At 37.9% G+C, this 125,477-nt stretch overlaps 1 protein-coding gene and 1 long non-coding RNA gene across 5 annotated transcripts; both read left to right on the top strand.

The window, feature by feature from the left end:
- Window positions 1-2,352: 2,352 nt before the first annotated feature.
- Window positions 2,353-2,632, top strand: LOC116717861 (uncharacterized). The gene is made up of 2 exons (XR_004338825.1): window positions 2,353-2,481; window positions 2,571-2,632. It is a non-coding gene; the product is annotated as an uncharacterized LOC116717861 (long non-coding RNA).
- A 10,727-nt stretch (window positions 2,633-13,359) lies between these two features.
- efna3b (ephrin-A3b) lies at window positions 13,360-84,556 on the top strand. 4 transcript variants are annotated; one of them, XM_032558912.1, is made up of 6 exons: window positions 13,360-14,276; window positions 14,423-14,640; window positions 69,149-69,441; window positions 71,295-71,360; window positions 72,221-72,298; window positions 73,374-73,442. In XM_032558912.1, the coding sequence occupies exons 2-6, from the start codon at window positions 14,531-14,533 to the stop codon at window positions 73,394-73,396; spliced, it is 570 nt and encodes a 189-aa protein (XP_032414803.1). In that variant the 5' UTR covers window positions 13,360-14,276; window positions 14,423-14,530; the 3' UTR covers window positions 73,397-73,442. The 4 variants fall into 4 exon arrangements, with proteins under 4 accessions (XP_032414803.1, XP_032414802.1, XP_032414801.1 ...); XM_032558911.1 differs by lacking the exon at window positions 73,374-73,442 and adding an exon at window positions 80,329-84,556 and having other exon boundaries at window positions 13,366-14,174; XM_032558910.1 differs by lacking the exon at window positions 73,374-73,442 and adding an exon at window positions 80,329-84,556 and having other exon boundaries at window positions 13,366-14,341.
- Window positions 84,557-125,477: the final 40,921 nt, after the last annotated feature.

The following is a 125,477-nucleotide window of genomic DNA, read 5'->3' as shown; positions in this document are numbered from 1 at the left end:
CTAACATCCGCTTTTCAGATACTGAATAGGGACCACATTTTACACTGGCAGTTTTGCAGCATTCACTGTGAATGTGCACAAGTGCCTGAAGCAAAGACCAGCTTGAACCCCTCCACTCTCATCCCACATCATTTAATCGCTCTTTTTGATCTCAGGAGAACAGAACGAAGCAGTCAACAGCAATGAAGCTGACCTCCTCCTTAGTGAGTGGGATTTTATGTTAGACCGAAGCAAGCTAAATGGCAAATGGACGGACTTTACTCTGCACCTTTTTGATACATAGCAAACATTCAAAGCACTTTACACTGGTGGAACATTCCCAATATACTCAGATCAGTAGGCAACTTGAGGTGAAGTGCCTTGCCTATTGGCACATTGACACATGACCAGAGGACGCTAGCACATAACTGTGGAGCCAAAGGAGAAGGATACATGAATGAAAGATTACAGAAATGCATTAAAACCTGAGACACTTTCAGCCATGACTGCAGGTGAATTTGGTTCTACCAAGTATTTACTCAAGAGAGTGGAAAACAAATGCTTGCCGTACTCTTCAGACTTTCATTTGCTAAAAACTTGGCAAAAAAAAGTCTTTCACTTCACAATAATGCACTTCTGTGTGTTTATCTATGGCTTAAAATCCTAGTAAAATACAAAGGCGCTGTAAATAAGATGACTGAAAGAGAGAGAGTCGAAACAAGACATGAATATGATGCTAAAAGAGGAAAGCATTTTTCATTTATGTATATAATTTATGTCATAGGAGTGCAGCAAACTGTAGGAACCACTGAACTGGTTTCTGAGACAATAAAAATAGAGCTGATTATAGTGTTTATTATTGTGTGTAACAGGAATACATTTTCTAGGAAAATCTTATTACAGAAATTTAGAAAACAGAACAAAAAATATATATACCAAACTGAACTGTATAACTGGCTCACAGGTTGCTTCAATTATGATTCCAGATGTTAAACTGCACCTGTTTAGTCAACTACTCAAGGGATCAATAAAAAGACAAGGGAGTTGAGAAGGGGCGGGGAAAATAGATGGAGGTAAACAAAGTGACGGAGAGCAGCACAGGATGATTTTAGAGGGTGGGGGCAGTGAAGATGGGGATGGCGGCAGGAAATGTGGTTGCAAAGCAAAAACAGAAGCGGCATAAAGCAAGCGGAAAAAAGGAAGGGATGGAGAGTTGAGATGATGGATGTGCTGCTCTCGTTTTGTGCCCCCTAACGAAGACTCTAATTAGTGTTTGTGTAATTCCACACTGTCTCCTCCGCCTGCTCATCTTAATTAACTACATTCATCTTCCCCTCCCTCCATCCATCCCTTTCTCTCATCCTCCCTCCCTCTGCCCTCCTAAAATAACATACTGACTGTCTGAACCCCACCTGGACCAGACCTGCTTTTACCTGCTCTCCCTCTCTTTCTCTACACGTACACACACACTCACCTTTATTTTCTCCATCCTCTACCTCCTTTTCTTTTACTGCATCCAACTTGTCCCGTCTGACATCTTATTTTCTTACTAGCTCTTCTTGGAAAAAAACTCGGCTCCTTCCTTTCTCTCAGTCTCTCTCTGGTGGCTGTCATTTCCTGGTTGGTGTAAACACTCCTGAGAGCCTCTGGAGCCATATATTGTGACACCTCATTTAGTCACCCTGGTCATTAATTTCATCAATAGACTCAAGAAGTAGCAACAGCAGCACAAGAAATATATGGCTGGTCAGACTGAGTCATAAGTTACAGTCGAGTGACATCTTCTACCAGCACAGCAAATCAAGCTCAGCAGTTACTCTAAAACAATCTAAAAGCATGGTTTGGTTTTAAAAAACTGGGGTTATCTGCATTTATTTATTCATATGATTAGGACACTTTATGACATCCTGTGTCTGAAATAATGGGTCAGGTGAATAATGAGACTTAAAAGTTCACTAAAAATATCTAAAAAAAAAAAAAAAGAAAACTGGAGAACAGAAAATAACATTTTAAACCTCTGTAAAAGTATTTATTTAAAAAAAAGATGTAGGTGTTATTTTATCTTAGAAAAAGCTTTTTTGTTTATCTTCTGTTTAATGAATCACATATAATCACCTCCAACCTGAATCTGAGTCTCCATTACATTGAATTGAACATCTCTGTCTATTGTGAAATACTGAGATTGTAGCTGCTGTCAAGACAACTGCATTTGGTTTATTGTTTTTTGATGTTTGGTTTAAGTTGGCAGTAGTTAAAGTTTATTTAATATTAAACATTAAGTTTAATATGTGTGGTAGTTTTAGTAAATTTGTGTTGATGCTCATTAAGTTCGGTTAAGTGTACATTCAAATGTGGAGGGAACTTTTATTTTTGTTCCACGGACCATGTGTTGCCCGGGGAAGCATTAGTTGGCGCACTTAGAGTAACACGGGGCATTCAAGCTCAAGAAGCTGATCGCTAGAAATTAAACTTTATTCCTCTGGAGTCAATGCGGCTAATGAGGTACGGTTTTGTTTATTTGTATCTTTTATTTATGTAAATACTCCATTTACTGTGAACTGATTTGGGTTTGTGTTACCTTTTGTTTTTAGTTCTGACGGCATTTTTGGGGACTTTGTAAGACGTGTCCACAATAAATGGCTGTTGAAACCAAGAACTGCGTTAAGCCTTGATTAAACTCGAGAGGAGTAACAGAGATAATTATAATGCATTGAAAAAGATGCTACATTTAGGGTATTTTTTATTTATTTATGAGGATTTATTTGATGAGATCACAATCCTTACGTCAATAATCTGGATGTTAAATGTCTGGCTGACTGGTTGTCTGGCTTTAAGTTTTGGTTATGCTTAACCAAAACTTAAACCAAAACAGGTAAACTTGTAGATATGTAAGTTTATCTGTTTAATAAGAGGATTTGTTGTTAAAATTGTACAATTTTTTATCCAAAGAACATAAAAGATAATACAGATAACCCAAGTGCTGCACCTGAATTTTGAGCCATTTGCTAACCTTCTGCGTGAATTGTACATTTTCACTCTTGTGTGGCCCGTAATTTGAAGAACTGTATTATTAGCTCTCATATAAAAACAGATTATTCACACTGGAATTGTTTTGATTACTCTTTACTTGAGCACTTCTGGCTTAAATTAAAAGAAACTCCAAACAGATTTATATTTCCTCTGGATGTGACACTTTTTTTCTCCTGTATGAAGACCAAATGGGTTTATGAGACAGCAATACAGGTTTGACTGGCAGTCAAAGGAGAAGGAGAGACTGAGGGGGCTTTGTGAAGTGCATTTACAGATGGAGATGACAGGGCTGCTGATGACTGGTCTGTATGGTGTTATTGTGGCGAGTGGAGGAGAGGTGAGTACCTGCCATCATTTAGTTCCACAGTCTGAAATGGTTTTCCTGCTTTCAGCCTTTCAGCAGTCAGTCAGTGTGACAAAGGACTGCTGGGAGTCAGAGTCTTTGCTTCACACACAAGTGAAAATAGAACTCACACAAAGACATGGACATTTTTCAATTGGAAACCCGATTAAAAAGGCAACACACACTTGCCCCAATCAGGTACCATTTACAGATATTTACAATGTTTTACATATTTATTTATTTTTTGCTAATTAAACCTTTTCACATTTTGTTATGCTGGAGACACAAACTTGGATGCATTTTATTTCAATTCTATGTGATAGACCAATGCTAAGTAGTACAAATTGTAACGTGGGAGAGGAAGAAAAAGTTTTACTACAAAAAGATGAGAAGTTTGATATGTGTGTTTATTCCTCTTGAGTCAACACAGAATCATCGTTCACTACATTTACAGCTGCAGATCTTTTACAGTATGTCTCCAACAGCTTTTCACATCTAGGATCTGAAATGCATTTCCATTCTCCTTCATAAACTAGCTCCACCTCAGACAGGTCAAATGGAGAGTGTCTGTGAACATCAGATCCTGAATTAGCATTAGATATAGACTTTAATTAGGCCATTCTAGTGAGTTTCGGGTTGTTGTTCAGATGAGAGGTAAATCTCCCAAGTCTTTTACAACCTCTAAAAGATGTTGTCCTGTATTTACCTCAGTATAGCTTCTCATCAACTCTGGTCAGCTTTATTGTTCTTGCTGAAGTAATCTCACAGCATGATTCCTCCTACACCACGCTTCAACATAGGCATAGTGAGTTACAATGTTTTGCACTTAGGCAAAAAAAAAGTTACATTTTGGTCTCGACTTGTCAGAGAACCTTCTTTCAGATATTTGCATTGTCCCCCACATGACTTCCAACACATGTAGGAAATCCTTTTGCTTTCTCACAATGAATGTGTTATTATTTAATCTTTTCTTTGTGGTTGAGCTTGATTGGTTTGTGCAAATAAAAATCAACTATCCACCACTGGTTGTCATCTTGACCAGTTAAACTTGACTCCATCTCCAGATTCCACCACATCTTTTTTTAAAGGTTGTTTGTGGATGTGTTTGTATTCTTAACAGGACAGGGGGCCCCAAATCAGATTCTGCTTAAGGCCCCAAAAAGCATTAAACCAGCCTTGGAAAAGTCTTTTGGCTGCTTCTTTGATTAATACTGTATTCTTTGAGATGTTCAAATTTTAGGATATTGATACTGCACTTAGTTATGTAGTTGGTTGGATTGGGTTTTATTTAGAGGGATCAGAGTTAATGGGAGTAAAACCATATTTCACCACAAGTTACATATATTTCCTCTTTGTAAATAATTTAAAAGTCATGTATTCCATTGTATAATTGCAAGAAGTCGTATTAATCTATTACTGGAAATCCCCAAAACTGCTCAGAAGTTAGTTTAGCATGACAAAAAAAAAAAAAACGTAAAGGAGAGTGAATTCTTTTGCAAAGGCCTGTATGATCCCAGTTCTCTCTGTCTTTCTCTCTCCATGTGAGTCCGTGCGTGCGGGCGCGCGTGGGTGTGTGTGATAACATTTTGGAGAATTTTGTGAATATGGAGTAAGTAAGCTCCAGTTTGCTTACAGAAGCAGAAATATTTATTTTTCATCTGTTGTGGTTCTGACTGCACATATGTAATCCACCATCACAACCCAAAATGTGGTGAAATGATTACATTTTCTGTCAGTCCAAACTCAGCCAGATATTCATCACATTTCCCAAATGGGTGACAAAAAAACATGCTCACCGCACACACATGCTGCATTGATAGCAATTACAAGCCAATTGGTGCCACCTCCTGCTGAGGGTCAGAGGTTAATGTATCATGACTCTCACACCGGCCGAGCGAAAGGAAAGGGAACGACAGCATCAGGGAAACAGAGATAACCCAAATGAGGGTGACAGCAGCAGCAGAGGATGAAGGAAAAAAGGCAACAGAGATGGAATGACAACGAGGAAGCTACAGGCAATGAGAAAGAAAGGCAGAAAAAGAGGGAAAAAAAGAAAAGACAGCGATATAGGAGCAGAGGACACCGACTGGGTACCGATAACGCTGATCCAAATGGGCTGAAATCTTCCCTCCGTCCTTTTAACTCACTTCACACATGATGTCGCCATCAAATGCTCGAGTAAGCTGTCCTTGAGGGTGGAAGGTCCCTTTTGGCATTTATCAGATGAGCTTAGCCTCTGGAAAACCTAACCTTTAACAATAAAAGGAAAATGCAAATCTGACCTGAGATGACAGTCTATGTTAAACCTCCTCCCAGTCTCTTAATCTCGGTGCCCACTGGGCTCGGTGTCACCTGTGCTGCTGCTGCCCGCTGCCACCACCGCCTCCGCCATGCCTGATGAAATGTAGATGTTTCAAAGAAGGGATGGCAGCTGGCTTTTTCAACATGCACCTGTTCCTTTCTTTGTGTTTGCATGTGTGTCTGTCCATGGGAGGGGGGTTTCTTCTTGTGTATGTGGCTGTCTGTCTGGGCGCGTGTGCATGTGTGTAAACCGGCTGTCTTTATTGTTTCTGCACTGTCTGCAGAAGTGCACTCATGGGATAACACAGTACTGAGACTTGTGATATATGAGGTATCAGGAACATTTGTCTAAGCTGTGCACAAGCAACCATGCTGCAGAAAGTTGCACATGAACCGCAGATACACAAACACACATTACATTAATCATTTGTTAAAGTGGCTTGAACGCTTCATGGTTCCTTACTGAAAATTTGGATTCAGATATTCAAGGAAACACAATTTGGATACACAACATGTAACAAAACCTTTTAGACCCCTCAAATGTTTTGACATTTGTGACTTTACAACCACAAACTCCAAAGTATTTCATTGGGATTTTATGTTATGGACATACACAAAGTACAGCACAATTGTGAAGTGGAAGGAAAACAAAAAGAAATACAAATAAAAATCTGAAAAGTGTGGGGATACATATCATTGATCAGTGCCACATGATTTGTGTTGAAGGTGGAGCATTTTTAATTATGAAAAAATCAAGGTGCAAAACAAAAGAAACAATCCAGATAAAAAGCCTGATAGTGAATTTGTATTTAGCCAAATCAAAGTCAACACTGTAGTTTTCTTTAGTTGCAGCTGAAACTGCATGCCTCTTGGAGGATGTCAATAAGTTTGACATTTCTTACCGCAGAGATTCACGTCCATTCCTCAGGGCAAACCCCATCCATCAAAAGTGAGATTGGTTCTGCTGGCTTACAATACCTATCAGTCAAATGAACGTATCGGCTTGGTCAAGCCATTCAAAAAGGTAAAATATGCACATTTAAACATCAGTGCCATCAATTTTGGTGTCTGCTCTAAACTGGTGGGCATCATTGTCATTTCACTGTGTAACAATAGTTGTAAAGGATGTTTAAAGGATGTATTTACTATTTCTTTATTATTATTTTCCTACTCTACATCTTAACTTGACACTATAAAAATTGTTAATCAAACATTGGGGAAAAAATGGGCATCTTACAAAAAGACAGGCTATCAAAACATATTAGGTTTTGTTCTATGCTTTTTTTCATCCTTTTTTATTGCTGATTTAATATTTGGTTTGGTATTGGAGTAAAGAAAATAATTACAACATTAATTAAATTGAGTCAAAAATGTCTTATGAAAAGTCTGTTTTTAAGCAAAAAAATGTATTAAACATAAATAACTTTTTTGTCCCTTTTTATTTATGATCATTTCAATGCAGAACTAAACTTAAAAAAGAACATTAATTTTAATACAAATGTTTCTTGCTTAGTAATTCAGTTTTGCAGATAAAATGCATGATCTTTAAGATTTCTTAATAATGGAAAGTGCAAATTAATAATGTTTAGTTGTATTGATTTCAATAATAATCATAATTATAATAATTAAATGTTTTTCTTCCAAAAATGTTAGCTTGTAGAAAAAAAAATCATATTCAACCATTTTATCCACTCCATAGACAATTTATTCTGAATGAAAAAATCTGTTTTCCTTTGAAAGATTCAATACTTACTGTATAGAAAAAAAATAATCATATTACATCGAACATGTATTTATGGTTAATATAACAAAATCAACACATTTACTCATTATTTCATTTATCACAATTCTATTGTTTTTAATAAGCAAAGCAATATTTTTACCAATATAAATGAATACAATTTGAAAATAATTTGAAACAAAGCGGGTATGTTTCGAGAGAATTTATTTTTGTCGGTAGTAAGAACCAATTTCTCTTTAAATTTTCTTTTGTTTGAGACCTTATGTAGGACAGAAACAATCTGTGGCCTGAAAAAAAATACAATAAGGACATAAACAGACTACATTAGCTTTCTTTTTTACATAGTTAGAAATATACTGTGTATAAATAGTGTAAAATTAAAACTGCTGAATCAATTATTTGAAATATTTCAAAAACATTTCTGAATAAATGTTAGATTTTCATGCCAAGTTGATCAATTATGAAATACTTTGCCCAACACTTTTGAGATATGTTAAATAAAATAAGTAAAACTGACAATGTGATTCATTTAATGTATCATTCTGATAATATAAAATTTTGTTTTGTGATTCTTTTGAAGGATACATATTTCCCTTATTAGCTTCCAATGTAGAAATAATTCATGGTCAGAAATATGTCGTACATTCCCTGCTACAGGCTCCTTCTTTGTGAATTCCTCCCTCTCTTCACTCAAACGCCCATTTGATTCATGATGTATGGTAAGAAAAATGCAGAGTAAGTGAATGCAGATGTCTTGAGTTTCTAAAAGACACAGATAGTGATGGAGCACTGCCACTCTGTACGAGGTTTAGCTTTGTGATTTGTGCTGCTAAAGCCATGTTTGAAGAGGAAAAAGTTTCCTAATTTGATGCAAAGTCTGCAATAAAATTTCTATTTGCCCCCAGAAATGCTGTGCTGACTCATTATTTTGCGTGTGTTTGACAGTCAGGAGTGTCTCCTTAACCACAAAAGTTCTCCCTGCTTGACTAAAACACCTGGTGTGAATTTAAGAAACATTTCAACAAATATCTGCTTTATTGTTACATGTGAAACATTACACTGAGCTTTATGTTTGTTTTGTTTTTTCTTTTTTTAACTGGTTCAACTCCTATCTATTTGGAGCTACAGCCGTCGACTTTTGATGATGTGGAAGTTAAATAAATAAAATCATTTCTCCATGGTAATTTTTGTCAAACCTGCCAAACACAGCCTAAATATTTGACATGGAAGGAGAGAAGATCAGTGAGAAGTGAGATCAAAGGGTGGAGGAGGAGGAGGGGTCGGTGGTGGTGATGGGGCATGCATATGTGCAAAAACGTGAGGGGGTGCGTGTGTGTGCGTGTGTTGGTTTGGTGGAAGTAGTGATGAAACACATTCTGCAGTGTGATATTTTCAACACTGACGAATTCTGCACAGCTCCGCCACACATGGGAGCAATCTAAACTCAAAGCCCCATCAGAGTGCCTCTGTATATATATGTGTGTGTATGGGTGTGTGTGGGCGTGTGCGTACACGTGTGAATTGCTCTCCAGCCACGGGCTGCTATTCTTCATATTTCTGTCACCCACTTTTCTTCTTCTTCCTCTGTTCTCCCAAAACAACACACACACAAAACGATTGTATTTGTCTTTATCAGTCCCTCCATTTTCTGCGCTCCTCCTTGTGTTCGCTCTCCTTCGTTCAATATTTCATGCTGCTGAGAGCATATCTATTCTGAGCTCTCTCTCTTTTTCTTTCTTTCTCCACTCTTTATTCTCACTCTTTTCCTCTTCAGGAAGAAAAGAAAGCCTTTCTACCCATCACTCTTGCTGTCCTCCTTCTCCTTTTGCACCTTCATAAATCTCCCCCCTCTCTCTATATCTCATTGCACTCCTAATGTTCTGTGCCCCCATCAAAGTTTTTCTCCCAGCCCTCCACTCACAATCTCCTCCATCCTGTCAATCCCTTCCTCTCTCCAACCACTCTGTTGAATAAGTTTGCGTGACTGTTCAGAAGTATCGGCTCCTTTTCTCCTTCCTGTAACCCCCAGCCTCCCAGACCCAACTCCTTCTTTCTCCCTCTTGGATTCCTCTGCAACCAAAAACACAGAGAAAGCCCTGTTCTCTCTCTTTCTGCACTTCTCTCAATTTTGCATCCCAAGCTTCCCCCACGCCCACCCAACCTTCTCATCCACAGTCTTAGTGTCACCTCTCCCCCTGGTCCTTCCACGCTCATCTCCATCTACCCCCTTCCACCCCCCCGCCCTTTCCTCGCTTTGCCCCGGCCTCCTCCTTGCTCTTAGTCTGTATCAGTGTTGTTTTAGGCACAGCAGTGAAAGGTAAACAGAGAAATTGAAAATTCGTGTCAGTCACTTGGGTGAAAGAGGGACAGGGAGGGAGGGAGAGCAGAGGAGGGAGCCGACAGGCGGGGGGAAGAGTGTCAGTACAATTTACTAACACAACAGTGAACAGTGAAGCAGGCCAAGGAAGAGAGCGAGCATTAGGTGGAGTGAAAGAGAGACTCCTGAATCAAGAAATCCATTGGAATGAGACAGATACTAAGGAAAATGTTTCCCGTTCCATATTTAGGAGTCCCACTGAGCTCACGTAATGCTTTGTTTACTTGCTGAGCACAAAGAAAAGAAGCAGGAGCCCAAATCCAATCATTAGTGCCAAGAGAGAGCTCTGATTAGATTCCAAGGTTTCACTCAGGAGCTCTGGACACATGTGCTGTGTGCCAGCTCTGGGCTGGAAATGTCATGAGACCTCCAGCGACAACATATGCAGCCGGGGCAGCGGTCATTTCTCATACATTTCCAATACAGAGGTAATCCAACGGTTCTGTTGTCCAGGCCTCAAAAACTTTTGAGGCCTGGACAAATATCTTTCAGTTATCCTGGAACAATATCTGTGAAGTTAAATTAAAATTTGTTTCTTACAATTGAAGCCAGATGTTTGCGTGCACTGCATGAAATAATGGGTGACCTATTTTTCCACATTTCAATCAGACTGAATTTTTCCTGCTTTAGGTCAGTTAGAATAATTTTTGTGTGCTAAATACCGCAATAATGAGAGCTAGAACAAGAAAAGAATATTGTTACAATTATGTTTTATTTTCTGTCTTTGAAGTCAGTTTATATATACTGAGATTACTATGATTGTCAATTTAGGAAAGCCCAGTTTTGGCTTTGTATGTTTATTATGGCTTTATTTAGAGTGGCTGAGTACAATGGAGGCACACTTGTTGATGTACTTTGAGGCAGCACCTCAGAGCACTGCTTTCTTGAGTGCCATCAAGACAAAGACCCAGTCCAGTCATCATGTTGTTTGGGATGGAGTCGGGTTCTGTGACCCAGAGAAGAATGTGTTTTAGGGTGAAATGTGTGAATCAATCGCAGAACACAAGCAAAAGACGTTGTGAAGATTCTGAGCGAAGCTGATAGAGGAATGTTACTATTAATAACATCCTGCACTGAGTGGGATGAAATGCCACTCGGTGAACGAGACGCGATTAATTCAAAAGTGGGATAAAAAGTCAAATTACAGTGTGCAAAGCACCCAAGCACAAATAACTTAATTTCTGGGCATGTCCTGTTGAACAATCTGGTCAGTAAGGAGTTGGAAAATCATGAGTGGATGTTTTGGGATTTATGCATTTCTCAAGAAAAATGCCATTATCCTAAAGTGAAATCATGTGGAAATACTGGAGCAACCTCTAAAGAGATCAATCAGAGAGTTAAAGCTCAGGCATATACAGTATGTGTATGTAGACAAAAACATTTATCACACCTAAACTGGACAAGTTGATCAGGCTTGTTTCTGGCTCAGCTGAGATTCTCCTTGTTCTTTGTGTTGTTGCTCTCTGTGTGTCTGAATCAGTTGCCAGACTCCAAGGTGCCCACGTCCTATATGTAGCCAATCAGAAAAACTGAATCTACTCCTCTTTTCTCCCACATTTTTTAATCAGAGACAATCCAGTTGCAAACAAACTGTCCTTGTAGAAAACACAATATCCAGGCTGAAGATGTAGCTTTAAAAAAATGGAACCAGTCACAGCTAAAACAATCGATCTGCTTGAACTTCATCAAAATCTTCTTCATCTGAGAGGTATTCCTCGGCTGGAAAGTCTGACAGACAAGAGAAAATCATCAACATGAGAATTTCAAATTGTTAATCTGCCATAGAGCCTACAAACATAGTCAGGCCTGACATGGCTTCATCATCCTACATTGAAGCCATTAGATTTTTTACAATTTTTGTATTTCTTGTGAAATCCTCCAGTGGAAATTATGCAGAGTTGTGTCGCTGAGCTTTTAGAAAAAGGAAATACACCTCAGCTAAGCTTTAAAATAAGGTAAGTTGAGTCGCCAGCTTGTTTGTAGCTGGGGCGATGTGACTGAGATTGTTGATTCTGAATACAAGAATTCATTCACCTCCAGCTTCACTGAACCAAAAAAGAGAGACAGAGAGAGGAAGAGAGAGAGAGAAATCCATGTTTACGGATTTGCCAAACTGAGGGAATGAATTTTATTTGTATTTCACCCCCTGGCACCTAGCGGTCTCCCGAGATATGCACCTTGGGCAAATAATTTTCTCTGGTCTGTCAGATTTTTTCCCAAGGAAAAACAGTTGTGGTTGCCTAGAATGCCCAACCCAGTCAGAGGAAAGGAATGATGGAGCAGAAATGGCAAGAAGAAAATAAGCCGAGTTCATAAAAATATTCAATCTCTCATGTCCAACATTGAGAGATGGAGAAACCGGCAGAAGCAGAACAGACGTGAAGACCACCAGGGCCCAAACACAGAACCAAACTAGCACAAGCACAAAGCAGGGATCACAACGGTGGAAAAAAAAAAAAAGTTTTCACTGAGCCTCCCTGAATAAGGTGAGAGGAGGAGGAATCAGGGCGGGGGGATTAAATGGACAGCTCATGAGAGGAGTGGAAGGACTGGAGGAGACAAAGGGATTCCCCGATGGCATCTCATCTCATCTCTCTCTCTCTTTCTTTCTTGCTCTTCTTTTCCCTATTTCCCTCCTTTTTTTCTCCCAATAAATCATTCTGACTTCTCCTTAACCAACTCATTCCCAGCAGGCAAAAAAGAAAACTGTAACAATCTCACTTCTATACACCAGTCCTCTCTTTTTCTATCCCCTTTCCTGTCTCTTTTTCCAGTCTGCCCTTTCTCTTACAACAAATAATACCCTAGACGTGTATCGAAGGTGATGGAGGTGCCGGGCTTCAGCGGTCAGTCAACTCATCAGACATCTGATTCCTGTAAATTAAGACAGATAATGAAGATTTACAGACATGCTACAGCTACACTCTCAATAGGAAAACTATTTGTCAAATACTTTCCACAAATCGAGTCTTTGTGGAAGAGTGACAAGTAGAGAGTCATCGTTGAAAGAAAGCCAATAAGAGGCTCTTGTTTAAAGTCGTAGGAGAGAGAATGCATAGAAGAAGTGACCTGTGCCAGATGTGACCAAAAATTTACTCTTTGGTCACAAAAAGTCTGGGGCAGAGCTTCACCTTTGAGCAGGATTCCAAACAGGAAGCAACAAATAAATGGTGTAAATCAAATTAAATGAACATCCTTTTTAGACCGGCTGCATAAAAACAGAAAAAAGAAATAGCGACGGACTAAGACAGGACAGATTTTTCTAAGGGATCCCTTGGGATCACTTGTAAAAAAAATACCGGGTCTGGGGCGAGGAATGGTTGCAATGCTTCTGCCTACCAGCTGTTCTGTTGAAGCCCACCAACAGAAACAGATGAATACAAATACTTTACATATTTGTATCTGTTAAACACAAAAACGTTCAAAACAATGTCATATTTTTTACCCTCTTCAGCTTAACAATCATTGAGGATTTACGTTGGAAAAATGACAAATGTGAAAAGGTTCAGTGTGCATAAATTCTTCTCTGCGAGGCAGCAGCTTTCAACGTGGATTACTTACAAAAGAAGTACATTTGGTTCAGTTTTGTGGTGAGTCACATTTTCCCAGAGGGATTTCCCCCCTTTATGAGGAGGACTGAAGATGAATAAAACTAACCTACTGTGTTTGGAGGGGAATCGGGATTATTTTATATATGGATATATGCTTTTTTTTCACCCCCGTCTTTGCATTAATAAGACAACTGTGCGTGCAGGTGTGCTTCACTGTGGTGAAAAGGCTGCACGTTGATGGAATAAACTGGTTGCAGATGATCGCTGGGTCGCATCAAGAGCGGGATGTACTTTTGCAGCATCGCTGTGAAGCGCAGGTACTGAAGGAAAAACCTTGAAGTCGCGCCGATGTCCGGTGATGTGCTGCAACTCGGCCACAAATCTTGGAGGAATGCGCCTTTTTTTTTTCTGTCTGTCGCTCGCAGGGGGGTGGAGTTAGGAAGTGAACGAGTGGTGCCTACCAAACAGAGAGGAGGAGGAGAAGGAGGAGAGCGACGTGCGGGCAGCCTTCTCACCGTGCACGATGGTTGTGGAAGGGAAGAAAGCTTGATTTTGTTTTTAGTTGCTTTGCTGCAGCTTTGAGATCGTCTGCGCATTTATTGGGAAAGAATGAAAATAAGCTGCAACAGTTTAAAAAGAAAACACTTAAAAAGAGGAGGACTTTTTCTTTCTTTCTTTTTTTTTTTTTTTACTGTTGATCCTTTATTTATATTTTTAAATTTTATTTAAAATAACCTGCACACAAATCGTTCTCGGACTGCTTTAAAGACCCGGAGGAACACCGACCTCCCGCTTGGACCCAACGCCGACCTGCGACACTTCTCTGGCGGCCTCAGCAGCAGCAGTTCCCCGGTGAGAGGAGGAGGAGAGGGGGGCGCCTCGGTTATAAACACGGACCATAAACCCCGTTCTTTGAAGCTCTGGGATCCGCTGGTGGAAGAGGAGGAGGAGGAGGTTCGCACAGTCTGGTGTTACAACAGACTTTTACAACACTTCTTACCCAAACAGCATCTCTGAAAGTAGCCCGTTTGTGTGCATGCATGCGTGAAGCTTTGTAAAATGTTTTTCATTGTTTTTATTGCCTCCTTCTCGCTTGTTAGGCATTGCTGGGATGTTTGAGCCGCGCTGTTTGGTGGGGTGACCGAGAGAGAGAGAGAGAGAGAGAGAGAGAGAGAGTGGCCGCAGAGACCGAGAGAGGAGCCGGGAGCATGGCTCTGGCAGCGCTGTCTCTTTGGGTGCTTACGAGTCTCACCTGGGGCAGCATGCTCCAGGTGTCAGCCAACAGACACTCCGTTTACTGGAACAGCTCCAACATACAGTAAGATCCCCGTCTTTATCTCTCTTTATCTTCGTTATTAATACTGGACGGCTCGTTTTACACTTTTAATGCATTCCCTGCTCTCTTTGTATGTGCTCTTTCTTTTTTTTTTTTTTGCATGCCCATCTATTTTTTCCTCTTGATGGAAAAGGTTGCACAAGCCCGAGAAAGAAATTCAGTGGAGCTATTTTTGAATCCTGCTCTGCCAGACCCCCGCTGTGTGGTCAAGGTGGCTCCAAAACATCTTTTCAACACCCTCTGCTCCACAGCTGCTCAGACATATTTATATTCCTGCTCCTTGTAGTCTGCTTGTAACAGTTTATTCCCTCTACGTTCATGCATAGGGAGAGGGAGAGAATGTGACTCCTCCATCTCTCATCTCCTCTGTCTTACTGTCTTCTCTTCTGTGTGATTCAATTAGGAGCACTTCTTCATGCTGACCCCATTGTGTTGCAGCAGTGTCACCCGTTCAATCTCTCACTCTCCAAGTTGCCATCTCTTTCTGTTCCTCCCTAACTCCCCTTTTTCTGGTTTACACACAGAGCCTGAGTCTTTATTTTTATCCTCCTAATCCTTTGCTCCTTGGTTCTGTCTTTTTTATTCCTCCTCTGTTTTTTATTTAAACATTCTCCTCCTGAGTTCATGTATGGCTCTGTGCCACCGGATTTATAAGGAATGCAGCACCAGTCTGCAGCAGGACAGTAAAAATCGTTCATGCAAATGTACATTTATATGAAAACGAGCCCATTTGGATGCAGTTTGTCTCGGAAGTATTGAAATATTTTATTTGAATCTTGTTTGCAGATTGATTTATTGAGTTCACAAAAGAATTCAATTACAAAAATGGTCTTATTTTCTCTTACTGCACCCTTTTCCTTTTTCTCACCATGGAGTGAGTCCTGTCTTTGTGAATGGTTTCTGGTACTAGGCATCGCTCAGAATATCTTGTGTTTTGTTCTGCAGCATCTACTATTTCCAAGGCTGAGCATTGAGAAAAAACAACGATTCTGTACTATTAAGGGTACAAACATCATGTAAGGCTTGAGAAAATATGCTGTTGTTTTCGGACGGGGGGGGGGAGGAACTTAAATGATTTGGTCCGCCGGCGCCAACTCCAATTGTAGGCCAGCAGTTTCTAGCTTGCGGCATGAAATAAAACTATTAGAGGCGAGGGAGATTATTTTATAGCTCATAACTGGAGAGCTGTAAGTAGTGGATAAAGTAACAGAAGCGGAAACCACTAAGGTCTTAGTTTGTGACGTGTTACTGGAAGCATAATTGCAGGAAAATGCTGCACACTTAGTGCTCAAGTGTTTTAGCTTAAATTTTCTTGCTTTTCTCCTCATAATTTAACATCTCCCCCAACTCCCTTACTTTGAATTATAATTTTGGTAATAAATGCAAATGAAATTCCACCTTCAGTTTTTATATCTGAGACAGAAGTTGGTTTTTGCAAAGGATGCTTAAAGGCATAAAGAAAAGCAAAGGAATGGAACAATCAGCAAGGCGTAACTCGAGCAGCGCTAACCTTGACAAAGCTTTTAGTTCTGTCGTTTGTCCGTTGATCTATGCTGCACATTCACAGCCAGAAGAGGTATTTTCTTTCCAAGAAAAAGAAATAAAAATAATATGGAGCATGCCTAACCTTTAACCTAGCGCTCTTGGACCCGAGTTCTGCAAAGCCCAGCAGTTTCTTACCCCTCCCTTCCTACCGCTACTGTTTTCATCCCAGAGGCAGAATATTCTTAGCTGGTGCAGTGAGAGTGTCTTTTACAAAGAAAAAAAGAGAAGAAGAGGTGGTTAATTAAAGAACATTCTGATCTCTGTGGACCTGTCTCATCCCTGATCCTCACATCGCAGCCTTTTTTCTGTTCTCTCTGTGCTCAGACACCATGACAGCGGCCTGAGCAGTAAGAAGCAATAACTTTTTTTTCAGAGGTGCACCCATCAATCGGTTGGAGATTGAAGCCTGCCAATTTATTCCTGATCAGCTCTAATTAGTGATTGGCAGATCGAATGCTGAGAATTTCTTTTTCCTTTTTCAAATAATGCACTGATGCTAAAAATGAACATCATTTTTGGTTTTAGAATGATTCAACAAATAATATGGTTTTTATTACACATTTTAGGACGTAATAAAATGCAGGTTGGGAAGGTGTGCTTTGATGCATAAATTGAGATAATGTTGTAAATCCTTCATTTTCTGTTAGATTCAAAATTTCATGTCTGAAAAGCACAGAGCAAAATTGCCTTTTGTGTGTCGTTGAAGAAAAAAAAAAATCAGAATCAACCTATTTCCCCTTGATTGACTGTGATTGGTGATTATCAGAACAAAAATTTTTTTTCTGATTGGTTAAATGCATTAAAAAGGAAAACTCCCACTATGCATTTATCAATAAGATAGTTTTTCAGTTTAATAAAAAAAATCAATATATAAAGTATAAATAAATAAAGTATATACCAAGAAATCTAAAGCACAATATTCTCTCTTCTATGTGTTTAGTCATGGACACTCAAAACCAAGGCTGAGTGTAAACTACCTGCTGTCAAACTAACTATGGTACTTTTCTACTATTATTCACACTATTATTTATTTTTTTCTATTACTTTAACATTTTCTATCTATCTGTCTATCTATCTGTCTGTCTATCTGTCTGTCTGTCTGTCTGTCTGTCTGTCTGTCTAGAAATTCCTTCATTTTCTGTTGGACTTTAAACAGCAATAAGAAAGAAAACAAGGGCAGAAATATTCAGTTCCTTTTATTCAGACTACAACATGCATTAGTTTCTTTTGGGTAAAAGTAAAACAGTATCAGTAGGGACACTCATCCCCCTCATCAACCACCAGTACAATTGCTTCCCTCAAGGGGACGCACCACACTTTGGGAATCTTTGCTTTACAGAAAAAAAAAATCTTGAATCAAAAGGTCAGATTCAAAGAAAACCAAAAATCTGGATCGGCCTGATGAATGCATCTCTGACACACAAGCATACCATTCTTAGTTAATTTGCAGGCAAAGAGCCATTGATGCCTACATACCAAAAGACTAAAGAAAAAAACTGTCCAACCGCCTCTTGTGTACACCAAAAATATGTATTTTTTCTGTTTCTCGGGTTCAGTTTCCACCATTTATTTTAATCTCTGCCAATAGTTACAGGCTTGGCTGGCATGCCTTGTAGCCACTGGCGGTCAGCCTCCCTGGAGTTCCTCTAACTCGCAGCGTAGTGCGGAGGCTTGCAAGGCCAATAATAAGCTGTACTATTGCTGTCAGTTTGAGTAGTAAACACATTGTAAAGCCTCGGGATGCTGCAGCTTCCCGAGCAGCTCCTAACCTCGGGCCACTCATCAACCACAAGAAACGGGCTAGCAAGGATTAACAGCCTCATGCACTAACACATGCAAACAGATTCATGAAGCTTGGGAAATTCCAACAAGTTTGCGCACACATTTCTGGAGGTTTCTCCCTTATTAGGGCATAAAAGTTTCTTTAGATGTGTGTTTTTATGTGTGGGAGTAAGTGTTTGCTACAGATGTCTCTGCTCACTGATGGGTGACGGAAACAGAGGCAAATCCATCAGTCCGTTAAATCACACATTATCTTCCACCACCTGGCAATTAACCACCGCTGGGAGCAACCGTATACATGTGTACGAGTGTAATTCAATAACACGGCCGTTAACTTGATTAGCGATATCTCTCAATTTATCAGTTGCATATTTTGCAAGTGATTACGTCCTGTGTTATTTGTTGTTTCTGCTCATATTGCGTTCAGGTGTTCGTCCATGACGGTGTCACCTCTAAGGCAGGTCATTGAAACGTGGCCAGCTGTCGCTTGCGGCGTTTTCTCATCATGATGTTGAGCTTCCATATGTTTAGTAATTGATCTCGAGCTGGAAATTGTTTTCTATTCATGCCGCTCCCCTTGCATTGAAGAAAGCGAGGAGAGTCACATAGGCTGGGAGGGAAACAATACGAGAGTGAGTGATGCTGCGAGAGGACAGAGGAGGAAAGTCCAGAAGGGTGCAGATGAATTTTGAGCTGAATTACAAAAGAAAAAGGGGGGAAAGGGTCAACACAATAATAGTAATAGTGCTCAGCTCTGGTCAGATGGATTTTTTTCTGTGTGTGTTTTGCAAGACAGAGAGGCCTGACATTCTGCCTCTAGCATATCATCAAACCCAGTTGTATCCCAGATCCACTTAAGGCCAAAGTATGTCTGCTCAAAGAAAGTTTTAATCTGAGAGCTCCCACCTGTGTGTGAGCCTGACACCTGCATGCCTCCCGTATGGAAGCCGCACCATCCGTCCTAATCACATGACATAAGAATCAGATAATTCATTAGTGAAGAATAATAAGGCCGTGCCGTGTGCATGGGTGAATGGATCCGGGTTGCCGGGTGTGAAGATGTGTGTGCAGATGCTCTGCACTGAGGCCTCATTAATTAAAAGCAATAGGGAACTCCTGCGTGATGGATCACTGGTGTTTGCATAATATGATTCAATGTTGTTGGCTCTCCCATGCTGCTGCAAGTCTCTTTGTGAAAGTAAATAATAATTTTTTTCTGATTGGGAAGGTTTTTTTGTCTTGTAAATGAGCGAAGGAATACGGGACATGCATGCTAAAAGGGAGCAGGGGGAAATTTCTGTCGCGCCTCATTAATAAGTTGGATTTTTTAGGACTGTGCTCAGTTCCTCTCACATGAAGCCCTCCGTGGGAGGTGGTGTTTTGTGGGGTACCTTAATGGGAAACTGTCAAATTAGGTTGGTCTGACTTTTTCCACTACATTAAAATGTGTTTCCTTGCTTTGAGATCTTATTTTTCTTTTCTACGGCTACGCTTTATGAATGTTCACATTCTTTCAGGTGTTGACCAAAGCTCTGTTATGCATTGACCTCACAAACATGCCTTTTTGTAGAATTGAACCAACACATAAAAGAAAAGAATACGCATTGGCCTTGATTTGTTTTAGGAAAACAAACCCAGAAATATTGAGGTGATAAATCTGTCTTGAATAGATTTTACTGTAGTGACTGGCTAATCAGATGCATCGCTGTGAAAGTGGAAGAGAGAATGAAGCGCTGGCACTGATCTAATTTTGAGACAGTATAGTGCCATGGTTTAGATTCTAAGTAAAGCAGTAAAGATGCACGTATCGAATGGTCAAAGAGCCACATGGATCAATATTTCTCAATCGGCTCTAATCTGACATTGACAATTAAGTTTAATTTATTTATTCCTTTCCTGTAAATGGAGCAAAAATATTTAAAAAAGCATAATTTTCAGTCTACAAATGCATGATCAGGCAGTGTGTTCCTTGTGAGACTCTGTTTCTTGAAAATTAGATAAAGGTTAGAGACAAAGGTTTATGATGAATGGAGATAAATAGAGAATTTTTAAAATAATTTATTTGCTTTCTGATGGATTTAATGTTACAATCCCTGTCAAGAAAATTGCTTTGGAGTCATTAGAAATCAGTTTGGGTCAAAATCAGAATGAGCAATGAAACTGGCCAAGAAAAACCTGATTTGTGTTAAAGACGGTTTGGCTGTCAGCTTGGTTTCAAAATTTGGCAGAAATGTTACTGATCAGGATGAACGTAGTTTTTAACAAAACAAAAAAAAAGCAAACTGAAAAAATAGGGTTGTACCAAAATTGGTTATTATTTCAAATTTAGGCAATTTCATGTGGAGCCAGTTTGACTAAAGCTATGGACGGATGATAGTATCTTAGGAACAAAGCTAATGCTTCCAAAGAACTTATTTTTAGTTTTCAATATTTCAAAAGAGCTGACCGTGTAGCGTGGTAAATTTGAAAATTAAGAACTGCACAAAAGCAGTGGATTTATGCAGGCTTTGTTCATTTTCAGTGGACTATTGAGTAATCTGCTGTAATAAAAGTAATGCATGAGGCCACCTCTCAGCTGTAGCCCTAACAGTTATTAATGGGCCTTGAGTTGCAATATGGAAAATTAGCTCAAAACAGGATGAATTGTTATTTGTTATTATAAATTGAACAATCGGTAATTGTGATTTTTTGGGGGGTTGGATATCTGAGATCTGGTTTCCATTTAGCTTTCTGAACATGTGCTTGTTATCTAGAATCTCATTAAGACACATGAACGATTTTACAGGACGGTGTAAATTACTTAAAGATGTCACTGTGAGGGTGAGTGATTGCTTCTCACACTGTGGTGCTTTCTGAACAGTAGGAGGATGATTAAAAGCTTCCCTCTGCTGCTGTCCATGATGCCCGATTACAGTAACGTTCCAAAACCAACAGTCTGACCGATGCACCTGGGGTCTGGCCAGGTGTGCACAGATGCGAAAACGCAGGGAGTTCAAAATGTGGAGTCTTTCCTTCTGTGTTGCTGGTTCAATTGCTGACCACAATCTGCTGCTCTACTGCACTGATAGCCCTTAATCTGATCGCCAGGGAAATATAGTTGTGAAAATCACAGAAGGCTAGAGCCAAAACTGGCATCTAAAATCACCTAGGGACTTCTGTGTTAATCTACTGTCGTGTTATATGATGGGAGGTTTAGAATGGAGGTAATTAGGTAAGGCAGCAATTTTACTTGATTAGAGATGTACGATTAAGAAAGTTTCTTAGGAAATACTTGAATTAAAACAAGCAAAACTGGACAAGAATCAGAATGAGACTTGTTCAATAAATGCTGCATGCTTTTAATATTTAGGAATATATGGAGGCAAAGAAAGTCCAATCAGATACAACACAACCTGGAGAACAAAAAGAAAATGTACTCAGATATAAAAAACAAGAACGTAAAGAAGCAAAATCTATTTGCTTCTTCACAGATTTCCTCTGTTATTTCTTTGTTTGCATTCATCATCAAACAACTTTTGATACAATCCATGGATAACTTGGGTAAATACAAAATACTGTTTTGAAATAATGGTTTATATTAGAAAGGGAAGAAATGTATCTAAACCTGTTAAATTATGAATTATCTGTGATTATTCACATTTTCTTGGTTCAATTTTTTTGGCCAGGCCTGAGTACTGGCTAACCAGTGCAATCAAGAACCTGCTTATTGGGAATCCGTCTGACAACCTGAAGTATATAAAAAATATATAAAAAATAAGCAACATCAGGCCTCAATCTGAGACATTTTAAGAACAGACTACAAATTGGTCAGTTCGGAAAAGGGCTATCCTCTAAAGGGTGAAATTAATAGATTATTAGGAAAACCAGATTTGTGCAATCAACTACTAATGTGCATCATGTAGAGTATAATGCAGTACTCAAATAACTTGCAGTTTTTAGAAATTAACTTTAAAAAAAGAGAATGTTGAAATAGCAGTGTACTCGTCTTGGAGGTTAGTAAAGAACCAAGAACATAATTTAAAGCACTGCAGCCCCCACTTACCTAAATGAAGATCAGTGTTCAACAGTAAGAAAGAGAGAAAATGGCATCCAGAGGAGAGCTAAATAATGAAAACCACTGCTGAGCAAAAGAAAAAAAAAACTACATAAAGACCCGTCTTACATTTAACAAAAACATCTTGTGGATCCTCAAAAATCGTGTGAAAATATCCATTGGACTCAAAAGACAAAAGTGAAACATTTTGAAAGTTTTGCCTACTGTTACATGTGGCATAAAACTAACATTGAAATGTCAGAAAAAGCACATCATACTGACATTTAAAGTAAAAAGGTAGGTAAAGGTAATTTTATTTATATAGCACATTTTCAGCAACAAGGCAATACAAAGCGCTTTACAGGAATTAAAAGGAAATACAAACAAAATTAAAGCTGTGAAGCATTCAACTTTTGGCTGTCATGGAGCATGCTGTAGAACAATATGTTAGGCATATTTTCAGTAGTTAAGCAAGTGATCCGAACTGTCTAAGGAATACAAACGGATACTGTTCAATTAGTGATGTTGGCTGTAATAAGAGATGACGAAGCTAGTTGAACATATCAACTCTGTATCCACTGTTTTAAAAAAGTAAAATCCTGTTTTGCCGTTATTGTTCTATCACACACAGTGTAGTGCCACCTCTGCTACTAATATAAAGAATCATTGATGGCTCAAGGCAGTAAATGTTGAATAAAAATGATTATGGGATATTTCTTAAAGCGAGATTGAATTGGTCATGTGTTTTCATCAGTGCCTCTGCTTCAATCCTTTTTATACTCTAGAAATGTCCAACATGGCAGGTTCTATAAGCATCATCCATTTTTTATAACTTGAAATTTCGTCTTATGAACTGCAAGTGTTAATTTTTTATAGAGTGAAATGACTGCGTCCTCTAATTTCCCTCACTTTTAGTAACATTTAGTAACAATATGGAAGTTTTCAAAAAGCAATGTCTCCCACAGCGACCGTGTTCTTAGCAGTGCATGAAAACACGTGTACCGTTTCACACATGAGATGTTGTTGATCTTAGTGTTGCCCTGTAAGCTGATGCCTAAGCTCCAGGAGCGTAATCAGGTGCTAATAACAAGGCTGTGATGTTTACAAGCTGTTTCAAAGTGGGTTAGGCATTAGTGTGCATGAAGTGTGTGAGCGTTTTCATTGATACCTACTCTATTTCCCACAGGCACTGGGGATTTTGAGGAGGAGGAGGGGGTAACTAATATAGACTCGCGCGCACACACACATGCAGATAGCAGATGCTCATATGGTGTGTCGATATCATGGCTAATGATAGCAGCGAAACAGCAGTTATGAGGCCATATGCTGAACCCGATCAGAGCAGAGCAGAGCAGAGCGGCCTAACTCTTATAAACTCTACAGATGAGACAATTAGTGCTCTGCTACATAAAGGCTGAGCAGTTTCATGTTAGATGGCTGCAGTTTTCATCAATAGCACATGTTGAAATTGATTGCAGGCAGACAGAGGGGCTACACAGCGTTGCTGTAGTCTTGACAAAAGTGAGAAGTCTAGAATGTAACGGAGTAATGATTGTTTTCCTTTTCTGGAAAGTGTACAAAAACGAAGGTAGTTTGGAAAACTGTTTCCGTCCGTCCGTCCATCCATCCATCCATCCATCCATCCATCCATCCATTGTAGTAATGTAACTCCTCAATGGGCAGAAATTATTGTTAGTTGTTCAGCCTTGATTATGAATAATGTCCACAGTTTCTCTCAAACAGGTTTTGTAAAAATTAATTATGCACGGAGATGAGAAAGTCTCACTGAGTTTGAAGGTTCAATTTAGCAGCTTAAAAAAAAAAAGACAAGCCAAAGAAGATTCCTCGCTTCACCAAACTGCACAGAATTATGCTTCTTCCATCCACTGAGAGAGAGCGTGGTAGAGAGCTAGCGAGTCTTTAATTGAGGTTTTATCCATTTAAGCTGTCACTAAGAGGCCAACTCTGAAACCTTTTAACCACTCTCCTCTCAGTAATGACACGAATCAGAGAGGAGATGTGTTTGTGTCGGCGATGTGGTGTGAAGGCGTGTGTGTGTGTGTGTGTTAGCGTTCGCAAAGCGGGAGGGTAATTATGCGGAAATTGGGAAATGGCTAAGTGAATTATGACCTTGTTTCAGCAGAAGGTTTTAATCAGGCCCAGCCAGGCCAGAGAGGGAGGCAGAAAATGTTTGGCGCAGAGAGCACTCTGCCGCTGATGGCAACAGCGAGCAGCCGGTGAGGCTGACACTCAGCCTGCCTGATGTGTCAGAGGGAAACTAGTCAATCAACTCACCACTCAGAGAGATACTGTCAAATCGGAAATCCGTTGGTGGAAAGTTTATCCTTGGTGAAGAGGCTGAGTGTATTCTTTAGTGTATTGGTTGTTGTATCATTTTTCAGTTACTTTGTAAATCTGCTCAATATTTGGATTTAGGACAGATTACTTCAGTGCTTTCCACATTTTTTTCTTTTTGGCATCCCTGGTGAGCATGTGTGTGAAAGCCTCTAAATTAGTAGATGTTATGGAGACTTGGAGATCCCAAGATGCCACTCTGGCTGTATTTCTCTTTTGAGATTTTTTTTTTAGCCTCCTTTACAGTCCTCCTTATTGTGGGTGGCAGCAAGATTAACTTGTCTATCACACGTCCAGTACTTTTAACTTTTTAGTGGTGGCTCCGACTGTAGACATGGCCAAGTTTAAGTCAGTAGTTATTTTTCTTTTAACCTGACCTAACTTTCATGTTTTCCACAGTTTCTTACGATCTTATGAGATCGGCCTCTGGTTACATCATATGTTTATTCCAGAGAAACAGGGCATTAGATTTTCTGATTAAGACAGAAGATTAAACAAACATTTGGTTGTTCTTCTCTGCCGCATCGATGCACTTAAATTATTGACTGGATCGTTCAAAGAAACTCAGTTTGAGATTATGCCGCTGTAATTAAAGACATTGGTTGAAGAGTTCTTAAATCTTTACATGGAGTGTAATCCTGAAGGATGTTGTTTTTTTATGTTTTTAAAGTTCTGTATTGAGCTGAGCAATGACTGATAAAGAAGCATTTTTTTTCAAACTGGGCAAAAGATTTAATTTTAACCCTGATTTTGCCCTTAAAATACCTATCTAAATTTATGCCGCTCAGACTAGACTGTATCTCAGTCTGTTTAGTCGTTGTAAGTTAATTTTTACATTCCAGTAATGAATGACAAAAATAAACAAGTTAGATTCACCATCCATATTGTTCTACTAAACTTTAACTTTTAGACCAGATATCCTGCTGTCAGAATATCTGATTTACAAAATTAAACATCTTTTCAATCAAAAACTGACCTGTGTTGTGGTGATTTTGGCTTCACCGAATATTTTCATTGTGTGTTTCAGCTTCAGTGGAAATCAGAAGTGTCAGATATGATTTGTCAGCTTTTTGAAAGTACCATAACAGAGTAACCACCAAAGTTAGCATGTGGTTCACAGCTCACTGTTGATGGTAAACCAAAGTATTGCTTCAGTCCAGACTACATTTGATCATCTTTTATCTGAAACACTTGAACTAATTAAACCTGAGCTCAGATAGTTGCAAAAATCACTGAGATCTTTAAATCAGTTTTTGGACTTAAGAAACCTGTATTCTGTTTGTGAAAGCATAAAAAGGGAGAATTAATTGTAGCACCACCACCTTTTAACCTTACAATCAGACAAACAATAACACAACAATAAGTAGACTGGTCAAACCTGTGCTTAATAAATAGAGTGGAGTATGCACATTTCAGCTGAATGCAGCTGATTCACATACAGTTATATTCAGGTTGAAATATTTTGACATGCAGTCTAATTCCATCAAGTTACAATAGAGCAGAGTCAGACTCGGCACGTCATAAAAGGCCAGTTGTTTTGATGCTTGCTTCTGAGTAGACAAATTGCTTCACTACTTTAAGTTCAGACTAATTGATTAATCCTTCTCTTCAGATGTGTGTGGGGTCAGCAGCTCTGCTGTGTGTCAGCCTGCAATGCTTCTGGTCTGGCTGTCTGTTTCTGCTGGTGTTCGATCGATGGCGTCCTGCAGACTATCCACTCTTCTCCTGAATGTTTCAGCCTGTTTTCTCTCTCCCTCATCCAGCCCTCCCATCCTTCTCTCTGCCTCTCAGTCTTTGCTGTCGGCTCGGCCTCGAGGCATCATTTCCTCTCCTCATCTGCATCAGTGTAAACTCTCCAGGCGCTCTTCCCTTCAGACAATGAGCTCTCACCATGCGTGCATATGTTTGGATATTTTCTGGACAGATTGCTTTATTACAATGAATTCCATCTGTCTTCCCATCTTGGACAGCATGTGGTCAAGTTCTAAATTTCATCAGAAAGAGAAGCCCTTCACTTGTTTTTAAAGGGCTTTTGTGTGTGTTTATGAATATATCTAAGTCAATGATTATTTTCTAATGTAGAAAAAATAAATTCCAAAATATTTCATGGGTTTCTTTTCCATATTTTTGAAATCTGGATCTACTAGAAACTAAATGAAGAATTTTATTTAGCTGATAAGACAGACGTATCTGAGGCCTGATTTTGTCATTGACTGTCAATCTTAATGATCATCAGCACAATATCACGGAATTTATAATCTCTGTCTTTAATTTAAAGTGCATTGTAGCCACACATTTCCACACAGTTTGTAGTGACAAACTTTTAACCTTCAGCTACAATGAAACATTATAGTATGAATGTTGTTTTGGTCTGATTTTATTCACAATAATGCTTGTGATGGCATTCTGGATGGCATTCTGGACTTTTCCTTTGTGGTGGTCAGAAATCTTTGTCCCCAGATTTCTGCATAAACTCATCCATGAGGAGGAACCTTCATTTTAGCTGCTTTATGTTAAGGCTGTTAATAATGTACAAAACCTAGACTCAGAGAACTACACAAATTATGAAACAATTGGGCACAATCTCAATGGCAGCAAAAGGTTTTCTGTCAAAGCATTATAAAATATGTTTGTGGAGATGTAGAAGTAATAATCATAAATAGCTTGCTTTTAGAGTTTAGAACGGTTGATATTTTTTGATGTGTTGTACAACTTTTACATGCTCAATATATATATATATATATATATATATATATATATATATATATATTTATTTTTTATTGGACCAACCCTTACTTCCTTTTTATTGTTTTCATATAGTAATGTTTTTCTACCTATTTTTGTAAAGAGAAATCATCATGGCTTATAATAAATGAGATTTTTTCATAATAACTCAAGCTGTGCGAAATGGAGTTCTTTCAGTGCTACTTTGTAACTAAAGACAGAAATTGTATCAAAAAATAAAATGACATTGAAATATTTTGAAGAAAAAAATGAAACCATTGATACACAATTAGCCATAATAACTAATAACAAGCACATGAAAACCTTTTCATTCAATTCAGAAGAAGCCAGCCTAATTATTCAGATTACATATACAGTAACTGTCACAATGAACAGTGTTTAAAACTTATATGATATTGCTGTCATTACTGTCGTTTGAAGACTGTTCATTTATCCAAAGCACCTGCCAAATAAATAAATTAGTTAGGGGCCCTCAGCCTTTCTCAGATCCATGCAGGATGAAACTATGAAGTGTGGTTGCTAAACTTCACTACAAGAGTAACAGACTAATGTGAAAAAGCTTTTAGAATAAGTCAGCAGGCAGAAGCTTCCATTTTTCTTGGAATTCACAAAATAAATGAAAAACCAATATTTCCTGAAAGCATCCTTTAATGAGTCTCAGTAGAAACATGCAGCATCAATTGCCCAATCTTTCAATGCTTTATCTATTTTATGTTAAGGGTATTTAAAATGTAAAAAACCCTAGTCTCAGGGAACAGCACAGACTATGAAACAATTGGGCGTTATCTAAATGCAAGAAAAAACTATTTTCTGACAAAGCATCATTTATGCTTATGGAGGTTACTGTACATCTCAGGAATCTAAATTCAACCAGGGAAACACTTCTCCCATTCTCAAACTTTTAACTGGAACTTCCCTTTAGTCAGGCCAGACAATGGTAAACTTTTCAGCAAGAAACACTCCAGGTGAGTTTGCCCATAGAACAAAGGATGAGTGGAAAAACACTCCATGCCCACTATTGGGTACAGTGGGTACAGGAAATCTTATTGAGAGCCTGGTTTCGATGAGACCTTGAAAAAGCAGGCTTTTTACAGTAAAAAGTTTTCTCACAACTGAAAATGTTTGGCAGACATGTTGCCAAATCAACTATTCTTCCATAACCATCTCAGCCTGTAGATGTAAATCTTATATAGAACCTGTGGAGTTAGCTGAGAAGAGGAAAAAAAGTCTATAAAGCTGCTGTTCTTACCTTGCTATGTATGTTGGAAAGTTGTGTGTTACACTGGTCTAAGCATGAGAATGTAAAGGTGATTTTTATGAAGTATCAAGTTCTGTCAGGTTATGAAAGCCTGCATGAGACCTTTTCACATGGATTGAGATCAATGGTGTCTAGTTAGTGTTCAGCTGAATCCAACAAGATTTTGATACTTTTTTTCTTGATGACAGTCATCTTTTATGGCTTTTCCATATTTAAGAGTCAATTGACCATTTCGGAATCAAAATTCAATGCTCTGAGTGAGCAGACTGTTATGAAAACTGACTTCATGACCAACTTTCTGAATAAAAAAGTAGTGTCAGTCAGTGCAAATGACTGACAATTAATTTCACCGTCAGTTTTAAGACTCCATTATGCACAGGTTGGCATTGCTGCATTATCTGTACTGTGGTTGTGTAAATGGTGTGGCAGTGACACACATGGTTAGCATAAAGAGTGTGTGAGAACTATGGTGTTCACGCCCTTACATTTTTCAACATTTTCAAAAAATGTCTTGCACCCTGGCTTAGCTGATGATTAAATAATGTATGATACAAATCAAATGCTGAGGTTTGTAAAAGAGACACAATTACCTAAGGCAGTTATTGAAATGTATGAATAGGATGCAGAAGAAGATCCTGGATTTTCTTGTAAGATTGTTCAAAGTGGAATAGTCAAAAATTCAGGTAGAGATTTTGTAAAATGTACTCAACTTAAATGTTGGATTTTTCTAAAAAAAAAAATTCTACAGAAGATTATTTTAGGTCTTTTTAAACATTTTTGTCTGGGTTTTATGAGTAACATCCTTATGTTTTCAACCTTTCACAACGTGACTATTTTTAGGTTCACGTGTGTTTGCGGGAAATGCAGATTCATTGCTCGCTCGAAGTAGGAACGTTCATTAAGGGAAGACTGAGAGCTAGCAGTTCTGGCTGGCCCCGGTTCCAACACCCACGCTATCTGCAGGCTCTGCTCTGTGCTTCTACGCTTTGAGGTGCAGAAATGTGCTAGTGCTGCACATGAATGAGCGCGTACGATCTTTTGCAGCCCAATCGTCTCTCCTGTTCAACTATCTTGCTGTTAATTAGAGTGTAAAGTCCAAGACAGCTGCTTGAGGTGGATAGGTACGCTGTCTTATTCTGCTTATGGGATAGAAGGGGAGAGAACTGGAGGAGCGGGGGTGTCCATGGAGGATGTGGGGGTAGAAGGGTTCTTGTAATGAATGTACTGCAGTTAAAAAGGATTCTGTGTCACTTCCCGGGAGAGTGGGAAATAAAGGTGGTGGAGGAGGGAGAGAGGGAAATGTGGGAGGAGATGTAGTAGAATCGGATGCGTTGATAGAGTAGAGTTCTTCACATCCAGGAAAATACTCCTCCCATTCTACTATGTGCAGATACCAGTGTGTTTGAGTATGAGAACTGGTGCCCATGGCCCACGAGTGTCCCACCCACCCCCATTTATCCACCCATACATATGCATATTTCTTTTTTCTCCACCTTTACATCTGTTTTCATTTCTTCCTCTGTATTTTTCACTTTCATAAACACACACACACTCACGCACGCATCCTTTTCACTAACATTCTGGCACATACATATATGTGGGGAAAACTCATTTCACAGGGACAATCTCTGTCATTACCTCCCACAGATTCCTCAAGGGAGTTCATTGTTATTTTCTGCTAGCCGCAATCAAATGAAATAGAGCAAAGAGAGAGAACGCACTCCTCCGCACATAAACAGATAGAAAAACTTACTCTATCCAGTGCTGTTTGGTAAAGTGTGATTGAATAAATCATTGGGATGCCAACTGTACACCCACTTCCTCTATGTGTTATGAATAGCTGCTCATATCACTACTACAATTCCTTTATAAAGTATTTATTGAATTTTTAGACATTTTGTCATGTTACAACAATACACATAATTTTAATTTAATAGAATTGTATCCATTAAAGTTGTGCATAATTGTCAAGTGGAAGAAAATAGACATGATTTTCTACAGCTATTTAATTTATTTTTACAACAAAACATCTAGAAAGCGTGGCTTGCATTTGTATGTAACCCACACCTCTTCCTCCTTACTAATATCGTCTTGTCAGTTCACTAAGAGTGAAGAATATTGTTTTATAACCTTACTCTCTTTCAAACGCCTCCATGCCTTGATCCTTGGCTTGTCTGCTGTTTCTTGGACTTCATGATGTTGTTTGTTCAGCAATGTTCTCCAACAAACCTCAGAGGCCTTTACAGAACAGCTGGATTTATACTCTGATTACATTACACACAGGTGAGCTTTATTTACAGATTGGGTGACTTCTAAAGGCAGGTGTTTGGTCCATATTTTATTTTAAGGGATTAGAAAGCAAATGAACACTAAAGGTTTTATATTTTTATTTGGGAATATATATATATATATATATATATATATATATATATATATATATATATATATATATATATATATATATATACACACCAACACACATATAGTTGGTATATATACACACCAACTATATGTTAGTCTACAGCATAAAATCTCAATAAAATACTTGGAAGCTTTTGGCTGTAAAATGACAAAATGTGGAAAGGTTCATGGTATAATAATTCCCTAAGTTCGTTTAAAGTAAACACTACAACATCTGTGATTCACCAGGTGTTGCTGTTTTCTGTAAAATCCTTTGACACAATCAAAAAGCATTGCCACCATCGTCCTAGACCAGTTTTGCTCAGCGGTGTCTGCTGGTCTTTTTAAAATAGGACAGAATAAGACCTGGCAGAGAAAAGAAACCTAATGGAGGGTGAAGGGGAAGGACTGAGGGCACCAAAGAATAGAAAAAGAGAGGGCATTGCAGAACAGTGGTGCCAAAACCAGGGACAATTGTAATGAAAATGGCTGTTCACATGACCACAATAGCGCCTGACTGACAGCACTAAAGCAGCGCGGACGAGCTTATCCCGATCACTCAGGGCCTTGACTGGGGAAATCACAATGCCCTGGAGATCTGTCCTTTTTGGGCTCCAAGGATCACAGAGAGTCCACGGTCCCCCAGCCTTGGCCCTGAAACGTCCCCAACATTACCATATCAATGGCGTCCCGGCTGTTCCGCCAAGGAGCAGGGCGGCTAGCGATAGTGCTCCTGGTTAGCATCAGGAGCTATTCACTGGGGTGTCAATGCTAACTCAATACTCTGTGTGTGAATGGAAAGACGTGTAAGCTCACTCCTGTAGCGTGAACCCGTGTCTACAGAGCATTCAGCCCTCTGTCTGTGCCTGTATACGAGTCTGTGGGTGTCTCGCTTTCTTGCTTTATCTCTCTGGCTCACTCTGTTCTCACCTTCTTACAAGCACTTTCAAGGCTTGGATATTTGTTGAATAGTTTTGTTATGCCAACTGAAATGAGTCCAAAGCATAACAATTCATAATTCTCCAAAGCTGACATCCAATATTTGTTCAGTTTATCTTAAATCAGATTTTCTCTTATGCAAGTTCTGATCAGACAGTTAAACTGTTCATTGCTAAAAGTGGTTCAAGGTCACACTTGCATCTTTCTTGTAAGTACTTCTGTTTAATAATAATAATAAAAAGCAAAATACAAAACATTTTCTACCATGAAGTTAGGACAATCATTCTGCTCAGAAAAATATAATAAACCACCTCAGATTAGGTCACACCACTAATCCCATCTGATGAAAAAGGCTCTGTTGATAATATGTTTAAACGCTTCAGTTCATCAGAATTATTTATGTTGTGAGTCACTCACTTTTGTAAAGTTTAAACAGCCCTTTCTATTTTGGTGACTCCTAAAGATCATCACTGATATAGTCCTCTTTAAAACCTTCCTGGGTACACCCCTGCTCAGCAGTCTTAAGGAGACATTTAATATGTGCAATAGTATTAAAGCATTGGTACGTTTGAAATACTTTGAGTACAATGCACTAAATTAAAACTCACTTAAGGGTTATACCCAGTGGATTTGACGTATGTTAATAGCAATCATAATTAATTGAAACTCCACCTCTGCGGCAGAATCCGCTCAGATGAGATGCCACACTCAAAGTCTGGCTTGATATGAAGTCATGTACCCAGTAGAAATACAGAAACCTGTTGAGGAAAGTTCTGCCATGAAAACAGATCTAAATCCTAAATGTTTCAGCTCTCACCTGTAACTTAAAGTCTCAAGACCAACTCAGCCACTGCACACCTTAGCCACAACGTCATCAGACATGTGCAACATCAGCACAATACGCCACATGTGCACTGACAAGTTTTAAGTTTTTCATTGAACAATTTTCATTAATGTTGGTAATGTATGACAGTCTGACTTCTTTATGCAAACACTGCTGCTCTTTTCTAAGGCAGTAGATACCAGAGGGATGGGAAACATTAAATTTCACCTCATGGCATTATCTCTTTAAACCCTTTTCCAGTAGCATAACAGGTCATTCTTTCAGCATTATCAGTTGGTTCAGCCACTAGAAGTTTGAACTCTTTCTTGTCCTTGCAAGGACGCAGACTTTGCCTTAATCTTTTAAATATATTGTTGGTCTGTACTTCGGGCTCTTTGTAGTAACTTTAAAGATTTTCCTTGGTCTTTAATGGTTTCGCTCATTGTTATTTCTGCTTCACAATGAAAACATTCTGAGTTGAGTTGTGTGTGTGCTTAAAAGAGAAATGAGATGCTGCATTTTATTTTTTTTTCAGTATTCAGTTAATAGTGCTTTATTCATCACCATTTGTGGTAACTTACTATTTCCTGTCAGTTAAATTGGATTACCTTTGGTATTTTTAATAGACTCAACAAATAACATCCAAGTACCAAAAGCTGATCTTTTGACACAAAGAGTTAAAGTTACTTTGTTAGATTGAGTGGACACCAGATACCTTAAGTAGTGTAGTTTTAATAAGTAGTGCATCTTTATTACTAGACAGCACACAGTAGGCAGCATTTAATTACATTCCTAATAATATTGATATTTATTGCTGCTCTAATGCTGCTAGTTGGTCATAAAATCGTTAAAGCAAAAATGCCAACAATACTTTCAGTTTTTTTCACGATAACGATGATATGATAAATGCCCATTCCTTCTGGCATCTTGCCAATGCTGTTCCCCCCCTCTCACCAAATGACCACTGGAGATAGTCAAAGACAACATGAGTTTGTGTAAATATAAACTCCTATTTACACAAACTCGTGTAAATATATAGCCTTATAGCATAAGGCTATATTGCTTGTTGGATAAAAGGACAAGATTTTATAGGAATCTTAACTTTCCAAATGTCTTCTGCTGTTTTCTGGTGGTATAATAAAATTAACTAAGCAAAGTGTTTATATTAGAACCACAATCATTACATTGTTAAATGGTGCAATTTACTTTGCTTACTCCTAAGGTCTTTGGAAATGGGTATCTCGTCACTTTATATGAGGAAAGCAACTTAAAGCATAACTTAACTTAAGATTCTTAAGAAACTCTGCATTGTTTGAAAGTCAGCATTCAGGTATGAAATCTGCTCATTCCTCCTCAGTGAGGGTTTGCTTCTAGCAAAAATGACTGAAAATGAGGAGTTAAACTGAGTTGGAGATTATGTTGTGAGAGCAGGTTATTCCCTCCTTGTGCTGGGAGGATATTGTATCACGGGACTCCAGCGGTATATGGCCTTTTATGTTGTTAAAATGGCATTAGAGATAATAGTCAGTAAGGGTACAAGCCACAAAGTAGTCTTAACCTGATTATTACGCAACAGGGAGGAAATGGATGAGCTGAAGAAGAGGGGCTGCTTTTTAAATGTTGCAGAAGGGACGGAAAATGAGAGAGAGAGAGAGATTGGAAGATGGTTTATTGGAAAGAAAATCAATTCAAGTAAAAGAGGATAAACTAAATGAGTGAGGAAGACAGGTAAGATATTGGCAGTATAGATGTCCTGTTTTGTCATTGGAACTTAGAGCCACAGGGCAGGACGTTGATTTCCAACTCTCGTTTTAATCTGTCTGTCTCCACTTGAGATCTGTCACTGAGTATCGGCACAGAGCTGAAAGGTTATCATGTGGCGTCAGGTAGCAGGCCGACTCCTGGTAGCGGGTTTGTCATTTGTAATTAGAGAGAAAGGTAGAGCGGCTTGTTTTTTTCCCCCCTCAGCTCTCCTCTGTTCTCCTGCTGAGGGCTGTCTCTGAGTATCGACAGACAAGCGATGAGGCGGACACTCTCGCACAAACACATGCACTGACACACAGTTGATGGGCCAAGTTTGATTCCATTAAGTGGAGTTTGTCAGTTAGTCTGTGCATCACCAGGCTGAATGCTGATGGCCGTGGTGCAGAATCCCTCAGAGCTGAACAGGATCTGAAGCAGCTTGTTCCAGACACTTACAACAATGAGGGTGATTGAGGATTAAGTAGGCATTAAGAATACAGTTTCAGCACAGACTGGAAAAGCATTTAAGAGAAGGAAGTATGGAAATGAGCATGGACAAATGTCTAAAAATTCCATCCATTCTCCATTGATTGTCTGTGTATCAATCAATTTGCTCAGCCATGAACTTGTCGACCCATCTCTCCATCCCCTGATGGTTTTGCAGGTGCCAATCTTAGAGTGTGACCTCCCTAGAAATATCTCTTATTTGGTGTTTGTATTAGCTAATTTGGGAACAAAAACAATACCTGAGTATAGTAGACCCACAGTATTTGCAGGGATTAGGGACCACAATCACCTGTGAACAGCCAAAATCTGTGACTACCTGAGAGCCCCTCTAAATACACTTATAACTGCTTATTTCAATAGTTCAAACACAAAATATACCCTGATATGCATTATTACACACAGTGGAAGCCACTTTGATGGACTTCCGTTTCTCTGCTCTTTGGAGTACAGCCAGTCAGTACCAAAGAATATAAATGGTGCTTCTGGATTGGTTGATTTGCAAACAGCAGCCAATAACATGTCAAGTAGCATTGCACCTAAACATTCCTGCTTCCTAAGATGCATTTTCATTTAAATATTTTAGATTACCTCTAAATAATTTGTTTGCTGTCAAACTCTCTGCAAATAATTTGTGGTTATATTCCACAGAAAAATCAGACAATGGTAAATCTGTCAATACTAAACCACAAATATGCAGGGGTCCACAGTATTCTAAAAAAAATGGTCTCAAAATGTATGGATTTTTAACATGAAAAGCCTTCAGGAACTCTGCAACACATGTGTCACACATATACAAATTGTTTATCTTGAGTTGTACGGCCATGTGTTCATGGTAATGCACTTCTGAGTTGTGGTCATGGTTAAGAAAGATTCCTTCTTGAGAGAAGAGTGAAGGGGTGGGGGTGTCTTTGGAGGTGTAGGAGAGAGAGATAATAGGAACAGGCAAAGAGGAAGGTTGGAGGGCTGAGCTGACCAAAAAGAAGAGAATGAAAAGAGGAAGATAGATGCTGAAGGTGGGTTCTCTGAGTATGAAAGCCTACGTGCCTCCTTCCTTGTGCCATTGATGTATTCTAATGCTAAGTGTGTAATGCTGGGCCTCGACTGGTCTCCGGGAGAGACGAGGCTTTGATAGACACAGGCGAGCCCTGGGACAGATCCCTTTGCATGCCATTCATATGCATATCTGTGTTTGGGTGTATGTGCGTGCGTGCATGTACAAACTGTTATTTAAGCAACTGTTTTTAGTTGTTTGTGCCAGTGGTAAATTGCTCTCATTTCCATATCAATGTAAGCATGTTTTAGGCTGTTTTCAGCATCACACACACCCTAATCCCAAATTAGCCCCGAGAAGCATGGTGGATTTCTGGTGTATGTTTTTAAGGTTTAGTAGCCGACAACTCTGTTTGTGTGCGATGGCGTGTGTGTGTGTTTGAATTTTCCATGGAGGAAACATTAAAAATATAGCTAGATTCATGTGTGTCCACGCCGTAATAGGACTAATCTGTTCGAGTAATTTAACATCTGCAAAAGAGGGCAAAACATCTCACCAGCCTGTCCAGGACCACCTCTTCAGTGATTCTCAACGACAATCTAATTGGCAGCTCTCCATGACATTTGAATGTCAATTTTGGATGGGAAAGTTGCATCAACTCACACTACAATGAAGTTTACTGGCAAAATGTACAGTCTACTGTTTGCAATAAACAAATAAAACAAGGCCAATTTAAATAGCTCATGTCTAATATTACGGGGTTACTTGAAAGTGTTCACAGAAGGCCACCTTTGTAGTCTTTAAATTTTTTAAAGACTACAGTAGTCTCATGACAAGTATCTTTAGTGCTTAGTAGAGCACCCTTTTGCTGTACAACCTGCTGCAAACATAATGCATCATCATATATTGTCTTCTGGTAGTGTTCATGAGGTATCTGAGCCCACACCTAATGGGCAAAAATCATCCGGTTTATTTATATTCTTGGCTTGTATACTCTAACTTCTTTTTTTAAATGTTTGAAATATACCCCAACCTTTTAAATGGACTTTTAATAGAATTTGATAATAGATTTAACAGACTGCTAATAAAGCAGTTTGCATTAACCTACTTTTTTTTTCCTAGAGCAAATTTTGCTAAGTTCAGACTACTGTTGACCACAGATGGTGGACAATTGTGAGGAGGCTGAGAAATGGCTACAACATTCAGCAAAGTCAGAAAGCTTTGTTGGTGAGTTCATGAGTAAAATAACAAATTCAAGGACTTGCAATTGGTATGATCTCACTGTAAATGTACTTGTATATTGAGAATTATTGTTGTGATGGCCTGTCAAATGTAAAAATGTCTGCTTCAAGCCAACATTCGCTTTTTTTGGTGCATCTTAAGTTTCAAGTGGTTGGTAAAACTGGATTATCCCCAGAAGTGCTATATATTTACCATTTACAAAGTCAGACCATTTGAACAAGAGGTCAGGTATGAACTGAGTTTGCAGGGCAGTAACTATTATTTATCAATTCATGGAAATGAAATATGGTACACTGGTGTCGAAGTTAATAACTGCATCAGCTGCTGTAGGTATTTCCTTAAATTGAAATGTGCACAACAGGATCTGCACCAGATGAAGTTAAAATAAAATCTATGTTTTATTGTTTTGGTTAAAAAGAAGTAAATATAAATGGGATTTTATAATTATAAAGCAACCCCAAGTAACATATTAGACTGAGACTGTGTCATAAATGTGATGCGTGGTTGGTCTTTTTGTTTGACTTCCTGTTGTTTTTGGGTGGATTACTTTGTTTGCCATGTGTTGCGCTTCCTAAACGATTACAGCTTGAAACGTCTCACTGGGGAGTCTCACATGTGGACAGATTGCAGCACTTATTAAGACAGCAAAGCGAGAAGTCAGGGTGGGTGTTTAGTGACTGTGGAAGACGGAAAGGTTTGGCTGACTCAAAAATGAATTGTCTTATACTCTCAAGTTTACTTTTATGAAAATGTAACATCAGGTTCTGCAAGACTGCCTTCTTGTCGTTTTCCCATCTCCTTTATATCTCACACATAAGGCAATAACAAATCCCATTTCACACTGATCTACACACTGGCCTTTAATGCCCATTTTATGCCATGTAAAACTCAAGCATATATAGACATCCAAATGCAACATATTTTTTATGATTTGTTCATAAACTGATATATTTAGGTATGTTATAAGATACTCAAAGATATGTAATGGACTCACAAAATAAATTTGTGAGTCTGTTTGCTGCTATTTCACATAGCAGCAAAAGCTGTCACTTTTACACACACATATGAAATTTAATAGGGAGTTGGGCCACTATTTGAGGCTATAACAACTTCAACTCTCCTGGGAAGACTTTTCACAAGGCTTGGAGTGTGCTTAAGGGAATATATGACGTTTTTCAAGGAGAGCATTTGTGGGATCCGGCATTAAAGTTGGACAGGAAGATCTGGCTTCGTAGTCAGTATGAGGTTGAGTTCATGGCTTTGTACAAATCAGTCAAATTCATCCTTATCAAATTAGCTCAACTTCATATTTACGGAGCTCGAAGGGGCTATTCTCAAACTGTTGCCACATAGTCGAGAGCAGGTAAATCTACAGCATAAAGAATTTATTTAACTGGCACTAAAGGATCAAACTTGACCAATTCAAAGCAAATCCACACCATATATCCTCTCCATTTGGCACAATGCAGTCAGGCGAATACTATTCTCCCTGCAACTGCCAAACAAAGGACATCTCCACTGCCCTAGAGCTTAGTGACTTTAGTGGCTTAGTCCCTTTACACTACTGCTTCTTGTGCTTTGTTGTATACCTCATGATCTAGAGTTTGGATGTGCCCACTTGGCCATAAAAACCCTTCTTTGGAACTCTATACACACCGTTTTTGAGTTAGACTGTGTGCATATTTTTTAAAAAACTGTTGATTTATTCAGATTGTCTACACACAAAACCATTTCTCAGGTTTGCAGAGAGATGTCCAAAAGAGAGGAAATATCCATTGAGCAACAGTTGTGTGGAAGAAAATGCATTATTGGTGTCAGAGATCAGAGGAGAATGAACAGACTGTTTCAAGAAGATGAGACAGCAGTAGTCAAAATATCAGCTTGGTACATCCAGTGTATGCAGGATATTGTCTCTGAATACATAATCTGTGGCCCATCTGCATCAAAGTTTGATGCAGATGAGCAACTGCAGCAAAAGCCCACATGAGGTGTGACTCCTCTCAGTGAACAACAGAAGACTGAGTCTACAATTTATCTAGTCTCCTCAAAATAGGACATTGAGAGATTGGAAAAGGTTGCCTTTGTTCAGTGAGTCCCAATTTCAGTTGCAACATTTAGATGATGGGGTCAGAGTATAGTAGAAACATAATGAAAGCATGGATCCTTCCTGTCTTATATCAGCAGGGCTGATGGTTTAATAGTGTGGGGAGTATTTTCCTGGGATACTTTAAAAGCCTTGACATCGACTGAGCATCATTTAAACACCACAGCCTACCTGATGATATTGGTAGAGTGAAGGTGCATTGTGAAGTAGATCTTCACTATAATCGAATCTTAATCTATTTCTGTGTTCTGAACATCAATCACATCAGTGATGCTCCATCCACCTTAGGTCTTCAGTTTGATCTCCCTGACCTGGTTTTTGATCTCCTCCTTTACCACTTCATCTAGTTTCAGTTCCCCTACAGCTGCAGACACTCTGAGCTGATGTTCCTGGATCTTGGAACATACTTCATGTGTTCCATATCTGTTTTTGCAGGAGATAGTGGAGTGCGATGGGGAGGTTGTGAAAGAGTCGCTGCCTTTACATTTCTGCTCCTTCTGCCAGAAAGTTTGATGGATCTTTCAAAACACAGCAAAACCTGAACATCGGTGCAACCCACTGATGTTGCTTCTTCTTCTGCTTTCGAATGGGTGCGTGTGAGCGTGTGTTACAGGCGCTGGGGGTTATTTGATCTCATTGTGTTGTTGGAGAGGCGACTGTTCTCTTGTTTTATGACCCACCCTGTTGGGAGATATTCAGCTTCACCTGCCTCTCCTCAACTATCCATCATCCCTCTCTCTGCAGACAAACGCACTCCACTCATCTTATTACTTTTCTACACCCTCCCAGAAACATTTAAGACTTTCTCTCACTGGCTTGCACTTATATGTGCTGCACTGTACAACCAATGTATTACTGTCAGTCTGGCTCAGACCTCACACGCAGCAAATTTGATAAAATATGCATTTTCACTGGCTGAAGTCCTGCAAAAAAATGAGATGTAATATTGAAAGCATTTCTTTACGGGCTGTGAATGCTTCTAACAAGTTAACATAACACAAAATACTAAATCAAATTATCTAAATGACTTACCAGCTACAAACTCTGATTTTTATTTCATTTTTTCCACATATTCAGTGTTATTCCCAGAGCTTTTCCCTCTATGAAAGTCCATAAAACAGCTGTTTCATTTTTCTCACCAGGGGTTCATAGTGGGGAAACATATTCAAAGTGCTGAGACACATTCACAGTAGAGTAATATGAATTATTAACTATATGGAAGTGAATACACAGATATTATCATATGATTTGCATATGTAATAGATGCTTTTGTGGCAATTTGATTAAAATGATTTAGGATAATCCACAACTGGAAAAGTTGAGAAAAAAAGGAGCAGGACTGAAGTGCAATGGTGTTACAGACCATGATTGTGTGTGTGTGTGCCTTACAGTCTCATATCATTTCTGTGTGATTACAAGCCATGGCTGTGTGAAAGCAATGCCGCTTCTTCGTTAAGATGTTAAGTGTGTGGTAAACTGAACGGTGATGACAACTCCTCTAATGACTGTTTTGCACACTTCATCAGCCTGCAATATTGCCTTGTATCGCTCTCTAGCACCATCGGCACCTAATAGCGTGTGTAGGGGTGTGTATGTGCACACTGGAGAGTGTTTGTGCATCGCTTCACAACGTGTATTGCTTTGTAGAGCCATTACGATTTAATAGGCATAGTAGAATGAGCGGTGCATTAATGCTCCGACAACATGAAGTAATGACACAATAAAACAATTAAATATGGTGGAGGAGAATTACTTTTTGAACAAGGAGCACCTTGAGGCAATTTGGACTGTGAACGAATAAACAAAAAAGAATAATCAAGCTTATTAAAAGCTCTTTCTTTCTCTCCTTCTTCCTTTCTCTCGTTTTGTCCTCCAACTTTATTTGTTATGCATTTGCACTGCTTTAATTAGCTAAGCATTGTTTTATCTGCATCTGTCTCTACAGAAACCTAGTTTAAGTGCAACTCTTATAAGGTGACAAATAATTAAAATTTAAGGCATGCGTGAATGCTACATTCAGCCAATCTCAAAATTTTTTAACTTATATATTTATGGAATTTATAATAAAATTAGACACATCTTTTTCCATGTTTAATCAAAAATCAGAAAATGTCAAATTTTCTGATGTTTCCCATAGACACTGTGGAAAACCCTGTAACAGAAACCGGCCAGTGAGGTTCATGCCTCCACAAAGATTCAATTTATCTGTAGCATATGCACTGCAGCACCCTCCATGTTCATTGGCACCTCTGATGAAGAATATTTTCAAAAATAGCGTTACACTGATCACAGTTTTGTCAAATAACTATTTTTGTAACACGTGGATTTGCCAAAACAGATTGTAGCCAGTCCTGATTACTCTTGGAGAATGAAGGTATAAGAACCTAGTACCTGAATTCATTTAAAATTAATTGAATTAACAGACTTTTTCAAATTGACACCTTTGGAAAGTTTTCCTCACCTGTTAAAATTGATGAAGGAAGGAGAAAGTTTTATTTAATATTTTGTAGCTATTCTTTAAAATGGGGAATAAAGTAGAGCAATAAAAAAAGTTGATTACAAACTGAAACTGTGATAAACGAGGTTGGACGAGGATCCAAGTTTATTTAAAAAATTTCAAAGCTCAATAGCGGCAAATATTTTTTGGGAGTTTATGCTTCTGTAAAAAAAATAAGCAAAATGAAAAATACATAGTAGGTTCATTTTCAAATGTTTTTTGTGTTTAAGAGAAGAAGTTAATGTGAAGAATGAAGAATTTTTCAGAAAAATGTAAAAATATTTGCTTCATTTTTCACAAGTTTGTTTTAAAACTTTTTCTGCTTCTTTATTTTCCCCGTCTCAAGTTGGTCTTTATGCCGACATTTAAAGGAATTGGCTGTGAATTTAAGATTGAAAACCAATTTACAGAGGTTACTTCTGTGTAGTCACTATATTTATCTTTTGTGAAATGGAAACTTTACCCTTTACAACCTCCCTCACTTTGCCTGTTTTTATTCTCCTATCCTTGTAAAATACCTCCCTCAAGCTCCTTTACCTGGAGGGTCACATCTCTTCAACTGAGGAGTGATGAGAGAAGAGATAAAATGATGGGAAAGAAATGAGGGAATTTATTATAGAATGAATGGAAGGTGTATTGGTTTTACCAAGGAATAAAAAGTGTTAAAGTGAAGCCACATGCAATAAAGGAAGAGGGAAGAGCCATGTATGTATAAAAATGATTTTATTCTGTCTGTAAAATGATACATTGCTCCAACCATCAAAGACTGAAGACTATTCAGCCTGGCTCTTCATAATAGCACAAGAAGAACACAGAATGGAGAGTTGCATCGTTCAAGTTGTTAAATACTCCGGTTTCATGATGATAATGACCCATCATATCTTGTGACCAGTTACCAGTTACATTCTCAAGTAACATAACAGCCTATAGTTCCTCCTTATTTTCCTCTTGTTCACATTCACAGAGCAAATGTTAAGCTCCTTTTACACAATTTTCCATCTTGCCATCCTGTGATATTAAAAGACTTCTGCAGTTTTAAATTTGTGAAGAATTAGACATTTTGTGGACCACAATGTACCGTCAGATCCTTGACGTTTGTGTGTTGCTTTTGATGAGACACACAAATCCTACTCCTTTCTGAACAGTTATACTGTTGTTTCATGACCAGGTATGTTACTTTCCTGTGACATAGCCTTTTGTTTTATTATTATCTTTTAAATATTAAAAGGGTAATTTTTTTGAGAATGAAATTATACTACTCTAGAGTTCTCAAAGTGATTAGCTGAAGTAGGAAATTCAGTCCTGCCAACAGTTTCATTATCCATTTCAAGCATTAAAAAGGTTGAGGCAAGTAAAGCATCTACCTAACCTGGCATGAAATTAATGGGTTATTGCTGCAATATTTATGTTGCAGTTGAGCTTATGTGTGCTTTAAGAGAAGCATGCTGCCCATTTTGCCATTTCTAAATGGGTTGTAAAGTTATGTTGGTGCATTATGTCTTTCCACTCCATTAAATCCTAGGGCAAATACGGAGTAGTGTAACAGATGTATTACATTTTAAACATGGTACCTTGATTGACATGAAACAAACTGTGTGACTTGACCTTGAATAAGGTGCCTTGTACATAAAAAACTATGTTTTATATATGTCCAGCTGTTTGTTCTTAATACTTTTACTAAAAAAATAGATTTATTTTGATTCTGATTCTTTAGACTTCATAAAGGCTTCATGACCGATCACTTGCTTGTGCATACACTTCCTCTCACACACGCTCTCTGAGATGATGAGATTTTTCATCACTTGATTTAATGTTTTTATGATCTATTAATTTATTCTGCACTTGTTAGCACAATCACACCTTAATTGAGTTGGGATTTTATCTCTGAATATTAAAAGCAGTGAAAGACTGATGGCCAAAGCAATTTTGGATAAACATTAGATGAAGATGAAGTCAGTATTCCCTCATGTGTTGCAATGATAAAGAAACTGATGATTGTGAAAACTTTAATAAATACCACAGCAGGAGAGAGCAAGCATAATGCCTGCTTATTGTTACTCTCTGGATCATTTATACTCCTAATAATAAACAGATGCTCTATTTGACATATCTTCATATTCCCTTTGTGGATCATCTTCCATTTCAGTTCATTCCTGAACTGCTCTGACACACAAACGCTATTGCACCTGGTGCATTATCATTGTGTACTCTGACAAGATAATGGGAGGAATAGGTTGGTGTAAACCTTACTTTACATTCTCTCCCTGAATGTTTGAAATATAATGTTTTTCTTCTAGGGGTCCATAAAATACATTTTCTTGAACTCCATTTGCACAACACATCTCTGCTCTTTGTTTTCATTCCTGCTATAGGGCTCAAATATAACCGTCTGCTCTTCGCTGTGCATAATCCTCCTGTAGTGGTGTGCAGTCAAACCTGAATTTCAAGTGTTTCTTTATGGGTCATGTATCTCAGGCTCTCGGTGGGGGCTTGTGAGCTTACAAATGATGGGTCCCTGGTTTTCACCTAGCATTTTTTTTCCTCCAGAATACCATATGAGCAGAGTTAGACAACAAACTGATTTTTTGTTTGTTGTAGTGAATCTATTGAAACAAGTTTGGATGGCCTTTTCAGGCAGGGGTTTCCTAATCTTTCTGTCCAAAGATACAAATATAATTTTTATGTAAGGTCTTATGGCCGGTGATGCTGGTGATGAGAAATTCCATCTTATTAAATATGCTTCCAAACTGTAAGCAATAGATGGCAATAGTGTCTGCACCTGTATATCACCCTAATTTTTTACAGTAAAGTGTCATCAATTCATTATAAAAAATTACATAGCTACTTTTCATGCATAGATAGTGCTTTAAGAACTAAAAAAACTATGTTTATTTAGCCGGTTATTTAGTTGAACATGAACTGTAACCTCAAAATGACTTGGGTAACACACAAAGACAGATAATATCTAATAATATTTTTAAAATGAATCTTAGGTAGGGATGTGCTGTGGTGGCGCAGGGGTCAAGCACAACCCACATATGGAGGCCTTAGTCCTCGACGCGGCTGTCGCAGGTTTGATTCCCGGCCTGGTGACCTTTGCCGCATGTCTTCCCCTTCTCTCATGACCCACTTTCCAATCAATTAACTATCAAATAAAGGCCACTAGAGCCAATAAACCTTTAAAAATAATTTATTATATAAAAAAGAAATCTTAGGTAGAAAATTACTGCCTTTCAGTGAAGATCTTTATAGTTTTTCTCACTAGTTTAATTCAAAATATCAAAATCACACATTTTATAAAGTAAGGATTTTTTAGATTTAAAAATTATCTAATTATATAGTTGCTGCCTAAAATTTAAAAAAATTCAGTAAAATTTCTTGATCAATAATTTAATAGTTTAGTAAAGTTCTTAGAAAGAGCTTTACAAAGAAAGACGCTTTATATTCTGAGTGTCACGAGGTCCTAACTTGCATGCTTCTGTAATGATCAGCTTGTTGAGTGGAGTCAATCCGTCCGTCCATCTGTGAAAATCTTTATGTTTTTTTGTAAGATGTGTCTGTTTTGTAAAGGATCTTGTATTCTTCTGTTTGGTGAAAGCCATGTAATACATTATATCTTTGGTGCCACTTTTACTGTGAATCTTACCTTGTCACTTGACAAACAGTCTCTATCAAACATCATAGTCTCGTCAGAAGTTCAGGTAAAGGTTGCTTGACATCTGATTCAGTTAACATGTGTTTCCTTATGCGTGGCTCCATAAATTCACAGCCGACATACAGATGTGGAACATTTGTAGATGGTCAGAGGGAACAGAAAAAAAAAATCTTTACCCTGAACAGCACATAGAACATAAACAGCTTTGTTAATCAGTTCTGCATTCCTTACTACAAAACAACAATCACTTATTTATTTGCAGAAATCAGTCCTAATCTGGATTTGGAAAGATGAAAAAAAAAACCAAATAAAAACTGTTGTTGGAAATATATTTGTATCAAAGGAGAATGAATTCAGGGGAGAAAAATCGTAAAAGATGATTTGTGATTTGGATTTGGTGCGAGTATGTTATTAAATGATGTATGGTGACCGATGGGGAGGTTGGCTTGAGGATTTATTGTGAGAAAAAAAGAGCAGGAAATGATGGAAAACAGGATTAGATAGACAACGCCGCAGGGAAGTGGTTTGGCCCTGTAGTGAGGACAATTGTGTGTGAGTAAAGAGATGGAAAGTGTGTATTTCTGTGAAATACAGAAAATGTTGAAAGAGGAGGTATAAATGAGTCGTAGTAGGCATGGGCTTGATCTTGTCAAAACAAGAACAAGGATTTTTGTTGGAAAAGCAACAAAAATCCTGAATGAAAAGGCGGCAGAGGAAGGCAGACAGATAGTCAGTGTATCTGACACAAAGCTCCGACCCCGACTATTAATATCTCCTGCTAATGAGTGCCACCCCAGCATAGAGCGGCAGAACACGTAATCCTTTTTCATCACTTTTTAACTCAAATTCTGAGTAATGCTAATACCGAATTCTTGAAATAAAGAGGGGAAAAGACTGATCTGTTCTCAGTAAATTAAAAAAATACTGCTTAACCCCAATATCCTTGAAGTTGATTGCCTGGAAGGCTGCCAGAAATTAAGCTTAAAGGGACATTATTAAGTAAAATTGACTATTTGAGCTTTACATATTATTCCCTCATCAAAAACATACATACCTGGAGTATAGCCTTGATTCTTTCATGCAATTGTGGGTAGCATAGTTGATTGATTGTATTATGAAATGGTACTATGTGGCTGGATAAGACTGACCATTTAAAAGGACTGATTGGAAGAAAATGGTAAACGTTCAATATTTTTGGGGATTGTAAGCAGAGGTTATGGGCAGTAAGTACCTTAATTGCAGATAATGCCTCCATTTTTCATAATAAATTGTCTCTTTTGTCAAAAGTAGTCAGAGATGAGCCAGTTAAAAAGCACATTCCACCCAGTCATTGACTTGCAGCATTCAATCCTCCTGAATGAGCATGTAGAGACAGGAGGCAATCGTTTGCTTTGTGTCCTTTACTTTATAGCAACCCCTCATACTGAGCATGCATGTAGAGACAGCAGAACCTGGCTCAGTATGTTCTGCCTTCTGCCATGTCTGATGGTGGGTTTGAGAAGACAGTATATACACAAAATAATAGACAAAAGAACTGATGTTGGAATACTTTCTAAGTTAAAGAAAATGAAAAAAATAATAGCAGTACTATGTGGATGTTGACTACATGCTGTGGAGATAATTCAGTCATTCCATTCCGGTGGGCTGGACCAGAATGTTACAATTTTTCTGCGTATTCACTCTGCTTTTCTGTCACCACATATTTGCCTTCATAGCAAGTATTTCAATAACTTTTGAATGAGAAGTTGACATTGCTCCGGCATGCTGCTCGGCTGAATGAGCTCTATTAAGGTGCAACTGAAGGAGCTTGTTGAGTTTTTATCTTTCATATGCAATAGATTGTTATGCAATCATATGCAATCTATGATAGATAGATTGTACTTCCCATCCCACACCAGAGTTTTCACTCCCCTGTTCTGGGATACCTCTGCCATGCTTATTTCTGTGTTAACTGGTTCCACTTAATAATCCTCCTTAGATACCTTAAATACTTAATAAATACCAAAAAACAAAGCAGGTTGAAGGTTATAGGATTTATCATTCATTTCAGCAATATTCCTTTGCCTAAGATAACTTTGCTAACTTTCTAATAGTTCTTCTGTTTTCACTAATTGCTTCCTTAATTTGTTATGTGATTTCCCCTTGGGGATTATTAAAATAGCATTAAAGTTAATTTAATTAAGGAAGAAATAAAAACCATATTATTTTTATTTATAGATTAAATAAGTGTATATTCTAGTTACTGCTTGGATAGTTGATTATATATACTGTATATATATACAGTATATAGCATAGCATATAGCATAGCATATATGTACAGAATATCTACATCTTCAGGAAGAGCTACTCATGCAATCTAAAAAGGAAGAACTGTGCTGTACAGATATACACTTTCTAGAGAAGACAATCATCTTACACAGAGCCCAGTGAACTCTTAGTAATGATCAATCAGCATAATGATCTTTTCACTCTCCAAACAATGTTTTGATGTAAGACACTTGACGGTTGCCTGAAGGTTTCTACTCATGTTTTACATTTTTGATCCCTTTATTGTTAATTTCGTTTTAACATGCATGGTTAAAGGCAATTTCAAGTATGTCTCGCCTTACCTCTAAGGCTCATTAGTTCCATTTAATTACAAATGGCACAGAAAACCTCGGAGACCTCTAATTCAGTCATAGAATGTAATCAGTCAGTTTGAATAAGAAGCTAATTATTGTTTCTTTTAAGAGGAGCATCAGAAGACTGGTAGCAAGATGTAGAGCGCTGCACATTGCAAGGTTATCTTGCATATAACAACAATCTTGATGTAAAGCTTGAATCTCTTCTCTAAGTATTTCCTTTTGAGATAAAATCTGAGTCAATGTTTGAGAAGGGAGCACAGTGAATGTGACGTTGCAGAAAAACATTACAAGCAGTCGATTACACATGTATTTTTCGCCTCAAAGAGGCATCTGTTTGGAAATGGTGCTTGTATCTGAAAAGAGAATTTTAGAAATGCTAAAAGGGAGCATGTAATTTTAAATGCGTTCACTCGGTTAGTGTTTTTATCTAAAGTAAATTTTATTTGCTTCAAATCAAACACTAATGCAGTGTAAAACCTCTGTGATCGTATTCATGGTACAGCTGCATAGAAAGCAATCAAGTGTGTTAAACCTTTACAGAGCGGGAGTGATAAGAGACAGAGAGAGGATTTTTAGGTTTAGCTTCAGGTTTTCATTTTCTCTTCATGGAGTGTTTTTGGACAGTTTAATTCCGAGATGATGCTTAATTCCACTCAAAACTTGTATGTCTCTAAAACTAACATTCAGATAACACTGAAAAATCATTTTGAAAAAGTCTTTAAATTACATAAAAAGCCAGAATACATTTTTTAAAATGTTTATCACCACTATGTGTCTCTGAAATGTTAGCATTACTCACATTAATAAACCCAAAGTAAAGGAGCAGTTTTTTAAAGTTGACTTGAGCTTGTTATATCAAGTTTCAAGATTTTAAAAAGTTGTAGTTTCAAACCTGCTAAAATTTATTGTTATAGCTTACCTGTAGTTTAATGCCATATGAATGAGTTTGGTTTATCCATTGCTAGTCAATGTAGGAAGTCTTTGCACAATCATGATTGAAAGGTTTTGAACATGAACAGACAAAAGTGTGCACCCTCGGTCTCCTAACTCAGTCCAGCTCTGCCCTCCTGTCTGTCACCCTTTTCCCATTTAGTCCAGACTTTCTCCGTCTGCTTGTGTTTTTGACATTTTACTTGCTCATGCATGCAGAAAACAAAGCAAAGCTGAAACACATTCTGAAATGTTCAGCTGTCCCTCTCAGGTTTGCGCCATGGATTATGTAAAATTAGCACTTGTTCACTGTAATCACTTAACATGGAAAATATTGTGGATTAACATTTTTTGTAAATCAGAATGTTTGATGTAGAGAAGTGAGATATATTTAGATCTTAAAGGCACAGATTCCTTCGCAGAAGACTGACATCATATCACTGCTCCTTCTCAACTGCATATAGAGGGAGCCGTGGGGTGACTGGGGAGGATGGGAAGAGTGAGGATGGCAGGAAAGTAAATAAGATGAAAAGAAGATTCAAGAGACATGGAGGTAATAAAGGGACTCTGAGACATGAAGGCTGACTCAGCACAGTTCTGTTCAGTAGGTGGTCGAGAGATATGTGTTGTTTAAACCCAGCAGAAGTTTTTTGCTTTTTTTTCAGCCTTTAAATCCAAGTAATGATGAGTGTGTACATATAGATGAACACATTTATAGTACAATAAGCACATTTTCTACTGATGTAAAACATCTCACTTAAAGCCACATCTGTACTGGACCAAGATTGCTCCACAACACTAAAAATAAATCTGAACGGGGTGCGTCAAAAAATCATCCTCATTTAATGTGACAGATTCTCAGTAGTTGCCGACTGTTTTCAGAATGGACACTGTGGTGAGATTGTGGTAGTTTATTATCCAGTGGCAGCACATGTTTGGCCTCGGTGCTACAGAAAGCAACCTGGAGTCATCCATGACTTCTGACTCGCATGCACTGATGTGGAATGATTTGGAGAGTATTTGTATGAAGTAATTTTCTTCTTCTGTTGTATGAATGTATGAATCACCACAATATTGTCGGAAAACAATTCTTAAATTAGTGTTGGATGCTTTTGTCTGTGCCCAAAACACCTGAGCCATTACAATTTTAAAACAGTCACCTCTAGTGTTTTCTGATGTAATCCAGATGCTTTATGCTCACCTTTCGACAATATCCTTCATTTGGGTGCTGCAGTTCATCAAACAACCCACTCCAGGTCCTCCAACATCTCCAATTAGCCGAACAAATGTTGCCTTGTTCTATTTCACTCTTAATATTGAGTGAGGCAGTTGGAAAATAAGCATAAGTAGAATTTACATCTACAGGTCATAAAACCTTTCTGTGGCATATTTGACTTGAAAATGCACATCTTTGACTGACATTATTTTATTCTACTGTTAGAGTCTGTTCTCTGTTATATATTGCTTGCAGGCTCGCCTCACACAGGGCATGATACCAACACAAATGCATGCTCATATGTTACCTCAGATACATGTTATGCCTCCATAAGCACTGTCTTCACTTTGCTCTTCACTTTCTCTTTGACTTATCTGATCTCATGTTTTGTTTTGTTTTACTCTGACCAATCTAACCTTTCCCACTCGTTTTTTTATGCCACTATCTTTTTTTCGTTTGAGGACGTGTGTTTCGGTCCACTGTGCACAACGCAGGCTTAAGGTTGGCACCAACCTCAATACACCAACATAGATCAGTGCACACGTTGACACACAAAATAAACAGGCCTTCAATTTGTGTGTTTATGCAAAGCCAGCATTTGCTGCTCGAATCAGCAGACCACAACCAATTACAGCCAATCCAATTACCTTCTAACGTGCAACACTTGATATGAAGAAAAGTGTGCCTGGACCTTAAAGAACAAAGCTGTGATTAAAACAAGCAGCCGTTGTTGATTGTAGGCGTGTGTGTAAGTGTGTGTTTACTGACCTGCAGGTTATTCCCCGGTTGGCTTGTCGTCATGTCTGATTGGCTGCCTGCCGGTTTCATCACATTGCACCAGAGACAGAAACAGACCTCTGTGGCCTCTCACCCACGGGTCTCCATCCTTCTCTTTCTTTCTCTCCCTCCCTCTTTCTCTCACTGTTTGTCTCGTTGTCCGATTGAGCCAGGCTTTGAGCCCAGTGTTGGATGACGCTGGTTTTGTCTGGCAGGCTGAGCTGTGGGGAATCACTTTGATTTAAGTGAAAGACAAAGCTCACGCTGCCATCTTTGAAGCAGCTGTCCTGCACAAGAAAGCCTAATGGTTGACACACACAAACACACACACACAAAGTACACAAATACATGAAAATAACTGATACTTTCTCTCACACACACACCCCTACAAACACCAAAGCTTATAAAAGACAGCTGTGACACAAATTAACGTGTGTGGAACCTGTCTTCTGCTTGCACATGTTAAAAAGAAAATATTTTCTTCTTTGAGCTTCTGGACAAATACATAAAAATCAGCCAAGCTGCGTTCTGATTGTTTTATGGACTTTAAAGCCTCAGTTTAAAGTCTTTTTACACTGAGAATCATGTGAGTAATCTTTAACATGTCTAAAAAATGTTTATGACTTATTCCTATACATAGCTACTTTGAATTTTTTGCTTTGGATCTAGTTTCCACCATTCATTGGGTGGGAGGCAGAGTTCAGGGTGAACAGGTTGCCGGTCCATCACAGGGCAACAAAGGACAAACAACCCTACACACATATACTCACACCCGACCTAGAGACTAATTTACCTAAAAGTTATGTTGTTTGACTATAGGAGGAAGTCAGACCTCTTAGAGATAATCTATACATGCAGGGAGAACATGCAAACTCTATGCAGAAAGACCCCAGGCCAGGATTTGAACCCATAACCTTTTTGACGTAAGGCAACAGTGCTTACGTTACCTTACGTAAGCACGTAAGGCTTACGTGCACGTGGATTATTCCACTGTGCAGCCCAGCGTACACAATATGAAATTTTATTTCTTGTCATCCAAGAGTAGGTTAACACAAATATCTACAAATATAAAAGCTATACTCCCCATCAATCAGTTGATCAGTTTTACAAAATAGCCAATGACTTTAAATGTGTAATGTTTAATGCTAATGAGGCTAATAAGGGAGTCAGTGCATACATAACCTGGAAAAGTATGGAATTTGTATGTTGCTCTACCTGAATTGCTGGCAGATCAAAAATCGTGGCTCTTAAAACTTATTTCTACAGGCCAAATAAGGACCTAAAACACTGAGGAAATGACATTTGAGACAGACCTTTAAACAGAGGATGCATTCATTTTGTATAGAATTCTTGTTTGGGACTTTGCCTTTCCTTTGCATGCACCAAAGAGTAACGTAACTCTTTGGTGCATGAGTCAAGTCAATTAAATGTTAAGTGGGGGTGAAATTGAAAGTATTGATTATTTTGCCCATCTCTTACCTTCAATGCCCAACGTTTCCAGTTGCTTTCAGTTTTTAACTTAACTTATTCTTATCACTACATTACTAATGTTCTCTTGTTCTGGTTCTTCAATAGATGACAAAAGAAACAAATAGTAGACTGATAAGGAGAATGCGGTGCTTAATTTAGGAGAGAAACAAACTTAGTTGAGAGTTCAGACAGAAATGTGAGTTCTGACTAACCGCTGGTGGTGTTAGCTCAGGGATAATGATAAACATTATAGCAAAATAATGGGCGGTAGACTCTGTTACCGTGGCTTCTGATGTGGCTTTATCTTCTCTCTTAACACCCAACACCAGATTGCTCCCAACCTCTGCAGACTTGAATGGGAACGTGCAGTAAGCAAATCGCTGACCGCACGAGCTGCCGGCAAAGCTCGGGTTTGAATTTCAATCAGCGCACAACCAGGAGGAGGGATGGAAAGATGGTTGGAAGGAGGGGAAAGATGAAGGGGTCAGCTCAATGAGATAAGGAAGGGTGTGGAATGAGAAATGGATTATGAAAGTGGTAGCAGATGGAGATATTTTACATAGAGGCAGATAGATGGATGACAGGGTTGGGGGGAGGCTGCGACAAGGGGACAGAGCAGAGAGATAATTACTAAGATAGAGAAGGAAGTAAACCGCCAAAGAGAAAGAGGGGATTACAACTTTCCACCACGGTGGATAGATTGGCAGTAGCAGACAGGAAGACAGGCAAGACAGAGGTGCAGGAGATGAGAGGAACAGGTGATGCCAAGCAGAGGCAGAAAAGACTTGGATAGAGAGTATTTGATGGTGAGGGATGACAGTGGGTGAGAGAGAGAAGTCCTTGCCAGAGGGAACAAATATGTCTAAAAGCAAACACCAACGATTCATTTCTCAGTCAATTTTCCCTTGCACTTACTATGTTTTTTTGTGTGATATAAGGCTTGCCTATTTGTATTCTTAAGCAAGTTTATCCTCTCATGTGCAGTGCTTAACTAGATGCACATGCACAAACATCCGTGTACAAATGCTCAATGGTCTCTCAAGACGTACCGACATCTTTTCGTATTCCTGAAATTGGCTGAATCAAAGAGCTGCTAACAAGACAGGGAGTCGGTTTATCAAAAGAGCTCCTCAGCAGCCGAGGTGAGTGGCTAAAACGTGGTTTCAAAAGAGATATTTTTAAATATGCAACCAGGAGGCAGCGGCACACCAGTGGCGGTTCCAAACTCTTGCTGCATTTACATTTTGACAATGTTCATATGCTTGAGGAGCAGAGTATCCCCAGGTGGGAAGAAGAGAAATCGAGTTTAAAAGTGGGAGGAAGTGTTTTGGGCCTCTAGGCTTCTTAGAGTAAAAGTTTGATTTAGTTTATAAACTAGAATGGTTAGGGATTTGTTACTATGTTGATAACATGGATACTGTTACAAATTTTCTGTTCTAGTCTTTGCTTTCCTAACAACTTATGAATAGGAGTCTCTCTTTTGCTTATAATACAAAAGCACTTACCAGAGATTTGCATTTGTGAAGAATATGTTACAATTTTAGTTATAGAATTTTATACAAGATCTCCTAAGTTGCTGTCACACTGTTTCCCATCTCCCCACATGTTGGCATATTACATAAAATGTGTTACAAAGCTTTTATTTGTGGGCATGTAGCAGATTACATCCTATCATATCTTTGAAGTATGTCTGGATGGAATACATAACTTTTCACTACGACATCAAGTTCTTGCTTTATTTATTTTAAATGGAAGTAACATCTAACTACCTGGGAATTAAATTTCAAATGTTTGTCAGTGCCTGCAAGTGATCAGATAATTCTTAACCAAATTAAAAAGAATATAGATTTAGGCATCAGTTTCTCTTTCATGTGTCCAGCATTTAGTGTTTTCAACTACACTTATTAATTCACTGAATGAGCACATGGGATGCTAGATGCAGTCCATCTTCTACCAGAAGGAAAAGGTTATTACATGTTGTCTAATGAGAGTTTAAATTACAAATAATGCTTCCTCTAATGGTTTTACCTCTACAGAAGCATCAACATCCAAACAATCTTATTTAATTTTACTTTCAGGTGAAGTTTGACAGCAGAAACAGTATTGGCACAGGAATGCAGACACACACACACACGCACACCCACGCAAACACACACCCACACACACACACACCCACACACACACACACACGCACAGAGACGCCTCCTTCTCTTTGTCTGGCATGATTTTTTAAGGCTTTTCTGGTGTTAGTGGTTTTTATTTGCAGCAGACAAGACAGGAAACAAGCATAAAGTATAGGGGGGAAGGAGATGCAGCAAAGGGTCCAGATTTGGGAATCAAACTCTGATCAGCTATATGGAGGACTAATGGGGCGGCCGCTCTACCTCTACACCATACACCGTCCCGCCCGGCATCATTCTTACACATAAAAAGAAACAGCCTTTTAAAGTTGGCACGTAAAGTAACGAGAATGCGGCACCCATTAGCAGACTGATGTCATAGGAGCACCTTAGCTGACAACTTTTTGGCAAAGTGAGATGGAGAGAAGAAATGAAGACCAGCAGAAAGAGCGGAGAGATGAGATAAAAAGGAAAGTCATTTTGTAGCTGTCCTGTTTGTGCACACCTCCGTTTCTGTCTGCATGGATGATAGAATATGACGCTGACTTAGTGTCAGGCTCTTCGCTGACACCTGCTGTAGGAAAAGATTACAGAGATAGGGTGGTAAAAGAGAGGCGATGAAAGAGGACAGAGGGCAGATTTGGATGCAAAGATACTCACTCAGTGGTCATTTCCTTCAAAATCTGAATGAGAACTTACTCTCTCCTCCTAGATTTATTTATTTTTTTAGTTCATCTCCGTCTCCCTTATCAATAATCACCTTTTGTTTTCTATTGTTCTCCTAATTTGTTGAGAGTTCTTTAACATTTTTTTTTTAAATCTAAGCACTTTGTTTATCTGCCTTTGTCTCTTCTCCCAATGTTAAATGTGAATTCCCGGCAGTGGATGGCCAGAAGACCTGATATTGACAGAGCTTAACAGAGGTGTGGTGAAAACAATATCAAAAGTGACAGGTTAGAGGGTGTTTGTATGTAAGACAGACAGAAACAGGGACTATTTTTCTTTACAAAGACAATTCTGACGCGGCAGCTGTTAACGTGTCAAAATGAACGGAAAAATTCTGCGGTGTGCTAGTTTACTTAAACTAATGTCACATCCCCTCCTATCTCCTAAATGAGCGTGTGCATGCCTTTGCTTTTCACTGCGTGCACGCTGTCAGCAAAAAGTTGGTGCTGAAAACTGATAAACCATTATGCACGACGTGGGAGTGCATGTTTATGTGCCATTTGGTGTGTACTTGTGTGTGTGCGAGCAGGCGAGTGTGTGTTCGGTTTAATGATCTTTTTGATGGTTCGCTGTAGCGGATATTGAGATGGATGGTCCATATGCTCTTTATGGGCCATGCATATTTCATATTCCAGCAGCAAAGCTGAGCGGAGCAGGCATTGCTTATATGGCCAGGATGTTGCACTGGGACGTGGGAAGACTTTATGAGGCCTCAAATGCACATCCCACAGCTTTCCTCCTTTCTCCCCCCCTTTTTTCCAGTAAATGCCAGAATACAAATAAATACAGCACATTTCTAAAAGACACCTTAACACCAATAAACTATAATTCTGTTTAAAGCTATCTGCTTTATAATGGACCCAGGTGCCCTCCTGCTCATTGCTGTCATGAGTGTATGTGTGTTGAAATATTATTTACACCAAAGAGCTGCACTTTAGCTCAGAGTTAAGCCAATCACAGCTTTCCAACTTGTTGTGATAAAAAAACAAAAAAAACAAAACAAATTAGAATTGTCAAACAAATACCAGATTACAGAGCTGCCTTATTTAGTTTCACTGGAAACTAAAGATGAATTTATTAAATATGTATATGTGTAATATGTGTAGCTGCAGTACACATATAATGTGTTAAATTGTAATGTTGTCGTTTATACTATGTTGAATATCGGCAAATGACAAAACAAAATGCTCATATTAAATATGATGCATTTTTTAAAATCACGCCCTCTTTCAGTTAATTCCCACAAATATTGATTCCCACTAAAAGCTTCCAATTTGAAATATTTTACATAACTTTCAACAACTTACACCTTACATCAAAAGGACAAATCATATACAGTGTCCTTGATATTCATGCATCTCAATACACATAAAACATCTATTTTATTTGCAACACGTGTTGCCGTGTGCTCTAAAATATGATCTCCTCTGCAAATGAACGCACCTTTTTTGGAGTTATATGATAATTGACAAGTTGTTGGCGTATAAAGAAACAGGACAGTGAGAAGGAAGGAGTGACAGATTGACAGCTGGCAGAGGAATATGTCTCTTAGGAGAGGACCGTCAAAGATTGGACCAGAAATGAGAAAGTAAAAGTTGGACAGATGGAAGGATGCTGATAAGCATGAGGAGACATAAGAGAATGGCTGATAGTGGGGGCAGGGTGGATGGGTGGGACATGAGAGGAGGGATGTTTTACTGATACTCTGATACTTTGACAGACTGCTCATGTTCAGTGGAGAGAGTCGACCACATCATCAAGCACTGACACAAACACCCCCTGACATGCCAACAAATCAAGATCCTTCTCCGTTTGTAATCCCTTCAAACTCTGTCTCTGTTTTTTACATTAATATTTCTGCTGCTCTGCCGTCACAGGTTTATATTTTCATTAGACCCTGCATTTGTACTCTTAAAGTTTTTGCATGGGAGAGCTACAGTACTCTCAAAAATATATTTCTCTTTACTGATTTCTTCTGTTTTGATTTATTTTTGTAACAGTTAAATGTTTTATGTCAAGAAATACATTTTAATATCAGGCAAAGACAGCCTGATTAAACGCAAGAGGCAATTTGCAAATTTTATTTTATTTTTTGGAAAGACAAAAGATACTGAGTCTCATATTGAGAGTATCTCAAACTTTAGCATGTATTCAGGATTTGCTTTTCTTTTTATTTATCCTGCTGTTTGTTTTTTCAGTTACCTTTCAGTTTTATAGTCTCTTTTTTTAGTTACTGTTTGGTTTGTCTGTATTTAGTACACTGTTTATGGTACTTCATTTTATGTTGTCTCTGTCATACCTGCTTTCCAAAAAAACCTTGATAAATATATGAGGGCAAAAAGTGGAAAAGAAACAAAAGAATAAAAACTATACAAAACAATCTTACCCCGGGTGAAAAATACATTTTGGCTGCTTATTAAGTCTTGATTAACCTGTGAATAATCACAGTTTTTTTTTTATATTAGCTCACCTTCTCTAGCCACACCTTGGCCTGACTCATAGGCAGGTCTACAGAACCAAGATACTGCTTAGATAGAACCTGCCGCACAACATGAAGAAGGCCAAAGATCCCAAAACACTTAATGCCTGGCTGTTCCAAAACAGATGAGCACACTTCGGTCACACAAAATTAAGGGTTTTGCATGACTATTTAAAATGTTGTGCCATGAACCTAAATAGACTGTTTGTGTTTGAAACACCGGTAGAATATTGGAATTAAAACAAATTTGCAAAGAAGAGTGGCCAAAACTCCATAACAGCATTTTAAAAGACTCATTGCCAATTACAACAAATGATTGATGGTCGCTGTGGCTGCCAAGTGTGGCACAACCAGTTTTTAGGTTATGGGTGCAATCACTTTTTAACATAGTGGCCAAGTTGTTTTGTATTTTCTCAGGTTATCTTTGACATTAAGATCTTATTTTACACAGAGAAGAAATATATGGGGGATCAAATCCTTTTTTTCACAGCACAGTGAGGACCTGGCTCTAGAACTGACTGAGTGTAATGAAACAAAGCCTATGTATTTGTAAGTACGGACTCCACATGCTATAGATACATTCAGGCAGTCGTTCTGTTCTTTCATAAGCTACACAAGTTCCAACTTTGTGTTTTATTTGTAGGCCTTTGCTGACTTTTATTTAGGGGTTGAAAAACTTGTTTGCTCATTCATTAGCCGACAAAGCCTTGTGCTTGTGTTGTCACTTTGGCCTGCATGCTTTCTCTGTGCAAACACATCAGTATGCTCTCTTTGTCTCTTATGTTCCTCTTTGACAAAGAATAAAAATAGAAAGCTCACAATCAGGTAAGCTTGATCATTATTGTTTCCTGGTGAGCAAGCTTTCGTTTTCCTCCGCTCGTTGTTTCACTCCATTGATTCAATTTTTCCTAAACGGGTAATTGAGCTCTCATTGTTTAGATTAGCAAAGGGCCTCCATCAGCATGCTTTAATTTCAGGCCTTTGTGACCAAGTATGTTTGAATGCCTTTAATTAATTCTCGATGTCAATGTTCATTAATAGAAACATTGGAGCTCAATGTCATCTCCTGCCTGACAAGACTACCCAGACATATTTAAACACTTAAAAGACGTGTGTGTGCGTGTGCCATCACTGTCCATCTTTTTTCTTATACTAAAGCTAAGAGAAGCTGTTGCTGCTGCTCACCGGTGATAACATTTATTGTTCTCTTCACATAACCATCCAATAGCAATAGATATCTCTAACTGTGTTTCACTGACTACATGTCCAATTGCGCAAAATGGACTTAGGAAATAAATTTGCTCAATAGAAACATGTCAATTTTAGAAAAATCACACTGTTTTCATGAAAAGATTTTGCGTTAGGATAAGGTGATTTTTCAACCATATCAAATTTTGTGTATTTTGGGCTGTCTTACTTGTTTAATTAAATCATTTGGTCACTTTGTTTTAAGTATTGTTGTAAATTGTAGGAATCACTGAAATATGTCCTGTCTAAGATGTTCTGTCTGGCTTTCAAAATATGGACAATCTTTATAGAAGGTGAAAGTTCAGATTTTTACCTTCTGAATACAATCGCAAAAGAGGAAGTCACTGAGTAAATGCCTTCTGCTCTTGCTGCACACCTTGTTTGATTGTAGCTTGATCGATGACAGCAGATTCAAGCTTCTCTTTTCTTCTTTCAGAAGCAAATGAATACAAATAAAGTATAATATTCAGAGAGAACAAAACTAATAATATCACAAGAGAAGTCAGACTAATTCTATGTGGCCATTTCTTTGTTAATATAAAGCTTTTTTCTTCAAAACTATTAGTTGCCTTGTTCTTTTGTACTTGTGTGTGAGGGGTCTGACTACATTACTCAGCAGCTTTTGTAGACCAGCTACTCCTGTGTGTGACAACAAGCTTAACATGTTTTTCTTGTCTTTATTCTTCTGGTAATTATTTTTTCTCCCTGAATCAGCCTGAAAAGTGAGACTTAACGTCTCCCTTAATGTTTGGTGGTAAAGAAGGAAATACAAATTAAAAGCCAAAATAAACACTGACATTCAAAGACATTGCAGTATAAACAAGTCCCTAAGTCATGTTGCAAACCTTTACAGTAACTCTTTCCTCCAGTTTGCCTACAATGCATGAAGCAGGATGCTGCATCTGCCTCACAATCTCACTGTGATGAAATGTGACTATATTGTGAGAATATATGAATACGTTGAGTATATGTGCAGTTAATGCCATTTTCAGTTTCAAGAAAATAGCACATTTCACATTTAAGAGACAGGATATTTATCACTTTCCTCTAATCTCATGGCACTATTTGCCAGTATTTTAGTGTTGAGCCTAACCGATTGCAGCGCTTGCTTAAATATTGTTTCTCTCTGTCTCTTTTTGAAAATACAAATATTAAGAAATATTTTTAGAGATCCTTTTTTTTAAAAAAAGAACATAGTCTTTTCTTCTGACCATATTTCATTTTGTGGACGTCTCCCCTGGAGGACAAGTGAAACATATAAAACTGGTTGTACGGTAAAACAGATTTAGCAACACTTCTTCTCCACCTCACTGCTTTCAGCCTACTCTTTTTGGACCCAGAAGGAACGAAAAAAAAAACCAAACTAAAAATTCCCCACCTTAATTTGCTTTAAAACATGTTTTGGCACAGTAATAGCAGATGATTTGTGATAATACAGAATGATAATAAGTAATGCTTAATTGGCCATTAGAGAGAAAGAGGATGTTAAAGTAAAGGGGGGTGTATTTTAGCACAAACCCCTGATGTCCTCCCCACCCTCGTTCTTTCCCCTCTATTTCTGCTAAAATCGAGGACTTCTTTGGTCGTCATAGAGACTAATGTTGAAAGCCAGCTGAGGTTTTGTCTTGAAAGCCCATTAGGCTGGAGCTTAGTTGGCACTCGCCTCGGTTTTGCTTTTCTTTGCTTCCTTTAGAGCAACAAAGGAAAAAAAATGTGCCATGTGTTTAACTGCACTCTAATTTAGTGTGAGGGTTAAATAAAAGTTGCAGTTTCCTCTGAGCTGTTGTCTTGCATAAAGTGTCCCCCAGGTTTTTCCTAATATATCGGAAAACTTGACCACATACGGCTACGCAGTTGGGCACGGCACTAACAAGCAGATCATGGTGTTAAATATATTCACTGGCCACAATATTAGGAACACTTTACCAGTACGATTTTTTTTCTTGCTTTAAATCTTTTTATGTCCTTTAGATTTTATGTATTTATATTTAAATGTATGAAATGGAAGGCAGATTCATTGCTTGAAATTTGAGCAATAAAACAAATGCTAATGCCAAGAGGTACAAATAATTTTGAGCTCAACTATAATTGGTTATTTTTACCACTATTCTCTCATTTCTTGCAATCCAATAAACAAAAATAGTTGTACACATATTGGATTACAACTGAAAAAATAACAAATGTAACATTAAATCCAATGAACACTTTGAGTTTTGTGAACCCTGCATTTCTTTTTTAATTGTAAGGACAAGGTTACACCAGATTTGAGTTAATGTAAAAGCACAGGTCTGACTCACAGATATGACTCAACGCATCCTAGATTCATGTCTAAATGAGGTTTCCGTGTTGCCTTCGACCTGAAATGAAATCTATCTCAGTGGGAAATGGCAACCTGTGTGGTCTTCTCCTGCTGCAGCCCATCTGCTTCGAGGCTTGAAGCAGAGAATATCATCTCTGCTATCAGAGATGATATTCTTCCCAACTTTTTTGTAATTGTTGCTTGAATTATTTTCTGTTTCGGGTGAAAAGAACAGACAGACAGACAGACAGACAGACAGACAGACAGACAGACAGATAGATAGATAGATAGATAGAATTGATTTGCTATTTGGGTTAGCAAGGAATTGAACAGGTGTTCCTAATATAGTGGCATGTGAGTGGGGTTTAGGAGCGCTTATGTTTTATGAGGCAGAATCATCCCACCCACCCTGTAGTTCAAGTGGGTTAAAACAAGTGCATGCAGAAAAAGAGGTATTTGCAAATTCTCCATGACCCAGGTATGCTTGATTGATGGCGCCTTGTCCCTCCACCTGGCGAGCCCCGTTTCTTAGCCCAGATCCCTCAGTAAAACGGCTCTGCAGAGGGATCTGAGTAATAAGCTGCTGTTGTAGGGACTACAGGCTTATCCCTGCGCCGGAGTGGTCTTGATATCCAAGACTCCAGAAGCCGGCCCAAACACATCAGTCAGCGGCACACGTACTGCCACGTGATTTTGCCAGGAAGTGAGCCCAAACAGGCTGGGGCAATGATTGTAATGCAGCCGATTGATCAGGTTTCACAGTACGCTTCCAAGTGATCAATGTGTAGGGCAGTGTACTGATGTTAGTATGTGTTTTTTTTTATTTTTATTTGTGGGCACAAAGGGGTCAGGGCTAGTGTTGTATGTTTGGGACAGTGCATGTAGGAATCAATAGCTGGGTCAGAGGGTAATGTCTCACTGAGTGCTGAGTCTATACAAAGCCATCAGAGAGGATCACCATCAATCATGTAGAAGCTTAGTGAACGTATGCTTTCTTTCTCTTCAGTGCGTTTCTTTACCTCTGATGTCCCGAGCGTCTGAGGGGATCACTGCTGCTCGTGTAAGGGCTTTGGGAACAGAGACTGAGGGAGATGCAGGGAAGCAGAGGGATATAGAAGCCCACAGATGGTTGATGGGAACAAAGTGGCAGAAGAGGAATGAAAGACGGGTTTGTTTTGCAAATATTGAGTGATCGACACAGTGCCTTGCAAAGGTTTTCATGTCTATTTGAAGTTTTACGCATTTTCACACATCACAACTGCAAACCTCTATGTACTCTATTGGGATTTTATGTTCTAGACAAACACAAAGTAGTGCATGACTGAAGTGAATGGAAAATAGTGCTTAGTTTCCAGCGTTTTTAAAAATACTACTAAGTAAAGTTTGACGAGTATGCTTTAAATATCGCCTCCTTTACTCTGATATTCCAAATTAAAATACAGTGCAGCCAATTTTCTAATTGGCAAATTTAGTCCACCTTTGTGGTATGTTGTACAAACATATTTATATATATATCTATATATAAATATGCGCCATTGTAAAGCAACAGTAGTGCCCATGGTCATTGGAGCAGTCGGGACATTGACAGCCACACTAAAGAAATGGCTCCAGCAGATATTTGGAGAAACACAAGAGATCTTTGTCCAGGAGATAACAAATTGCAGACCAACACAAAATTCAGGTGTTCTTTATTTTCTTTGACCTGATGTATTCTGACATCTCTATTCTCCTTCCTTCATCTTCTGGTCGAGCATGTGTTTTGGCCTCGCCTTTCTCCATCTGTTTTTCCCTTCATGCTCATTTCCTCCCTTCCAACTATCTGCGTGTGCGAGAATGGAACCCACAATAAAAGCACATGTGATGGATGCCTGTGCGAGGAGAACATGCCTATTACCGAGCATAATCGTGCTGGACAGTATGCTTGTTGAATGTGGCTCCACTTTGGAGCCGGACAGCTCGATCAAAGGGGCCAATAAAGCGGGCCGTGAGGTTTTGAGAGGACGTCTGAAGGAATAAGAGAGAAAGGAAAGAGAGAGGAAGTAGAAATACAGTAGTGTGCAAACGGTAAGGCAAGAGCAGAAAAGTGAAGCAAATGTGGGAAAAGGACGGAGAAGAGAAAAGATGCCCATTTAATAGGATCATATGTGAGGGCTCTAATCAAGAATCCCTGTTAGCTCTAATACTTTGATCAATTACCGATGATGAACCAACGCTGCGCAGGGCTAGACTGCTATATATGCTTGTTAAAATGTGGGTTTGTGTGTAGAGAAGGGAGCATATACTGCTGTGTTAAGACAGACTCTAGAAACATATTGATTTTAATGGGGAGGATTTAGAATCAAGTCAACCATTACACGGCGTCAGACAAACGTATACACGCAAGTTTTTCATCAGCTCCACATGCTTGCTGTCAGGCAATACCAAACAGAAACAGAGGGAATGAATGGGGTTTAGGAGAGAAAAGAAAAGAGGAGCAGGATGCAGTGAGGAAGACTCCTGTCTGTGTTTGATGAGAGCCTCATTGATGCTACAAATCTCTGGGAGTCTCCGTTCAGCAGGGGAGCCATTCAATTATACCTACCGCTCCGCTGACTGATTGGAGTCCTCCCGCAACAGTGTTCGCATCTCTGTACCAAACTGAGATGCGATTAAGATTTTAGGCCCCAGGAGGCAGAGAGGCTTTTAAAAATCCTGATTGGTAATTTTTTGTTACGCTACTGGACAACTTTTAATCTGTCCCAACCTTATGTCCATCTGCGGTGCCTCCTTTGATTTCGGTAACCTTGTTTTATCTTGGCATTTATATTTTTATCTTTCTTTTTTGGTAGTTTGCTGACTGTCAAACAGCTTCAAACACCCACTGCAGCCTAATCAACCCCATGTTGGGTTGTACTTTGATGGCCAAGTGCTCAGCAGATAGAAATAGTAAACAGAAAAACTTAGACACGTAAATCCTCAGTGTCTGAATATCACCTACTGGGATAAACCCACTTATCGGGCACTGTTGTTGAGCAGCGATCGCCTCCCCTTCAACATGGTGTTGGAACGTATCTGCAGAAAGATGACAACTTTTAAAAAGTGGAATTATGAAATAATTTGTTGCATTTTCAACTAAACGCTTTACAAATACTTTTGGAATTTTTCATATTGCTACTAAATCAATTGGAAAACACATACAGTTGTGCAACACTGCACGTATCTGACGAACCAAGTAAATATTTAGCAGTACACTCCACCGTCGGCTCTACAAATGGAAAAGAACCTGAAAGAGCTAACTTTCTGGGTAAAACCTTAGATCATGACTGACTATTAAGAATATTTGTACTAGTTTCACATATGACATTTTTACAAGTCATATAAGGAAAAATCTCAGTGAAGGACCAGGATCACAACGCTAATACTCAACACAGGCGGCTGTACAATTATTTGTTGCAATAATAGTAGCTGAGTCTCATAATTGCAGATAGTTGTGATGTGCACTGTTATTTTTCTGTTTTCATTCCAGTATTGAAAGCTGCTTTAAAAGGTGTACCTTCTATATGTTTTCAGATTTTTTTCTAGATTTAGGCGTTGCCTCTCATTATAACACAACTCACCTTAATTCAAAAATAAGTAAATAAATAAAATCTTTTTATTATTCTGTTGTATCTTTTTTTTAATGCCGTAGGGAATGTGCAATTTCCTCCAATACTATCTTAGCCCCAATAGCCCCTTTTAATGAACAGCAGGAGAAGTAAGGCAGTCCTTGAAGCTCGTTCTACAAAACGGGCTGTTTGCGCTCTCTGTCAAAGTGTTTTATTGAAGCACGATACTCCGAGAGGCGAGGCAGATAATAGGCAGGCAGGGGGCAACTCTGTGGCATTATATTGCCTCTGACTGATTTATATCGGCAACATGCCCTCTGTAAGTCTCCCCCTCACACCCTCACTGATGTGATTTTTACAGTAGTGACATTGATCCGGGCCTTCTTTGATCTTGCTCTTAGCTGTTGCTATCTCTCTCTGCTCCCCAGTGGCCACACTCTGCTGCTTTTTAACCCCAACTACCCCTTGTCTCATCTTATAAGTCCTCCATCTCTCCTGCCGATCTTTCCATCTCTCCATCTCGCTGGAGGATCTGTTTATATATAAGTGTGTGTTGGCTCTTGGAAACGGCTGTTCAGCTCCTCTGAGTTGTGCTGCTGAAGAGGCGACTCATTGAACTGGACTCTTATCAGCTTTAACTAGGCAGGTGGCACTTCAAAGAGAGAAAATTTGTGGGGATTTTAAAAATGTGAAAAAAAATCACAATTTAATAGAACATAATCAAATACACAGTCGCAGTCAAAGAGCAAGAGGTAGGATAATATCAACTCTCTGATACTAACTTCCATGTTTCTTTAGGTCTGACCTGATGTTTTCCACCTCCTTTCTAAGTACTGTAAAACATGCAACAAGATTTACTTGAGCTCATTTTTATTTCAACACTTAAAAGTAACAAGTAGTAAGTAGCTGCACAGTGCTTGATAGAGGTAATAGTTTTAAATTCAACAGAAAGTAAAGAATATCCCCATATCTTTGCAAAGTATGTATCTGCGTATTTATTTCTATTGAGCTTAGAACATTTACAGGCTAAAAAGTGTTGTTTTTTTTTTTTTTTAGCTTTGATGCATTTTTGAACATGAAAAAAAACTGAGTTTCCATTGTTTGAAGTGCCAATCACTCATCAGTCATTCACAACAAAACTGGCCAATTGATGAGTCCATCGCTCTTCATGAAAAATATGAGAGCGAAAACTAAAGACATGATTGCAGAGATTGGAACAATGTGACACTAATAAATAATTTAGAAATGAGTTTTAGTCATAAATGATTATATTTACAATTTTCCCCTGTAGAATGGAGAAAATTGCAGGAACAGTATGACAGTTTTACCAGACTATTACAACTACACTGTAAAGAAAAAGAAAAAACAACAACGCTAATTTACAGTAAAATACCGGCAGCTGTGGTTGCCAGAATTTTACCATATGGTTACGATTAAATTTATATGTTAAATTTTACTGTATAAAATTTACCGTATAAGAAGATGTATCAACTGTTGTTCAACTCCACAGACTCATTTGTTTCTCAGCAAAAAAATTCAGGTTACAGTTTGTATCTTGTTCATTTTCTTATAGAAAACAAACAAGTAATTTGGTTTAAGTTGTACAGATTAAATAAGGCTCTACTCTCAGTCATTCCAAAGTTCCTTTTTGCATGCATGAGAAGCATTTTGTTTAAACATGCTTGTGCTCATAATAGTAGCAGATGTATTTTCCTGCGCAGATAAGATTAAGGGTTTGATATCTGAAATGATTGTCTGAATACATTTTTCATGCGCCTCCTCCGTCCTGCATACTCCCTGTTATCTAATCTTACTATTAAATTGACCACATCTTATTTTCTGACTACCCTTGACATAAAACTACTTCGCTTTATGCTGTTCAAGCACTCTTATGTGAGTTTTACATGAAATTTCATTGGGCACTTATTTGTTTCCACGTGAGTGTGTACTTAATATTCCCCTTAGATCTCACTGCATGAAATACAGTGTTTGTTTTGTGCATTGTGCAACATCGCATGTACAGTGGGAATCCTACAGCCAGCTTTTATCTTTGGAAAGTCATTTACTTTCAGATTGCTCCAGGATGATGCCCCCAGATGCCCCCCTCCCCCCATTATCCCTTCATCTCAGTAAACTTGCTTTTGTTTGGGAGCATAAAACATTCCAACTGTATCTTTTTAAGTCTGTTACATTCCTGCTCTCAGAGTTCTTTCTCTTAATTTGCATTCACGCCTCCCTCGTGGACTGAAACTCACTTTTGTTCTTTATGGGGTTTTTTGTCCTGGTTTATGTCTCCAGGAAACATGAAAGAAACTTTGTTGTTCTTCTAATGTTATATTTAAAAAGTAAAAAGTGTTAGTAAATGACATAACGAGGGAACGTGAAGGAAGGTGAGTGGAGAGCAGAAGATGAGTTTTTAACTGTCTTTGTTACTAAAAGAAAGACATAAAAAAAAACAAAGAGCTTTGAGAAAAAGACAAATCCAGGAAGGGTTTTAACTGAGCCGAGAAACACAGCAGCAAGAGAGAGAAAGAGAGAGACAGAGACACTGGGAACAGAGGTTCGATCTTCATTTAATAATTGAATAATAATCTCCCTGGAGACGTGACCTAGAACTGGCAAACAGGGAGAGAGGCTAAAGATTACACTCTGCTGCCCCCTGGTGACTTTATCCTGTCACATATCTAACTTTTGAGTGAGTGAGTGTGTACAGACGATCATCGATGTGTGTATGATTTACAACTGCAAACGGTCTGTGTCACACAGATATGGGCCTGTGTATGTGTGACGGGGAGGGAAAGGAAGAGGCCTTTGGGTGACAGGAAGGAATCTATTTTACTTTGTCTCACGCACACACATACACACACCCCCGCATGCCCATGCCCACACAGCTTCACAATCAGACCTTATCTTTCTGTCAAGCGGAGCCTTTTTTAGGGTTGACGCTGATATATGAGCTGGGAGGATGGAGAGGAACGTTGCCAGGACTTTGACGGCTGATGCGAGCACAGCATTTGCTCTCCGGTTGATGTACGAGCGCAGGGGTTAGGGGACAATGCAGCGCTGACACCAGGAGAAGAAGCTTGTGGCCCTGGGCCCTTGAGTCCATCCTGAAGAGGAAGCTCTATATTCTTTAAATACAATAACCCGGCAGGAATAAACACAAACACACACATGCTTTGTGTTATTAATATCTGGATAAGGTGAAGGCATTCCTGCAGAAAGAATGCAAACACTACATTCTGATGTATTTGCATCACGTCTTGGTGGAATTTTAACAGCAGACTACATGGCTAACGTGTGTGTAGATGAAATTGCTCAAATCTGCTGATAATTCAAACTTTTACTTGTTTGAAGATTGAAAGATACTACATATTAAAAAAAGGGTGGAACTTTTGCTTTGATTCTCTTTTAAATGTTCATAGTTTCATCAAAAATGCTGCATAATGTTTTATAATGTCTAATGTTGTGTAACGTTTTATGAATATGTGCAGTGCATCAATACTGACAGGTGATACTGGAACCTCCATGTTTTACGATGGGGAAGGGGTGTCCAGGGTGATTTACAGTGTTCATTTTCCTGCACACACTTAGAAAGTTTCATTTTGGTGTCATCTGACTAGAGAGTCTTCTTTTATATGTTTGCTGTGTCTCCTTCATGATGCTAAACCATAGTAATAGTAGTAAACTTGATTTCTTGTAATTTTCGTTGGGTAGTTGCTTATCTTTTAACAGTTCACCTGTCAGTAGATTCTTCCACCTCAGCTCTGGGTCGCTGCAGCAGCTCCAGATTTACCACATGCTTCTCAGCTGTCTCTTAATTAAAACTATCCTCCCCTGCTTCTATACTATGTTCAAAGTTTAATATTGTTGTATAATCCATCTCTTATTTAAGCGTTAACTTTCTCCTTGACCTGTGTGGTGTGTGTTTTTCATGATGCTTCTTGTCACTAATGTTCTCTAACAAACCTCTGAAGCCTACAAAGAACAGGTTTATAAGCTGGTTGCAATACTGGTATATTACATAAAACTTGACAATATGTAAACATTTTTAGGGTTGTGAATAGATGTAATTTATCATGTGCATTGATTGCATTAGTACCTATTAGTTTGTAAATCGAAAGAATGGACCGGACTCGTCGAACATCCTGAGTGATTAGTTTATTCAAAATAATTTGAAAAAAGAAAAGCTTACACCTACATAAGTTGTGGAATAATTTATGTAAAATGGCATAGTAATTTTATGTAAATTGTAATTAGCAATTTTAATAAATAATAATTAGTAATGAGCAACTCTTACATAATATAGTAATTTTATGTAAATTGACATAGCTTAATGCCAATTTAGATACTTAATGTAGAATTTCATACTCAGTGTTGTTTTTACTGTTTGCACAGTCTCCGCAGGGAGGGTTACACGATGCAGGTGAACGTCAACGACTACCTGGACATCTACTGCCCTCATTACAATGACAGCCAGCGCATGGTGGGCACCGGAGAGCAGTACATCCTCTACATGGTCAGCTACCGTGGTTACAGGAACTGCGACCCTCAGCTTGGCTTCAAGAGGTGGGAGTGCAACCGGCCCCACGCCCCCCACGCACCCATCAAGTTCTCGGAGAAGTTCCAGCGCTACAGCGCCTTCTCGCTGGGCTACGAGTTCCACGTCGGCCAGGAATACTACTACATCTGTGAGTGGAGTTGAACTTGCAACCTGCACCGAGAATATGTCAGTATAACTGATGTCCTTAGAGTGTTAAAGGACAGAAAAAATAATGAATTGCTGAAGGTTTGAAGAGAAAACTGTAAATTGACAAACACTTAGTTTTAAGATTAAATAAGCTAATCCTACATGCAGGCGTACATTTTATAGATACTCATATTAGTTAGTAATTTTATGTAAACTGACATAAAATTAACATAATTAGTTAGTCTGTCTTATGGTAATGCTGCACTACTTTCACACTTGGAATTCCTTGAAGAAATGCACCTTCAGACTAATGTGTTCTGCGTTCCCTGATTGGAAAAAATATATATATGAATTTTAATACGTGACCAGATGATTACTGTTTACTAGACTTGACTGACTAGAATTATCTGAATTATATTATTGCATTACTAACTCACTTACATGTTCTCAAAATCATAATCTGGCTTAGAAATGTGAAGTTTCTCACCAAAACCAGCTCCAAAATCTAACATGGCATGTATTAAGCATCGTAAGAAAAAGATTCTGTTAGATTGAAATGGGTAAAATAAAGATATTTAGGCAGATTTTTTAGGCTGTTATTGCTCATTGTGGTTAGCTGTGTGACTGAACACCACAATAAACAAATCCCTTTGGTTTTCCAACATTCAACTGGAGAATGGTTAAGTTGGATCACACGTAACTCCCAGATCTGACTTCCGAGCCAAGTAGAACACAGTATCATTTCAGGATAACAAATTACTGCTTCACATCTAATCACATCACCTTGCAGTCAAGCAGCCTCATTCATTTTGTTGACTGCTCATCAAATTAACTCGCTGCACCTTGTGCCGAAATGACATGAGTAATGAACTTTGGGTCTCGTCAGCAAACAGTTCGACAACAAATGTCATAAACAAACTTCTATAATCAGTGCCGTGCCTATTCAGCCCACAATGCTTAATGGAAGATGTCTCCAGAACGTTCTGCTCCGCTGCGCAGCAGTAAGAAAGCTGCTCAGCTCTGTCACAAACAGAAGGATGCCTTGGTCTTTGTTTAGTTTTCCACTGGGTGTTGTTTCCAAAACCTCATAATTGACTTAAAATGATCCGATGGAAGTACGTATTTTTCCATTTTTGAATGAGTTGTTTGGTTGAATTATTCAAATAAAACATTTCTAAGCTTTAAGAGAGTATGTGACCTATCCTTAAATTCTAAAAGAGAGTTTTAGAACATGCTTTCTAGATAATTATGACACCAGGCAGTGCTAGAAAAGTGCAGGTGCCTGGATGTTATTAAGAATGGGTCTGTAAGAGTCCCTGTAAGCACTGATACCTGTCAGCCTGGCATTAAACAGAAACCAAATGAGCTGAATAGATTTCTTTTACAATTATTGTCATTCATGCTTGAATTTTCACATGAAGAAACTGTAAAATAATTTACTTTTCCTATTCTCTTTTTTGCACATTGGGTAAAAAAGATTTTAAAGCCTTAGTTTTGCTCTTATCTCCTTTTAAGGAATGTATCTTGTTTTAATTTCAAATTTTAAATATTTAATCTATTTTCTCTTAACTGTTTTATTGATTGTAGCACATTAAGATTTCTATAAATTTAAAGTGCATTATAAATGAAATTCACTAGTGTTATTATTATTAAATAGAGCAGCAATAAAATATGTGGTTTGTTCCCTTGGTACTTTAAATTAAAGTAAAATTTAAACAAAAGAATACCACATCGTATTAAAACCCTAATAAAGGTACTTTTTACTGTACATAATATCTGCAGCTAACAAGAGGAAACAAACTTGTCTCTTGTGTGTTCACCATTTTGATCTGCTGTTTGTTTTATGTTGCACAGCCACGCCCACTCACCACCACGGACGCAGCTGTCTTAGACTACGCGTGTACGTCTGCTGCTCCACAGGTATGCTCCATGCTGTGTCTTTGTTTGTATGCGGTTTGACCTCTGTTGAAGCGCTCAGACTTTGCTGCAGATTTTTACCTATGGACCGCCATCTGTCAGACCACAGACCTTTTTCAATCTAAAAAAAACACACAAGTCCCCTCTCATTGCTCCTCATTGTCCCCTTCTTCCCTTTATCCCCGTTTTCCTCCTCCACAGAGAGTAGTTTCTGCTTTAAAGACCCCATCACCTCCGCCTCCTTCCTGTCCTCTTCCCCTCTCTTTCCTGCTCTTTCACCCTTTCTCCACCGCTCCCTGTCAGAATCCATTAATTGCTCTGTTCGGTCAGTGGGTGGCTATGTATACGTACCGTTATGCTTCCCCTCTCTCTTGCTCTCTCTCTCTTTCTCTGCTGCCACCTTTCAGTTTCTCCGCCCGCTCACACATGCGGTCACACACACTCATGCTCGTGTACACACAGTCTTTGATCCCTAGCCTGTCCGGTCCTTTTAACTTCCACAGCCCTGTAGTATTAACCTCTCCTCCCTCCTTCAACTCTGCAACTCCATCCCTTTCTTCTCGCACACTGGCCCTCTTCAGTTTTGATCTGCCGTCCCTCACAGCCCTCTTTCTCTCTTTCCCATCTCTTTGTTGAGAGCTCTGCTGATGTTACAGCTTGTCAGTCTGGTCTGCTCTGGGCTTTTTTAACCTCTGCACCCTTGTCTTGCCACTCTCTTGCATGTTCCCCCTCAAGATGTCAGAATGGATGTAATTAAAATCCTTTAGGCTGGAACAGTAGTTTAAACCCCAGCTCTCTGGTCAGCTGTGATTTAGTTTCACACAATTTCTTCTGTTTTCACTCTCTCTCTCTCTCCCTGCAAGCCTCTGATGTGGATGATGAGCCAGAGCCCACAGAACCAGACTACACGCTGAGACCAGGCCTAAAAATCGATGATATTGGTAAGTGTTTAAAAACATACTAATGAAATTAGGTTAGAGTGTAACATACAGATCTATACTCATGACATCTAGGCAATTTGATGAAAAGTGTGAATGTAAATTAAATTTCAGTAACATTTGTAGTCTGTAGCATTATGGATAGAAAGATGGAAAGCCTGGGTGTTACGAAGCATGATAAATAAATAAATACAAGTGAACTAGAGAAAAACTTATGGTGTGTACTATTAATACGTATATAAATATTGAGAATATAAGTACTATTAAAGAAAATTAATAATGCTTTTGCACACGACTCTCCAGGATTGCCTGGATTATTATTAAATAGGTCACTGATATGAAACATCTGAGTGGCAGCACGCATTTAACGAGGGTGAAATGTGCCATTTTCCAAAATGACATTCATCCCATTTAACTCCACAGCACCAGCTGGCTTGTCAGAGAACTGATCTTGCTAAGCAACTGCATGAATATTCATTTTACACCTCTTCTGCATATTTCCAGGCTATTTGCAAAGTACATACAGTTTTGTGATTATCACACAGAGAATAGTGTTGAAAGAAATCATTAAGAAAAAAAAAAGGCTGATTCAGATCTTATGTATTTATCTTTGGCATCCTAAAACACTTTCCCGTTTAACATAGCTTAGTTTTAGTCAGTTTTAATTGACAGCAATTAAAGCAAACCTATAATTTACAGTAATCGTGTTTCCACATTTACTGTTTCTTGGCAGTTGTTCTGAATCCCCACTAGAGCTCATATTTGGACTGATAATATTTGGGTCACGCAACAGCTAGGAGTTTCATTTCTTTATTGCAGCCCAGCAAGCAAGAAACTTTGTATGCGTGACTGAAAATGTGAGTTTTATATTGTTTCTTATGATGTTGATATGGGGTTTATAGACATGTTAGGATGTAATTCCTGCAGCAGTGCTTGTTATGACTTTGTTTACTATAAGTTTGCAGTGTAATTCATCAGTGTTACTGATAATAAGCTAATTAGTGAGCTGAATGTCACATATATGACATAGACATTATATGTATAATTACTTTATGTTTTTGCTGTTGTTGTGTTGCAGATACCATACAACTGGTTCTGTAATTTGGATGGAAAGTGCAAACCTTCATTAAACTCTGCTAAATTAAGAGCTCTGCTTCCATGTCACCTCTTTAATTGGAGTCCCACCGTAGATGAGGAGCTAGCGAAAAGGTCTCAATTTATTACAGCACTAAATCAAAGATTCAAGGACGGCATTTGTCTTTGTATTCCTACAATGTCAATTTGTTGACACTCAAAAAAAGCCAAAGACAAAACAACAACTATGAATAAGAACTGTGAATAAATAAGCTATACATAATAAATAATAAATTAATCAATAATTAATCAAATTAAGTGTGTAAGAAACTCTGGCATCATGGATAATAAGGTTTACTGTTTTTCTTATGACAACAGCACCTCAACTGAAACCAACATGTACGCCAAGCCCAAATATTACACAACCAGAGAGTACAGACGTAATGCAGCTTGTAAAACATGTTGCTCTGTTGCTGTGTGTCTGTGTGCACATTTGCATTTGTGTAATAAATCAGTTTGTTTTAATAGCCGTCAGGAGAAAACTCCCGACTAGCTGCGACAAACAGCTCCAGGTCATGCCAGTTTGTTCAAATTCCTCCCCGTCTCCGTTTGTCCTCCCATCACTCTTCAATCATATTTTCCCTCCATCTTTTTTTTCCTTCCTTTTTGCCCTCTAATTCCCATCTTACATTTTTCCCCTCTGGAGTACATGTAGTGGTGCAGTGAGGAGGAAAGTCACCTTAAATCGGTTTATTCACCTTCTGATGTGTGAAATTGAGTTTTTCCCTTTTAATACACACACAACGCACGTCCACACGCCCACACACGTACATACACAGTATATATATATATAAATAGATGCAGTTACATTTATAAATTTTTCTCTTTCTTTTTTATTTTAATACCAAGTAATATGTTGTAGGAAAATGTATTGATGTCTTGAAAACGTCAAAATTAGACCTTAAAACATAACAATGCAATTGTGGCCAACACTTCTAAGTTATGCCAAATATTCACTCATCAGAGTGTGACAAGTAATTGTAATAGTAAATACAATAATAGCAATATCAGTTACAAGTAAGCTACATTTTCTTAACTTTTTCACTTTTCTTTTTTTCTTTCTTCTTTGCTGATGACCTTTTGGTGTAGAATAATGAAAGAGGAAAACTATTTCCAAACTCCTCAAGTTTATCACATCAGTGGTTGAAACCTGGACACATGGATTTATGATATCCATTTCAACAATGAGTGCATGTAAAACTTAGAATGTGCACTTTAATTTCCTTCTAAGGTGTTTTTCCCTGAATTGCTGGAAACTGTTGTAAACTTGAACTGCTGACACAGTAGCTGAGTACAGTTCAACGAGACTTTTATATGGGCCAGTCTCACCTGAAGTTTTATGTCCCTCATTAAATAAATAGCTTCAGAGGCATAAGACCAAGTTATAAAATCAGATGGGCATTTTTAAGTGAACTGTAAACAGAAATGTAGTTGTTTTCCCGTTCTCCATCCCTGGCTGATGTTTATATTCATCACATAACAACTGGTACTCAGGTAGCCCTACGTGAACTTCCCTGAATGTTGCAAGCCCCCCATCTCTTTCCCTCATTCACTTCTCATAGTTTATTTCCTAGGCGCTCAATCAATGTCCACAGCTCAACTGAGTGTCCCCCCTGAATATGCCCTGTAGTATTAGATTTCATTTAGATCTCATTTACAACACAGATTGCAGCTCCCTGTGCAGCCATGTGATTACTGATGGCTTTCCGTGGGAGGAGGCTCATTTACACATTGTGTTGGCAGAGGTTACTGCAACTGACGATCGAGTTCGACCATCAAAGGCAAAATCTGAGCACTTTTCTTTAATTCCCATTTACTCTGGCAATTACAGTTTCTGTGAGTAATGTGTGTGTTTTGAGGTTGTTAAACATTTACCCATTATTAATGCTTATTTACAGCTGCACTTCTCAAAAGTTTTAACTCTAGAGATGCACCGATCAGAGGTTTGTGGACAATTTCTGATTTCTGTATCATTTCTAATTGCTCAGTTATGAACTACTTCAGTTCACAACTTAGCAGGGAACTATAACATATTATTTGTACTGGAGTCAAAATATTTTTGGTGACCTTTCTGCAATGAGTGATCAGAAATGATTACATTAGAAGCAGAGGAGGCATCCCACTGTGCTTGATAGAGAGCAGCCGTTGTAATACTAGAGCTTATAGAAGCAACATTAAATTATTATGTCTTTAGCATCTTATTTTAGCATTTAACACTAAATGTGCTGCTAGAATCATTAATACAAACATCACTCTTCCTTTGTTTCCTCAAGACAATGCAGACTTTAGCTGTAAAGGGCAGCACATATCAACTGCATTAGAAAAATACAATCCCATTATTTTCTATTAAACCACTCAAACAGCAACATCTGAGCCACAGCTACATGGTGATCATAAAGCTGTGCTTTTCACCAGCCTCATCATTTTACCTTCACTGTGAAACGTCCTAGAGGTTGACAACATTTCTAAATCCATCATGTTCCGTTACAGATGCTAAAAGCTCAAGAGAATAGAAACCTTCTGTTATCTGCTAAAGCTGGCTACACATCTGTTTGCCTCTACCGATTCAACAAAACATCCAAAAGCTGGCTCTGAATTGATGGCATAGGTGGGGAGAATACCCCAAAATTTTACTCAGGTATAAAATAATACAAAACAATAAACTAAGGGAACTCCCCTCCTCTTTTCTAAGTACACTTTTCAATATACAGTACAGACCAAAAGTTTGGACACACCTTCTCATTGAATTCAATGAGAAAGTGCGTCCAAACTTTTGGTATGTACTGTATGTCTTATTAAAGTAATGCAGTATGCAATATATGTATTTCAGAAGAGGGTAAAGAGCTAAATTGTTTCCTTTTTATTCCATACTCTTAAAAACTGAAGTACTGAAGTCATGAATGAAGTCATGAAAAACTGTTTATAATGCTATCACATTATGTTCCAATTTCTTTGGTTATATCTCTGAGAAATGCCAAAGATAAGACTACTTTGGTATTTTTCTTAAATATTATTCTAGCATTGATAAGGTGATTCGTAAAGTTTCCTGTAGAAAACGTACTGTATCTCACACAGTATAATCAAGCAGAAGATAATGTTTTCCCTCGTTCTGTTTAAGACTGTTGCATATTTTACCAGATCCGACCTTCCTTTCAGAAGCAAATACTAGAGAGATCATTTGTGAAGAAAAAAAATCAACAAAAAATCTACCAAAGCTCAAACAAAGACTCCAGAAATACTGGAGTACTACTGAAAAAAAAAACCACTTTGAAGAATAGCATAAAACATGGTTTTATGAAAGGAAGAACAGGATTTTTCATAGGTTTATAGAGTTACTGTACTGTACAGAAGCAGATACCTTAGGAAAATACAGTTAAAAGGATGAGCTGGTAATTCATCTAATGGTTGGACAGTAAGTTGCTTGAAAATGCTGTTTTACTAACACCTATGCTCTGGTTAAATTTTGACATGGCTTAAAACTTAGAATGTATTTTTCAAAGCTAAATTATAGAACAGCTGCCCAGTGGAAATTGTTGAGAAAATATATCCCTGGACATCCAATGTCTGTAAGAGACTATCTGTTGAAATGATCGTCAGAAGAAGTTTTAGCAGGTTTAAATTGTTTCTTGGAATAAATATAAACACATCCGAAGGCTCTGTTTTGTTTAGCCTGTAATTCAAGTTTCAAAAAGCTGCTCAGAAGGTTTACCACTTTCCCATTGTGTTACAACTCATTGAAAATCTGTTCTCTTATTTGGACATTAATTTATTCAGAACTCAATTTGCTGTTTTTTGGCGTTGAGCTTAAAATCACATGGAAATATAATTTTAAAAGGTTGTACACTTTAAAGGTTTCAACAGAATGAGTTTAATTTAGCCTATTGCACCTTTCTTTGAGACTCTGTAAACTCAACTCTGTCTTTCTACCAAGTGTCCTAAATAATACTCATGAACATTTCACTGGACTGTTCACTCTTGTGTGTCTCTCTCTCTTTTTTTTAAAGAATGTACAAAGTTTGAATCTATGTTTATGACCGGGTGTTGAGGTCATTGTAAAACAAAGAGAAGAATATTGTTTACACCAAGGAGTAAATTTCCAAATTAATTTGACATATTTACAAGAAAAAATGTTATCTTTTGAAATTTTAAAGTCATAAAGTTGCATATAAAAACCTCAGATTTTTACTAAAATCCATAAAAAATGTCAGAAATTAAACTACCATAAGCCAACTATGCAATAAGTTATCTAAGATGGAGACAGTAAAGTTATGAGATGCACATGTGATTTAAAGTTAATATAGAAATTTCTGAGTTGCCATGTTATTTGTTTTTTAATCTACTGTACAGTAGCGCTAAAACTCTGTCATATATTTGTCATAACTTTTGTCTCATGTTAGGACCAAATTCATCTTCTTAAAAATATAATGTGTTGTCTTTATATTGATCTACAGAGTGTTGCTTTAAAAGTGTGGATATTATATTATCCAGTTGGGTAGCATCACATTAAAGATGCTCTGAAGTGCCTTTCGGCTGTGTTTGTATTTATATCTGTAACTCAATAACTGCGAACGATGCCGGTTTATAGACTGCTCTTTATAAGGTCATTTTTAGCTCCTACTTGAGGGGAAGCATCTGTCTCGTGGCAGCATGGTAATTGATCAACATGACACACTGTACATCTTTGGTGAATAATTAAACATACAACCGCAACACCAGAACATGCCCTTAAAATAAACGTGCACACAGCAGTGAAACAACTTTTTCTTTTCTTTTTTCAGAAATGTTTGTCTTAAAAATAAAGAACAACACTGAAGCACAAGGTTGATATTACCGGCATTTCACAGAAGAATTAAAATGTAATTTTGAATTTAATACCTGTGTTAACCTGACTTCACTCTTCCGGTCTCAACTGTGAATGTAAACAATAATAAAATATATATTTTCCAGAAACCATGATGGTTTTCCAGGGCTACTTTTCTCCTCTAATTGTTTTCACTGAAGTAACAGTAAAATTTTGTTATGGAGGCTTCATTTCATACTGGTTTAGTTTTACCAATTTTCTTTTTGCCATCACTGCACCCAGATTTCAGGCCTGATCAGAAGCTTCTAGCTGTAAAAGTGAAGCTGTTCACTGAATGTTTATTGTTCCTCTCTAGGTCCAAAGATTTAGCTTTGTTTCTATTTGGCTGAAGAAAGTTATGGCACAGCCATGCATTGATTTGTTCTATATGCATCTGCTCAGTCCTTGAATGGGTTCATTTTCACCTAGTGACATTGTAATGTAAAGCTATGTATCATTTGCAAATCTTGTTACCAGTTATAATCTGAGATAGTAGCGCCATGTAGGTATTGAATAAGTGGAACTCTGCATATGATTTTTGCCAGCTCTGATGAAAAGTATTCACACAAAGAGTACACATTCAGGCTCAATGCTGTTTACATCAACAGTAGATCTTTTTACCATGCCACAAGGCCATACAATGATGCATATACAGCTCACACCGTCTGCCAGTACTAATTTGTTGCCTGTGACAGACAGGGCCGTGTGTGTCAGTGTAATGAGGCATAGAACCAGATTTTAGACTAGTTATGCAAGATTCTCTCCAGTCTGCTTGTTGCGTATTTAAAGTCACATTCCTCTGTCAGTCAGCTGCAGAGAAACACAGCGAGGTAACAGAGTGTCCTGACTCCCTCAGCTGCATGCTTGGACAAAGCATTTAACCTGAGGGCCACTGCTGCATAGACCTCATTAGACTGCCCCGCCGAGCACACCAGAATAGGACGGCTCTAAAACCAGGTGTCAGCCGGTCATTACTGTGCTGTTTGACCCACAGGGTGGCTGGAAATATTCTGGAGCTAAATACAGTGCTGGGTGGAGAACACTGAGAGCATCACCACTTTTTCCTTATCTCTAGACCGCAAACAGAACCACTAATCGGCCTCAGCTGACTTTTGTGCAGACGAAAAATTGTGCTTCTGTCTCGCCTCCATGCTCATTAATCAAGTGACTAGGGTGTGTTTGGCTGCACATGTCTCAAAGGTGCTGGCATGCAGCGAGATGTCTGCTTCTGTTTTTTTCCCTTTTGTTCATTGATTACACATCAACAGTTGATGTCTACTCATGAACAAAAGAATACAAACTATTTTTTAGATTATCACCAGGTGTAAATGCCTGGAGCTGGAAGAGGTTTACAGCACTTATTGTGTCTCTGTCCAACATTATTATAGAAATGTGTCACTGTATTAAGACAATAAAGCTCTGATAACAGCTGCTATTACGTATATGTTCTATTTGTTAATGCATTTCTATTTGGCAGAGAAGTTGTTTGCCAAACGAATACATTTTTGTTTTCAGATCTGCAATTCTTACTGCCATTTTGTACCCACATGTAACCAGTTTAATTCCATCTGATAACAATAAACAAATAATTTTGTACCTACTTACTTATCATTTGCTAATATGCAAATTTTAAGTAAGTAGGTACAAACTGAGTAATTAAAAAGTTCATGTAATTGTCTGTTTTTTTCCTTAAGCTCTTATTCTGACACAAGATCAACTGACTCCTGTTCAAACACAATAGAACCGCATTTCCTTGCAGTAGACTATATGTGGATAATAGAAAAGTATTATAAACCAGCTAGGAAAGCTTGTATGAAATCTCACCAAAGAAGGTAGGTACTAACACAAGTTTTAACACAAAATGTTCCCTTGCAAATGGCTTCACAATCATGCAACTAACACTGCAAAAGTGAGAAATGAAAAAGATTCAAAATGTCCACTGGATTTCCTTCAAATTCCCTCAAAATCTTACCGATGAGATTTTGAAGGAAATCTCATCGGTAAGTGGCGGTGGGATAAGGTGTCTTAAGATATTGTTTCTTCTTTTTCTATTTCACAGATGAATACAACCCATTTGTTCCCAAACTGGAGAAGAGTGTCAGCGGAAGCAGTCCATCCAGGGATCGACTTCTCCTAACAGTGACGATGCTCTTCCTTGCTGCCCTCTTCATCTCCTAGCAGCAGGTGCGCCGTCAGCGTCACCATGCCTTTCGGGGAAGATGTTCACTGTCAGCGTGTGGGAGAGCTGGGTCAGAGGGAAAAGCGAGGGCATGAAGAAGCAGGAGGGGAAGAGCAGCAGGGTTTTTTTAAGCTATACGTCTTTCAATCGTCAACATGCAAATGAGTAAGTTTGGACAGCTGTTTTTTTTAAGGGAGCACCGAAAGACCTCGAGGGACTCGGTGACACAGACCAAACTGTTAAGTTGTGCTAAACACAGCCTGTTCTCGCAGGTGCAGGTGCCATTGACTGTGTTTTGTTTCTGTGTGCATCTGCTTGCCTGCGCGTCTGAGCAGGCCGCAGGGTGAGCTTGTTGAATCACGCTCAACCCTCTAAGCATTTATACAACCAGAGAGGAGGAGCTAAAACCTCCACTTAAAAGAAAGAACTCCAGCCACCCAATTATAAATGGTTTGAAGATTTTTTTTTTGGACCTGATTGGCTATAACACTTTCTTAGGGCTAGTTGCCATAGTTTCTTGCACCAAGATGAAAGGAGCAGATTTCAGCAGAACTGAACTGATAATGCCTTTTCTTTTCTTGTTCCTAATGCTGGGAGCTTGTCCTAATCTGCAAAGGAAAATATATAGAACCCAACAAATGATCTGCGCTGGGTCTGGTTAGGAAACTAGACAGAGTAGCTAATAGTTTATACACACACCCAGAAAAGAACACCACTGGGCTCAGATGCAAGTGTTTCATCAGCCATCTAAACTGTGTCATTGTACATTTATGTCTGATCACTCTATAGAAGGGAAAAGGAGAAAATACAGAGCATTTAAAAGATGAATCTTTTACTATATTGTAATTTTTTGTGGGGGAAAAAAAAAGAATTTAAATGTGCCATTTACAGAAACTGCAAGGGTTTGTTAATGTTTTAATTTTCCGAGTTAGATATTATTTCCGTTTTGTTTGTTAAAATACTCAGTTATTCTTCTGACATCTCTGGGGTTAACAAAGCACATGATGGCGACGGAGCAGCCACTCAGCAATACCGCGCTTCCTCACAACAGACTGTTCAGACGAGAAGAGGAGGAGCGTGCAGGAAGGAGATTCCTTCACACAGCCACAAGCATCAACAAACAAGTTCCCCTCTGGTCCAAGATTCCACCATGTTCTCTGTAAACCTTTGATGTTCTGGTTCTGTTTGAGTGAGAAAATATGCTTGGCAGTTAAAAGAAGGGTTTTAAATGGTACTAACAAATGATAATTTATGCACACATGGTTGTGTTAAAAGTATGGCAAGTAACAAAAAACAAAACACGTTGTAGAGGCAAACTAAGTGCTACGGTGGGGAGATACAGTAATTCATTTATATCATTCAGTTGCATCAGAATAGCATTTCAATAGTTACTAGCACCTTATTCACCGTGGTCCCCCACCCCTGATTATCTCCCGTAGAGAGTGGTTCACTGTAGACTCTGGTAACACAGACAGAGGTGATGATTATACTGTTGATTAAAAGAATGATGATGATGGACTGCGAGCTGATGGCTGGCCCATAAGGTCATTCATCAGCTCACCCACCGGCACATGAGGCATTCAGGTACTCGTGTAAATGTCACAACAGACATAGAATGAAATTTACAAAGTCTTGAAATATACAGAAGTGAAATGTGCTGTAAGAATCATTATAAACTTGAAGTTCTGTTTTTTTTTTTTCCCCGTTTGTTTTTTTGTGATTTGTGTTTTCTTTTCCATTCTTCTGTAGCTGATTAATGAGGTACAGTTGTAACCAGATATTAACACTATGTAAAAAGACGTGTCCATTTTTTTCCTCCCTGTCTCATTGAATCAGACAAAAAATTTCCTATTTTGGGTCACTTACGATGAGCAAAGCTCCTTTTATCTACTAAGAACACATACATTTCCTCAATATTTGGAAGAATTATCTTGACTTGGGTCAAATATTTTATCCATTCTTCTACTTAAATTTCTCAGAATAATTTTCTGGGGAACAGATCCTGACAGAATTGGTTAGAAGTTAGAACTGAGTTTGGCTGCTACTCAAATGTAATTGTTTTAACAGGTGACACCTTTAGTTATCTGGGAATTTTACCCTACGTTTAACAAAACTTGTGGAAATCCACCGCCATCTTCCTGTTATCTTGACTCTTCAGATTTTTTTCATGATATTACACAAGGAAGTTTGTAATTTAAGGTGTCCCTAAATTTCATCAACAATTAACTTTGGCTGTTCTAAATGACCTAAAAGAAATTAACTTAGACTGAGAGGAAAAATGGTGGTCTTTTTTTACAGTGTATGTAAATATCTATCTTCAAATGTTTATTTTGGTTATGTTGAGCGGATGATCTAGGGTAAAAATTTGCAAACTAAAAGGGAGAGAGCCATATGTAAATGTGGGCTGTGGAATATCTCTTTAACTTATTTAATTTTTTTTCATCTTTGTTTTTTTTATTGATCTAACAACAAGCCACGCCTGTGTTGTTTTGATAAGGGGTCATATTCTGTCTATTGCTCACAAGTCAACCATAATCAATGAAAGTAAGGTATTATATGCAACATACATGTGAATGCAAGATTTGACTCTTTATCTCTATGATTACTTTAAACACTTAAACACCTGGGAAAATGCACTCACACATAAGTACAAGGGGTATAAAATAGTTTGTAGAAAATGGGAGTAGAAAACGACGACATATGGGTCCAAAACAGGCAAGAATCTGAAAAGGAGCTCATTGGAAATTAGTGATGAGGTTAGCCATCATAAGAAACTTTGTGAAATATTTGTTTATAGTTGTTCTTTATAAATTAAGGAAAGAGAACCAAGACAAACTGCTTAGTCATAATATAAAAAAAATAAAAAAACTTTTTCCCTCGTATTACCTTCAATGAAGAAAATTATTTTAGAAAAGGTATGAGTTAAGCATAGCCTACAACCCAAAGCTTTTTAATGATTTTATGTCTGGTCAAATGAGTTATTATATACTTCCAAATTTCTTTTAAAGATGTGTAAAGACCCCAAAATAGACATTTAATTGCAGTAGCATAATCTCAGCCTGAAAAAATATGAAAAATCCAACCTTAAACTTTTTTCTTTGCTTTACAAAGTTAGAAATAGACGCTTTTTTGAAACTTGAGCTGTTTCTACAAAATAAATCTGGTTTAAGCATTTGAATTTATATTTCTTTTAAAACTTGACAAGGTCTCAAAATTTTTAATGAGTAGTCTGTTACTTTCTGTGTCCCTTGTTCATAAATACAGAGGTCCATTTCTCTTATCCACTCTTTGTAACGACAAGAAAACATGTTGTAAGTATGGAAGATGTGTGTTGATTCTCGTAAATCAGGAAATGGCAAACAGAAACTACTCAGCCAAAATTGACTATATCAACAGTCACTGCAATGACTAAAAAAAACAGAAAATTGGAACTCTTACTGTTTACTCTTCTTGCTTGCAGTTAAAGAGTCTATTATTGTCATGAAAGTTTTAAAATTTTTAAAGTCTTGAATTTCTTACTGACGAGTGCAAACAGCACATCTAGAAAATCTAAGTTAAACAGACAAGAGATTGTGCCTACAAATGAATAACAAACTTTATCAGACTTATGCGATACAGCCCATGTGTACATATGGCTCTCAGTGGAAGAGTGAGTATTAAAAGTGAGGTATTAAAACGTTGGGGTTGGAGGGTTGAGGATCACCCTGAAAGAGCAAATCACTCTTCTAGAAGCTGCACTTACGAACGCAAAACACGAGAGCAAGAGAGTGAATGAGTGAGAGGCAGAACTGATTTCTGTTCATCACTGTAAATGTGCGTGCGTGCGTGTGAATGAACAGGTAAGAGACTGTGTGAGTCACTGTCTGTGTTTTTGTTCCTTTGCTGTCAGTGAGAATGTGCGACCAACCGTCTGGCAAAACAAAAGCATTTAATAGCGTTGGAAACAACATTTACAATCATGTTTACCTTTGACTGGAATGACTTTAAGTGAACTTGAAAAATAAAATGTAAACTGAACAAACCATAACAGAGGTTATAACAGTGATCAAGATAACGAAATAATAAGCTTACAAATGTTACTTTTAATCAAACTGTGTTTGTGTCTTTATTTATCTCACTTTTTAATTCCTCGTCTCCTTCCACACAGTGTCAGTATTTTCCCAGAATATTATACCGGGTACAAGGTTGAAGGTTTTCTGAGAAATTCAATTCAGTTTTCTGTTGATAATATTGTTTCCATGTACGGATATGTGATTTTACATATCAAAGTTGATGCTTCAAGGCGGGTAAAGCAGTAATACCTTTACCCGCTCTAAATAGGGAAGAGAATCATTTTAATCGTCAGATGAACATGTGAATAGCAATGGGGAAACGCCATCAGTTAGCATCTGGAGTGTCTGAACTGGATAACGAAGAGATAAAGCTGCTCCTGATATAATATTATGGTAGGAAGGATTGTCTGTAATCTTATGCAACAGGTTTTGTCAAACAGGTGTGAAGTATCTAATCCCACAGCAAGACATGAGTGCAGCACATACAGGACACCAATAGAACATAATGTTCTGTGTAGAGAAAGTGCAGATTAAAAAACTACATTTGGAGACAAAATGATGCTACTGTCAGAAGATTATAAACACACTCCATTGATCCAAATGTCATAATTATTTGTGACTTGTAAGGATTTATTTGAATTATTATTTTGGTTTACAAAAATAGATAAACTGCTAAATATATGCATGCAGTTCCACCAATATTTAGTTAAATCTCTCTACGCAATTTGCACACGATTGTATGTTTTATTACTTTGCAGAGCAAGTGTTTAATTTAGATGGTATTCTATTATGGACCCAGGTTTTAAAGTTCACGGTTTTTCAATATGTTTGAGTTCAGGGCTTTGGGAAGTGCCATTCCAGAAGCTTAATATTAGCATGCTCAATTCAATCTAAAACCAGTTGAGATGTGTTTGAGATATTTGTCTTGCTGGAACATCCATAGCTGTAGGTTTTATTGTTAAGTTTATGATTCTGAAGGTCATTCTCGTTCATCATTATTCACTATTGTTCATTATTTATCATTGCAATACAGTAATGTTGCTGTCAGTTAAACAGTCAACGATGATGCCATCACCACCGTCCTTGATACAATGTACCTAAATTTAAAGCCTCACCTTGACCACTAAAAAACATGCTTTTTGTCATTGTGTCTAAATAGCTCAATCTTCTCATATCAACTTTAAAGCTTCCTTCAGAAGGCATTTGGCCAAGCCAGTATTGGCAGCTGCACATTTCAGTTGAGGTAAAGGTATCAGGCACATCTTTATCACTCAGTACTCTCTCAGCACTTGATGTGTTGATGTTCCAGCAGTTTATTCCTGTAGTCCCTTGATGTTCTCAGGATTTATTCAAACTGGTGACATATCTGCGTAACTTGGATCCTAGATCTTCTCTAAGCTCCACTGATGTTGCTTTTTCAATGAATGTTTGACAATGATTGCTGTCAAAGCAAGTAGTTTATATGATTCTACCAGCTGCTCTCAGTCATTATTCTGAAGTCAGAAATGATTTAAGGATGAACTTCTTGTGAATGTGAAGCTCTGAGTTTATTGGAGAAAGAGCTCCACTGAAGCAGGCAGGGTATTATGAAGAAGGTGGGGTGGACTATCCATGATGGAGAGTCGTTTGAGTCAAAGTTCAGGTTTGTTTTCAATTTTCATTTTTATTGAGGTGGAACGGTCTGCTCCCATATCTGGCACTGACGCTCCTTTCCTAGCACACTGCACCTGTGTTTCCTCAGATGCTCATTCGCTTCTCGTCCAAGTTGCTGTTTACTTGCTGCTTGAAATTTTTCAAAACCATTACATCAGATTGCAATGTATTTTAGTTAAATAACAACCACAGGTGTGTCTTGCTTCTTATTTTTAAGTGAGAATTATAAACAAACAACTCAAAACTTTCCAATAAAAATTTCTGAAATTTAAAAAAGTGAATCTGTCACCAATGTAGCCAGCCTTCTTTTAACAGGTTTCACGCTTCCATTCATGAAGTCTGACCGTTTCTTGATCTGCTGATGATCAACTTTTTGTGGACTTTTTGTAGTGTTGACCTTCTTAGACCACACCCTCCCTAATTACACAGATGTACTTAATCTGCTAAATCTATTAAACATTCATCCAGCTGGGAGTTAGAAAATATACCTAAACTGTTATGGTTAAAATATTCACTTGTTTAATAATTATGCACCCAGTGTATAAGATTGAGCCATGCATTGTTTTTTAAATCAGGCATCCTTTTAATACCCACTGTAATACTGAGTAATGACCACATGGTGCCACTATTCAGTCATAGCTTCAGCTATTAGAGCTGTTCCTTTCTGAGTGCTTACCCTCTTTTAGAAAACAAAAAGGCATTAGACCAACAATGGCAGTTGTGTAACTGGAGCTGTTAGATTAAACAGAAATTCATTAAGCTCTGATGATATAACAGCTTAGTTTTGCACATGATGATAAGAGCAAAGCTTTTGGTTTTGTTTTAGCTCCTTCAGAAGTGAAAGTGTTTGTGTGCAGACTGTTAACTTCCACCCTCACAGAGTGAGCTGAAAAAAACAGTGCAATGAATAGACATCCAAGGTCTGCAAATGACTGTGTAAACTCAAGGTCTTTCAGTCACGGACTTGAAAGCAGCCTTTCTTGCTGCATTCATTTATCACAATGAGTCAGGCGGAGAAGAAACAGCATTTACGTCTTCTGAGCGTCTTTGTACAGAGGGACCAATGTTATGCATGGAGAAACTTGTGAATGTGAAGCTGTCGACTGTAGGATTGTTCTGTAGGGGTTGAAAATACATTCAAAGGATGTTTTGGAATCTCAAGCATAACAGTTACTGTCAAAAACTGGAAGTTTTGTACATTTTTGCATTGTAAAAACAACAAACTCATTTTAGTTGTGCTAAATAAATATGTGGTGTTAGTAAGAATGTATGAAATATAATGAACATTTGCTAAATGAGAGAATAGGCACTAAAATGAGTCTGAAAGTCAACCTTGATGTTAAAAAAGGCACGGTAAGGGACATCACAAAATATAAACTTAGATACTAATGTAACAGCAGAGAAAGGAAAATGTGGAAACATTTGAAAGCTGGTCCATGGGAAACTGAAAACAAAACCAATCAGGAAAAATTGATATTCATAGAAATGAAACCAAAATGAGAAAGTGAATATAAGTATAATTGCTGATAAGGTTTTGTCACAATCATTCAAACACTTTGTGTTGGACTACTACACAGGACCTAAATAAAACTGGGGTTGAGAAGTATTTAAAGGTTACACATATAAATAGTTCTAGAAGATATTGTATGATGATATTATGTCAAAATTAAGCTTATTGTTCCTGTTCAGTAAACTGTATGCAATAAATTTATGAGTGAATTCAAGGTAAAGCCACATGTTAATGCACTTTATACAGGCTGTGTTCAATATGTTTTGAAGGTTGAAACTCAGCTCATCACACCCGAGTGATTCCCTGGTAGCATGTAAGGAATAAATTTGGGTTTGGTAATTGTTGTGGGGAGGTACTACTGAAACAGCTAATTGTAATGCAAGCCAATAACAATATACTTCTCTCTTTTTATTGCATCTAAATACTAAAAGATGTTCAGTTTTAGTTTTAAAGCACAGAGAGTACCTTGTGTGCTGCCTCTTTAATGCTATACAGATGGCCTAAAACAAAAATAAACTTTATTCCGGGAACTTGGATTACATTTTATATGCTTGGCAGAAATTATGAATTTTCAACTGTAGGGGACTTCTTCCCTTTCCAGTTATAGCTCTGTTCTCTTAATATTTCTAATCAGTTTTCAACACCATGGAAACAGAAAGTATATCAGTCTTCTCCAACTGATTAACATTTAGATTTCAAAAACCACGTGAAGTCATGGTCTGAAACAGGTCATCAAACAAGCCGTAAGATCCAGTTTGTAATCATATAATTTTCTTTTCTGCATCTTGAGACCTCATACATGCTGACACACCCCACTCCCCATGTTCCCACAACCTGCCTGTTAGGTGTTGAGCCATGTGATTTGTGCTGCATGAGGTCAGGAGAGTGCTCCTACTCAGCCTTATGCTCCCTCTGCCTAAAACACCTGCTGCCTGACTCAAGTGAGAACGTGCCTTGCTGTATGGCTACCACATGTATCTGTTCAACATAAGGGCCACCTCATCAATACGTATCACTGGCTATGTAACATGCATAGACCCAAACATAAACCCACGTTTATGTGTGGATCTCTGAGCATATGTTTGTGCGTGTGCAGGGTGACGCAGTATCTCTGAAAAACCTTTCCAGAAGGTGAGAGCTACTGAGTTACTAACGTCATGTTGCAACCCCTATCCAAAAACCGTCAGCCTACTTCATCACCAGCGTGATGCAATTATCAGTCATGTGTTGCAGATGAAGCACAAGGGGAAATTTGTTCTGCCTTCTCAAGAAATAAGTACAGTAAACCAGATACTCCTGTTCAGCCTCCACCAGTATTCTTCACCTATAAATGCATTTTGTTTACCTGTTTAATCCTGGCAGAGTTTTGGATATTGAAAACCATCTCTAGTGGTCAGTGGGCAAGAAGTGTAGTACGTATTAGGCAGGATCTCCAGTCCTTCAAAGTGCAGCGTGGAGACACACAAGTCATACATCCATGCAGACATTTATGTCTAAGGGCAATGAAATGAAACCAGTGTACTCAACGTGAACAGACACATGCAAATGGTTTGTACACAGCATGCTAAAATTGCAGAGTGTGGATCAATAACTGGGATAAAAGAATAACCACTGATAACCATTGATTTGGTTACAAATTATTTAAGGAAACTAAAATCAATAACCTGATCTGCCATTTGGAACGTGCCTAATTCAAAGTGTTTATTTTGCTTTTTATGGCCAAGTTAACTTTTATTATCCAGATATGTATAGCTTAATAAAAACAGTTTTTGGTTAAAACCAATGTTATGGTCAAGGTAAACCTTCCTTTTAAAAGGACTATTCCTTAGTGCCTCTGAGCATTTAACAAGTTGGTTGTACTTCCTCAACCTGTCTGGAAGTTCAGGCTAACAGAAATTGATCGGCCATCGTTTCAGTGATACTTCTCAAACACTTGTATTTGCTGCCCGTGGGTGGAAATAAAAGTTTATTGAAAGTTCAAATCAATGTCTCCTACCAGCTTCAGGGGAAGTTACAGTGAAAAGAAAAGCCTCCTTGTGACTCTTGAGATTGACAGCATATAGGCAAAACTCTCAAGGAAAGGGCACAAACTCAGAAAACTGGAAAATTTTAGAAGTTGGTGTAATTTTTATTAAACTAGAAAATGATAAAAGAGAAGTGGATGATGAAAAATACTCTAGTAAGGATAAGATTTTGCCAGGTTAAGAACAGCAATCAAAAAGGAATAAGTATTTTACTTAGGCTAAAGCTTTCACTCCAAGATGCCAAGACTGATGACCACTAAGAATACCAAAAAAGCAGTTTGGGTTAAAATTCTTTGTGCAGATAAACACTTCAGGCTAGTAAGTTTTACAGCAACATTAACTCAATGATCAGTTTTATAAGGTACACCTTGTCTTTAAAACCACCCTAATGCTTCAGGGCAAGAGTTCAATAAGGTGTTGGAAACATTCCTCTGTTGTTTTATGAGAATTCAGATGTGACCGTGGACGCCATTGGCGTACAGTGAACTCACGGTCATGATCAAAAAATGAGTTTGAGATGATTTTTGCTTGAAGACATTGAGTTTGATCCTGCTTAACGTAGAAATTGGAAGACAGGTACACTGTGGTTATTATGGGATGTATTTGCTCAGTAACAACACTAGGCTGTGGGGTTGATTTGGTGTTGAAAGGTCCAAAGTGTCCTAATAAAATATTCCCATCATCATTACACCACAAACCTAAACTTTTATACAGGATTTTTTTCATGTTTTCATGTTGTGCATTCTTGTTTCTGACATTACCGCCTGAATGTTACAGGTGAAATCCAGACTCATTAAACCAGGTAATGTCTTCATAAACAGTTACTGTCTAATTGTGGTGACCCTGTGGAAGCTGTATTTTGTGTATTCAGAGATGACATTATGCATATATCTTAATCGTGAGGAGTAGTTATTTACTGCTGTTTTTCTTTATTCCAAAACCAATCTGTCTATTCTCCTCTGAAATATAAAATCAACAACTCATATGTTTTCTTTCCTTAGACTAGTATTTAAACCTGAACCTGGAAAATAACTATCTGCCACTGAAAACCATTGTATGCTGAAAGTTTGTGAAATCTTTTTTTTTTTTTATTTAATTTGTTTACTTTCATATCTTTTTTGACCATTGCAAACAGATGATTTTCTTACTGTTCGAGTGTCCCTTAGGGCCTGATAATGTGCTCTATCTAGCTGTTCATGTTTTTCATTTAAGGTTATTTTTTGTTTGTTTTTCTTGTTTTAGCTCGGCTACACCAAGTGAAAATATACCCATATACTGTTCTGTGAAGTAAAGTAAAGTAAAATAAATGTCAGTTTAAGTAGAAGAAGAGGTTTTATCCCCTTAAAGCACTTTAGTTATTTTGTAATGACTGGACATATTTATTTAATAGTGCACAAAGCATTATAGCTACAGAAATAATTTGATCTCTTCTCTTTATTTTGTAATTTTCTTTATTTGGACATTTTCCTAACCCTATTTCTGCATCCTTAACTCCCTACTTTAAGATCCTCCATCTTTTCTCTCATCCTCCCTCTAAACAGCTGTCAGGCTTTAGTCAGTCGCCTCCTTTTGTTAGTCACTGCCTGGCCTTTCCCTCATCCACTCATCACATACCCCCTGCGTTCTCTCTCTCTTCCTCTCTCTCTAACTTTAGCCTTAATTTACTGTTTTTCAGACAGCATATGTACAGACCCAACAGAGAAGGACAATGACATTTACACTGTCTGGCATGCACATTCATAGAGTGACTTCACAGCACACATAGAAACAGAAACACCAAGGTGAAAGACATATCATGTTCAGTTTTCTGTGTAGATGTTTTCCATTTGTTCCTGTGTACCTGAAATGCTCCTGGCATTACTTAAGGCCTGACTTGAACCTGCCTGTGTGGAAAATTTCTTTAAATGGATAGGACTTTGGGACCAAGTTTCAGATTGACTTAATTAATTTAGACCTAATGAGTTAATCTGATCTTCAGTGTCGTAATTGGACAGCTAACAAGCCATGTTCTCCCCTTGTATCCTCTTATGTCCAGATTATCTGCGCTTTGATAAGATTTCCGGTGTGACAATCTAGTCTCTTTTCTTTTGTTGATCCCAACAACAACAGCGTATTCCACTGGTTCAGATAATGAATAGGTGTCAACAACAACATACTAAACCAAAACCCCACTTTGTTTACAGATTTTAAATTCAAAAAGCTTCTAACTAGTGCAATTGGTAAATGACATAGAAAAAAATGCCTAGTGTGAAGGAAAATGTTCAACTTACTACTAAAATTTAGCCATTAGAGACCTTAGAGAGTATTTGACTCTTTGTGTCATAATATCTTACATTAAATCATTTTGTTAAAGATAGATTTAAAATCAAACTTATTTCAATTTTAACAAAGCTAAACTTATTTCTCTTTTAAAAGATCTGAAATGCTTATTTAAATTATGAGGTCCAGGCCTCTACTGTTGCCTTCCGCCCAACTCACATGGCGCCCAACTTCAGCTTCTGTTCTTGCTCGTGGGCTCATGTTGAGGGAGCCTGCAGGAGTGGGTAAGGCTATCTGCCCTCTGCATGCCATCAGGACCAGCAGTCTGACTCTGAAGGACAACTGGGAGAGAAACACTGTTGTCATAAGGGTACTCTAAACCCTCCATTGTGTTAAAGTGGGGATACTGTGGAGGGGAATTCAAGTGGCTGAAATTAACCCAAGTTCTGCTACCCCTGGGCCAGTTGAATTCAGCTGTATAAATTGAGGTGAGCGCTGCGTAATTATGGAAGGGTTTACAGAATAGCCTCTGCTCTCCTGCGTTAAATTAACTTGCTGGAGTAACTAAATATCCCTTCTGGCCTGGGGATGCCTTGGGATTCCCCCAAAAGAGCTACACTCCACTACTGGGGAGAGGCATGTTTGGTTTCCCATCTGGATCTGATGGATGGATGGAGTCTGCCACCACGTGAAGCAATAACCATGGCAACATCCTTGTTTGAAGAAGTATAAGTATTTATAATAATAATAATAATTATATATTTTATTTAAAAGGTGCTTTGAGGACACACAATGTCACCTCACAAAAATTAAAATACATAAAAAAAAGAAAATTCAAATTAACATCGTGTAAATGCCTGTTTGAATAGTAGCGCATTCAGCCGGGATTTAAAGACAGAGAGTGTCAGAGAGGCCTTTGAGTGAGGAATGTGGACGTTTATTCTAAATAGTAGAATCATGTGTATGAGTTGTACGTTTACAGAATAAAGATGCTTTATGTCCATAAGGCGCATTCACAAAGCGGGCATGGCTCGATTGAAGGATGACTGCAGCTGGACCGGTACGGCTCTCTTGCTCAGAGCTCCAGGATGATCAGTCAGAGCAATCTAAACGCTCATAAACCATCATCAACATTTCCCAGCAGATCAATATGATCTCTGAACAAACGCTCCCTCTGAATCCTTCCATTGGCGATGTTCTCCATCAGAGCCTCCACAATTACGCAGCACAACTTTGCATCTACTTATATACGTGTGATTGCATACACACCTTAATCACCTTAAAAATAGTCAAACCTGTTGATTATTTTTAATTAGCAGGTTTGAGTTAATCTGCTGATCCAACCCTGTTTTCTTCTTTTAGTGAAAGCTGGTGCAACAAGTGAAGACGAATGTAAAAATGTAAACCAACTGTGCTTGTGGGTCTATACATATGGATGAATGTATATGTGTAGATGATGACTAGGCTCAGAGTAAGTAATATGACAATCAAACTGTTTTCCATTAAGAAGTTGGAGCATTTAATCAGCTTCAAACATTAGTCACTGCTTTTTTATGTCTCAGTCACTTGCTCAGCTAAACCCCTTTTTGATCAAAAAAGCCTACTTCAACTAGATCTAAGAAATTATTAGACAGTATAAAATTGTAACTGTGTGTCCTGATTAAGACACTGAGGACAGGGGAGGGCAACAAATCTGTCATTCCAGTTCATAAATACCTCATTTCAAATGTAGAACAGTGACATGTTCTTTTTTTCTTGTAAACTTTTCAATTGTAACATTGTATTTTGCATGTTGATCATGTTAAAACTCAATAATTTTGAGACTCAATCCTTAAACTTCAGCCGGGGTCAGACACTTAAGTAGCTTTCCCAGAATTTCTGCTAAACCTATGTCACAGCTGAAGATTAAACTTTGTTATTGTTCCCAAAAATGTTGAACAACTCCTTTAAATAATGAAAGGATGTTTTAATCCTCAGGATTATTGGTCGACAATCAAAGATACATTTGGGTAAGTATTTATCTCGGAATGATTTTCTGTGAATTTTACTATTAAAAATCAAAATCCCCCGTTTTCCTCAATCCCCTTTCTAGTAACTTATTATTAAACGATAAACAGCCCCAAAAATGGTTAAATGCTCTACTTTTTGTTGTCATTCTTTGAAGAGCCTTTAAAATCCATGACATTTATAAAAGCGAGTTACAGTGAAGTGTTGGGTAATGGAGCATGGAGCATATGGCGCGCTCTTTTCTCGCTAGATTTCCTCTAAATCTCTCCTGAGTCTCATTTTGTCCAACTGTTTTTCTTTTTTTTTCTTTTTCTGCAAATGAAAAACAAAAAAAAACAGACAGACCTTTTTACTACGAGAGCTCTAACCCCAAAGTAGTCGCTCAAATACCCAACAACTTTGAAACAAACAGCTGAACCATCTGGCCTGCGCACACACTTATAGAAGCTGCTGGGCATGACTGAAGCTGTGAGCACGTTGGAACGTGATAAGTGCTGCTCCGGCCAAATTGAGGATTTAATGAGAAAAATAAATAACAGGATGGCCTGGTGGGACGGTGTGTCTGTGAGAGTGCATAGCAGATCTCAAATGGCTGTGATATGCTGAGCAGTGTGTACTGTGGCAAGGCATGCACAAGATCTTTTATAAATCTTTTTTATTATCATTTCTTACAGATCACTGTGTTGGTTTTGGTTTCTGACAATTGGTGATGTTGATCCTTTTCTGAAACTGGGCCATAAAGCAATTCCAAGAAAACAGCTCTGGTTTCCCAAATCTCTCTAAAGAACTTTAGAAACAAACCTGAAACCCTGAAATGACTCATTGCAGGTGCAATAGACACTTTCCGTTGTTTTACACAAGGGGGATGAAGCTACATCAAGTTAACAAAGACATGATACATGGTGCCGAGTTCACAAGAACAAAATAAGATTTGGTTTTAGTCAGAATTTTGGAAAAATTCAAAACTGTCCCCTCTTTAAAAAGACATCACTAATGTTAAGGTCACACAAAATCATGTTGTTTTAAAGCCTCTGTAATAAGTACAGATTTCAGGTCTCAGTTTGACCAGCCCCCTACAGTTTTTATGACTGGCTGGTTTTAATGTCAAAGAAGCAACAATTATTGTTAAATTAGAAAGTGTGTTCCAACGGGGAGCCACATGGCTCTCTACATACATTACTTTACATTAACTGCTGAATAAAGGTCACTACTGCCACAAAAACCTTAACAAATAGATGTGTTTAAAACATTTGTTTGTGTAAAATGTCTCCATTCAGATATTTTTTCTTATGCATTTGTAGGGTTAGGGACTACAGCAACTCAACACCTGGAACCCCCGCTAAAACACTTAGCTGCTATCAGAGAAGCTAATTTCTACAGTCTTCCTTGTCTTTGCTCTATAGCTAGTCAGTGGCAAGGAAAATGAATGATGCACTTAGATTGGATGCTTTGCAAATGCCAGCCAGTAGCGTGTCAAAAAGCCTTCTCCCTAGATATTTAAGCTTTCTAAACTGCTTTTTCTAATATATATTAGATATATTTTCTTGAAAAATTTTCACAAAATATTTGAAGTTGTGCTCCACAGAAAAAATGTGCGAATAGGTGATTCTGCAAATATTGAATCACGATTAGACAAGCGTGTACCTCAGTTTGCAAAGCAATTTTTCCCTCTTATTTCATCAATCCCAGTAGATATTTTGCACCCATGTTGGTGTCAAGTTTTCTGTAAATTAATCTCTGGTTGTGAAAAATTTCATAGAACCTCCCACTAAATTTATTTTCGCCAGTGAGAGACTTAATAAAAAGTCAGGCAGTTTATTAGATTTGAAATTTTCACAAACAAAAAAAAAGAAGAATTTTTTGCAAAATGTAATAAATTTAGCCTTCTATGACATCTCTGACCTATTTATGTGAAAGCAGTGCAGCAGGTCAGTTTTACCCCTTTTGTCCCAATAATCAAAATAAAAAATAGTTTTCAGTGAATGGTATCTCTCCACAAAATTGCAATAACGTAACTTTGAGAATGTTAAGTAATTTGTTCTAGCTGCAATTAGCATGAACATTAATAAATATTAGCAGATTTTTCCCATAACTCTGTACAAAATACAGTTTGCCCTCAGTTGAATTGGGTATCACAAGACTTTCTGAATTAGAAGTAGACATAAACGAAGGTTTGCTCACATTTAGCAACTGCAAATGTCTTCATGAATATCTCTCTAAATATTTCAGATTTTGAACTGGAGAATGTCAAATGGAGTCCTGACTTTTACCAAAAAAAAGATGTTTCATCGTAACTGGGCAACTCGAGAACTGAGAAAATAATTGTTTCAAACTTAGGTCATCACGCTGAAAGCAGACACCTTCTGACACCCATTATAAGTCACGCGCTGACAGCGGCACACAAGACATCGTTCACAATGATGAGAAGTGTTGCGTTAATATTGTGAAATCTTGTGCCACCAGATCTTGTTACATTCTTATTTTACACAGTTACTCAGACACTGATCATCAGGCTGTCAGCCGCATAGCTCAGTGAAGGTGAGGACATGTTTGCATGACACAGAAAATGGAAAACAGGAAAAACATTTCATAAAATTAGCACCACATGTGAGCACGAGCACATGGTTGAGTTTCATCCTGTGTCTAATTATCACACGTGTGTTTGTACATGGAAGAAAAAAGACGACATCAATCTGTGGAGCCACTCCCTGTGTAAGCAGTGCACCGGTTTAAATCATCCTACTGGCTGCTGGACCTCAAATAACCTCTCTCATTTTGTCAAGACATGTGCTAAACCTCAGCTCATCTTCTTAGCTCGTGTAATTACACTCCAGCATTGGCTTAATGCTGCAAGAGGTTCATGTTTAGCTTTATTCCAGCGTTGTTCTCATGTCCTAAACTTCTATTTTTTTAATGTGGATGTTTTACCTCAAGTAACCTGTTTGAGTCTAAAATTGAAATTCCAAGTAGGATTTTAGGTTTATCTTTATCTATACCCACAATCTGAACAGTTTCTATAATATATCCAGAGAAAAAGTTTGAGAATAAACACCAGATGTCATATATATTTATATATATATATATATATATATATATATATATATATATATATATATATATATATATATATATATATATATATAACTAATACAAACAAGTTTAAGCCTTCATGCTTTTGCATTTTGTTTCTTTTTGGTGATGTCAACATTAGTCTATTAATCTGCACAAATAAGCTGATGCAAGTTCTTTCTTCAAAATGAGATTTCATTTCAAACATTCTGCTCATTATTTGCTCTGGTTTCATAACCTAATCTATTGACTTTTTCTTTGCTCCGCCATGACATGCCCTCCTCTGGCCTGACCCCGGCATCCACCAGATGCCAGATACACACCAACTGTTTTCATAATGACAATGAAAACTTGGGTATTATGATGACCATTGTATAACACAATTATGGCTATTACTGTGACAAATCTAAGTATAAGCTGATGCTTTCAAATAGGGACTTTCATAATTTGGATTGAGTCGTTCTGGTTAATATCGATGATGTCCCATTAAAACAGTGGACTGCAATCTAAGTCCAGTGACCCTGAAGTCAAGTGTATTAGAGGCATCATTTTGTAGGAAAAAATATGTTTTTAATGACCTGCATGACACAGTTGGGTGTTATCTAATTCAAAGTTATGTTATCTAATATTTCAATCTGTCCAATGTAATCACTGCACTGATCCACTGCAGTCAGGGAAGGTCTTAAACTGTGTTAATGCTCATTTTGCCGTACGCAATGTTTGCTCATTAAAAAGTCACTTGTTTCTCAACAATCACCATTGTGTACTTTTTGTCAATCATCTGTAACCATGAGCTGTATTGTTGAGAGGATGTTGCAAAATGCTGTGGCGTGTGTTGCTTTCCGCTGTGTGTTCTAGAATCATCAGTGTGTAATCAGAAATCATCAACAGTTCGCTTTTATGAAGCCGTTTGAGCCAAAAACCAGAGTATTTGTGCCTGAACACATTACAGAGACACTGTACCAGTGCTGCTCACACCCTCAGTGTAACTGACATCCTAAAAAAAGCTTGTTTCTTCTCCTCAGATGGTGAGGATCTGGGGCTTTGGGTCAGAAGAAAAACAAACCACATCGTGTCTTGTGAGCTCTTCGAATTATGGCATAAGTTTTCACAGCTTTATTTGTTTGTGCTATCCAAACTTGTCGACCCTTTTAAGGTGAGCAGATAACTCTTATATGCATGATTGACCCATAAGTGGGTCAAAATTGACCTGTGTTAGAATCAATATGTTTGTCATTTCAATCGTAATGTATATTGTGTTATATGTGTGTCCATATAAAAATGATTCTAAGGTTCAAATTATTTTATCTTTAACATTTTGAACATTTTCAAAACACCTAATTAGCACCTAATTAAAAGAATTAAAGATTAAAATAAAGTGATCTTTTCCTGCAATGGCATAGTTTCATGCTGACAAGTTTAGAAAAATCCAACTCTTCATTTGAATACATTTATTCAGTGAAGGAAAAACATCTCATATTTAGAAATAATTAAAATCACCGATGCCACATTTCTTGAAAAATAAAACTGAAACATTTTATTAGTCAGTACTTCACTTTTTTGAGCTAATCAGAGTAGAATATCTAATTATTAACCTATGACATCCCAAAGAGGGCAATTCATTCAGGTATCGGCCACTAGACTGGATGAGGCCCCAAGTTTTTAAGACCAGAAAAAACATGAATATAAAAGCTGTTTAAATGAATTGGTGTTGTTTAGAGAAAGCCAAACTTTCAGTCAATGTTCTACAGTAAACTATTGTTGCCAACTAAGGAAATACATGTGAAAAGCAATCTCACTGCATTCATCAGCCCAGTTTAACCCAAAGATTCTCTGGATTTATATGAAATTAAAGACTACTCAATCAGTTGGAAACTACAGTATATTGTCCTGTTTTCTTATAAGGTATCTGTTATTTAGTGAACAAAAGTATTACTATAGCAATAAATGTTTTCACTAAGATTCTATAAAAGTGTAAACATGTCACAAAGAGAACAAATAAGTAAAATAGACTACATTTAGACAGAAATAACTGATGACTGAAATATTTGTGTTTAGAATTGTCCCAATTTCAATCTCCTCCTTTCAAAGACTTCCAACATTTAACCCAGCTGCATATTACTTATTCTTTTTTTAAATTTTTGCATCATATTTCATTCTAGGTTATTATGTAAAGCATAATTAAGCAGCCCGTAAAGTGCTTTATAAATACATGTTTTATTGTCACCATTATGATTATAATCATTATATAAGCCCTCTGGGGCTTGTTCAGATCTACACACCCGTGTGGGGTATGCATGCCAAACAATATGTCCAAATCAACCCACTCCTTATGGGCACTTAACTTGATTCTTCACCATTTTCGTCATTGAGAGCATACATTGAGCTAAGGTTTTAATCCTGGTTTTATCTAAAACTCGGAATGATCATTTTAAACCCCACATTTAGGGTTTTTTATGATAAAAATGACTATGTGTGCAGGAGTGATGTAATGCATTAGAGACGATTTGATCCGATGTTCTCTGGGTCTTTGCTCAGGATGATCATATTTGGAAGAGTACTCCAGCGAAAGAGGAACACACTCAGTATGCACAAACAGCAGTGGACACATAATACAGAACATAACCTACTTAATCCACAACAATGGGAAAAGTAAAAGATATTAAAAATTCAGTTCTTTGTCAAGAAAGGGTCATATGTCGGTGTGTTTTTTTTTTTTTTCTGTGGTAGGTGACTTCTTTACAGCTGAAAAACGTTTACAAGTCATGAGTCAAAATTGTCACCAAACATTGGTTTTCTGTTCAATTTTTCTTTGTTTTAAAATGTTCATAGTTTTTACTGTTTGTTTATTATATTACTTATTTCCTTTTTAGTATTTTGTTAAATTGATGTCAAAAACAAATGCTTTTTAAATAACATGCAGTATTGGCTACATATGATTTCACATGAACACCACATACACACATTTATTGAAGCCTTACTGTACTCAACCTCTCCGTTTTATAGGCCCATCTCAAAAGGGGTTATACAAGACGTCCAAAAATAAAACTTGAATTAGAGAAAAGATTAAAGGAAATGACTGATGGACAGACAAATACATGACGACGTGGCTATGGGTGGAAGCAAAAAAGGAGATAAAAGAGGGGATTACACATATCAGCAGCACTAAGTCAGTGGGACGTCACAGAAGAGGGAGGGAGGGATGATGGATGATGGAGAAATAATCTGGGAACATCTGGACATGCTGTCTCCGAGGTGGTGTCTTATACTGGAAAATGTCTGTTCATGTGCTCTTCCCTTTTCTCATAGGCTGACAGAACAAAAATGTGACCAAAAATAGTTTATTGTTAATCTCCTGCTTAAAACACAACATTGTGTCCTGTTTCCTTCGCTGCTTCTTTATCCATCTCCTCTCAGTTAAAACGCTGCGTGGCAATCTCTTTTCCAACACTCTATGTCTATTCATGATGATTTCCTGTAACATCTTTCAGAGTCCTTCTGGAAACGGAGCCATTCACATCCAGGTGCAGCTCTCAGCAGTAACAGCAAAGCGAATAATGATAACAGACAGCAAGAGTCCCGAGGTGGGAGGACATGGGAGTTGGTGTGTACTTTGTAGAAAACACAAAATGTTTCTGACCACGTTATATTTGGATTCACTGACTCTTCCACCTGGAATGATATTGCTAGTTTTTGACCCTCCTACTCTATCACTCGCACTGTAAAACATGCACAAAACAAAATTTATTACTGGCAACTAACAGGTAAAAATTTTACCCATTGTGTTGTTCTTTTCATGAAATTATCACAAGAATCATTATGACACTTAGCATACTATAATAGCCAGAGTTATGCACAAACAAGGAAAATCAAATTGTAGAGTGATGTATTTAGATGCCAGAATCACTTTCTAATTATAGTCATGAATTTTGGCTGCTTTTGTATTTCATACCTGTAATGTTTACAATTGAGCACCCACAGTAATTAGATATCTGTGCCGCCAAATACATTTTTAAGATGTAACTGTTTTAAACAAAAGCTATGGTTATCTTTGGCCTATAATGTTTTGCTTTTTTTTAACCAGGACATTGCATGTCATAATTTTGACTCCAACCTCTTCTGTCTTGTTATGTTGACATACATGATTCATGTTGTCATGTTGTATTTTTGGACTATGCTGTTGTTTGTGCAATGTAAACGGTTCATATAAATGTTTAAATGTATCATTCTAGAGAACTACTAAACAAAGAAAAAAAAACTCCTGGATAAAACAGACACACGGCATCAAGGAGGGTTTGTATTATTTCAAACAAGATGGACAATCTGGTACCAATTGGGATCCTTGCTGGTCTTTTTGTGCCATGGCTTGATTAGTTGATGACATGCAGGTGGGAGAGCTGCACAACCTGTAAGTGATCAGCTCCACTTGAAGATAGGAAGAAATAAAAAACACAAGGCACACTCAAGGACTGACAGAAGTACACAGGTGAAATGAGGGCATGTTAAGAAATTATTTTATCTTGAGATTTGTTGTTGTCTCATCATGATCAAGCAGGTTTTAAAAATATATTTGTGAACAAACTAATTTTGACCAATGCATTTGTAAAATTTGATCCTAAATCTTGCAAAAACAAAAATACCTTCCATCAGATGTCGGGACTTTTATGTTGGCAAGTAATTCAAAATAAAATAGTCTCATAAAGGAACAAGACTATTTTTGATCAACATCAATGACATAAATCATTAACTGTCATATCAGAGAAATTTAATGTTTTAACTGGATGTGAATCAAAATAGTTTAGCAGCTTATTGTGATCTGAAAAATAAAGCCTATTTTCCACAGATACATCAATTAATTGGCCAGAAATTTATTGATCGGCTCTTAGTGGATCTGCATATCTAATGCAGATCAGAAAAATCGGATTTTTGGTCTATTAACTAAGTTTCTTCTTTTTTTAACTTGATAAAAAACAGATAATAACTAAGTACATATGAGTTAATGTATAAACAAATGATTATTACAATCTCCCACTTTATGGTGTATCACATATTCGTAACCAGTACCTCTATGAAGGAACATGCAGTTCATTATTTTCTCTTTCACATAATAATGTGCTTCAAATAAAAATGTACAGGTCAACATTAAAGAGAATCATAATGCAATATCATCTATGAAAGCATTAATTGTTATTTTTTATATTGTACTGGACAATTTACATTGAGGTGATTGCACACCTCAATGCAGTCAGAATATTTGTGATTCTGAGCTGATCACATTAAAATAATAATAGTAAGAGGAGTATATTATTGAATATAGTAATATGGTAATAAAGCAACATTTGTTGCATAAAAGAAATAAAGATTTTCTGTTGATAAATGTGCAGCGAGTGTTTTACCTCAAGATTAGAAATAAGTACTAAAGTTAAAATAATATATCTCTATTTATTCAATGTAGTCATTTTGAAATTGCAGCCATGGACCAGCAGACCCAGTAGTGTAAACCTTTTAAACTAAACAAGTTTTTGTTATATGAATGTATCATCTTGTCCTTCACTGCTAAGAAACAGGTGCATAACAAGGCCATTTTCAATCACTGGAGTCAAATGTGTGATGTTGTAGGAATAACAAGTACAAATGTCTGCAATTAAAAAGATCAGCAGACACACACACACACACACACACCCATATATACAGTATATATATATATATATATATATATATATATATATATATATATATGAAATAATTATTGAACTAGGATGCTTTGAAGGAATGTGATTGAATTTAATGAACATAAAAAACTGAACTCTGTAGGGGATTAGTGTTTGTAATCAGCTTCTGTATCCACAAGTGATTCTTTATGGCACACAATGCAGTAATGCTCAAGTGTACCAATTGATTTATTATTATGAAGCCCACATCACAAGTTTTGGTTTGCTTCATTCTGGAACGGCTTCATGTTTCCATTAGCTATGAGATTATATCAATCAATCAATCAATCAATCAATCACATTTTATTTGTATAGCACATTTCAGCAGCAAGGCATTTCAAAGTTAAAAAGATTATAGCTGCATTCTATAGTACGCTTTGTTTAGAAAGTTGCTTTTAATCAACAAATAAACAAAATTGGGTCTATGGGAATGTGCATGTTTTTATTACTCATTTGTGATTTACCAGAATATATCAAAGCATAAAGATCTTACCAGAAGTGCTAATTTTTCCTTCCCAGAAAAATCGTAATGATGGCTTCTCATGAAAAACCTGGCCTTGTTCTCTTTGAGTCTTTCATATTAGTCAGAAGAGTCACAAAACTATAGAAAAAAGTCATTCACTTTCAAGGTTTTAACTGCTGTATCACGTTTTGCCTCTATTAGGATGGTTCTGAGAACTGATGAAGTCAAAGTAAAATGAAACAAGTGAATAAATTCTATATATGTTGTATGTTAGTAAATATGTTAGTATGTTAGTAAATATGTTAGTATGTTAGTAAAGACAATTGGACATTTTCCTTTTTGGAAGAAAATGTCCAAAAAATCTAAAACAAAAAGTTCTTTCAAAGTTTTCTGGCCTGGCAAACTTCTGGTTTCAACTGTAATTAGTATCTAAAGGTATATTGTCAACAATCACAAAATTGGTACAAGTTCTGTGTGTGCTCATAACCCTCCGTGACCTATTACACATAATGGTTACCATGCTGTGCTCTTCATAGGCTGCTGAAAATTTGCAAAGAAGACAATGCCTGTTGTGGCAATTTTATTTATGCCACAGCGGGGTCTTAATGTTATTTAGACATGCTTCAACGTTTCATGAAAAAGAAAAAACAGACCAAATCAAACAGAACTACTGCCTGATAAGTGCCAAAAGCTCATTAATGATCCTAAACCCAGTTTAAAACTAGCTGTCCCATTATGGTGCTGAAGTATGAAACCCCACAAAAGGTTTTTGCAAGATGACTCCAAGGTAGGAGGATTTCCAACACGAGAAAGTAACTAAAACTGACCATGTTTGAACTTTGGCTTGTCTTTTTTTATTTGTATGACTTTTAATGTCGAAAACAAACGTTGTGTTTATTGCGAACCCAGAATCCGATTTGTGGGTGTTTCAGCACTGACTGCCATGGCTGACTCAAAAGAGAGGGATTTTCAGATTGACCGAGACGATTAGCAAATGTTACATAATCATTAAGCCTGAACAAACGTTCTCTCTCCCTCTGCCACAAATTCAATTCTCTCTCTTCTCCTTCATTAATCCCCAAATTCCTTCTATTTTCCTCTTTTCTTTGGGTTTTGTTTGGACCTGTCTCAGGGCTAACAAATGGTCAGTTAACAAGTTTGTTCAGAGACGGCCTTGAAAGCCCGCTCTTCCCACGATGGTACATACACCCACCAAGCCAGGCACACACTGCTCTAATTGTTTCCCTTTGGACAAAAACAGAATTCTTTTTAGATCCATCACCAGGCAGAAACAAACAGGTTTTTGACACTCTCACAGGGAGCTCTGTGCAACAAGGAAACCTAACGGAAATTGTCTAATTGATAGCCACATGAAATGATTCCAATCACAAGGAGGAGCAGAGAAGAATCTTTGATCTTTGCTGAGCTAAAACTGGGAGCTGGATCACACTAGTTGTCGACTAAATACAGACATAAAAGCTAGGACAAGAACAGTAAAATAATAGCCCTATGGTATTTGACAAATAATCAGAAAACCTGTGTTAACTCTACACGTGTAGTAAGAAACTTGCAACCAGCATTACTACAGTTCAAAAAATCAGACAGCCTAGGTAAAAGCTTTGCGTGCTTAATTCTAAAAACAACAGCTTGCAAAACATCATAAACTTGAGGCACTGTGCCTTGTCATCTCTGAGTATTTTATGCAGTCATATTCAGTGAAGTAACACATGAGTCTGATGAGGCTTGTTTTTTAGACTACCTTGTGAAAACAACATGTAAGTTGGAAATACATTTTGTTTAGCCTACATTTCTGTATTGTAAATGTATTGTTACTGGTCTGATGTAATATTCAAATCCACTTCCTATCACATGAAATCCCCCCAGAATACTTGAAAGTATATGTGTAGAAATAGAAAAAACAGTGCAAAAAATCAGGGGGTATGAATATGTTTTGCAAGGCACTGTACCTCTGATCTATGAATCATTCACAGGTCCTGAAACTCAAGGAATGCACCACTGTGCATTTCTTCATGTTTTTATTAACAAATAATTAATAAACACTTGCTGTACTTGTTTGTTCATATTCAGTAATGACATATCTGTCAGATACTGTTTATCTGCTGGACATTGTTTAGTTTTGTTATGACTCCTCTTATCAATGTCCAGTTATTCAATTTACTCATATTGATGTACACAATAAGGTATGATGCTCAGACAAAATGACTTGACCAAGCTCCAAAGGAAAAAAATGAAAGTATCATCATCTCTTTTGTGACTCATGGGCAGATAGTGAACAGGTAACATGAGGAACACACAGGAATCAAAGTTCCCCAGCACCCAGATGGATTTTGTTCTGCTGGATTCCAAAGAGCATGTGTCTGACATCATGTGTGGGATCATGTGTAAGATATAGACAGGAGGAGGTTATAGGAGGAGATCTGGGAGTAACAGATGATTCATGTTAGCCAGCACCAATGCTTTTACTGTATGAAGGCAACACCAATGCATTGGAAACAGATAAAAATCCTTACAGATCTATTTAGATGGGCTTATTTCTGGAGAACATAGCTGCAATCCTTCCTTAAACTAAACATGACAGTCAGGGTTTGTTGTTGCATGGAGCATCACAAAGGAGTTGAGACTAGCATAGTGTGGCAAACAGAAAGTAGCTACCCAGTTAAAATAAATTTAATACAATAGAAAGCTACCAGAGCTTATTCATTTTACAATAAAATAAATCGAGTACGAAATAAAGGCTGATCAGCTTGTCTGCTATGTTGCCTCACAACTAGAAGGTCATCACTTTCAGTCATGGCCTTTTCTGTGTGTAGATGATTTTTCTATGTGTGGGTTTTCTCCAGGTACTTCATATTCCTCCCACAGTGAAAAAACTTGCATGTAAGATTAACCAGGGGCTCTAAATTACCTTCAGGTGTGAGCATGGATGTTTCTCTGGTCTTCTTCCACCTTGGTTCTTTAAAGCCCTAACATGCAGTCCAGGGCATCACTGACTGCAGTTCCCTCCCATGGGCCATGTGTAAGAAGTTAACAAACACCAACTTTTCATCAATTGTACTTGTGAAATATCACTTGATTTTAAACTATTTTGTCAGTTGTTTTGATTTGTTGTTGCTGCAGTGGCAGTTCTCGTATGATAAGTCACAAATTTCCTAATTTCTTATGGGCTTTGAAACCCGGAGCTGATACACTTTTGACTATCTCTGGGTAGGCGCCTTAAGAAATGTTTTCAGGAAGTCCTCTACCAATATACTAGTCAAGAGACAATGAAAAGTCAAACTTGTTTATTTGTTGTAACATTCTTGTTAGTGGCAATAATTGGCAAAACAAGCAAAACAATCAACCAAAGAACTTACCAAATGCTGTTAATTCAAAACAGCTTTTTCTGCTATTGACTCATGTTTGGTCATGAGTTGAAATTTAAAGAAACAACACTCCATTTTATCCTTTTAACAAATGTGGGCCTCAGTAGTGGATGGGTGAACAATGCACAATCACAACAGTCTAACATCCAATAGAAATGTGTCAGTTATTAGTGAGTATCTTTTGTTGTGTAGTCAATGAATTTAATACAATGTGTGGAAGGGGGAGAAAGAGCAGTACTCCTGATCGCTAAATTAATCTCAATAGGAGCACCCAGAGACAAGCATAACACAACAAATACATGTTGCATGTGCAGTAGATAAATGACACTTTGTTCCCTGAGTGCTTGAGCTCACCTGCACTCTGGCACCCTGGTGGTGAAGCATATTATTTGTATCAATAGCCCCTGCAGATAATCAACAGCATTTCTGAGCTTAAAAAGAAGAAGCCTCATTGTGTTCTTGTGTGGCAGATGGAAAAATTATGATTCTGAGCTGATGTTGCTTCACCTTTCCTCTAAATTTCCCTGTTTGCTCTTCTAAATCTGCTTGTCTCCTGAAAACAAATCAAACTTACCGTAACCCTGTTTAAACAAACAAGAAGAGGCAAGCTGCAATTACCCATAGCAGAGTGCAATCACTAATCTGGCATTAAAGACTATATCTCTAACGCAGGAGGTTTCAGATTGCACTGCCAGGAATATTGCTGAGCATATCCCAACATCAAGCAGCAGAGGACAATGCAGCACCTTTGTGGTTGAGTCATGTCGGGGAACACGTAGTGAATGGTGAGGTAAACACGAGTAGTGTTTCTGGTGATGCAAATAGTGTAGTATCAGTGGTCCACCTTACCGGCACTCATGATGTCACCTTGTTTAATATGATAAGACAAAGTTCCACAGGGAGGTTCTTGTGTTTTTGTCCGTGAATACCAAAGTTCACTGACTCTTTGTGAACTTTGAGAATTTATAATCTGTGTGTGCATTAATTTACAGCCCTATGTACACTAACAGATACCTTCCACACCATGATGCACAATGCAAAATGCACATCCATGCACAAACAGGGACAATGGTGGTTTGATGCTGGCACAATACGTCCTGTGAGAGCCTAGAGAGCATCACTGTGCCTGTCTCTGTGGGAGTTTAATTTATTCTACAGTTCCGCAGAAAGGAAGGTTTCAGAGCTGAGTTTCATGTTTCTTATTGTTCGGCCAAAATAACCCAGCTTTCACAGTCTCTCCTTCAGAAACACAGTTGGACTTTGCACAAACCCTTATGTAATAAAAGTTTTATCAGTGCATGATAACAGTTACAAGAAGTTGCCAGGTTATTATTTTACAACTCTTTCTCTTCACAATATTCTTATCTGCTCTAGTGAAAAGTGCACACTCGCACACCTTTGCAGTTGAATACAGTTTGACATGATCAAATGCACGTACGCTAGTACTAGTGACTAATCACGGCCATGATGAAAATATCACGTAACATTAGCATTGTGCGAGCAATTTGTCATGTTCAAGGCTTGCTTTCTTTCAACATCAATATAGCACTTTTGACCTCTTTTAGAAGAGTGGTTGTGTAACAACAGTCAGTACTATGAGAAAATACCACCAGTTTTACATTGGATTTTACTCGAGAAAAGAAACAGAAGCATCACAAAATGTTGTTTGTGAGTGATCGTGGGTTAAAATGGGAGATGGAGACACAGATTAGACTCAACTGCAGTAAAATGAAGGCTGGTCTGTCCAGTTGTACTGAAAGACAAAATGAGACCACGATAACTCATTTCCACATTTAATGTGCCATTTACAGAGCTGTGCACCATCTTGGACTAAGCACATTCTGAATTACTTTCAACAATCAGTCTTCAGTATGCTGAAAAAGTTAGTATGTCCTTGTCTGACCTTCTAGATTTTCACCCATTTGTTTTCTTGAGCTGCAACCATAGTTTGCAGAAAGCATATCATGGGTCTCATTATACAAAAACCTCAGTCATTAGAAGGCAATATAAATGTTCAACAGCACTCCATTTATTCCGTAGGACCCACAAAAGTATGCGACATTACAAAACTATTTATTTCTCCAAAATGACTGAAAGGACAATAGAGAAACTTCAGCAACAGTGGAGATTGCTGCAGGAATTTCCAACAACCATTCGTGTTGTGACAGTAATCTCCTGCATAACTCATTTGTTTATGATTAGGGTTGTGGTTACTAAGTAGAAACCTTTTCTTCAAAAGAAATCAACTAGACCTCACAAAAATTTCCCCAAACTTTGTGGGAGGATGTTCCTGAAACTAACCTGGCAGTTTTAGGCCATAGCTCCAAAAGGTGTGTTTGGCAAAAAAAAAGAAAAGAAAGAAAAAAAAAGCAGCATTACCAACAAATGACCACACCTACAGTAAAACATGTTGGTGTCAGAATCTTGTTCTGGGATTAATTTTCTTCAGATGGTGCTGGAGTTTTTGTGGAACAGAATGCAGAAACTGACTTGTATTTGCAAGTACAAGTCAGCTTTGAATCCAAAAATTTCAGGAGTTGGTTAGAAAGGAGAAGACGAGGAGGCATTTCGGGAGGAGGTTAGCTTCACATTTAATCTAAGTATATATCTAAATTCATGACTAACTTCATTAAAAAATAGGGCTAAAGTTTTGGAATGACCAAGACAGAGATCAGAACTAACTTTGAGAGAGAATCTGTGGACATGATGGGGACTCCAACCAAAGACGATTACATGCTGAATTTGAATCAAATGGTGCTTTAATAAAGTGTTAATATGAACAGTATATGAACAGTTACCTTGCTGGATTGCTGCAGATTGTTTTCAAATCACTATGTTCTTTAGTTTAACTGCACAGGATATAAAAAAGGAACAAAATTACAGAAAAAAATCTGGCATTTTACTAGGGGTGTTTATACTGTTGGGAGCCAAGCGGTACAAACAAAAGCAGCTCTAACACTTTCTTGAGTTACTATAGATCCCTTCTGAGTATAAGAGAATGTTTAAGGATACCTCAGCTGGAGTGTGTCACTGGGGAGAGAGTTGTCTGTTTTTATTTCCTGGACTTATCTTTAGGGGTGTAATTATGATAGAGTGGTGCTTTTTACGTACATCTTACGTATCCATGTTTGAAATTCTTATTTTGATGTAAGAAAGGAAGAACTTCTAAATTTGTTGATCTTTTACGGTGTTAACTAATGAGGATGTCCAGTGGCGTGGTCGCCAACACTAATTACATCCATACATCACTAATGTTATATGTGAATACAGTTTGGGTTCTCAGGTAAATTAAGGAACACTAACTGTGACAGACAACATGACAGTGCATCATTGTAAGTGGGTATCTACTGCTAAGAAAACTAAAGGTGGAATCTGGACTACATTTATGTGTCTCTAACTAAATGTCTAAAACACATTGATTGCATTTTAAACCTCAGTGTCTCTTTACAATGTAAGAGTACATTAAAAATATGATTTGAAGTGTATTAAACTTGTGTTAGCACGTCACCCGCCCTCCAGGCCACCTTCATTTGGATCATCTTGGAAATAGGCCACCATAAAAACCTCTATGTAGAGACCTGGTCAAAACGGGACTGGAATGTTTTACACTGATTCTTTAAGCCTTCTATCTCTTCCAATAAAATAAAATGGGATTTTAAGTCTTCCCAAAATAATTGAACTCTCATTGTGTTCTTGTCAACCTAATAGAATGAATCATTCCATTTTATGATCAGAGTGTAAAAATAAATCTCTACCTATCTATTTATCTATCCTGGGGAGGATCTGTCCAACTTTCCCAGGATAGGCGGATATTTCACCAATATTTCACTTATTCGGTTATGGCTGATTGATATTCTCAGGCTTACTACCCATTAATGAAGGCCGTAATTACAGTCTGCCCCCTCCTGCTTGCGCCCCATGTTTCTGTTCCTAAACCCATCTTTCTCCTTCTGAAGAACTCTTCCTCCCCTTTCATCTGCTGGATTCTCAGCTTGACAGAAACTACAAAGAACAACTATTTTATTGGTATCTGACTCAGTATGTACCGTTTGCGTCTGTGAATTAAATTCAGTCAGTCTGAATCTGTCTGATCCTCCTGACCTCAGGGACTTTAAATGGCCAATCCAGGTTTGACTCTAATAACTCGTCCTTTTTGTTGAGACTCCCATGGACTGGACCCTTCATTAAAGGCATTGGGATCAAAGCAGAAAGTGACCCAAATGCAATTTGTTCTATGGCTACCATTCAACCTAGCTCATAAACAAATGTACAGCTTTTATTTTCTGTGTGAACAGTGTTCTTATGGTAGTAGAACAAGATCCGGTAAGCATCCTGCGGTGCAATGATATGCATAAGTAGGGCTTAGCCTACTGTTAACTGTCTGATACAATACGGACGGTTGGATATAGGTCAAGGCAATCCGTTTGGACAAAGGCTGACAAGTTGAACGAGCAACATGTGTGTATGTGTTTTAATCTGGTCTATCCTTTACTGGGTCAGACAGACAATCTGAGAGATGCTGGTCTCATTTAGTCCACATTTCGTCATATAACCCAGAAAAGTCAACAGCAGCAGTCATAAAATATCTTCAGAGCCAACAGGAACATGGAAGCATCTAATCTAAATGCTCTTGGAGCCCACCTAAAACTCTGAAACAAGCCACCCAAGCCCCTGAGACTCATGAAGTTATGACCTCACCAACATGGTGTTTTCCACTGACATCACCAAGTTAAACTCCTTTTATTTACATCAGTAGGATTTCTCACCAGTTTTTCACTGGACCTAATATCAATAATTGGGTCGCTACCTCTGACCTGTCCTAGTTTTCCCTTACTTGCAGTGTAATGTGTTTTTAAGACAGGAAGTAGTCCATGGAAGTAGCCATGTTCATGGCTCATTTTATCTCATTTTTATTACTTAAATATACTGTCAAATGACTTGGGCTGGCTCTTGATATAAAAGTTCTAGTTTCAAAACCACTATTTTTTGTCTGTCTGTATGAAGCCAAGCTAAGACAGAAATACCCTTCCCCATGTTGCTGTGCACTTTCACGTAACTGACTAATAGAAGACTGCTTTGCTTTTTCTTTGATTACAACAAAAATGTCATTGGGTTGAATTATTTTTAGTTTCAAATAACACAGATGTCCAATTAACCCGTTAAGTGTCATGCAGACACTGGTTTTCTCATGGACCCATTGATTTGCATGAAAGTGTTTTTGGGGTGACAGTGAAGGTCAACATGTTAGATATGTTTTAGTTTTTGATATTCTGTAGTAAAACCTTTTAAATAGATAATTTTATACATTATTGTAAATTTTATAACCATAAAAATTTACAATAATTAATTTACTTAAGGTTATTATAGAGTGAGAATTTCACACCACACCTTGCCTAATGACTGCAGCCCTATTCAACAGTGTACTTGTTTTTTTTCTCTGTTAATCTGCATAGTAACCCTGAGCTGTTTCTGCCCCCTCAAAATAAATTTGGCTTTCTCGGGGTAAGGATCGAGTTACACACCTCACCCTTTCCCACTATCCAGCTCTCTTATTCCCTCTCTTTGCTCTCTCAGTGACCCCCCCCCCCCCCTCTATAACTTCTTCAATCTCTCCAGTTTCTTAAAACTCCTGCAAACATTTCCTACATTTCAATGATTTTATTAGCTGTTTCAAAAAAAACAAACAAAAAAAACGCTAGCCTCATGCTCATTTCCTGCAGTGTGTGTTTTCTATGCAGTAAAACAGATGAAATAATTAGAATCATGAACTTGTAATTAGCTTTTTTTCCAGGCACACTCATAATAGTGGCATTTGAAATCAAAACATAATATCAGGGCATGGGCGCGTGTGTGTTACTGAGGGCAGAAGTGTGAAATTAAGCTTGCCAGAGTGTAATAAAAGCACAGTGAACTCCTGACATGACTTGAATGTGTTTCATTGTATTGCTGTTGCATGTGTGTGTGGTGCACTCATTAGTCCATGTCTTCTAATGAGCACCACGGGTGGTTTAACACCTCGGCCCTATAGACAGTTAAAGTGGGGCTGTGCCAGGCTGAGTCCAGGCAACTCATAATTACAGCGGCTGGACTGAGCAGACCACAGTGCATTAAAAGCCTCTCTCTCTCTTTTCCTGTCTACCATGCCCTGTTCTTTAATTAGAAATATCAGAGCTAACCTTTTGTGTATCGTTGCTTGTTTTACTGACCTGCTTCTGCTTAGACAAACAAGACAAACAGATGGTGGGAGTTAAACCGGCAACCCCGCTGGCAGCGATTCGCAGTGAGGGAATCCAGTGTGGTTGTGATGGAGAGAAGGCTAGTAGAGAGATTATGCAAAACTACAGGGACTAAACCCATGACCTTGATTTTAAGCATGTGTGTGCGTTTGATAAAGCACATGAATAGAGCTTTGCAAACCACCGTGAAGGGATGTAATTAAGATGGAGGTTTATTGAGAATACTGAGGAAAAGATTGTCAAAATATAAGTTATACAACATGTGTTGTTACAGTATGCGATGGACTCAAAGTCTTGTGTCGAACTTGCAAAAAAATAAGATAAAATCAATATGTGTGTTTTATTATCAGCAAACTAGGTTGTTTAACAACCTCAGGAGAGCTTAGTTTGAGAACTTTTTCCTCAGTCACAAGGTTTTTTTTTATCACTTTGTATTCACATCATGCACCGACTTTTCTTTAATCACATTTCAAATTTCCAACACTCTTACCTCTACTAAAATTTCCAGTTCACTGAATATGCAGTGCTGAGCCGTGTGACTTAGAGACTAATCATTTCCAAAAGGAGACATTTGATTGAATTACATCAAGGTTGTTTGGTGGATTACATATATGCCCATATATGGCCATTTATTGGAAAGGACACTCAGACAAGCAGTTTGACTTTTGTTCTTGCAAAAGCAAATGATGCATAGGTGGTCCAGTCAGGTTGTTGCCTCCGTTGAAAAACATGCACTGCATTGAATATGATGCATATTACTAGGCTGTTGGAAGTCCCTCTACACAGAGCGGATGGAAAAATAAATGCATATACAGCATATCTTGTTGTATTTTGCATTAAACACAATTCTTCTCATTCCAACCCATAGCGTTTTAACAGCTTTTCTAGACTATCCCAAAGGTTCTTCCTCTCTGCAGCCTTCCAAAGTTTGGGAAAAGATGGTCCCTGTGTTTTCTGAGACACTCAGCACCCAACGGACAATAAGATCAAATAAAATAATGAAAGAACAAACAAGCCTCTCTGCACAATCAAGCTTAGCAGAGTAAGCAAGATGAAATACTTTTGAGCTTTGTTGCTTTCTGTAGTAAAGTGCCAATTGTTACATTGTTTGTCTCTTCCGAAAGAACATGATTGTAAAACCATCAATCTCACTTATCTCTCAGGGCTGCTGGAAAGACCTGCAGAACATTTCACACTGACTGGACCAAGAGCTTGTCTGCTCCATTTGAGAAGTGCCCTGAGATTGCTGCTGTCGTAAACTGGCTCTATGTAATTTAACAAACTGAAGTCAGTTGACTCGAACTTGGCCTGCCTTGCACGGTAACTGTATATATTAAACTCTCTACAGTTCCGTGCACACATCCTCCTGGATTAGCTCTTGCACTTCCCTCACTCTGGCTTTATTATAACCAACTCTTACGGTTCTCTGAAGGGCAGCATGTGGACAGTGCCAAACCATACATAGAGAGTCTGAGCCACAACACAGACTCAAACCTCACCGATGTGCAGATCAATTCCTCTCTGTTGCTACACGATGTAAAAAGTTTTGAAATTATTTGTATTGATGGGACAAACACAGATTTCCTCAAGAAAATCTTGTGTAGGAATCTCAATCATTTTATAAGAACTATAAGAAGTATGGAGAAATGCACAGTTTCTAAGTTTATAAAAAAACTATCTGTCAGAAAGATTTTGTGGAAATAAAATATTTGTGAAAAGTTTAATTCAAGTATTAAATATTAGCACTAAGCACTAACACGCTAAGGTTTGTAAGAATTTTTCAAGAAATATTCAGAAAACTGCTGTTTAAAAAACCATAAAAGAATTATTTTCATGGCTATCTAGATGGGATTACAGGTATTAACCCACAAACATAAAGAATAGGACTCATCATAAATGTTAAACTATTAACATTAAGGTCTTGAATAAGATGTTCCTTCATTGCCACAAAAACCTATGGAAGTATACTTCTTACTTCCTAAAAGAAGTAATAAATATATGTATGTATATATCAATTTTTATCCATGTTTGTGTTATTTTTTTATAATTATTATTTTAGTTTTTGTATAACCATCCTCAGCTTAGTAGCATCCTTCTTACATACCCTTTTTTTCACTTTCATCCTACAAGTAAGTTGTATTTGAGTTTTCCTTCTACATTGCTACAGGTATGAAATGGAGCCTAGGGATAAATTCAAACTGTAAGACTCTACAGCCTCCCCTACATCATCCAAACGGTGCATCTTGCATGTCTACCACAGCCTATCAGTGTTTTCCTGTGCCTCATCAAAGCCAATCATCAAACAAGCCTTCATTTACATGGACCTCTATCCATGGCTTCATTTGCCCAGGAGCTCAAACCTCCTCTGTCTCTGCTCCACCTTCGTGAAACTCCTTCAGGCTTCCATCCACTCTTTGACCTCCATCAACAGTGTCCGCCCACGTCTTCTGCCAGAGTCTGAGCGCCAAAACTTTAATTCATTCATGTCAATAAAACATTATAATTGCAGCTTTTCTCCATGTGAGTATCTCCAGATTGAAATAGGGATAGTAATAAGCATTTCCAGTCCAGTTAACCCACTTCTATAAAATATCTCTCAGGGATCGGGTTTTTATTCTTTGGATGTAAAGCAAAAGGAAGGAAGTATCATGTGAACTGAAGAAATTATAAAAATTGATTCTCAGGGACACAGTAGAATTTATTATAATACCACAGTTTTCCATCTTAAAGATGTTTACAGCCATAACAGGTCTGAGATTTTACAGGTGAGGCGCCATTTGGATTAGTGGACAAATACTGAGAGCTAACAACAATAATCCGAGGTGATTTGACGCTCATAGCATTTAGCTGTAAGCCTGTAAAGACCAGACTTAGAGCGCTTTCTTTTCACACTTTATCAGCTTTCTATAGATGGGGCCCCTATAATGCGATTGGTTTTAATAGCCTAATAATACAGACTTCCAAGAACATTGTAATCCAGCCATAGGCTATTCTTTTACTGCTAGTTGTTCACAATGTTCTACGCTACGTTTGTGAGTTACAATGGGTTTCTTACCTCCACTGCAGACACAATGATGCATGAAGATGAGAAGAAATAGAGAAGCTTTGAAATTGGCACTTGTTTCTGAACATGGGAGGTTTTGGGATATGATCATTTTGGGATATGATCATTGTATGAATTAATCATTCGTAATGCATTCAAGAATTAGGTTTTCAATTATCTCATATCTAGGACAAGTCAACACCCAGATCTGAGCGATCCACATGTGGAAACTGTTCCAAAATCTCAATAGATTTGGCCAACGAGTCTGCACAGACGGTAGCGATCAAAGCCAAATATGATCAAAAAAATCTCTTTTATCCCTCAACACGCCCATCTAATTTGGATTTCTTTCTAAGTTGACTTTAATCTTAAGTGTCTTTATCATGATTAAATCTAATTACAAGATGCATTTTCTGAACAGCTTCATTTTAATTTCTGACAATGTGCCAATGTGCTGAAGATTTTGCTTATAAAATATCATTCTTTCAATAAACCTCCCTTTCTTTTAAAACTGAATGATCTCAGAGTCATTTCTCCTCAGTTTCCTACGAGACTCTTCCCTGGCAGGATAAATGTGTTTCTGCCTTTTTCTTGGTGAATCATGGTAGTTTTATTCCTTTGCTTCATTCTAGTAAGGGACGCCATCTGTTAGTCATTAAGAATTTGGGTGAAGACCACCACCCTCTTCTGTCACTGCCTGTTTTAACTCCCTATAATATCCAAAGTCTGACCTGAACTTCCTCAACCCATTTTGGTCATCATTTTGGTGCTCGGATTTCTATAAATCACTCAAGCTAAGCATGCCTGTCTTTGTGCATGAATGACCTTTTGCTGATCAGCTTTAGTGATGGTTCAAAACATCCACGCATGAACATGCTGTCCATGTGTCCATCTGCCACGGACAAGTATGTGTGTGTATGTTTGCTTGTGTGTGGTCTGCTTAAGCTGCTGTATGAGGACAGACCTTAGCTCTGAGATCAGATGAGGACATTTCTGAGTCCACCTACTGACTGTAGAAGGCAATGGGACAGTTCAGATTGCGCTATTTTGATTTATGAAAAAGGAAATCTAGTTTTCATCTTCTATAAAGTAGATGCATCATTATGTGGTAACATAACATACCTGCTAGCCTACAGCAAAAGCAATGTATGAATTTACTTCTATCAATGGAAGTCGAAAGCACATGATTGTCTATGTAGTCTTGAAATAATGCTTAGTCAATGAAATAATTTCTACAGTTTATTAGTCTCAAAGTGGCCCAAAATAACCTTCAGCATGGGAGATACCTTATTTTACTTTTTTAACTTTTTAAACGCATAGACAGAGTTTGTAAAAATATATATATATAATGAGTGTTTTGGAGGGAAACCTTTCTTGCGTTTTTGTCCCTGCAAAACACAATTATAAATGCAGTATGCAATACATAGCTCTCAGATATGGATCACCAGCAGGTTAGCCCAACCTCTCTAGTAAACAGAGGAGAAGTGAATGATCACATGAGCCAACGATAGTTTATTGTCTATAGATGGAGGAGGTGAATTGTTTTACTCCACAGCTTTTCAATGGTTCATAGAAAGTCAGTAAGTGGATTGCGGGTTTATAGAAATTATTAACAATATTTAAGAATATGTAGACCTTACTCTGTTGCATTATTGCTCAATTACTTCATTTGTGCATTTGTAGGTATTAAATTTGTCAAGAAAACCCTTCTGCTGCTAAACACTGTCAAAGCAGAGTACAGAATGTAATAGAAAAGCCAATGTGTGTTTGTGCTAAAGTCTGATAGGCAGACTTTACCACCCACTTGTGTCACTTAAAAGAACCTGGTTTAAAAGATCACCATGGCGACCGTTCTTTGCCCAAGGCTGCACACAAAATACACACAAATACACATCTGCTTGACCAGAAAATACATCAGTAATTAGTAAGCTTCAATTTCTAAATTGATTTCCAGGTCCATAAAAGACTGTCTCCACAAGAATCACATCTGGGTTCTGGTGTAGAGGGATTTCTCCTTGCACCCATTATCACATTCACCATTTTGATCGATTAATTGTTGGGATCTTTGCAAAATGGCATATACAAAAAGCTGTTCATCCCCCAGAGGTGCATGATGATTGTCAGTGTGACTGCGTCGCTAAACGGTAGTAAATTTGGTTTTGTTATGCGATGCTGCGCTTGCTATAATTGCATTGACAGGTGGTTTTTTGCAGCGGTGCGTCAAATTTACACCCCACTTCTTCTCAAGAGGGGAAAACAACAGAGGCATGGATGATTGATCAGATAAGAACAGTGATCAGTTTTGTGTGCATGATTGCTTGGGTTGAAGCCTCTGGTGTAGAATGGGAATTAGGACAGACTCCTGGCATGGTAAGTGCTAGACTGAGCGTTCTTGACAATTAGGCAACTGTGCAATTATGCAACGATCGTGACCATGCGAAATGATGGACAAAGAAAGAACAGAGAGACAGAACAGGAGGCTGAGAGAGAGCACAGCATGACAGGACTGGAAAACTTCCTGAAAAAGAAAACAGAAAATCCAGTAAGAAAAATAAAGGTTTTGCAGCAGAGACAGATTTGAATGTTAAGTTACTGTATATGACATGTTAGAGGTTTGCAGAGAAGCTGGGGTGAATCTTGTTTTTATAGTTTCTACACAAGTGATCTTTTGTCACAAGTGAAAAAAAACTAGCAAACTATTTTTGGAAGGAGGGGGTGTCAGCCAGTGAGTGTATGCATTTGAAGAATCCCTGTGTATCCATGGCATGCATGCACTCTGACCTTGCACCTGTAACATTGTAACCTTAGCACACAGTGTGTGTGTCCATATGTTTGTTTGTGCGTGTGAACCACTTGCACCTAAACTTGTTTAGCAGCAGGGTTTTAACTTCTTGGCTTCTGTGACTTGTTAATGCTTTTGGCCTGTTGAGTCATTTTGCATAGCTTAGATTCATGTGAGTGAAAACAATGTGTGAACTGTGACTGGAACAACAAAATCAATAAATGAAGATCTGGGTATTTTTTGTTTTTGAGATAACATATAACAGCTATAAAACATGACCAACACCACATGAATATGTAAAACATGAATGACTTCCAAAAAATGCTGGAACATTATTAGAGGGATCTCCTCCAGTCCATAAGAACATAAGAACATTAAAGTGGAATGGATCTCTGGTATCAGGTGATAAACCTTGGCTCACTGTCATCACTCCAGTCTGTCTTGTTGGAAGTGAACAAGGCAGAGATCAAGGCTGCCTTGCTGGCAGGTCGAGTTCTTACACAACAAACTTGTTAAAACATTACACATTACGCCGCTAGACTCTGTCCTTTCACTTCTCGCTTAGCACAAATAGGCACAATCCTATTGAGGGTTTTAACTAAAATGTCCAGAAATTTACCATCTGAACCCCCGCCTTTAAATATTGACCAGGCCTTAACTGATGCAGGAGTAGGTAAGCATTATGAGCTGTTTCCTCATTAACTTGTTTGTTTCTACAATGCTGTGAAAGTGTGGTTGTCCCCTTACAGTTTTCTGCTCTTTTATGCCACAATGACATCAGATAAACAAAGATATGTATATCAGACAAAGATAAAATTAATAAATGCAATGAGAAATCCAAAATATTTTGCAAAAGATGATTATATGAGGCATATCTTGGTATCTGAGATGTTGGACTTGAATCTCTCCCATGAATGTCACTTTTTGACTCTTTCTTATTCCTTTGACACCATTTCCAGACTGATGGGTGTCAGTGAATATGGTTCTAATTTCTTCCTAAATTTCTTAGGTCTGGGACATAACTTGTTGCTTTTCAAGATTTACTAGTCTACTTCTTGTCAGATCTGGCTGTAATCAGTCCTGCGTGTATCTAGATAACCTGAAGTAGAAAATTGTTGTTAATTAATTATATAGCAAGAGAGTAGTACTCTTTGTATAGAGTATCCTCATAATTTCATTTCATCTTTTCATTTTATGAATTAAGAACTTTGCATTCACTCGGGTTATCTCGGTTTGATATTAAAATTTGTTTGATAAGATGAAACAATCAAAAGCCTGAATAATTATGTAAGAGAGAAAATACTTTATTGCAACACTGTACGTAATTGGATTTAGCATGGAAACCTATCAAACTTATTTTTAGAGCAGCAGAATATTAAGAATGGTCTTAAAGTGTTGGTGGTGCTGGGTGGCTCATTTCATAGATCATTGTGTAGAGACTATAGTTCTCGTTCTGGTTGTCCTGTGTTGCATACCAGGTCTGGTGGTATGTTTTCCCTTCTCTCTCCTCTCTATTTCCTCTCTTAGTACTGTTCAATAAAGGCCATTTGTGCAAAAAAGCAAAATGGTCGTAAAACTTCTTTTTGTTTTTAAGACTTCCATGAAAAAACAGGTGTATTACCTTTTAAATTCAAATGCCATCACAATTCGTCATGAACCCAACCAGGCACAGTCATCATAACATAGAAATATTTTGCCAGGAGGAAAACAAGCAATCACCCTTCAGAAGCTTGCATGAAGGCATGTAAACCAGACAACATGCACACATGCACACTCCATCATCCTCACATGTAGACAGGGTTATGCACACATGTACCCACCAGCCATGCATGCCCACACTCAAGCACATGCATACTCCCACGCTCATCCTTTGGAACCCTTGGAAGAAGGCTCTCACACTTCGCCCCCGTTGACTACATGTCAGTCCATCTGGGATCATTAACGCTATGTTAATGAATATAGGGCCGGGGCCCAGAGCATGTGAGGAAATGACAGGGAAAGAAAAGGCTGGAAGGAGTTGGATAAAGAGGATAGAAGGTGAGAAGATGGGGGAGGATAATGGATTCTCTCCTAACAAAATGCACTGTTTGAGAGACTTCAAGGGCCAAAAAAACGGGCATGAGAAAGAGGAGTCCTGTTGCTTGGAGTCCTGCAAGCAACAGGACTCCAAAACGTGAGGAAGGAAACAGTCAGCACTTACAAAGCAGGGAGATGCAAAAATAAAACAACAGAAAGCAGAGTCACGACGAGCTGTACTTGGTATGTTCTCACCAGGGGCAGATGAGAGCTTTATGGAAATAGCTGAACAGATGAACAGAAGAAAGGGAAGGAAGGAAGACAGCAGAGACAGCAGATGAGCCGAGAGAACAAACAGCGGTACAGACAAGGAGCTACAGTATAAAAAATGATGGCAGCTGAATGGGTTCTGTGGTTAAATATTTCACCAGGGTCTGTTTGTGCCTTTGTGGGTGTGTGGGCATGTATAGGCGCGTGTGTGTGTGTGTGTGTGTGTTTAAAGGAGGACAGAGAGAGCTAACAAGTGGAGTGTGCCTGTTGACTGGGAGAGTTAATGATTCCTGTGGTCTGAATAGTGAGACAGTATTAATCCTGGAAAGAGGAAGGTTGCTCATTTACCTCCTGCTGACACACTCATGCAGCAGCATCTATGGTTTGTGTGTCGATGGAGTTTGTTTTGATTGCTTTATGTGCTGCATGGCGGAAAACAGAACAGCTTCCTTGGCAACTCTCCAGAAGATGCTCAAAGCAGAACCGCAATGTTATAACGAGTTTATCACAGCAAGAATGAACATTTTCCCCACCACTAGCAGCTGAACTCAGTGAAGCAAGAAGTGTGCCAACAAGGGGGGCAGTGAAGGACCACCTGTATGCAGATGAATGGGCTTGAACAGAGGAGCCAGAGGACACAGGGAAAGTGTGCCAATATGCGCCAGAGGGACAAAGTTGGGGGGTAAAGAGGACAGAGGGCAGCGGGGTGACAAGCCGTCCAAATGGAGGTGAAACAATACCAAGTGTTGACAAGCTTAAACTAACAGTAATGACAGAGTTCGGACTTACAAAAGGCATTTTGAAATGCAATCTGTTATCAGTTAGAGTCAATAGGAAGACTATTACAGTGATTTCCAGCCCCTTATCCCCCTTAATACATAGAATAAGATCTTCTAATGTCAAATGTCTCTGGAGTAGCTGGCAGAGTAATTTTAGATTGTGAAATGTAAAAACAATGATCCTGAAGTATCAGCAAAAACAATTACATTTCAGAATATGAGAAAAATAAATAAATACAATAATTTGTAAAACTATGCTCTGCATGTCCTGTTTGAACCATGTGTTGCTTTGTTTTACTTCCACAAATATAGTTATCCATCAGCAGATCATTTTGTTTTTGGGTTTTGTTTGGGGACAAAAATCTCATATACCTAATAAAACGTGCCTTGTCCAGATTTTGCTCAACACATCAATCAAAAGAAAAACGGTAAACTTCAGTAAATGATTTACAATTAGATTATATTCAAGGATTCAATTAATTATACAAGATGTTGTAGCAGTTTGATATTTAATAACTGCTACTTTGATGAGGATATTTCTTTTTCTGTCAGCATAATTCTTCAAATCAAATTAATATAGAAAATATTAATTCAAGTTAAGTAGAAAATGGAAATATGCCGCCATAAAACAAAACAGGCAGCAGCATTAGAAATCAGAATACTCCTGTAAAAGCCATAATGTTTACACAGATTGTTTCACAAACTTGTTTAAATGACTTACAAGCCCTTTCTCTCCCATCCCTGTTTAGCAATTATTATGGTTTGGTGTGGCTTAACACCTTCTTTTTACCACCTCTTTTCTTTTACTGATTTCTCAGTAACTTCTTTTCAAAAGTTTCACTCTACCTTGTTTTGATTGATTTTTTCCCCTCTTTTAATAAGCCCTTCTACGTCATATTTCACAGTCTGTGTGTGTTTGAAGAAAACCCTCTAAGTCTTTTGACAGAGGTCCCTGGCCAGCTCTGATCCCTGCCTGAGGCCAACAAGATGCCAGCAAAGAAGGAGTATAACAGAGAGGCAGGACTGAAAATTTAATAGGCTAACAGGCTGAGGGGGATCTGTCTTTATGTATGTTGTAGTGTTCCATGCATTCAAGGGACTTTTTTTTAAAATTTATGCAATTTTCTTGTCTTCTTTGTCTAGTACGTGTGTAACCCAGAAAAGAAAACGACCCCTGAAAAAGTATTATAAAAAAGTAACTGCACTTTCCAGAAGCTAATTCTAAATATTTATTATGTTAATTCAATGAGAGCACAACCCAGAGAAGAATGAATGATTTTCTCTTCAGCGTGAACATCATAGTGGTAACAAACCAAACTAAAAGAGGAGCTGAACCCAAAAACACAATTTGACTTGATGAACAACTAAAGGAACATTGAGCTCAATAGGACTTGGGTTTAATTTTGGATATACTGGCTTGTTATTATTATAATTATTATTATTATTATTATTATTATTATTATTATTATTATTATTATTATTGTTATCATTATTACTATTATTATTATTGTGCTTGCTAAATGTGATTGTTGAACTATTTTATTTGATCTTTTTCTAACTAATTATAACAATTTTTTGCTCATTTCCTGCCCCCAGCTAATTCATTTCACACTCACCTTAATTCCTTTTGTAATATTGCAAAACCTAGCTACTGGTCCATAACATCTAAATTATTTCAAATTATTTCCTGCAACTAGGAATACATGAGTCTCATGAACAGTCAAAACTCTGTGGTTTGCTTCCTTCTACTAAAACAATTATCATACACCTTGGTTGAAACAAAACTAAGTATCATCAGGAACCAGTAGCGCCACAAGTTCTTTTTAATTATACAGGTTATGCAACTGTGGTATTTCAACATTAATCTAAATAACTCGTGGTAGATACCGTGAAGCCTGGAGACAAGTTCTTTGGAAACAAACAAGCCTGATTTCCGCCCGTTGAATGGTTTGTTCGGCTGTCAGTTCTTCCCCCGACTTCCTTTAAATCCACTTTCAGACCTGTCAAGTTTTCCATCTCCTCAAACGCTTTCCTGTCATAATTTTTTTTAAACTTTTTTTTTTTTTGCCCCGATCTTGGCAGCCTGAGTGTGCCTGTATGGGCTGTGGGAAGACCGAGTGTCATCTGCGGTTTCTACTCACAACACTGTCAAAGATGAAGACTTTTCCTGTTTGTGTACATCCACAGAATTCATGTGTAGAGAAATGGGTAGAGCTGGCAGAGGAGACCCCAATTAGCACACTGTTGGCTGCTGCAGCAATAAAATGGAGGTGTATTTGTAGACTGTGAATTTCTGAATCATTCTGGTACATGTGATGCACTAGATAAATGGATAGTGAGGAGAACCCATGCATGAGCAGCGGAAGTCTGCTGGCAATGAGGGGACACTCAGCAGTCTCTCTGAGTGTTGTGTTCAAAGTGAGAACTGGGATCCTGTTGCTGGTACTCCGAGGTCAGTGAATCACAGGCTAGTTTTGGAGCTGCTGAGACAGTATTTTCATTTCTGACGTTCCACTTTGGAAATCAATCCATAGGTCGGACGTGTAATGTCTCCAGAGGGCAAGATGTTGAATATCTTACTTTGCACAACTACCAGTAAGCAAGAAATTGATAGTACTGTATACACTCCAATAACTCAGAAAATGATAGAATATTTGGCTGCCAAACTATTAATTGTTGAGTCTGTTATGCAAAGAGCTAATAAGTTGTTGTCAACATGGCTTTGTCTTGTGAAGGAGGTGTAGATCAAGTATAAGTGCTTTTTAGAAACCTAGATCTGTTTGAGATTTCTTATTTTAATGTTAGAAAATTAGGTGTTTCTTTAGTTGTCCCTTTGTGCTTGAACTAATCCAGACTACACCTTCAATTGCAGCGTTTCAAAGTTGGTGATTGACCCTATATTCAGCAAGTATTCACTTCTAGTGGCAATTAAAAAAAAATAAAAAATCTAGAAACTTTTTTGCTGCTATTGGAGAGTTAGCACCAGCCCCGAAACATTGTGACTTACAGTCAAAATGGGATGTAAATATAAAATCTCACGTCTCTGGATAAATCACAGTATTTGATTCATTTATTTATAGTGTATTTTACCAATTTCTTGTCCCCCAAACAGTTTTTTTTATCTCAATCAAGGGATCCATTCAAATTACATCCACATATAGAGTTTGCATTATGTTTCATGAAATTCAATAATATCATTATTTGGTCATTGCTTTGATATCTGAGTAGTTGTTGTGTAAATTGTGTAGGATTAGCACTTCACCTTCTCTGTAATACTTTTGTTGCAAGTTGCTGAATACAGACAAGCCTAAGTTCATTTGGAAAATTCTGATGCTGATTAGAATTTCTATAAAACAAAGTTTCAGTTTAAAAAAACTTTTATTCCTTGTTGGGATCTATTTCTAATGAAATGAACCACAAAATATGGATTAGTCAAACCTGTGGCTATGATTATCCTTCACTGGTCATAGAATCTTCCGATTTGTGAAACCTTTGCTCCATTTGTGGAAACAAACAAAAAAAGTTAGTTTCACTCAAATATTGTTGAAAATCCTGTTCACCATCCTGAACCCTGTGTTGTGTATTGTGTTGAATTGCCTCCTGGAGGTAATCTTACAGCCCAACTACTGATTAGTAGTATTTCTTGGTCGTTTTTATGTCTTGCCACTCCTATTTGGGAGCTATTACAGAGTGGAAAAGCACCCCCTCCCCACTGCCTTCAATATCTATCCTGAGCATGTGTCTTGGTGATCAGAGAGCTAAGACATGTGTG

This window comes from Xiphophorus hellerii, chromosome 3 (assembly GCF_003331165.1).
Source record: "Xiphophorus hellerii strain 12219 chromosome 3, Xiphophorus_hellerii-4.1, whole genome shotgun sequence".
NCBI lineage: Eukaryota > Metazoa > Chordata > Actinopteri > Cyprinodontiformes > Poeciliidae > Xiphophorus > Xiphophorus hellerii.
The sequence above is the reverse complement of the archived record's forward strand: the minus strand, read 5'-3'. Positions and strand labels throughout refer to the sequence as shown.

Coding starts and splice junctions, on each gene's coding strand:
- efna3b (XM_032558911.1), top strand. CDS start 14,531: ATGGCTCTGGCAGCGCTGTCTCTTTGGGTGCTTACGAGTCTCACCTGG. Junction 14,641..69,148: donor TGGAACAGCTCCAACATACA/GTAAGATCCCCG, acceptor CTGTTTGCACAG/TCTCCGCAGGGAGGGTTACA. Junction 69,442..71,294: donor CCAGGAATACTACTACATCT/GTGAGTGGAGTT, acceptor TATGTTGCACAG/CCACGCCCACTCACCACCAC.